At 43.4% G+C, this 103,777-nt stretch overlaps 1 protein-coding gene and 3 long non-coding RNA genes across 5 annotated transcripts; 1 reads left to right on the plus strand and 3 right to left on the minus strand.

Annotated features, from left to right (window-relative positions):
* Positions 1-16,914: 16,914 nt before the first annotated feature.
* On the minus strand, positions 16,915-32,382 carry LOC133503000 (uncharacterized). Its single transcript, XR_009795597.1, has 3 exons — positions 32,251-32,382; positions 31,863-32,161; positions 16,915-17,171 (listed from the first exon to the last, which is right to left on the minus strand). It is a non-coding gene; the product is annotated as an uncharacterized LOC133503000 (long non-coding RNA).
* Positions 32,152-86,287, plus strand: naprt (nicotinate phosphoribosyltransferase). Of its 2 annotated transcripts, none has more exons than XM_061824050.1 (13): positions 32,152-32,395; positions 55,767-55,894; positions 55,971-56,053; positions 60,553-60,683; positions 60,748-60,863; positions 62,456-62,652; positions 63,649-63,789; positions 67,261-67,345; positions 67,426-67,506; positions 67,582-67,684; positions 84,640-84,797; positions 85,179-85,286; positions 85,373-86,287. In XM_061824050.1, exons 1-13 carry the CDS (start codon positions 32,152-32,154, stop codon positions 85,418-85,420), a joined length of 1,623 nt encoding a protein of 540 aa, XP_061680034.1. In that variant the 3' UTR covers positions 85,421-86,287. The 2 variants fall into 2 exon arrangements, with proteins under 2 accessions (XP_061680034.1, XP_061680035.1); XM_061824051.1 differs by having other exon boundaries at positions 63,652-63,789.
* On the minus strand, positions 73,494-84,611 carry LOC133503001 (uncharacterized). Its single transcript, XR_009795598.1, has 3 exons — positions 83,142-84,611; positions 75,190-75,283; positions 73,494-75,115 (listed from the first exon to the last, which is right to left on the minus strand). It is a non-coding gene; the product is annotated as an uncharacterized LOC133503001 (long non-coding RNA).
* A 12,004-nt stretch (positions 86,288-98,291) lies between the features above and the next one.
* LOC133503872 (uncharacterized) lies at positions 98,292-99,101 on the minus strand. The gene is made up of 4 exons (XR_009795859.1): positions 98,998-99,101; positions 98,746-98,885; positions 98,487-98,661; positions 98,292-98,405 (listed from the first exon to the last, which is right to left on the minus strand). It is a non-coding gene; the product is annotated as an uncharacterized LOC133503872 (long non-coding RNA).
* Positions 99,102-103,777: the final 4,676 nt, after the last annotated feature.

Raw genomic sequence — 103,777 nt, forward strand, 5'->3', positions numbered from 1 at the left:
TGTATTTATATGACCCTGATGACAACTGGCCGGCGCCAGTTCGTTGATCTTTATGTCCCGTTCGTGTGCTCCGGTATCCCTGATCGAACCTGTGTCCAGCACTATTACCAGATGATTGTACCTTGGAATTTGGAGTGCAATAGTACCTGATAATGAATGTAAAAAAATGGGATTGTGTGTATACACTAACTTCTTTTGGAAAAAAAAAAAAAAACAAAACCGTTTTCTAATGATATAACAATGACTAATTTCACATGCATCAAATTGATAGGTACTGAAGCAAATTGGGAAATTTATCAGCTTCAATGTGTAAAACCATTTTTGTGATTGACAATTCATTTAAGTCATTGCTGTGCCAGGACATCTGTTGATGCAGAGGTAACAGGCTTTTGAAAAATTGAAAAAAGAAAGAGATAGGTTGTTGTGCGTTGATAACATTATTGTCTTATCTATTCATACGATGTCTGTTTATGGATTAACATCAACTGTTAATGCAGTCTTACCCAAACACTGGCATTGACGAAAAAACTGCGGAATGGGAACAACAAAAGTTTTTAACATACATCGATGCCACTGATGTTCCAATTGAGTATAAATTTGCTGATCAATTGGCAGCAGGATTTGAATCCTCAGGATGTTGATATACAACCCAAAAAAATGTAGACAGAATCAACTGCATTCATTACAATGGAAAAAAAAAACTGGGCATTCGGACACAGAGAGGATTTGAAGCTGTGCATGAGCAATTACCTGCTACTTCATTTATGGCATTCCAAGGCGGAGTCGCTGTTGATATGTTGGCTGAGAGACAGAACTCTGTGCAATGTTCGGAGAAAAATGTTCCACACTTCTGGCCAAACATTACAGCTGTGGAGAAATCACACCTATGCCATAAGAGGGTCTCCGAACCCTTAATGGTGAAATGTCAAAAATATTTTGGTGTTTACACTTCCATGTGGGACTCCTGGATGAATGCCTTTGGAAAATACAAAGCCCTGGTGTCCTCAATTTGGTGTCAGTCACTATTATTGCAGTAATTTTTTTTTACCTTGTGTGAATGTTGTTGTATTCCTTGTCTATGGATTCTCATCGTAAAATTTATGAACACTGTTTCCCACGAAGGAATAGGTAGTGACAATGTATCCTTTAAGAATGAAGACTGCCAATGGAGTGACGCCGATAACTTCTTTTTCTTTCGGCTTGTCCTGTCAGGGGTCGCCACAGCGTGTCATCTTTTTCCATTTAAGCCTATCTCGTGCATCCTCCTCTCTAACACCCACTGTCCTCATGTCCTCCCTCACAACATCCATAAACCTTTTTGGTCTTCCTGGCTCTTTTGCCTGTCAGCTCCGATCCTCAGCACCCTTCCACCAATATACTCATTCTCTCGTCTCTCAACATGTCATCTCATCATCAACAATTGCGCAATGTTTTCTAGTTCTTTTCTGAGAATCCAAGAGAGTAAAATTCCTCATTCGAAATCAAAGGACAAAGAGCGATAAGTCCTGGGTTCGAGGCCTTGGTGTGTAACCGTCGCGTCCCACCTAAATGGTTGGAAAAAAAAAGGGGTAGAATAACAAAGGGGGCCCTTCCCACTGCACGTATAGAAAGTCAAAACCTTCCAAAATGTTCCACCCAAAAGCTATAAAAACCTTGGATACGGAGGTCCGAGGCTCTTTGTTCATTTCGCGCTGACAAAGAGACGGGCCTTTCTGCAGGGTGCAATAGTCGTGTGGCAAGCTGGCGGGGAGAAGTCTTCGAGCAACTTGGGATGCTTATTTTTGACTTCATTTACGATTGGGCACGAGTAAATCAACTACTATAATAAGGTAGTGGCAGGATAATACCAGTGATATTACGTGGTTACCTAAGAAAGGCAAATTGACTTAACAATTTATCCTTAATCCTAAAATTTCCTTATTGCGAAATTAGGCTTTGAGTTTCATAGGACTTGATCATCCCTAAAAGGCTCACTCAAAAATATATACTTTCCAGATTTTCGAATGCTTTTAATCTTACTTTCTTTTTATTACTTTTTACTACTTTTATCATTTATCTCATCGTACTGACCATCAGTATCATCATATTAATCATTTTTCTTTTTATTGATTTATGGTCAATTGACATCGAATTTGCCTTAACATTGCAATCACAACCCCGCGACTGGCGGGAGTAACTGTCGAGTAATTAATGTTATCTGAACAATTTTTATCATTTTATTCAATACTTGAACTTCCATTTTCATCTATCTTTGTCATTCTCATATTGAGTTGTCTCATTTTTACCATTCAACCTCATTAAAGATCGAGCGTCAACGACATTAACATCATCTAGTCGTAAGTTCTATTGTAATCAGTCACTCATTGATAAACTCCGTCTTAATATAAAAACAAATCCGAACGATCCTAACAAGGATTGTTAAATTTACTAGGTCAATGACAAGTGCAATCGATTCATAAGAGATGAAGCTGCTGTAAAAGCGGAGCGATCACTTTGTCACCTTTTTACTCTGTAAGGTTGCTCATCAAGGGCTGATAAGTGAGGGCAGATCGGATTGGCTCTGCAAAACTAAAGACAGTTAGTTCACCTAGGCGAATTCATCTCAACACTGACTTAAGAAGCTTCCGTCCCCCCTGCACGCACGGCGTTAGAGTCGGCTGGGGTAAAGGGGTAGCTTAACCCTTTAACTGGAGAGTCGGTCAGGACATTTCTCCCAATTAGTCCTGAAGATAAGCAGAATCTGACTATATATATATATATATATATATATATATATATATATATAATATATATATATTCTTCTGTTCCTTTCGGCTTGTCCCATTAGGGGTCGCCACAGCGTGTCATCTTTTTCCCTCTAAGCCTATCTCGTGCATCCTCCTCTCGAACACGCACTGTCCTCATGTCCTCCCTCACAACATCCACAACCTTTTCTTTGGTCTTCCTCTCGCTCTTTTGCCTGGCAGCTCCATCATCAAAACCCTCTACCACACCATTCTGCTTGAGCTTCTTCTTCTTCTTTTCCTTCCGGCTTGTCCTATTAGGGGTCGCCACAGCGTGTCATCTTTTTCCCTCTAAGCCTATCTCATGCATCCTCCTCTCTAACACCCACTGTCCTCATGTCCTCCCTCACCACATCCACAACCTTTTCTTTGGTCTTCCTCTCGCTCTTTTGCCTGGCAGCTCCATCATCAAAACCCTCTACCACACCATTCTGCTTGAGCTTCTTCTTCTTCTTTTCCTTCCGGCTTGTCCTATTAGGGGTCGCCACAGCGTGTCATCTTTTTCCATTTAAGCCTATCTCGTGCATCCTCCTCTCTAACACCCACTGTCCTCATGTCCTCCCTCACCACATCCATAAACCTCTTTGGTCTTCCTGGCTCTTTTGCCTGGCAGCTCCATCCTCAGCACCCTTCCACCAATATACTCACTCTCTCGCCTCTGAACATGTCCAAACCATCGAAGTCTGCTCTCTCCAATCTTGTCTTCAAAACATCCAACTTTGGCTGTCCCTCTTATGAGCTCATTTCTTATCCTATCCAACCTGGTCACTCCAAGCGAGAACCTCAACATCTTCATTTCTGCTACCTCCAGTTCTGTTTCCTGTTGTTTCTTCAGTGCCATCGTCTCTAATCCATACATCATGGCCGGCCTCACCACTGTTTTGTAATTTTGCCCTTCATCCTAGCAGATACTCTTCTGTCACAAAACACACCAGACACCTTCCGCCAGCTGTTTCAATCTGCTTGGACCCGTTTCTTCACATCCATACCACACTCACCATTGCTCTGGATTGTTGACCCTAAATATTTGAAGTCCTCCACCCTCGCTATCTCTTACCCTTCAGCCTCACTCTTCCACCTCCACCTTTCTCATTCACGCACATATATACTGTTTTACTTTGGCTAATCTTCATTCCTCTCCTTTCCAGTGCATGTCTCCATCTTTCTAATTGTTCTTCTGCATGCGAACATCATGGTCCACGGGGATTCCAGTCTCACCTCATCTGTTAGCCTATCCATTACCACTGGAAACAGGAAGGGGCTCAGAGCTAATCCCTGATGCAGTCCCACCTCCACTTTAAATTCTGCTGTCACACCTAAGGCACACCTCACCATTGTTCTACTGCCATCATACAGGTCCTGTACTATTTTAACATACTTCTCTCCCACACCAGACTGACGCATGCACTACCACAGTTCCTCTCTTGGTACTCTGTCATAGGCTTTCTCTAGATCCACAAAGACACAATGTAGGTCCTTCTGACCTTCTCTGTACATTTCCACTAGCATCCTCAAGGCAAATAATGCATCTGTGGTACTCTTTCTAGCCATGAAACCATATTGTTGCTCGCAGATACTTACTTCTGTCCTGAGCCTATCCTCCACTACTCTTTCGCATAACTTCATTGTGTGGCTCATCAACTTTATTCCTCTATAATTCCCACAGCTCTGAACATCGCCTTTGTTCTTAAAAATGGGAACTAGAACACTTTTCCTCCATTCTTCAGGCATCTTTTCGCCCGGTAGTATTCTGTTGAATAAGGTGGTCAAAAACTCCAAAGCCATCTCTCCAAATTGCTTCCATACCTCCACCGGCATGTCATTTCCATTTTTCATTCTGTTCAATGCCTTTCTAACTCCCCCTTTACTAACTAAGCATTGCTACTTCCAGGTCATTCACGCTTGCCTCTTCTACTCTTCCTTCTCTCATTTTCTTCATTCATCAACTTCTCATATATATATATATATATATAAATGAGTAAATAGATAAGAGGGAAAACATATAATAATAATCCATCTGAGAGATCACATAAATTGTAGGAATTAAAGTGACCTTAATAAAATGGCCTAAGACGTGTAAGACGATACCCAGTGGTAGTTAAAAGAAAAAGGAAAAAAAATCTGTGTGTGTGTGTGTGTGTGTGTGTGTGTGTGTGAGTCCGAGATCAACGGAGGCAACACTACTCGTGCGTTTGCTGTTCTCATTGCTGTTTTTTATATATTTGCATTTTTAAGGCTGAGTTCTTTGAGTTGTTGGCTGCGTGAGTGTGCAAGGAAGCCCACCCTCCGCGTTATTGTTGATTTGTCACTTATCTGCCTCTCTGTTACAAATAGAAAGACCTGTTGACTACAAAAACAAAAAAAAAGAGAGAGGGGGGATTTGATTTTTAAAAAATGGAGGGACAGTTTGATAGGGAAAGTGAATGGTTCGATTTGCGGCAAATACCAAACCATTCTGAACAATTGTTGCTCAGTGTACAAGTAAGAAATCCATTTAATGTGTGTGTTGGAGGGTTGCCTGAAAAAGAACAAGATAGTGAGAAAGAACAGTTGAAAGAATGGATGAAGTGTGAAAATGGATGGTTCCCTCCATTGTCTTTGACTGCGTGTTTGGTCACATTAATGAAAGAAACGGCTCTAAAGTTAGAAGTGGAATAAATTACAGGTTGTCTTCAAAAGGTAGAAACGTGAGGGAGAATACGAAGAAAGTTGTGGAAGTGAAAGCGAAAGCAAGAATGATGACAATGGGATGTGCATTAAAGTTGTCCCGTTTGGCTGTCACAGAAGAAACTGTTGGTCTAGTACCATCAACAACCAAATTGCCATCCACGCTGCCTCCCTACTTGGAGGAGGAACGGCCTTTGGCGTTGTCTCCAACTAACCCATTTGTACCATCACCTTACCATAAACCAGGAAAGCTTTAAATGAATTTCAGGCTCCAGTATTGAATGTAATTGCGGGCTGGCTCCAAGTAAATGTACACAATCAAACGTCTGTCACTCGTGCACAACAGACATTGAACATGAATACAGTCGCGGATACTTTGGCTGCTGGCGTGACCGCCGCCATTCGTGAATTAGAAGGCAGATTGGAAAAAGTGGCCAACTTGAGAGCTGACCCATTCACACGTTTGACTCAGCTAGGACTGTAGAAGGCAGAATTAAACGGACACCAAGAGGTTCCATAAAATATCATAAATCAACTTAAGAGAACCGCTACTGAACATGAAGATAGAGTGAACGCTGAAGCAGAAAAGCAAGACCACGCCCTTCGCACTGAACAAGAAGCAGGCCGACTGAAAAGAGAACAGGGAGTTGCTGTCTATGCTGCGGAACACGCTCTTCGAATGGGAAAGCAGAAAACAGGTTGTACGTAGAATTAAAGTCTCATGTCCAGAATGTTTCAGGTGCCCACCTTCACTCCGCTTCGGATCGAACCAGAGGTCCTGAAGACCCAGAGGAATCTTCCAAAGGTCCAGCTTTTCCTCTTAATCAGCATGTGACTTGTTCCCAAATCTTGCAGGCACCCATGTTAGCCAAAGTTGACTCAGCTACTGGTATGTTTTACAAATCTTTCAATGCCCACTGATGTGAGTGTGTTGCTACAGAAACTTCCACCCATGCAATCTAGTGGTGCCAATTGGTTTCAAGCAGTGCAGGGTTAGCGTTGTTAACATTTATCCCGTAACTGCTGTGGTTACGGGACGAATGTTAACAGCAGGTGACATCCGTGTTCTCCTTACACAATCATGTCCACTTTCACAGTTAAATACTCTGATGCAAAATTCTGGTTTTTCTTCTCTCCCCGATAATCAGGCTCTTACACGAGAAAATTATCTGACCTTGTCTGTAGCGTTAGAGACTTTATTTCCCGTTCCTGAGTATGTCTATTTGGTTTGGTATATTTGGTTGCTCCCAAAGCAGATGAGGCTTTTCTTGACCGAGCCTTCAGTGATTACACTCTGAAAAGAGGACACGCCCCTAAAGCCTCCGCTTTGCATTCGCAAGTGTTCCGAGCAGCCATTTTGAAGGGCGTTCCCAAGTCTCTGGCGCAGCCCATGGAGGCCAATCCGGACCTTCTTGTTCTGAGGTTGACCGGTGGTAAGCATCATTTGAGGAGACGTGCTAAAGAAAAAGAGTCTAAGGTTGACAAACACAAAAATCTAAAAAGCAGGAAGAAGCCGGTCTTGCTCTGATCTCATCTCCCTCTGTCGGTTCCGAGTGCATGATGTATTAAGCAGGTTCATTCATCGATCGAGGTGCCCCCCTGGTGGCTGTAGCGTGTGCTTCAATCGTGGACAGCCTAGTCATTGGCCCCCAAGTGCAGACAGCGACCTCAAGCGTCTGGATGGAGCACATGGCTACAATCGAGGAGGTGACAACCAACCCCAAGAGAGTCATAGACTCTTTTGCATTCTTTTGTGTTTGCACCTAACTGTCCAGTCAATCTTTTGGGCAGAGATCTCATCACCACATGCCCTCTCATCAAATGCAGCCCTGATGGACGCATCCTGGACTTTCCTGATGGTAACACCTACTGCTGCTCTGCTTCCGGTGCCACCTCCCAGTTCCCGCTTGTTGATCAACACCATGTGGCATGCGCCACTGCTGACATCTACTGGGTTAGAGTAGATATTGACTCCAGTGGTTGGCTCAAAGCTAAACAATTTTGGACTCTCTGGTCACCTTGGGTTTGCAACCTCAGATCTTATGATATGGTAGCTTATTGTATGCATTGCACTCTGTACTATGACAGATCAGGAGATGAGATCTATAGTGAGGCATTTCAGGAAATTGTAAACGATATATGGAAATTGAACATGGGTGATTTGTTTGCAGACAAACCAGGTGTTGCCTTTTCGGTGTTCCTGACTCTTGAACAACTCAAATGGTACATGATGGCGGATCCCCCGGATCCTTCTATGCCTCCTTGTCACTCACATGTCTCCTTGATGGTCTCGCCTCAGCACACAGCGAAGGATCTCGGTCCGTTTGTCCTGGCATGCACACAGGCCACTTATTGGCAAAATTAATTTCACTCTCTATTGCTCTATTCCCCGCCACATGCTGCCTTTTGGATTCAGTCTAACACATTTTTACCCACTTCTGTTTTGGAGCACCAGCTTCTGGATAGGCACCATGGGCGTGAAACTACCAACAGCGATTTTGCTGGTCAACATCTTGATTCTCTTCCCAGATCGCTGTGGTCCATGGATCCCACTGATGTTGGTCTCTGTAATGTATCACCTGTTGTGTTTAGGATGAAACCAGGACCAATATATGTTCCCCAATACTCTGTAAAAGAGGCTGGGAGGATTGGCATTTCGGAAACAATTGACAGCTTGCTCAAAGCAGGAGTGTTGTGTGAAATTCCTGGCTCTGATTTTAACACCCCCATCTTGCCTGTTGAAAAGAAGAACACTGGAAAGTTTCGCTTGGTCCATGACCTGTGAGCAATTAACGCGGCCGTGTTAACCCTCAGTTTGCTTGTCCCGAACCCGCACTCAGCATTGTTCCAAATTACACCGGCCCACACTCATTTCACTTACATTGACTTGGCTAATGGTTTCTTTCATCCTTCCATGTAGAATTTTTTTTGCTTTCAATTGGAATGGTGTTTGCTATTCCTACAATCGCCTGCCTCAAGGTTTTGTCCTTTCACCTGGACTCTACAATGACTGTCTTCGTCAGTTGCTGTCTCCACTTGAATTGCCTCATGAGGTTCTCCTGGTGCAGTATGTGGATGACCTCTAGCTGGCGGCTCCATCTGAAACTTCTTGTCTCGAAACCACCAGATCTTTGCTTTCTCATTTGGCCTCTGTTGGACTGAAGTGTTCCAAGTCCAAACTCCAGATTGCCCAACCACAGGCTTCCTTTCAAGGACGTCTGATCTCACGCCATGGCATAGGAAGGCAAGGGTATTTAAGACCACGAAGAGGAACATTTCCTTTACCTCCAGAACTGTTTCACACAATCCATATGGATTACATTGAGTTAAACATTCTCCAAATGGGTTCAGTTGTTTCCAACAGCGCATTCTGATGCAAAGACAGTCGAAAAAGCACTGTGTTATCGCATTATTCTAACGTTCGGCATTCCAAGCGTGATTCGAAGTGATAATGGCACATATTCTGTGAATGACGCTATGAAAAAGTTAGACAGCTGCTGAAAATCGACGTAAAGGGTCATTGCATGTACCACCCACAGTCTGCAGGACTTGTGGAGTGTACCAATGGATCTGTCAAAGCTCGACTCATAAAGACAATGAGAGAAACAAAAAGACAATGCCCTGACTGTGTTCCAATCATCGCCACGGCAATGACGATAGTACCAGCTTAAGGAAAAACACTATCTTCATTTGAAATTCTATATGGCTGCCCATATAGACATCCAGACCTCGACTCATCAAAATCACCGGCAAGTGGCATATTTGCCCCTGTCCACATGAAAAACGTGTTCGACAGGAGAGAGATGCATAAACACAATGACTTGCCAGTATGTTCTGATCGATAGACCACGTCTGCGCGGGAGACCAAATCTTCCTCAAAGTGTTTGGACAACCTCGCTGGGACAGTGAAGGCTGGGACGGACCCTACCAGGTGATTGCAGTGACTCCTACGGCTGTAAAGGTCGAGGGGCGTGACGGCTGGATTCACCAGTGGCAGTGCAAGCTCCTCCGATTCCCTGCTGACAGGCCTAGCGACACTCGTCCCTTGGGGTAGCATCTCCACCAACTACATCCCAGTGTACCGATGAAAGACCACAGCAACAAGTACATGTGGGCTCTGATAATGATGATGATTCTACTGTTATGTAAGCCTTTTTTGATGACTTCAGAGAAAAGCAATGCAGTTGTGAATGTTTGATTTTTCCAGGTTTACCTTGTATACACATATTGGACCAAAAACAGCTTTAGCTCTCGCTCTCATGGTTAGCTCTTCCTTGGGAAAGGGTTTCTGCCTTTTTCCCCACTGGGTTTTTGGGTAGTTTTCTTCCACACAAGCAACATCTTTTGATGATGTTTTGTTTTATTTTAATCATGCTAAACGGGGGAAATGTGAAAAAATTCATAGTTATCATAGTTAAAGCAGATTCACTTTCTGTAGAAACTCGTCCACACAGATGTGTGGTCAAGACAGGTAAGTTGTCAGTTTTACACTTACTAAGCTGTCTGTTAGAATAACAGGAAATGATCTAAACATGTCTCTTGATGCAGCTGCGGTCTGTACATTTCGGTAAATTTCCATTGTAGTGCATCCTGCTTTGCTTTGAATCACTAAAAGGCGGACGAGCAACAGCAACACTTTGACAGTCTTGGTGAGCTCACTTAGTGTGTAGCTGTGCTGTCCCTCGCGAGCGGAAAAAGACAATCATGGTTGATGTGAGTTCACTTCAATACAGTTCACACGCTTGTCTCAGCTGTTTTGCAGAAACCTCTCTGACATCTGTCTTTGGTTACAGGCAGAGATGTGACAACCATGTCCACATATGCCTGTATTTCTGCGTTTTCCTCCTTGTCTGCACTTTCTTTCTTATCCACTGCTCTGGACAGAGTGTCGGCTGTGTACATGTATTTACCTTGAGTGTATATCATGTGCATGTCGTATTTTTGCTGTCTGATTAGCATGCGCTGGATCCTTCCAGGACAGTCAGGTTTGTGATCAGTTGCCATTTTGAACATCTGACCATAAATGTACTGATGGAAATACTCCCATGCATACAAACAACTATTTTTCGATTTGAGCGTACCTAAACTCGGTGCTTGTCAAGGCTCGTGATGCATAGGCAACTAGTAACCACTGCTCTTCATGTTGCTCCAGCACCACTGCTCCTAAGCCGTATTAGGATGCATCCGCCAAAATCCTTGTGCTCTTCTGTGGGTCTTAGAACTTTAAAACACCGGTTCCTTTGTCAGTGTCTCTTTAAGTTTTAGGAAACATTGTTCTTGCTCGTGAGACCAGATCCTTTCATTCTAATGCTCAAGCAAACTACAGAGTGGTGCTGACTGTGTTGACAGTTGTGGGACAAACTTTGCTCAGTAGGTTACATCCTCCAAAACCTTCTGACCTTGTCTTTGCTATTTGGTCTCTCCGTGTTGTTGTTGATAGCTGATGTTTTTCTAGGGTCGGGTTTCACCCCCTCTTCACTCACAACATTTCCCACAAAGGTAAGTGCACTGCAAACTCACATTTGTCTTTGTTAAGCTTCAAATTCACTTCCCTTCTCTTGTCCAACACTTGTCTCAATCTTGTGTCAGGCTCTTCTCGAGTTTAGCCCCAAACAATGATGTCGTCCATCATCATCTCTACTCCAGAAATGTGTTCAAAAATCATGTGTATGGTTTTGTGGTAGACGTCAGGTGCCGACGCAATACCTTATGGCAGACGGAGAAATCTAAACTTTCCCTCTGGAGTGTTGAATGTGCACAGTAGGGAACTCTCCTCACCAAGTCTCATCTGCCAGAAGCCTGATGACGCATTTTTTCTGAACCATTTAGCTCCAAAAAATTGTCCCATTGAGTTCTTCTCTGGTTGGCAACTTAAAACGTTCTCTTTTGATTGCTTTATTTGGATCCCTTGGATGTTCTCAGGCCACCTCTTCTCTTTTGCAGAGCGAGGAGTGAGCAACATGACACATTCCGTTGGCTCATCGACTTTCTTGATGACTTCTAGTTTTTCCATGCACACCAGTTCATTTTTCAGTTTTTCTCATAGTGCAAATGCAATTTCTCTGCAAGGATGCGCAACAGCAGGCACACTTTTACCCACACGTATTGTATGTTGACCAGGTCGACATCCAAGTCTTTCGAAACAGTCTTTATATTCCTTCATGAGTGAATCCTGAAGAGTTGCAGTGTCTGATGATGTCACCACAGATACTCTTTTGACTAGATTGATCTTTATGTAAGCACTGAGACTCAGGATTGGTTGTACACTCATATCCACGATCAATAGTTGTGCTCTTATCTTTTGACTTTTGTGTTTGAAGTTTGCAATACAACCTACTTTTATAGGAACACGTTCTCCAGTATAACCACTCACTTTTGTATTCCCAGGATAAATTTTGCTCTGCACCGCCAATGTTTTGTAGTCTTCTGCAGATCTCAGATTTCCATGGGCACCTGTATCAATCTTGAATGGTATTATCGTTTGGTTTAGTTCAATTGGCACAATCCATACCTCTTTTTTGGTTGTGCAAGCCTGTGTCACGTTCACAATGAACTCATCATCCTCATCTTCCTCAACTGTGTGAACTTTGTCTTGAAGCCGCTCTGCAGCATTTAGCTTAGTGATTGCGTTTTCCACAGTTGTTACATAGTTTTCCAAGTGCAGGGAAGGATTTTGGCTTGTGGCTGCCTTCACACTTATCGTATTTAAACTCTGACGGTTTCTCTTTTTGTTTGGTACATGTTTTCTTTTCCCTTTGTTCTTTATCAATGAGATGCACTGCTGTTTCACCTCTTCACAGCTCTTTTGCTTTACCTCTGGTAGTTTTTGCAGCTCTACACATACTGACACAGTTATCCAACGTAAGTCCAGTTTCTCTCAGTAGTCTTTCTCTTAGTGCATTGTCCATTGTGCCACAAACAATTCTATCTCTCATTGGTGATTCTCTCAGAGTGTCAAATTCGCATGTTTCGCTCAGTGTGTGAAGCTCTGCCAAGTACTGGTCAAAAGGTACTCCTTGCTTTTGCTCATGTGTGAAAAGCTTGTACCTCTCAGGTCACATTTTGTCTTGGTACAAAGTATTCTTCAAACTTCACCACAGCTGTGCAAGTGGAAGTTGAAAACTATTGCATTTATCCAAGGCATCATCCCCTTTGGCATGTAAAAGAATGTGAGCTTTCAGTTTCTCATTATCTTCCCCTGCTCCACTTGCTGCCAAGTATATATTAAATCTTTGCTTGAAACGCTTCCACTTATCAGCAAGATTACCAGTCAGCTGCATGACGATAGGTAGACTTAGCTTATCCATGTTGGTACGTGAGGTAAATTACCTGAACTCCACAGCTTTTGTTGGGATCCTTTTTTGCTTGTCCAATGTGTCGCTGTCCTCTGCTTCACTTTCCCGCCGCTTGTAGCAATAACACACCGCAGCGAACGCTTTTTTATGTGTTGCTTTGCTAATATGCCTCACTCACGCTACTGAGACTCTTGTTTTTCCTGTCTCTCTCTGTCTTGGCTCCCCCATGGCAAACATTCGTCTGAAGCTGCTCAACAGCCACTTCTGACACCATGTGTCTTGTTATATAACAAATAGACGAGGTGTATTTCAAAGTATTCAAACTTCTACGTGGTAAAAAGAGGTTGGGCTGAGAACAACCGCAGTGGGGTCTATCACAGCTGGGACGAAGGGAGGATTGGCACAAAGACCAGCATCCTTCATACTGGAGAACAGGTTTTGTAATCCCGTACCACAGTCTACTGCAGGGGTCGGGAACCTTTTCGACTGAGAGAGCCTTAATGGCCAAATATTTGAAAATGTCATTGAAAAAGAGCCATATATCCGTCTATCCAATTTTTTTATCCTTTTTCAGCGAGGGTCGCGGGGAGTGCTGGAGACTATCCCAGCTGTCAACGAGCCGGAGGCAGGGTACAACCTGAACTGGTTGCCCAGGCACGGGGAGAACATGCAAACTCCAGACAGGCGGATCCGGGATTCAACGAGGGACCTTAGAACTGTGAGGCCAACGCTTTACCAGTTGAGCCACCGTGCCGCCAAAAGAGCCATACAGTATTTTAAAAACTAAATACAGGTGTATTAGCACATTTGTAGTTTGTTTTATTAAGCTTCATGCAGGCACTGAGACTTCCATCCGTTAATCATGAACATAATTCAGTTGGATTTGCCATCATGCTGGTACAATGGTGAACAGTTCTTGCCGACAAAGGCATGTCTTTTATTCGTTTTTCTTGTCTTTATGCGAAGTTGGCAAAATGTTTATTGGCAACATCAATGATGAATGCTTTGGGATACTCCCGACCTGTGAATTTGGACACACAGCAGGACCCTCCCTCTCCAAAAAGGCTTTCCGTTCTTGTTAAAAACTTTGGTACTTCTCATATTTTTTTCTTTGAGTGACCTTCGTCAAAAGCTTTTCCATAATTAGTTGTTCCGACACGATTGGCGTCCGACCCCTTCTGCGCCTGTGGACATTGACTGCCACACAAAACGACTGCAACCCCACAAGGACAAACCTTGTCTGTGTCATTTGCGTTGCCTGAATGACAGAAATCACATGTACAGTATGTTGTTATGAGGGCTCCGCAAGCCATATGCAACTACCAAAAGAGCTAGGTATGGCTCGCGAGCCATAGGTTCCTGACCCCTGGTCTACTGGGTCCTTCTCGAAGGCTGATGGTGGAATCTCCGCAGGTCTCTTATTCTTGAGCTTGGGTCAGAGCCCAGGTGTTGTCCAGGGGGTCACGGCAGCGGTATTGCTTCAGCTGATTATGGTGGAACCTTGGCTCTCAGGTTCTTCTGAATTTGGGATACTGATTCCAGTGCTCATTAATGGTGAGTGTGTGGAAAGGGTCCACACCTTCAGATTTCTTGGAGTCTACTTCACAGAAAAACTCAACTGGACTGTAAATACCACCGCGGTGGTGAAAAAGGCCGAGCAGTGACTCCATTACCTGACAGTGCTCAGGAAGAACAATTTGGAAGCTAAGTGACTGCTGGCTTTCTACAGAATCACCGTGGATATCATCCTCACAAATTGCATCACAGTGTGGTATGCTGGCTGGAAAGCTCTGCAAAGAGTGATCAACAATTCTCATAAGATCACTGGCTGTTCTCTACCCTCCCGAGAGGACATTGCCAACTGCTGCCATCACAGCAAAGCCACTAACATTGTAGAGGACTTTTCACATCCTGGTCACCACCTGTTAAATCTGCTGCCCTGTGGCATATGTTATAATAGTCCAGGTCACGTATGAGGGCAGCAGAACAGCGGTGAGGTGTGCCGTTGGTGTGTCAGAAGAATTTAAGGTGGAGGTGGGACTGCATCAGGGATCCGCGCTGACCCCCTTCCTATTTGCAGTAGTAATGGATAGGCTGACAGATGAGGTTAGACTGGAAACCCTTTGTAATATGATGTTTGCAGATGATATTGTGATCTGCAGTGAAAGCAGGAAAGAGGCGGAGAAACAATTAGAAAGGTGGATGCACGCACTTGAAAGGAGAGGAATGAAGATTAGCCGAAGTAAAACAGAATATATGTGCATGAATGTGAGGGGTGGAGGAGGAGTGAAGCTCCAGGGAGAAGTGATGGTGAGGATTGATGACTTCAAATACTTGGGGTCAACAATAGAGAGCAATGGAGAGTGTGGTAAAGAATGAAGAATCCGGTCCAAGCGGGGTGGAAGAAGTGGCGGAACATGTCTGGTGTTCTATGCGACAGAAGTGTATCCGCTAGGATGGTGGGCAAAGTTTATAAAACGGTGGTGAGGCCGGCCATGATGTGCGGATTAGAGACAATGGCACTGAAGAAACAACAGGAACCAGAACTGGAGGTAGCAGAAGTGATGATGCCGAGGTTCTCGCTTGGATTGAACAGGTTGGATAGTATTATAAATGAGCTCGTTAGAGGGAAAGCCAAAGTTGGATGTTTTGGAGACAAGGTAAGAGAGAGCAGACTTATGCGAGGCACTCGTGCATCTGCTGCATGTACTCTGGATCGGTCGGTTTGTTGTCTCGGTCAGGAGGCAGCCCTGCGACAAAGTCCACTAGTTCACTTACTTCTCGCCCGAACATCATGAAATTCGGAGTGAATCCCATCGCACCGTGCTTGGTGGCCCTGTAATTAATGGCAGCATAGGGAACCATAAAGTCCCAGTCCCAATTACTACATTCTGCTATGGAAGCCAGGATCTTCTGGAGAGTGCCGGTGAAGCTTTCAACTTCGTCATCTGACTGAGGTCTCAATGTCGTGGTGTGAGTGTTGTCTACGCTGAACAGGCTGCACATCCCTTGGAATACCTCAGACTCAAAAGTTACAACCCTGATCGCTGTCCAGAGCTTGAGGTATCCTTTAGCGACACACCCAGACACAACAACTTCAGTGACAGTCACAGCACAATACGCACCTTTGCCTCTGAGGTCAGTTCGTGCAAACTTCTTAACGCTTTGTGGCCCATAGATGTAAAGAGCATATAAATTCGCACGTTCTTCTGCAACCATTCATCATAGTAGCTATTAATTTCACATGAAACTTTAAAAAAAAAAAAAGGATAAATCTGTGGGAAGCCTGTCTTTCCTGAAGAAAGGCTTGGCTTGTGTATGTGCCGTAATGATGACTGACATGAATCTTAAAACTCTTGCAACCACATTATACCACTTAACAAGACAGCAAATGTCAACAGAAAACTATAAATTACAGTAAAATTAGTCAAAGGGTAGATTTTAAATATTGATTAATAATTATTTTGTGTTGTTTAAAAAAAAATGACAAAACAGAACGGCAAAGACAGCATCCCAGAAGGATTTAAGGAAACAACCAGGTGGTGAGGAGGCTTTGGTGAAGGAACTCTATTTAGCCAGCAAAAGGCTATCTAAAGTTCAGCTGTTTAGTCACATCCATCCATTTTCTGAGCCGCTTATCTTCAAGAGGGTTGTGGGAGTCCTGGATACAATCCCAGCTGTCATCGGTCAGAAAGCAGGCTACACCCTGAACTGGTTGCCAGCCAATCGCAGGGCACATGGAGGCAGAGAACAGTTGCACTCACAATTGCACCTACTGTAGGAGCAATTTAGAGTGTCCAATTCATGCATGTTTTGGGGATATGGGAGGAAACCGGAGTGCCTGGAGAAAACCCACACAGGGCACGGGGAGAACATGCAAACTCCACACAGACTGTGCAGGGACTTGAACCCTGGTCTTCAGAACTGTGAGGCCAGGCCAACGCTCTTCAGCTGCGTCACTGTGCTGCCTGTTTGGTCACAGTTATATATAAATTGTTTGGAGTTGAAGAGTTAAAAATACACTGGTTGTGGGTCATTTGGGACAAGAACAGGAGGGACTCAAAGACATAGTCCATGATTCTAAAAACTTGAAGGGAACAGACAGTTTGGACACAGCTGTCACAGATGCCATGACAACAGAACAGTCACTGAGTGTGTCCATGGATGTGTCAAGGGAAAATGAAAGACGAAGTCACAGTTCTGGGGAGTTTAGGGAAATTGATTTTTTTGTTTATTCAGATACAGAAATAGAAAGATATTCGTAAACACAGTTTGGAATACGAAGAGTCTGTAGTCAAAGCATCCAGTTCAATGTCCCAAAGTGAAGATTTGGAAAAGCCATAGATCAGGCTGATTCTGAATGCAAAGTCCCGTAATCTTCTGCCGCTCCATCCTCTTCTGTGTCAAGTGTTCGCATCGGACCATCCTGAAAGAGAGGAGGAAATCAGAAAGATCAGTACTGTTCCCCAGAACATTTCACATCAGTTTGGATCAAAATTCTTAGATGGTAATAAAACCACAGAGATGGTATAATATTGTATATTGCAACAGTGTTGGACGTATTTGCTGTATGAAAGATTTCACTAACAAAATCATTGCTGTGTTCCTGCTTTCAAATACCAGCATATCAGACCATTGAGTAACAGGGGAAAAAAATGTCCATACCATCAAGTAAAAGCACTGTGCACATTTACTTCTCGCAAAGTTTTTCAAGCTTTCTCGATGGAAAGGAGGTAGTCTAGAAAACAGTTTTCTGGATGTGCACCACCATGCAAACGTTTGTCATCAGAAAAAAAAAACACTCCAGAAAAGGCTGTACATCAAATGTGAGAAGAGGCAGCCGTACCAAAAAAAATAAATCAAGAATGAACTAAGCAGCACTATCTACACACTACTTAGCCAAATGTTTGAAGAGGAGATCAGGAATGGAAACCTGACAAGATGTCTTAGGGGCATATAAAATTTACTTTCTAGTGAAGTCAGGAAGAGTTCTAAACCTACATGATAATATTGTGCTAGAGGTGCTTCTGACTCAGAATATGAGAATGTGACAAACTTTGTTCATTTCCCTGGATTACTCCAGCACTTTCAAGTAGATCAGTTTGGCACTCAAATGTACAGTGAGTCACAGGTAGGTAGGTAGGTATTTTGGTTGCATGTATGAAGAGGAAGGCAGCAGTAAAGCTTTACCTGGATGCCATAGGGAGTGTTATTTCAAAGATACCACACCTAAAGAAGCTCTTGATTTGCCTGGATAAGGTCACGGTGCACCACCTTTGCAAGTGGCAGAGATGATTACCAATGACCACACAGTCTCTCTCTGTATTCTGTTGCATTTTCTACACAAAGTCTCTTATTTGACAGTAACTAATTTGGAGACAGACTACAGGTGGGGACATATCTAGGCTGTTCTGCTCTCTTTCAACAAGGAGAGCATTTTTATGCCTACCTGAGGAACAGTCATGCAATTTGATACACAGAAGTGGAGGACTGATAAGGAAGTTATTACTACGATAGTTGCTGTTAGGATTGTTTTATCATGTGTTTGTTTCTGTTAGTCTCAGTCTGAATTGTTCTCTTTGTGAGCTGCATCCGTTTCTTGAAGTGTGACCCAGTGACACCTGGGAAGCGATGTCTCCATCCTGGCCTCAGCATGTTTCCCTTATGATCTTAAGCAGATCCTCCTCAACACTGGGAGGAGATAACGCCCTTCTACTGCAAGAGGACACCTCCAAATGCCATAATCATGTCTTTAAACAATGCCATGCTTTTTCTCTTGTGGGTTTATCAGGACACTCTTGCAGCCTTGAAGAAACTTGTACCTTAGTGTTTATGTGCTGTTGGTGTAGCCATCTGTGTCAGCATTTTCACTGTATAACCATGTAACCCTTTGACCTGAGAATGCAATAAAAAAAGAGCAGACAGGGACTAACTCTTTGTCAGTCTGAGGAAGTGCACTCACACAGTGTGTCCTCCATTTGTCCCTCGCAAGAAAGACAATCTTGGTTGGTTTGAGTTCACTCTCTACAGTCCTCGGGCTTGTCTTAGCTGTTTTTCTAGGAACATCTCTGACAAGGACAATAGCCCCGTGTGGAACTAAACTCCTGTCATTCTGGCTGTGTGGCAACAGTACTATCCATGCTGCCCATATTGCCAGCATAAGTCAAAGTGTTTTGATTTGTTTTCTGCCTTAATGAAAATGCATGTACTGCTCGAATAATGAGATATACAATGACAATCATAAATTAGTGAAAGTCGGTACGGTGAAGCAACTGGTTCGAGCGTTGCCCTCACAGTACTGAGGACCAAGGTTCAAATCCCAATCCCGCCTGTGTGGAGTTTGCATGCTTTCCCCATGCCTGTATATTTCCTTAATGTTTGGCATCTGGCTGTAAAAATTTATTCTGTAATAGCTCAATAGGGATACTTCACTAGCAATAGGATGGAAGTCCCACCCAGTGGTGTCTGGACAACAGACTTAAAGGAGATGATAATGATGAAAGTATTCTGGTGAAAATTTGGGATATGATACGAAGGAAGGTAAACGCCTGGGTTCACTTCTGGGCTGAAACAGATTTACACTCTAGGGTTAAAAATTACACTAAATTGTCTCATATAGGGGCACCATGTCACTTTTTATATGTATTAAAACAGGGGTGCTCAATGTGTCGATCGCAATCAACTGGCAGTTTTAGTCGATCACGTGACGGCGTGCAAAAAAGAAAAAAGACATCAGCCTATCATCCATCTTATCGCTTGATGCAGGTGTGGCAGATACGCCGATTGTACACACATAGAGGTGCGTTCTAGCAAGCAGGGCTCCTATTTACGGTCTCTCTTTTGCTTTCTCCACAGCAGTTGCAGCAATGTCACCTCGCCCCCCATCGGTAGATCACGAGAGGCTAGCGGTAGTGAGTACCAATAAGAAGTTGGGCGTGTGGAAACGCCAATATAAACTTGCTTATCGGCCTAGTATTCCTTAGCTTAGCTTGCTAACAACAAGACGCATTTGTGATCAATTCGTGGATATTGAAGAAACGTCGAACGTGAGTAACTTCATAACTTATATGACGAGGGCCGTAAGGACTTAGGAAATTTAACAAGACTTATCTTAGTACCCAAATTAGTGTCATATCGTTCGCATTGAAGCTGCTTGGCCCAAGTTAGCCTAGCACGCTAACGTTTTGCCTACGTAGAGTACACAACGAGGAACAAACATCAATCGTCGACTCAACCTTAAACTACTAGTGAGGGCCATTGTGGTTTCAATCCTCTCCATCCACGTATCGTTTAAATCGGCATATCCTTTATATTTTCAACACAGGTAGGATGTGATTTGTGTACCTTATGTGCTGGCTGTGTTTATTGTGATTGCTTTAATTTGACTTTAACTTTAACATAGAGTATGTAGTATGTAAATTGTGTATCTTTTGTGCTGACTTTGTTTATTTGATTGCTGCTTTTTGATTATCTGCAGCCTGTTTGGCAGCACATTATTGTGCTACCTGTCGGCCGGTCCCAAGCCCGGATAAATGCAGAGGGTTGTGTCAGGAAGGGCATCCGGCGTAAAAGTGTGCCAAACATATATGAGCGTTCATCATACGAATTCTACAACAGTTAGGTTGTGGCCCGGGCTTCCTACACCCGCACACAGAAATATTAATCTACAAGGCGGAGGTAGAAATTCAGATAATGTAGGTCGAAGACAAAAAAGAGGAGGAAATTGGCTTAGTCGGAAGAAGAAGAAGAGGAATGCACCAAACCTACAGCTGGTTACAGCTGTATGTAGGGACTTTGAATGTTGGGACTATGACGGGAAAAGCGCAGGAGTTAGTTGACATGATGATAAGGAGAAAAGTTGATATATTGTGCATCCAAGAGAGCAAGTGGAAAAGGAGTCAGGCTAGGAGTTTAGTTGCAGGGTTTAAATTATTTTATCAAGGGGTAGATGGGAAGAGAAATGGAGTAGGGGTTATTTTAAAAGAAGAGCTGGCTAAGAATGTCTTGGAGGGGAAAAGAGTATCAGATTGAGTGATGAGGCTGAAATTTGAAATTGACGGTATTGTGTATAATGTGATGACCTGTGATGCCCTAGAAGTAAGATGTGACTTCGAGTTGAAAGAGAAATTCTTGAAGGAACTAGCCGAAGTAGTCCTGAGCATCCCAGAGAGAGAGAGTTGTGATTGGTGCAGATTTCAATGGACATGTGGGCGAAGGAAACAGGAGAGATGAAGAAGTGATGGGTAAGTACGGCATTCAGTAAAGGAACTTTGAGGGGCACATGGTGGTGGACTTTGCAAAAAAGATGGAATTGGCAGTCATGAACATTTATTTCTAGAAGAGAGTGGAACATAGAGAGACCTGCAAGAGCGGCGGTAGAAGCACACAGGAGGATTATATTTTGTGCAGACGGTTTAATCTGAAGGATGTTACCGACTGTAAGTAAGGTTGTGGTGGGGGAGACTGTAACTCGACAGCATAGGATGGTGGTGTGTCGGATGACTCTGGTAGAGGGTAGGAACACTAAGAAGACAAAGGTAGAGCAGAGAATCAGGTGGTGGGAGTTGAGAAAGGAAGAATGTTGTGTGGCCTTCCGGAACGAGGTGAGACAGGCTCTAGATGGACAGGAAGAGCTCCCAGAAGACCTGAATACTTCTGCCAAGGTATTCAGAGTAGCAGGCAGAAGAGTTCTTGGGGTGTCTTCTGGTAGGAAAGGGGAGAAGGAGACTTGGTGGTGGAACCCCAAAATACAAGAAGTCATCCAAATAAGAGATTAGCAAAGAAGTGGGACATGGAGAGGACGGTGGAGAGGCGGAAAAAATACATTGAGATGCATCGTAGGGCAAAGGTAGAGGTGGCGAAACCTAAACAAGAGGCATATGACGATATGTACTCCAGGTTGGATATGAAAGAAGGAGAAAAGGAGCTCTACAGGTTGGCCAGACAGAAGGACAGAGATGGGACGTATGTGCAGCAAGTAAAGGTGATTACGGATAACGATGGATATATGTTGACTGGTGCCAGTAGTGTACTAAGTAGATGGAAAGATTACTTTGAGAAGTTAATGAATGAAGAAAATGGGAGAGAGGGTAGACTTGAAGAGGCAAGCGTGAATGACCGCCAAGTGGCTTTGATGAGTAAGGAAGAAGTTAGAAATGCACTGAACAGAATGAAAAATGGAAAGACAGTTGGTCCCAATGACATACCAGTGGAGGTATGGAAGCAATTTGGTGAGGTGGCAGTGGAGTTTTTGACCAACTTATTCAATAGAATGCTAGCAGGAGAGAAGATGCCAGAAGAATGGAGGAAAAGTGCGCTAATCCCCATTTTTAAGAACAAAGGCGATGTTCAGAACTGTTGAAACTACAGAGGAATAAAGTTGATGAGCCACCCGATGAAGCTTTGGGAAAGAGCAGTGGAGGCTAGACTCAGGACAGAAGTAAGTATCTGTGAGCAACAGTATGGTTTCATGCCGAGAAAGAGTACCACAGATGCACTATTTGCTTTGAGGATGCTCGTGGAAAAGTACACAAAAGGTCAGAAGGAGCTACATTGTGTCTTTGTAGACCTAGAGAAAGCCTATGACAGAATACCAAGAGAGGAACTATGGTACTGCATGCGCAAGTTTGGTGTGGCGGAGAAATATGTTAGAATAGTACAGGACCTGTATGAGGGGAGCAGAACAATGGTGAGATGTGCCATTGGTGTGTCAGAAGAATTTAAGGTGGTGGTGGTACTGCATCAGGGTTCCGCGCTGAGCCGCTTCTTGTTAAAGGTAGTAATGGATAGGCTGACAGACGAGGTTAGACTGGATTCCCCTTTGACCATGATGTTCGCAGATGATATTGTGATCTGCAGTGGAAGCAGGGAACAGGTGGAGGAATGATCAGTTAGAAGGAGGGAGGTATGCACTGGAAAGGAGAGGAATGAAGATAAGCCGTAGTAAAACAGAATATATGTGTGAATGAGAGAGGCGGAGGAGGAAGAGTGAAGCTCCAGGGAGAACAGATAGCGAAGATGGACGACTTCAAATACTTGGGGTCAACAATACAGAGCAATGGAGGGTGTGGTAAGGAAGTGAAGAAACGGGTCCAAGCAAGGTGGAACAGTTGGCAGAAGGTGTCTGGTGTTCTATGTGACAGAAGATTATCCGGCAGGATGAAGGGCAAAATTAAACAGTGGTGAGGCCGGCCATGATGTACGGATGAGAGACGGTCCACCTGGAAAAAAAACAGCAGGAAACAGAACTTGAGGTAGCAGAAAAAGATGTTGAGGTTCTCGCTTGGTGTAAACAGGTTGGATAGGATTAGGAATGAGCTCATTAGAGGGTTAGCCAAAGTTTGATGTTTTGGAGACAAGGTGAGAGAGAGCAGACTTCGATGGTTTGGACATGTTCAGAGGCGAGAGAGTGAGTATATTGGTGGAAGGGTGCTGAGGATGGAGCTGCCAGGCAAAAGAGCCAGGAGGACCAAAAAGGTTTATGGATGTGGTGAGGGAGGACATGAGGACAGTGGGTGTTAGAGAGGAGGATGCATGAGATAGGCTTAGAGGGAAAAAGATGACACGCTGTGGCGACCCCTAATAGGACAAGCCGGAAGGAAAAGAAGAAGAAGAAGCTCAAGCAGAATGGTGTGGTAGAGGGTTTTGATGATGGAGCTGCCAGGCAAAAGAGCGAGAGGAAGACCAAAGAAAAGGTTGTGGATGTTGTGAGGGAGGACATGAGGACAGTGCGTGTTCGAGAGGAGGATGCACGAGATAGGCTTAGATGGAAAAAGATGACACGCTGTGGCGACCCCTAATGGGACAAGCCGAAAGGAACAGAAGAATATATATATATATATATATATATATATATATATATATATATATATATATATATAGTCAGATTCTGCTTATCTTCAGGACTAATTGGGAGAAATGTCCTGACCGACTCTCCAGTTAAAGGGTTAAGCTACCCCTTTACCCCAGCCGACTCTAACGCCGTGCGTGCAGGGGGGACGGAAGCTTCTTAAGTCAGTGTTGAGATGAATTCGCCTAGGTGAACTAACTGTCTTTAGTTTTGCAGAGCCAATCCGATCTGCCCTCACTTATCAGCCCTTGATGAGCAACCTTACAGAGTAAAAAGGTGACAAAGTGATCGCTCCGCTTTTACAGCAGCTTCATCTCTTATGAATCGATTGCACTTGTCATTGACCTAGTAAATTTAACAATCCTTGTTAGGATCGTTCGGATTTGTTTTTATATTAAGACGGAGTTTATCAATGAGTGACTGATTACAATAGAACTTACGACTAGATGATGTTAATGTCGTTGACGATCGATCTTTAATGAGGTTGAATGGTAAAAATGAGACAACTCAATATGAGAATGACAAAGATAGATGAAAATGGAAGTTCAAGTATTTAATAAAATGATAAAAATTGTTCAGATAACGTTAATTACTCGACAGTTACTCCCGCCAGTCGCGGGGTTGTGATTGCAATGTTAAGGCAAATTCGATGTCAATTGACCATAAATCAATAAAAAGAAAAATGATTAATATGATGATACTGATGGTCAGTACGATGAGACAAATGATAAAAGTAGTAAAAAGTAATAAAAAGGAAGTAAGATTAAAAGCATTCGAAAATCGGGAAAGTATATATTTTTGAGTGAGCCTTTTAGGGATGATCAAGTCCTATGAAACTCAAAGCCTAATTTCGCAATAAGGAAATTTTAGGATTAAGGATAAATTGTCAAGTCAATTTGCCTTTCTTAGGTAACCACGTAATATCACTGGTATTATCCTGCCACTACCTTATTGTAAGATAAGCTTACAGATTTCACAGAGGCCTGTGAAATGTATCACCTCATGTGTCATAAATCTCTTTTAATGACTCTGTTGCTGTGCAGGGATGCGTGTGTGTGCTGTTTGTCTATGGGAAGTTTAAGAGCTCAAGGTGACTGCAAATTTATGATAGCTGCATTCTTGTGGGTTTTTGTAACTGGAAGAACTGTGTCTAATCAGAGGACACCCGGCCTTGAGAAGATTAACTGTCTCTGTATAACAACTTTACTTGTCTTGTGAAACCTGCTCTCCCCCACCCTATGTGTGAAGCTCAATAAAATGTGTGGTTTTGGGGAGACTCGGAGAGAGTCTTACGTGCGGGCTGAAGAATATGTTCTTCTTCCCCGAGTTCTCCCCAAACTGCAGTTTGGTAAAAAATAACTCTGCCTCTGTCTCAATCATTTTATCCTGGTGCCGTGAGCTTCTGGGTCCACATTGAGCGAGAAGTCCGTGCTTTGGACCTAACATTTCTCTGGTGCCGAAACCCGGGAACCCAACAGCTTGACGCCTGGAACGACGCGGGATCAACGAGACCAAGAATCTGGTACCAGTGTCCTCCATTGAAGGATCGGTCGCATCGCTGATCCAGCGCCGGCCCGGACCGTCGGGTGACGGGTCCCAACGGACCAGGGCCACGGCACTGAGGTAGGATAAAACTTATTTGGTCTCCTAGGATGGTTATATGGTATAACTTAACATCTAAAAATAAAATAGAGCGGAAATAAACCCAGATTTAACAAGTAGTAAAATTACGTTAAAATAGGAGACTAAAAGTGGTGTGTGAGGACCGCTCCGATACTTCCTGCCTTTTAAAACTTGTCTCTAGGTGAGACACAGACAGAATAGGTTTCTGTAAAGAGTAAAATACGTGTAAGTCTCTAGGTGAGACCAAGCAGAATAGGTTTCTGCATACACGAAGTTTCTAGGTGAAACTAAAATAGAGTAAAATACGTGTAAGTCTCTAGGTGAGACCAAGCAGAATAGGTTTCTGCATACACGAAGTTTCTAGGAGAAACTAAAAAAAAGAGTAAAATACGTGTAAGTCTCTAGGTGAGACCAAGCAGAATAGGTTTCTGCATACGCGAAGTTTCTAGGTGAAACTAAAATAGAGTAAACACTGCAGGACGCTGCACAAGTGAGCAGAGGAGGAGGAGGTTCGTGAGCCCCAACCACACCCGTCAAAATTCAGAATTTTCAAAAAAAAATCTCGCCTTAGGAGCAACAAAGAAAAAAAAAAAAATGGGACAAGCAGAGACAAAAGAGGTGGCTGAACCTCCTGATGTGAAATTTATGCAGAGACATCATCCGGGTAGTTGTGAGTATTTGAGAAAATGAGTCAATAAATATGATTTCCGACCCGATCTTAAAGATCCGAGGAAATTAAGAGGTTAAAAGCATGCATGAAAACTCGATGGGAAGAGAAGGTGAGAAAGGGAAAGTTGAGATGGAATTAAGTAAGTTGAAAATTTGGGAAGACCAGTGTGTTAAAAGGCAGAGAGATATAAAAAATAAAGAACAGAAAAAAAGAGACGAGAAAGACAAACAGGGGGGTTGATTGCTGCCCTTGGCATCAAGCCAGATGAAGAAACAACCGCGCCACAGAGAAGATCAGCAACAGGAAACGCACACCAGCAAGCTGCAAGTGCAAGCGGAAGTGAAACCACCCTAGCAGCGAGCCAAAGCCCAGCAGAAGGCAGGGCTGAAGAGGGAGAAGATTGGAGAGAGGCAACGGATCCTGCAGCCCCTGCATTCTCGCCGATCACCACCAGAGGGGGACGCCGGAGAGCTGATGAGACAAAAGTGAAGATCTACCCCAGCTTATCTGATTGGCAGGAGCAGACCCCAGCAAGGAAACAACGCCACCCAGCGGGGCCAAGTGGAACTACAAGTGGAGCTGCAGAGATGTACCCACTGTATGCTGTTGCCAATCCTCATTATGGGATGGATGGAGATAACGAACCCACCATCCTAGTGCCAAGACCATAGACAGCAACTGAATGTTCTGAAGCCTGTACAGGCCTGGGGGATCCAGAGACAGACCCAGCTTCTTGGTGTTCTAATTTCAGAGAACTAAAAAGCTCTTTTCACCTTAATGGGACTGAAGTGGAGACAGCATTCAAGACAGCGCTGAAACATCGTTGGGGAAGAGTGAGAGGAAATTTTAACTCCCGTGGAGGAAACAATGGACCAATCCTACGCCCAGATGACCCCCTCCTGACTACCAGGATGGATGAAGTACTGGAGCGAGTAATGACAGCTTACCAGAAGCCAACAGATTACAGCAAAATCAGACAGTGCCGCCAGAAACCAGAAGAATCAGTCCATGATTTCAAGATCAGACTGGAAGGAATATTCAAAACCAACAGTGGGCTGCCTGAAGATGCTAACGACAATGGTCCCTACCACAGCCAACTAAGACAATGCCTTATGGACGGTTTCCAACCACACATCAGCGGGTTCATCCAAAAACACTGTGTGACTCACAGAACTTTGAACACCAACCAATTGATGGACTGGGCCAGTCATGCAGAGGAGAACCATAGAAGAAAGAAGGGAATGGACAGCACAACAGCCATGGCAGCGCTGACTGCAGCGATAAGAGGAATGGCGACGTCTCCTGAGACACACGAGTCCTCTGAGGTGTATGCTATGCAAAGAGGAGAAAAGAGAGGTCAAAGAAGAGGTCAAGGTCAACAAAAAGGGGGACCAAGCCTGAAGTGCTACAACTGTGGGAAACCAGGACACCTGACTAGAGAATGCAGGAGTCCCAAGAAGTGTTTCAACTGCCAAAAAGAGGGACACATGGCACGTGAATGCCCCCTCCCGGACAGCCGGAAGGGAGGGAGCAACCGAGAACCACCAAGAGACCCCCCATTCAATCCACAATATGATCAATGACTATTAGAGGGAGAAGAAGATGAGGGTGATGAGCCAGAAGAACCACCAGACCCGGAGGAAGCATCATCAATCCAAGTTTTTGACCTCTCCATCTTAAATCTGGAAGACCGCTTAAGACCCAAACCATTTCGGTGGCTCAAAGTTGGGCCATTTAAAAAAATAAAATAAAATTTTCATGTGACACTGGAGCAGACCATTCAGTCCTGATATATCCAGTTAAGGGAGTAAAAGCTTCCAGAAGACAAATCATAGTGATAGGAGCTGGAGGCCTAGCACAACGCGAACTATGGTCTCACTCTGTGTTGGTAGAGGATGAAGATGGCCAACAAATTGAAACCAAGTTTGTTATGAGCAACACCTGCCCTGTGAATCTAATGGGCAGAGACCTATTGACAGCACTGAGAATAAACCTGATTGCCACGGAAGATGGGATCAAACCAATCAAATCTATGGAACAGATGGACGCCTGTGTCAGCCAAGGAAACGGACCACCGGATGAATTTTATTCACTAGACCTTGACAACGTTGGTCCAACCTCAGTTGTCCATGACCTAGAAAGAACTGCAACACAGATGACAGACGAAGAACAATACAGGCTATGCAGTGGTAACAGAAGAGGCAATACTCAAAGCGGGAAAGCTCCCTGGCAACTGGTCAGCGCAGGCAGCAGAAATCGTGGCACTCACAGAAGCATGCAAACTCTTCCAAGGTCAAGAGGTCACGATATATACGGACAGCCAATATGCCTATTCAACGCTCCACGTCTTTGCTGCACAATGGGCCAGGAGAGGCATGCAAACATCAAGTGGAAAACCAGTCCAGCATGCTGATCTGCTCAAAGCCTTACTCCAAGCAGTTCTACTCCCAAGGAGAATTGCTGTCTGTAAGTGCAAAGCCCACACGAAAGCCACAGATCCAGTCTCCCAAGGGAATGCTAAAGCTGACCAAGCAGCAAAACAAGCAGCGATGGGAACCAGCCACACCCATGTTCAAGAAGAAGCAGACAGCACAGATGAAGATAAGTGTGAACGAACGACACATCCTTCGCAGAAGCAAGACATCATCCCTCTCCAAGTTCTGAAGGACATGCAGGACAATGCCCCGCCGAATGAAAAGCAACAGTGGACTGCAGCAGGAGCAAAAATGGACAGCCTGGGCATTTACAGAGTTTTGGACAAACCCTGCCTCCCTCGGAGTCTTTTTCAAGCAGTGGCTAAATTGAGTCATGGGCCAAGCCATGTCTCAACAGGGGGGATAGTGGGGATAGTAGAAAATAACTTCTACTGTACTAAAGGCCTCATTACCTATTTTAAAAATTTTTGCAGATCGTGCCTCACATGCTGCAAACACAATGCTCAGGGAAATGTCAGACCTACAAGAGGGAAGTGCCCACAAGGGTCTTACCCATTTGAAATCATCCACATGGATTTCATAGAACTGAACAGATCCGGTCCACACAAATACTGCTTAGTAATAGTGGACTCATTCTCAAAATGGGTAGAAATCTTCCCAGCAAAAAAGCCAGATGCACTGACAGTAGCAAAAGCTATATGTAAAAACATCATCCCAGATCACGGTATTCCAAGAGTTATTTGGAGTGACAATGGGTCACATTTTGTTAACCAAATTATTGGAGAAATGGCCCAACATCTAGGGATCAGCTTAAAACATCACTGTGCTTATCATCCACAGAGTGCAGGACTAGTGGAGAGAACTAATGGCACTATCAAACTTAGACTCAAAAAGACCATGGAAGAAACAGGGAAACCATGGCCAGAGTGTTTGCCCTTAGTCAAAACATACATGAGAATAGTTCCAACAGTAACAGGCATCACACCTTTTGAAGCAGTAAAAGGAAGACCTTTTCATCTTCCATTATGGGAAGCGTCAGGAGTACAGGAGGAAAAAGGGGAACTTGACCCCATGACAGACTGGCTGCTTAGACTTTACCAAAATGACCATGTGAAAAGAGCAAATGATCTGCCAGGTCCTTCTCTCCCTTCCACACAGGAATCGCTGACTCCAGGAGACCAGGTGCTGATAAAGGTCATCAAGAGGAAGTGCTGGTCCAGCCCGAGGTGGGAAGGCCCATTCACAGTGCTCCTGACCACACCCACAGCTGTCAAAATCGCGGAGAGACGTGGATTCACCAGTCCCACACCAAAAAGGTCCATCCTGTCACTTAAAGCAGCTACTATGGTGACGACCCGGTATAAATACTGACTGATTTCCTACTGTCTCCGGGTGCGGTACTGAGAACCAAACCCCACCGGTGGGGACATGTGCTAGTAACCTCTGTCCTCCGCTTTCTTTCCCTCTTTATTTAGGTTTACTGTGTTCTCTGCCATTTTTTATTTGATTCCCTTCTCAGCCAGGCCATGAGGCTGTTGCTCCAAGCGGAGGGCAGGGGAGGAATTTTTCCCTATTAAGAGGGTTTTCGCCTCCCCCTGACTGGGTACCTATGTTGTGCATTATTATGATGTTGTGCTCTAAAACCTGTTATAGGACTGAGATCAATTGATGTTCCAAAAATCCACAACAGGGGGGAAATGTAAGATAAGCTTACACATTTCACAGAGGCCTGTGAAATGTATCACCTCATGTGTCATAAATCTCTTTTAATGACTCTGTTGCTGTGCAGGGATGCATGTGTGTGCTGTTTGTCTATGGGAAGTTTAAGAGCTCAAGGTGACTGCAAATTTATGATAGCTGCATTCTTGTGGGTTTTTGTAACAGGAAGAACTGTGTCTAATCAGAGGACACCCGGCCTTGAGAAGATTAACTGTCTCTGTATAACAACTTTACTTGTCTTGTGAAACCTGCTCACCCCCACCCTATGTGCGAAGCTCAATAAAATGTGTGGTTTTGGGGAGACTCGGAGAGAGTCTTACGTGCGGGCTGAAGAATATGTTCTTCTTCCCCGAGTTCTCCCCAAACTGCAGTTTGGTAGTAGTTGATTTACTCGTGCCCAATCGTAAATGAAGTCAAAAATAAGCATCCCAAGTTGCTCGAAGACTTCTCCCCGCCAGCTTGCCACACGACTATTACACCCTGCAGAAAGGCCCGTCTCTTTGTCAGCGTGAAATGAACAAAGAGCCTCGGACCTCCGTATCCAAGGTTTTTATAGCTTTTGGGTGGAACATTTTGGAAGGTTTTGACTTTATATACGCGCGGTGGGAAGGGCCCCCTTTGTTATTCTACCCCTTTTTTTTTCCAACCATTTAGGTGGGACGCGACGGTTAGACACCATGGCCTCGAACCCAGGACTTATCGCTCTTTGTCCTTTGATTTCGAATGAGGACTTTTACTCTCTAGGATTCTCCGAAAAGAACTAGAAAACATCGCGGTCCAGAAAGTTTTGGGCTGGCCTTAACCTTTCGGTGTGTTCTATTTACAACCTTTTTGTGTCGGCACAACCGTTGAACACAGGGCACTTCTAAACCCTTTTTAGAGTGCTACACCCACACACTCTATGGCTTTTCAACGATTTAGGTGGGAAGCGACGGTTACCCACCAGGGCCTCAAACCCAGGACTATACCATCCAATTTCCCCTACTGTTCATCCAGCCAAAAACTAGAATTTCTCAATGTCACAAATTCAGACGCAACGTGGACCTCAACCCCAGTTAACAGACAGAAGAGCATTTTTGGAGGATAAATGTCCTCTTATCTTCTCAATTGTTGGCCGGCTGTGATGTTCTGTCTGTCAACCAACACCTCAGTCCGAAATCACGTCGGGGTCACCAATTGTTGGAGGACGCTTTTTTTCCTCCGAGTGTTCGTTTAATTTCGGGTAGTGAGAATGTTGGTTATCTGAATAAAGGCTGGAGATGATGAACAGTTTCTTCGAAGAATTTACATACGGAATATTCTGGGCACTTATGAGTTACAGACAATGGCTGGTGAGAGCAGATCACAAGTGCGAAGATACAGAGAAAGCACACATCATTTATCTTGTCAGAAGGGTGGACCATGAGCAGTATCAAACCTGTGACGTGAGATCAGGGCTTTACAGTATGCAGTTAATCAATGTTAGCCTATGTGCAGAAATGTGCTCAAGGACACATTTGGCTACAGAACAGAGCCCCAGTGAGGACATGAGGAAATTATGGAGTCATGACTAAATATGGGCATAAGACATACTTCAATATTAAGACAATAAAAAAAAATTCCATCTTATTTATACCAGTCCAGTCTTAAGGCAAACCGATGTGCATGCGTGACGGCCAATTAGTCCTAATTTATTTATACGATTATTTACACTTGACCCAATATTTACTTTGAATACTGGACATGATTTTAAAAAGCCACAAAATACTTTGACTGTGAAAGATGACTCACTTCCGTTGAGGGAATATAACTACTGCATCCTTTTTCTTTGAATTTACTTACCGTCACCACACTTCGAAATTATGGACGACGTTGCCGCTTCTCCGTTAGCATATGTATTCACGCCGAATAGTACAATCCACTGACAAACGTGAAAAGCGGTTTTATGATAGAAAGGTTGGATAGCCATCAAAGGGGTTATTTTATCGAAAGGGCTGTCTAACTGTTAGTTATTTGGTTGAAATACTGTACACACAAAGTCAATCAGCATGCGAAGCGACTGTCCGAACTTCAAGTCCCAGAAATCCTCGTTGGCTTCCGGTGGACGAGTTGGAACGTGAGTTTGAATAACATGGCAGCGCCTTGCAGAAACAACAGAATATGCGAGAGATCAATCCTGGACCGCGTGCCGCCACTGCTTACCGATCTCTATCAATTCACTATGGCTTACGCGTACTGGCGTGCCGGGAGGCACCAGGAGCACTCGGTGTTCGAGCTCTTCTTTAGGGAAAACCCGTTTTGTGGCTGCTTCTCTCTATTCGCCGGCCTCAACGATTGCCTACTCTTTCTGCGCAACTTTCGCTTTTCAGACGAAGGTGAGGAACGGTTACGACTCGAATCATGGAAGAGCGTCAAATGTCATCATTGTTTTTACTTGTTCTCATCACATCACTACGAGTATTTCTTGGATTGTATCCCGTGCGGTTGCGCAACACTTTGACCACGAGACCGCGTGATAGTCCCAAGTGGAAAATTTGGAATTCCCAACTCAATCGGGCTTTTACATACTTACTGAGAGCTGACGAAAAGTAACCGTTAGTGTTATTATGGACGGTTTAACAGTTGAAAACCCTGCTAAAGTTAAGAGATTAGTACCACACCGTCAACAATGCTTTATGTTATGAAGGTGAAAGTTGTACACGTATCTGTAAACTTCTGTTCAAACTGCAAGGTACCGAAAGCAATTCCGTGACACTTAAATGAAATTACTTTTTGCTCACGATAAATTGTGACTTGATATTTTGACTGCAAAGCACAAATATAGTGTGCTTATTATCTTCATACCCCAAAAATATACATTTACCTGTGTGAACTCACAAGCTCCCTTCTTGCCATGGAAAAAAAGTGAGTTTAAATAATTTATTTCTGCTGTTGAGTAAAAAATAATTGGGAGTGATGTATGAAAACATGACTATCTTGACTTGAGGGCAAAGACTTCTACGTACTTGTGAATTGGAAAGCAGTTACTTATTAGACATAACCGAAACTGGAACCTGGGGATATACATGAAAGACATCTTGTTTGAATAATAAATGCAGGGCACACCAAGGAAACAAAACATGTCAGTGAAATGTTCCAACACACTTATGTAAAAAATGGGCAGGTTCAAGTACAAGATGCTGCAGAATTACATACCCAGTAATAAAAGCTGGAATGTTGATCTCATCTTAGGTCTAGTACACACATGCTTTTTCAAATCGTAAAAGCTTATCTGTTATATACCTAGGACAATAAAAGTAAAGTCAGCCATTTTACTGTTTTGGCCATACTGTCTGTGATGTGCTCCAATAATCTCAACATAAAACACTGCACACACAAACATTCTGTTCTATCACCGATATACTTCAGAAACAAAACTTCATTTTGAGATGGAGTGACTTCCAGAGCAATTTGATCTCCACCCCCACCCCCAATACTGGGGCAACATGTATTTTCTAACATGCTCTTCTGTATTATATAATTTGCAGGCATTATTTTATACACGGGCGGCACAGTGGTTCAGCTGGAAAGCGTTGCCTTCACAGTTTTGAGGTCCCGGGTTGAATCCCGGACCCGCCTGTGAGGAGTTTGCATGTTCTCCCCGTGCCTGCGTGGGTTTCCTCCGGGCACTCCGGTTTCCTCCCACATCCTCCAAAACATGCAACTTTAATTGGACAATTTAAATTGACCGTAGGTGTGATTGTGACTGCGGCTGTTTGTCTCTATGTGCCCTGCAATTGGCTGGCAACCATTTCAGGGTGCACCCCTCCTCTTGCCCGTTGACAGCTGGGGTAGGCTCCATTACTCTCTGCGACTCTTGTGAGGATAAGCAGCTAAGAAAATGGAAGGATGGATGTTTTATACACCAGTGAATTGATGATGGGAATGTGATCTCAAATAGAAGAGATTCATACAGAAAATTACACAGTTTTTGTCCAGAGTTCCGCCCTTGCCAACCATGTATGTCAAAAGCTAGACTATAATGTGTCATTTTTCTTACTTTTTGAAAAAACCGTCCTGCTCAGTTGCATGCATGGCCTTGGAGAATGGTGGATCGGTATGCATTTTGTGCTGCAACAGTTTTGCTGTGCAACAGAGGAGAAAAATAACCAAAGGAACTGCTCTAATTCAAGTAGTTCCTCTGGTTGTTTTTCTTGCTGATATTTATTGAAAATGCAGCAATAAAGAAACATTTTTTTAAGGGTTAGACTGAGGAAAAGAAGGGACCTGGGGAATTAGGGTGTAAACCACAACAGGACAATAGTTGGACAGTCTAGATACAGTCAGTACGAAAAGTATTCAGAATCGTTAATGGCCAAGCCTGTAACAACACACAAGGAATTTGTCTCCGGCAGTCGGTGCTGCCCTGGTATGACATTCAGAACAAAGAATGAACAAAGAACAAGAGACATTCAGTTACTAAGAACTGTTCTTTGTAAGAGTCTCATATGTGTAAGATGCAGAGTCTTCTTCATTTAGAGCAGTGAAGAGTGTGTCAACACCCCTCATTGTGTTAAGCTTGTACAGAGTGCCCTTACTCGTTCGCAGTTCTTGTATGGTGTGGGGGGGGGGTAAAGCTTGTTGTTCCAATTTCTCGACTGACCCTAAAGATTCCCGCAGACACCAAAATTTTTACACCGCATAATAAGTATGTGAGGGGCGTGGATTCCACGGCCATGTGTGCGCATTTGCGGCGTTCCAAAGGTATGCACTTGTGGCACACCCCACGTGCATATCCGGAAGAGAAGAGTTAAGTTGGGTGTTTGACAGCAGTTACTGTGGCGGCGTGTGCCATTCCTTCGTGTGTGCCGATTATATTGTGCATTTTAGCCTTGTTTTTCATGCCATATGTTGCCAGATCGTTGTGTGTACGTATATGTATGTTGTTCATGTTTATTTTAACTGTGTGCTGAGGGTCATTGTTTTGTTGGAATGTGAACCTTTGGCCCAGTCTGAAGTCCTGGACATCCAAGAGAAGGTTTTCATCCAGGATATCCCTGTACAGGGTTCCCACGGGGCCCCAAAAGTCCCTAAAAAAACCCTAAATTTTCGAAGGTGCATTTAGGGGCTCCTAAAAATCTTTAAAAATCCGCGAAAACCGGTCAAACCCCTAAAAAGGCCTTAAATTAAAAAAATGAAAGGGAGGACATCTACTGCCAAAATTCTCACAAAAAAATGTATCTTTTATTTTAAAAAAAATAGCGATCCATCTGGCGTCCAAAACAGCCGGAAATTGTCAACGGAAGTCACCATGTTGACAACTAGTTGCCATCTTGTTGATATTCCATTGTTTGTTTCCGTGAGTAGGCATTTTACTTCATCTTCGTTACGACGTAGCGTAGTTCTTTCATTGATTCAACTTGTATCACGGGGAAGTGCATTTTTCAAGAAGCTTGGGTTGAAAGTAAGGAGTTTGGGAGCTGGGTTCGTCGAGATCCAAAAGATCGGCACATGTTTTACTGCCATCTGTGCAAGCAGAGTTACCAGCTTGAAAAGATGGGTGTCAAAGCGCTGGAGTCGCACCGGAAAAACAGGAGACACGCTGATTTGGCGAAGACTCTCTCATCTTCCCTTGGTATGAATCTGTTTCTAAAATATCAAGATAGTGAAGCATCAACTTCAGGCAGTGGTACTAGCAGTGCATGCGCACATCCAGTTGTCCAGCCATCGACTTCAACCAGCCAGAAGTCAGGCTTTATGAACGTAGTTCAATACACGAAGACGGACTCGTTAAAGGCAGAGATCGTGTGGACTTTAAAAGTGATATGCAGCCATTACAGTTACAAATCTTGTGAAAATAATTTGAAAGTGTTTGCAGTCATGTTCCCAGACAGTGACATTGCTAAAAACTACCAATGTGGGGAAAGGAAGAGTTCGTACCTGGCTACATTTGGCATCGCTGCCCACTTTTCATCTCTACTGCCTCAAAGCCAAAAAAGCCAAAATAGAGACTGACATATCTACGCTTATTGAGAAGGCTGACAGGAGAAAAGAGGAATCTGGGGTTTATCACCGAAGCCAATGCACTCAAAGGCAGAGCAAAGGACAAGAAGCCACTTTGGCACCTCTGCAGCAACAAATAGAGGAGGCACTGGGTAGGCGCAAGGAGCTAGAGTAGGGGTGCTGAGACAGACATCAGTAGAAGACATTTGTGTATATAGTTGAAATTGTAGTTAGAATCTGTTTTTCTGTAGACTGTTATGTGAAGACATTGACAAGGGTCATATCAATGAGAACTACAAGGGGCGACAGGTGATCACTGTCACAGGTACTGAGGTACTGGAACATTTGATGAACCAAGAACGCTTGATGGCACCAATGGGTGAGTGTTTTTTCCTTACTCTTGATTTCCCACGATAGCCCTAAATTTTTCGTGTCAGCCCCTAAGAATGCCCTTAAAATGGCCTTAAATTTTTTTGGTCAGACTGAGTATGAACCCTGCCTGAACTTGTCTGCCTTCATTGTGCTTTCAATTGCAACCTGTCATCCTGTCCCCCACAGCATGATATTGTCACCATCATGCTTCACTGTTGGGACTGTACTGTACAAGTGATGAGTGTGATGATGCCCGTTTTTCTCCACACATACCGCTTACACTTAAGGCCAAAAAGTTTTTTTATCTCATCAGACCAGAAAATATTATTTTTCACCATCGCTGTGTCCTTAACTTTTTGTTAGCAAACTCCTTGCAGGCTTTTTTTGTGTCTTGCACAGAGGAGAGGCTTCCTTTGGGGGGCTCTGCCGTATACCCTCAACTGGTGGAGGGCTGCCATGATTTTTGACTTTCAAGAACTTTCTCCCATCTCCCGACTACATCTCTGGAGCACTGCCAGTGATCTTTAGGTTCTTCTTTACCTCTCTCATCAACACTCTTTACCTCTGATTGCTCAATATGCCCTGACGGCCAGCTCGGTTGTGGTTGTCCCAAACCTCTTCCATTTAATGATTATGGACGCCACTGTGTTCTTAGAGACTTTTAGTGCTGCAGAAATTTTTTGTAACCTTGGCCAGATCTGCACCTTGCCTCAATTCTGTCTCTGAGCTCTTCAAGCAGTTCCTTTGGACTCCTGATTTTCATCTGTGCTGTTATGCATTGTGAACTGTACGCTTTTATATACCATATTATCTCGAGCATAATGCGTCCTAAAGTATAATGCGCACCCCCAAAGTTGACCTAAAAAAATCAGGAAAACCCCTCTCCCAATGTACATTGTGCAACACCAATTTGTTGCTACCCATATGCTGAAAATATTAGGAATTATCTATATTTCTATTTTGCTAGCTTTGTACTATTATTGTCTGTACTTGTATTGTTTTTCAAAAATTGTGTGTACAACAATCATTAATAATAATCTTTGTGCATGTACTGATGCAATGGTAATGTATATCTTGGGATAGGCCACAGGACACACTTTTCCTGGTTCATGTAATTGTAATCATTAATAATAATCTTTGTGCATGTACTGATGCAATGGTAATGTATATCTTGGGATAGGCCACAGGACACATTTTTCCCGTTTCATGTAATTGTAATCTTTAATAGTAATCTTTGTCCATGTACTGATTGATACTGACCATTCATGGCGTTTGTGAGGAAACATTTTTTGAATCCCAGGAGTCTTGGTTTCCTTTATTCCTCATTATTGTCAGCGCTTTGAGCGGAAGGTCCACAGTGCTAACAGCGCAGCCTGCTGCCCCTGTTCGGCTACAATCTGTAGCAGCTCTTCATAGCATCAGGTCGCTATCAAAACGAGAGCTCAAACTATGTAGAAATGAGCGTAATGGGCACTTTTTTTTATAAAAAGTGAGCATTTCAATTGTGTGCGCTGTTTTTTTTTTTTTTATGTGCTCATTACAATCGTACTACGTAGTTTCGGCTCACATTGTATTGATAACAATGTGAAGCCATTGAGCTGTGATTGTTTTGGACTGTCGTGCTACTTCCAGGTTGGCGGCATCATCAGCTGGAGTGATTTCTTTTAAAAGCGACTCCACAACTAGCTGTTGTAGTGGACATTTTTGTCTTAGATTTAAGTTAAAACAAACTCACGGGCAGTCGTTTCTGATGTTTGGTGCAGTGGCGACAAATATATTACGCTAACAATCGTAAAATGCAAAGCTCCCCTCAAGGAGGTCAGAGTCACATGACTGTAATTCAGGGGTCGGGAACCTTTTTTGACTGAGAGAGCCATAAAGGCCAAATATTTTAAAATGTAATTACAAAAGAGCATTACAATATTTTAAAAATTAAGTAAAGTATATTTGCGCATTTATGTAAGACACTCTTAGAGGACAATAAGTCTTGGAATTCTTTTAAATAACATTATGATGTTGCTTACCAATGATGACAAAAGTACCTTTTACCATTAATGCTTGCCAATGCCTCACGGAGGCATTGAGACTTCCATCTGTTAATTATGGATGTAATTCAATTTGATTTGCCATCATGCTGGCACGATGGTGAAAAGTTCTTGCCGACAAAGGCAAATCTTTTATTCGTTTGATTATCTTGTCTTTATGGAAAGTTGGCAAAATGTTTTTTGGCAACGTCGAGTACAAATGCTTTGGCGTACTCCCGATCTCTGAATTTAACCACATTGCAGAACCCTCCCTCTCCACAATGGCTGTCCATTCTTGTTGAAAACTTCAGTACTCGTCTTTTTTTCTTTGAGCGACCTTTGTCAAAAGCTTTTCCTTAATTAGTTGTTCCGACACGATCAATGTTAGATTTTTCCCACACTAAACTACGGCAACCCACTAGGACAAACTTTCTCTGCGTCATTTGTGTTGCCTTCCACACCAAACTATGGCAACCCCACTAGAACAAACCTTCTCTCCATGACAAAAATTACATGTATAGTATGTTGTTATGAGGGCTCCACGAGCCATATGCAACCACCAAAAGAGCCAGGTATGGTCCGCGAGCCATAGGTACCTGACCCTACCGTAATTTATAAAATGTATAACATGAGGCATTAAATACCATATCGAAATGTACTCGTATGTGTACCGTATTTTCACGGCTATAAGGGGCACTTAAATGTCTTCAATTTTCTCCAAAACTGACAGGTCATCTTATAATGTGATCTGTTGTCCAAAATTTGTAACCGACTGGAAGAATTTCCTGCTGATACGCTAGTTATATAAAGGAAAAGCGGACCTGTGAGAGGACAGCATGTGGAAGTTACAGGGGAAAGTGTGGGCGTAGGAGAGGACGCTAAAGGCACGCCCCCCAGAAGGTACATAATGCCAGTATGTGTTTTGTGCGAAACCACATAGCTTTGGCAAAGGTCCCCCAAAAATGGCACAACCAAAGAGATATGCTGACAAAGAACAAAGAACCGCCGTGAATAAACAAGCGCACTTAATGAACTCAGAGCTTGCTGTTATACTAGCAGTCTTCAATGCGAGGTGGCCCAAGTTGGAAGAACAACCCAAGCAATGGATTAATTAACAAAGAACAAACAATTGCTGTGAAAACAAACAATGAAGCAATTTCATTCGCTGGACATCCTCATGAACAAAATAAACTCAAGTGAAGTTGCGAGCGGTTGATGACAAATGACGAACACAACGTTATTAAGAGGCAGCCCTGGGCAAGTTACGCCACAATTTCTGAAAGGATTGTGGATCCTTGGGCTAGCGTGTCTGCTTCCTCTTGAGGAAGTAGGAAAACGAGCTTTGCCAAGTCGAGAAGACCTAGCTGAGCTTCCGTGGAAACAAAGCGAGGTGGCCCAAGTTGGAAGAACAACCCGAGCAATGGATTAATTAACAAAGAACAAACAATCGCCGTGAAAGAAAAACGACGACGCAACTGGACATTGACGTGAACTGGGTAAGCAAAGTGAAGTTGCGAGCGGCATACCATATACAAAGTGAGTTCGATTGTACTTTATTTCAGTTTAACAATGTAGCTATACTATAGAGGGATACCAGCTTAAAGCATACGGTAGCATGCATGCACGCTATTTAAAAAGACACCTGGAGGAAAACTTTAGTTCGGTTGTACTTTTTAATGAAGTATTTAACATTGTAAACAGTGAACTTGGTTTTACTTTATTGAAGTATTTCAAAAGCGTACATACACGCCTCCATATGGTTGAGGCTTGTATCGGTATACAGCTATATTGTATAGCTACATAGTTAAATACTTAAATCAAGTACAACCGAACTCACGATTTACACTGTTAAATATGTCAGTAAAGTACGTACCACTGAAGAGTTTCCTATCCGTTACCTTTTCAAATAGCGTGCATGGATGCTACCGTCTGCTTTAAGTGAATGTTGCTATACCGCTATATCCTTTTGCGGCGCTAAACGTGGATATAAATAATGTTTGACGTGCATGTCTTGTCAATTATTTCTTCGCTCATCGTTTTGTTGTCTGCTATTTGTGCTGTTCTGTTTGCCCCGGTGTCAAGATTTTGGTTTGGTGTGAAACCGTGGGTGAAGATGGTGTGTTGACTCATGACTCACTTCCACCACTCATAGCGGGGAAAAGAAGTGTAAGCATGTTCTTCTGCTTTCAAAAATAATGGTGCAATTGTGCCTCACTGTCTCCCGAGCGCCGCCCTGCCTGCGCCTAATAATACGGTGTGCCTAGTCCATGTGATAAATACTGGAATTGCACCCACATCTGAGACTGCGCCTTCTAGCCATGAAAATAAAGTATACCTTATTTTTTTTACCACTCTTATGTACCTGTATACGACTATACAATGTGGGTGTATTTTTTATTTTTCATCTATACCTAAATATAATGCGTTGAATTGACTTTTTGAAAATATTTTTGGAAATAATTGCTCATTTTTGAGAAATTACGGTAGATTTCCTAATAAAGGCCTGAAGCCATTAGCAGATTAAGTAAAATATAATTAATCTGGAATGGATGAAATCGCTGGAGGGATGCCCACACCACTTCCGGTCTAACCCAAATATGTACGAATTTGTCCTTTTAGTGGCGGCACAGTGGCACAGCTGCTGGCGTCACAGTTGTGAGGACCAGGGTTTTCTTCATGCACTCCGGTTTCCTCCCACATCCCAAAAACATACATTGAATGGACATTCTAAATTACCCCCAGGTGTGATTGTGAGTGCGACTGGTTATTTGGTTCTATGTGGCCTACGATTGGTGGCGACCAGTTTAGGCTGCACCCTGCCTCCTGGCCGTTGACAGCTGGGATAGACTCCAGCACTCCCGTACCACTTGTTAGGATAGGACGTGAAGAAAATTGATAGCTGGATGTACTTTTAGTAGGGTGCAAGGCTGCAGTTACAAGCGTTGACCAAGGTCAAGGCAGCCAGGCCGAGTGTTTGGGTTCAGCCCGAGGGAACAGCTGCTCGAGGGGATTTAACAACTAATTAGTTTAATGACATGATGCTAGCCATGAGTGTCCAGTCTTTCCTCTGATCTTCTCATGGACAATCCACTTCACGACAAATGTGCCGTAACCTTGTCCTCCTGTTCCCGTGGGAATGTGGGCCAAGTGTGTTCAACTGTGAGGTGTCATCTGCATGTCTCATATTTGCTGCAGGCCAGTCACTATAATTAAAGCTCTACTCCAATGAAGGATTTGAACCATCTCAAGGATGATCAGAAGAAATGGACAGCTTCTTCTTCTTTTCCTTTCGGCTTGTCCCGTTAGGGGTCGCCACAGCGTGTCATCTTTTGCCATCTTAGCCTATCTCCTGCATCTTCCTCTCGAACCCCAACTGCCCTCATGTCTTCCCTCACCACATCCATAAACCTTCTCTTTGGTCTTCCTCTCGCCCTTTTGCCTGGGAGCTCCATCCTCAGCATCCTTCTACCAATATACTCACTCTCTCGCCTCTGAACATGTCCAAACCATCGAAGTCTGCTCTCTCGAATCTTGTCTCCAAAACATCCAGCTTTGGCTGTCCCTCTAATGAGCTCATTTCTAATCCTATCCAACCTGGTCACTCCGAGCGAGAACCTCAACATCTTCATTTCTGCCACCTCCAGTTCAGCTTCCTGTTGTTTCTTCAGTGCCACCGTCTCTAATCCGTACATCATGGCCGGCCTCACCACTGTTTTGTAAACTTTGCCCTTCATCCTAGCAGACACTCTTCTGTCACATAACACACCAGACACCTTTCGCCAGCTGTTCCAACCTGCTTGGACCTGTTTCTTCACTTCCTGACCACACTCTCCATTGCTCTGTATTGTTGACCCCAAGTATTTGAAGTTGTCCACCCTCGCTATCTCTTCTCCCTGTAGCCTCACTCTTCCCCCTCTACTTTTCTCATTCACGCACATATATTCTGTTTTACTTCGGCTAATCTTCATTCCTCTCCTTTCCAGTGCATGTCTCCATCTTTCCAATTGTTCCTCTGCGTGCTCCCTGCTTTCACTGCATATGACAATATCATCTGCGAACATCATGGTCCAAGGGGATTCCAGTCTAACCTCATCTGTCAGCCTATCCATTACCACTGCAAACAGGAAGGGGCTCAGAGCTGATCCCTGATGCAGTCCCACCTCCACCTTAAATTCCTCTGTCACACCTAAGGCACACCTCACCATTGTTCTGCTGCCATCATACATGTCCTGTACTATTTTAACATACTTCTCTGCCACACCAGACTTACGCATGCAGTACCACAGTTCCTCTCTTGGTACTCTGTCATAGGCTTTCTCTAGATCCACAAAGACACAATGTAGCTCCTTCTGACCTTCTCTGTACTTTTCCACGAGCATCCTCAAGTCAAATAATGCATCTGTGGTACTCTTTCTAGGCATGAAACCATACTGTTGCTCGCAGATACTTACTTCTGTCCTGAGTCTAGCCTCCACTACTCTTTCCCATAACTTCATTGTGTGGCTCATCAACTTTATTCCTCTATAGTTCCCACACCTCTGAACATCCCCTTTGTTCTTAAAAATGGGAACTAGAACACTTTTCCTCCATTCTTCAGGCATCTTTTCGCCCGCTAGTATTCTGTTGAATAAGTTGGTCAAAAACTCCACAGCCATCTCTCCAAATTGCTTCCATACCTCTACCGGTATGTCATCAGGACCAACTGCCTTTCCATTTTTCATCCTTTGTAGTGCCTTTCTGACTTCCCCCTTAGTAATCATTTCCACTTCCTGGTCCTTCACTCTTGCCTCTTCAACTCTTCCTTCTCTCTCATTTTCTTCATTCATCAACTTCTCAAAGTATTCTTTCCATCTATTTAGTACACTACCGGCACCAGTCAACACATTTCCATCTCTATCCTTAATCACCCTTACCTGCTGCACATCCTTCCCATCTCTATCCCTCTGTCTGGCCAACCTGTAGAGATCCTTTTCTCCTTCTTTCGTGTCCAACCTGGTGTACATGTCTTCATATGCCTCTTGTTTAGCCTTTGCCACCTCTACCTTTGCCCTACGTCGCATCTCGATGTACTCCTTTCGCCTCTCCTCAGTCCTCTCAGTATCCCACTTCTTCTTCGCTAATCTCTTTCCTTGTATGACTCCCTGTATTTTGGGGTTCCACCACCAAGTCTCCTTCTCCCCTTTCCTACCAGATGACACACCAAGTACTCTCCTGCCTGTCTCTCTGATCACCTTGGCTGTCGTCGTCCAGTCTTCCGGGAGCTTCGGTTGTCCATCGAGAGCCTGTCTCACCTCTTTCCGGAAGGCCGCACGACATTCTTCCTTTCTCAGCTTCCACCACATGGTTCTCTGCTCTACCTTTGTCTTCTTAATCTTCCTACCCACCACCAGAATCATCCTACATACTACCATCCTATGCTGTCGAGCTACACTCTCCCCTACCACTACTTTACAGTCAGTAACCTCCTTCAGATTACATCGTCTGCACAAAATATAATCTACCTGCGTGGTTCTACCTCCGCTCTTGTAGGTCACTATATGTTCCTCCCTCTTCTGTAAATAAGTGTTCACTACAGCCATCTCCATCCTTTTTGCAAAGTCCACCACCATCTGCCCTTCAAAGTTCCTTTCCTGGATGCCGTACTTACCCATCACTTCTTCATCGCCCCTGTTTCCTTTACCAATATGTCCATTACAATCTGCACCAATCACAACTCTCTCGCTGTCTGGGATGCTCAGAACTACTTCATCTAGTTCCTTCCAGAATTTCTCTTTCAACTCTAGGTCACATCGTACCTGTGGTGCATAGCCGCTAACCACATTATACATAACACCCTCAATTTCAAATTTTAATCTCATCACTCGATCTGATACTCTTTTTACCTCCAAGACATTCTTAGCCAGCTCTTCCTTTAAAATAACCCCTACTCCATTTCTCTTCCCATCTACTCCGTGGTAGAATAATTTAAACCCTGCTCCCAAACTTCTAGCCTTACTACCTTTCCACCTGCTCTCTTGGATGCACAGAATATCAACCTTTCTCCTAATCATCATGTCAACCAACTCCTGTGCTTTTCCTGTCATAGTCCCAACATTCAAAGTCCCTACACTCAGTTGTAGGCTCTGTGCATTCCTCTTTTTCTTCTGACGCTGGATCCGGTTTCCTCCTCTTCTTTGTCTTCGACCCACAGTAGCTGAATTTCCACCGACGCCCTGTAGGTTAGCAGTGCCGGGGGCGGGCGTTGTTAACCCGGGCCACGACCGATCCGGTATGGGATTCTTTAGATGAACGCTCATATTTGTTTGGCACAGTTTTTACGCCGGATGCCCTTCCTGACGCAACCCTCTGCATTTATCCGGGCTTGGGACCGGCCTACAGATTGCACTGGTTTGTGCCCCCATAGGGCTGCATTAGAAGAAATGGACAGCACCCGAGTTAAATGAGTGAGTGAGGGAGTGAGGGTCTAAATATTTATGGCTGAAAAACTGAAATATCACAATTTTTTTTTTTAATTGCAATTCATTATTTTTGTAAATATGGGGTGTTGTGTGTACATGAACGAGGGTAAGAAATTAACTTGAATGATTTTTGCAAAATGCTGCAGTATAAATTTTAAATGAGTTTGAATAATTTCCATTCCCAAAGTATTTGACTACTTCTAATGTCATGAAGTTTGATTTGTGTGTATGTGTGCGCGCGCACGCGTGTGCGCATGTGTGTTTGGATTCACCCAATGAGGACATACAACTAAGGCCTAAAAAAATTGTTTTGGTTCCAATTTACTACATTTGAGAATTAGGTTTTGATGGGTAGTTTTTTTTCCACATTTTTTTCAAAATAGTTTTACTGTCTCCAGCACATGGTGCCGCCATTTTCTAATCAGTTCTTGTTAATTCACACTCTCTTGTGCATAAAAACATCAAAATTCATGATGGCGTCTCGCATCACAAAACACAGTGTATATATACGCAGAGATGATGATTAAACTTGATTTTGTCACAAATTAGGTGAATTTTTAGGAAGAATTAATGCCAGGAAGAGGTTATACACAGGAAGGTAGGTAATATAGGTTTTAAAAAAAAGACCACAAATTGGACATGGCACATCATGAAAATGTAACTTGACCGAATCAATCAATGTGATGCTTCTTTAGTGTCTAAACACCTGTAAGAACCTGTGAGTTGATATCTTATATAACCTTTATTATTATTGGTCCCAGAACCTGCCAATAGTGTGTCTATGAAAGTTATTTGTAAATGAACCTCTGATCTCATGTCTGTTAGTCTAATGATGTACAGAGTTACTGTACCAGCAATTCTGCGGGGCAGTTGGCCTTCCAGGCGAAGGTACAGGCTGGAGTTTAGGAACACCTGGCTGAGTGTCCTCCCCAGCAGGACACTGCCTTCCCTCCCGACTGATGTATGATGGATTAAAAATGGAGGACCGGCTGAGCAGAGAAGGAGGGAGACTGGACCGGTAACCAGTACAGATGTGCTGCGACCTGGACCAACACCCATCTCATCATGCCTTGTGCCAGCCCTGCATGGGGACCCTGAATGTGATGTGAAATTTGTGTAGTGTGAATAGTGTAGATTGTGTCAAGTAAGTGTGGAGTGGGGCTAGCGGGCACTTCCCCAACACTCAGAATCAGCTTTATTGGCCAAGTGTGTAAAAACACACAAGGAATTTTTCACCGCAGTCGGTGCTGCCCTGGTATGACATTCAATCAGAACAAGGAAGAACAAAGGAACAAGAACAAAGAACAAGAGAGATTTCTGTTTACAGGAATCATTCCTTATACGATGTAAAACCTTCATTTACAACAGGTAAGAGCTAAGTGTTAACATTCTACATTGTGATAAGCTTGTACAGAGTGCCTTTACCCGTTTGCAGTTTAAAGTGACGAATCGTGTAATCTACAAAATATACAAAAAAGTGTGTGTGTGTGTGTGTGTGTGTATGTGTGTGTGTGTGTATATATATATATATATATATATATATATATATATATATATATATATATATATATAGTACTGATTGAGCCAGCAGGATGTGGCCAGGATCTGGAGGATCCGAAATGATCCTGCCTGCTGTTCGCGTTGCGTGCAAGTCCTCAATAGTGGGTAGCGTGGTGCTGACGATCCGTTCAGCGGTTTTGATTGTCCGTTGCAGTCTGAGTTTGTCCTTTTTTGTGGCATCCACAAACCAAACTGTGATGGAGGTACACAGTACTGATTGGATGACCGTTGTGTAGAACTGTCTCAGCAGCTCTTCTAACAGGCTGTGCTTCCCAGGGATGAGAATTTTACGCCGAACGGTGGATTTCCGACTTTTTCAGACCAAAATGAGCATTCTCGAGATAAGCGCAAATCCGTCGAGAAAATTCAGGGGGGCGTAGGGGTAGGCTATCGTGCGCCTGCCTCTCGGTGGTGCAAGTTCAGGTTAGTGCTAGCACAAGCACGACTATCATATGCCATTCTAACTTGCTCGGTAGTGTAAGTATTTGCATTTTGCGACAAAAACATTAAAACTTGTTTGCGGCAGATTACTCGATTGGACAACAGAGTTATACAGTATAACAATCTAATCGTGTTAGTGGTTAATCGAGTTTCACCATTGCCATGTACATGTGTTCTCGGTTCTCAGAAATTGCAGTGTAACTTGTTAGTTAGTCAAGTAATGGCGCGTGGGACTTGGCGCGATCTGAGCGACTTTGTGTTCAAAGTTTTACGGAGGCGAAAGTGTTAGGATAAAAAGGATGAAGATCGAGCGAGGGCAATTGACAATGATGCTGGAATCAAAAACTGTTTCAGACGGGCATGGCTTGAAAAAAGTGTAACCGTGCAGATAGGACCGAAAACGGTATCAACATGTCTAACCGAACACATACAAAAAGTGGACATTCCCCGCAAAGTGCGCATGGATGAGGTGGTGTCCCCCAGCCTAACCTGCTGTGTCCTGCCCGTCAGGAAGTTGTAGATCCACCGGGAGATGGCAAGCAAGACGCTAAGCTGGAGAAGTTTGGAGGAGAGGAGATCAGGGATGAATGTGTTAAACGTTGAGCTTGAAGTCCACGAACAGGATCCTCGCATAGGTACCCTTGCTTTCAAGATGTTCAAGGATGAAGTGCAGACCCATGTTGACGGGATTATCTGGAGACCTGTTAGCTCGATAGGCAAATCGCAGCGGGTCCATTTGGGGACCTATGACGCTCTTGAGGTGGTCCAGTACAAGGCGTTCAAAGGACTTCATGACCACAGATGTCAAGGCAACGGGCCTGTTGTCAATAAGACCTGAGGTTGCTGCTTTTTTGGGGAACGGTATAAGGGTGGAGCGTTGAAAGCAGGTTAGTATTTCACACAATTGTGGATCCCTGTTGAAGATCTTTGTGAAGACAGGAGCAGGTTGGTCTGCGCAGAGTTTGAGGCAGGATGGGGACACAATGGCTGGGCCCGGTGCTTAGTTGATCTTTTGTTGTTTGAAGATCTGTCTAACGTCGCTTTCATGGATGTTAAACAATGAAGTGGAAGGTGGTGCGGCTTGTTGGGTGCATGGTGTGGAAGTGTCTATTTCAAATCTGCAGTAAAAACTATTTAGGTTGTCGGCTCGCCTGCTCGTGTTTTCTACCGGGGGTGAACATCGCTTGTTAGTGAGCAATTGTAATCCTTGCCAAACTGATTTGGAGACATCAGAACTGAGATGTTTTTCCAGTTTAACTGCATAGTCCCTCTTTGCAATTTTAATTTCTTTAGCCAGCTGATTTCTAGTGCAATTGTAGAAGGCCTTGTCCCCATTACGATATGGAATCACTTAAGCCTGGCGGAGTTGTCTAAATCTGCCTGAAAACAACAGCTTTTTGTTATTGAACATGCGAAACGTTTTTGTTGGTACACGCACCTCCTTATCGACACTGACATAGGCGGTGACATTATCCGTGAATTCATCTAGACTGCTCGCCGAACTTTCAAAGACACTGCAGTCTGTGCAGTCAAAGCAGCTTTGAAGTTCTAATTTTGCCTCGTTGGTCCTTTTTTCAACTGATTTTACAAAAGGCTTGGCACATTTAAGTGCTCACCTGTATTTAGGTATTAAGTACAGTAAGCAGTGGTCAGGGGAGCCAATGGTTGCGTGAGACCTTGCACGATATGAGTTTTTAATGGATGTGCAACAGTGGTCTAGAGTGTTATTTGCCCTCGGACATTTCACATGCGGCTTATATTTCGGAAGTTCGTGGTTCGTGGTCTTTGTTAAAATATCCTAGGATAATGAGTGGTGAATCTGGGTGTTTTTTCTCAATCTTGTTTACATGCTCTGTGAGCGTTAGCAGTGCTGCATACATGCTTGCTTGAGGTGGAATATAAGCACAGACTAGGATGAAAGATGTCAACTCACGTGGCGGATAAAACAGCTTACAGTTCAAAAACAGCAACTCTAAAAGCGGGCTCCAATGTGTGCTGAGCTGTGTAACGTCCGTGCACTATTTCTCGTTGATATTAAAAAAAAAAAAAATTCCACCCCCTTTCGTTTTCTTTGTTAGCTCGGCAACACGGTCTGCACGATGGAGGAGAAAGCCGGGGAGCGTGATGGCAGCATCGGGCACTCGTCCACAAAGCCAAGTCTCCGTGAAGCACAGAGCCGCAGAACGTCCAGTCTTGCAGGTTTTAATCAGGAGCTGAAGTTTATCCATTTTGTTGGCTCGGGAGCGTAGGTTCGCAAGATGGATTGTCAGAAGCGTTAGTCATTGCCCCCTCTTTCGCAGAAGAACTTGTGTACCGGCTCACGTTCCTCTTCATCACGAGGCTTTGAAGAGCATGCCAACAAGCAACTTCGGAAAAAGATTCAGCGAGATGGCGAGAGTTGACGAAAAAAAGTCTGAAGACTCTGATAGTTGGCAAGTCCTCTCTTGTGTACTTGAGTCCCAAGATACCCGAAAAGCACATAAATATACACGATACCAGGGAGAACGTGGAAGGCTGCCACACTGTTAGGCGTCATCTTGATAACTTAATACTATTTACTCCCTGCTTTCACTGCATATGGAATACTTAAGGACCAGGCGCAGTCCTGGGACAATCTGATGCATCTGGGAGATGGGCTACAGCTGTCTTATTCCTCAAATAGAGCCTCTTTTGAACCCGAAACAACTTAAACGTCTCAACCGGCTTTCATTACTTTTCCCAATGAAAGAAAAGTTTGACATTCATTCAGGAATCAAGGTCCAAGGGTTTGTAGGGACACTGTTGAAGAACAGAACCCAGTGTGAAATATCCACAGTCAATTCAGTTTTGGGGTGCAATGTCCAGTGCAGATGTTTTTTTTTTCCCCTTTTCTGCCCTTTCTTTTCTCTCTTTTCTTAAATTGCATGTCACCACAAGAGAATGCAGCCACATGGGGACACCAGCCAGTGCATTCTGTAGGCCGGTCCCAAGCCCAGATAAATGCAGAGGGTTGCGTCAGCAAGGGCATCCGGCATAAAACTCTGCGAAACAAATATGAGCCTTCATCCAAAGAATCCCATACTGAATTGGTTGTGGCCCGGGTTAACAACTCCTGCGCCCGGAATCGATAACCTGCAGGGTGTCGGTTTAGATTCGGTGAGTTGAAGACAAAAAGAGAAGAAAAGCGGACTTGTCGGTAAAGAAGAAGAGGAATGCACTGAGCCTACAACACATGTGTCCCTTTGAATGTAGGTACCATGACAGTAAAAGATCAGGAGTTGGTTGACATAATGTTTATGAGAAAGGTTGATATATTGTGCATCCAAGAGACTAGGTGGAAAGGTAGTAAGGCTAGAAGTTTCGGAGCAGGGTTTAAATTATTTTACCATGGAGTAGATGGGAAGAAAAATGGAGTAGGGGTTATTTTAAAGGAAGAGCTGGCTAAGAATGTCTTGTAGGTGCAAAGAGATCGAGTGATGAGGCTGAAATTTTAAATTGAGGGCGTTATGGATAATGTGATAGCGGGTATGCCCCACAGGTAGGATGTGACCTACAGTTGAAAGAGAAATTTTGGAAAGAACTAGATGAAGACGTTTTGAACATCCCAGATGGAGAGAGAGTTGCGATTAGTCCAAATTGGAATGGACATGTTGGTGAAGGAAACAGGGGTGACAAAGAAGTGATAGGTAAGTACAGCATCCAGGAAAGGAACTTTGGGGGACAGATGGTGGTGGACTTTGCAAAAAGGATGGAAATGGCAGTAGTGAACACTTTTTTTTTCCAGAAGATGCAGGAACATTGGGCCTACAAGAGCGGAGGTAGAAGCACGCAGGTGGATTATATTTTGTGCAGATGTTGTAATCTGAAGGAGTATATAAAGTATATAAAGTAGTGGTAGGGGAGAGTGCAGCTTGACAGCATAGGATGGTTGTGTGTAAGATGACTGGTGGTGAGAAGGAAGATTAAGAAGACAAAAGTAGAGAAGAAAACCATGCGGTGAAAGCTGATAAAGGAAGAATGTTGTGCGGCCTTTTGGAAAGAGGTTAGACAGGCTCTCGATGGACGGGAGGAGCTCCCGGAAGACTGGACTAGTACAGCCAAGGTGATCAGAGAGACAGGCACGCGTGTACTTGGTGTGTCTTCTGGCAGGAAAGGGGAGAAGAAGACTTGTTGGTGGAACCCCAAATTACAGGAAAGAGATTAGCAAAGAAGTGGGTCACACAGGACTGAGGAGAGGCGAAAAGAATTTAGAGATGTGACATAGGGCAAAGGTAGGGTTGGTGAAGAGTAAATGAGGCAAATGACAACCTGTACACCAGGTTAGAGACGAAAGAAGGAGAAAAAGATCTCTACGGGTTGACTAGACGAAGGCTAGAGATGGGAAGGATGTGCAGCAGGTAAGGGTGATTAAGGATAGAGATGGAAATGTGTTTACTGGTGCCAGTAGTGTGCTAAATAGATGGAAAGAATACTTGAAGAAGTTGATGAATGAAGAAACAGAGAAAAGGAAGAGTAGAAGAGGCAAGTGTGAAGGACCAAGAAGTGGCATTGATTAGTCAGGGGTAAGTTAGAGGATGAATGAGGATTAAAAATGGAAAAACGGTTGGTCCTGATGACATACCTGTGGAGGTATCGAAGCAATTTTGAGAGGTGGCTGTGGAGTTTTTGACCAACGTATTGAACAGAATACTAGTGGGAGAGAAGAGGCCAGAAGAATGGAGGAAAAGTAAGGTACTTCGAATTTTTAAGAACAAAGGCAAGATGCAGAGCTGTGGGAACAATAGAGGAATAAAGTTGAGCCACACAATGAAGTAATGGGAAAGAGTAATGGAGGCTAGACTCAGGACAGAAGCAGATATCTGCAAGCAAAGTATAGTTTCATGCCTTGAAAGAGTCCCACATATGCATTATTTGCCTTGAGGATGCAGGTGGAAAAGTACACTGAAGGTCAGAGGGAGCTACATTGTGTCTTTGTGGATCTAGAGAAAGCCTATGACGGAGTACCAAAAAATGAACTCTGGTACTGCTTGCATAAGTCTGGTCTGGCGGAGAAATATGTTAGAATTGTACAGGACATGTATGATGGCAGCAGAACAATGGTGTGTTGTGCTGTAGGTGTGACAGAGGAATTTAAGGTGGAGGTGGGACTGCATCAGGGATCAGCTCTGAGCCCCTTCCTGTTTGCTGTGGTCATGGATAGGCTGACAGATGAGGTTAGACTGGAATCCCCTTGGACCATTATGCTTGCAGATGATATCGTGATATGCAGTGAAAGCAGGGAGCAGGTGAAAGAACAATTAGAAAGATGGAGGCATGCGCTGGAAAGGAGAAAAGTGAAGATTACCTGAAGAAAAACAATGTGTGTGAAATAGAGGGGTGGAGCGGGAAGAGTGAGAGTCCAGGGAGAAGAATTTAAAATGGAGGTGAGACTGCATCAGGGATCAGCTCGGCATTCAGAACAAAGAAGAACAAGGCAACACGAACAAAGAACAAAAGACATTTCTGTTGATAGGAACTATTCCTTATAAGAGTCGTGCAAGATGTAAAATGTTCTTCATTTAGAACAGGTAAGAGGATAAGTGTGTCAATGGCCTACATTGTGTTAAGCTTGTACAGAGTGCCTTTACCCCTTTGCCGTTCCCGTTCTAGACCAGTGCAATGACAATTGTGCAAAGGGACCACTTTAAAGTGATTAATTGTGCGATACTCTACAAATATATCACTAATACTAATACTGATTGGACCACCAGGATGTGAGTGAGTATCTCACAAGGCAGAAAATAGTAGGTTCGCTGATCAAGAATTTAATGACTTAATTGCCAGTGGGGGTAAAAAAAAAACTTTGTATGCCTGCTAGTTTTGACTTGCATTAATCTGTCACGCTTTCCTGACGGAAGGAGCTGGAAGAGCTAGTGGCAACGATGTGGAAGACCCGAAAAGATCCAGCTTGCTCTGGATGTAGTTCGCGTTGCGTGCAAGTCCTCAATAGTGGGTAGAGCGGTGCCGACAATTCATCCAGCGGTTTTGATTGTCCGTTGCAGTCGGAGTTTGTCCTTTTTGTCGCAACACCAAACCAGACTGTGATGGAGGTTCAGAGTACTGATTGGATGACCGCTGTGTAGAAGTGTCTCAGCAGCTTTTGTGACAGGCCGTGCTTCCTCAGAAGCCGCAAAAAGTACATCCATTGCTGGGCTTTTTTGAGGATGGAGTTGATTTTCATCTCCCACTTCAGGTCCTCTGAGACTGTAATCCCCTTGAACTTAAAGTTCTTGACGGTTGACACAAGACAGTTGGGCAGCTGTAGTGAAGGATGCCTCCTGAAGTCCACAATCATCTCTACAGTCTTGTGTTCAACGCCAGGTTGTGTTGACCACACCAAAGCTCCAGTATCGCCACTTCCTGTCAATATGCAGACTCGTCGCAGTCTTTGATGAGGCCGATGACTGTGCTGTCATTTGTGAACTTCAGGATTTTGACAGTTGGATGCCACAAGGTGCAGTCGTTTGTGTAGAGGGAGAAGAGCAGAGGGGAGAAGACACAACCTTAGGGTGCCCCCGGGCTGATAGTGCACGTGGGTGAGGTGTTGTCCCCCAGCCTCACCTGCTGTGTCCTGCCCGTCAGGAAGTTGTAGATCCACCGGGAGATGGCAGGCGAGATGCTGAGCTTGAGAAGTTTGGAGGAGAGGAGTTCAGGGATGATGGTGTCAAACGCAGAGCTAAAGTCCACGAACAGGATCCTTGCATAGGTAAACATTGCTGTCAAGATGTTCAAGGATGAACCGTAGACCCCTGTTGACGGAATAATCCGTATTTCTGCTACCTCGATAGGCAAACTGCTGCAGTGGGTCCAGCTGGGGACCCGTGACGCTCTTGAGCAGGGGTGCTCAATGCATCGATCGTGAGGCAGTTTCGATCGCGACTGCGTGCCGAGAAAAAAAGACAGCCGTTTTTTTTTTTTGTTTGTTTTTTTTTTACTTTAACTCACCGCGCATGTGCAAACAATGACAGTACAGGAAAACATGCTGTCAATGAGTTCGCCCTTATTTTAAGCTCTCGGTTAGAAATCTTCGACATGAGTATGGATGGTGCAGTAAAGAAGACAAAAACTTATCACTTTAAAACAGAATGGAAGCCGGCCAGCTTTTTAACGATGTGATTTTCGAAGTGCGTTTGCCTCATCTGCCAGTGGATTGAAATGTGGACCGGCATTTTCGAACTGTTTATGGAAAATAAGACACCGACATTCCACCGAAAGCAAGATGAGAATGAGAAAAGTGATCTAACTAAAATCCAAATTGGCCGCAAAGCAGTCACTTTTCACACAATACAGGGTAAGGCCGAACCATTGTTTCCGGTTCGTCACATCATTGTTAATAACAAGAAGTCCTTCCAAGACTATCTTTTAAAAATTAGGCGGAAATATTATCTTCAATAAAATCTCTGCAGCTGTAAAGGCGCTGTGAAGCCATGGCTAATGGTGGAAGGACATCGGAGATTGTTTCTCACTGCAGTTGGATGAATCCACTGACGTGAGTGACACAACCCAGGTGTGCATTTTCATGCGTATGGTGTTTCATAATCATAAACGTGAACTCAGATAGTTACAAAAAATGTTAAGTTAATTATGTTGTGTAATATTGGCACATGTGGTTATGCAAGTCACACAAACATACATTTACACATAACGAATCCTCAATATACTTTAAAATATGTTTTGCATTTTTGTAGTGGGTAGATCTTTGTGACTTGGTCATTATTTCATGATTGGTCATTGAAAAAAAAAAAAAAGTCTTCCCCCCTGTCGATCGCGAGGTTTGCTTGAGAAGTAGATCTTGGGGTAAAAAAGTTTGGGCACCCCTGCTCTTGAGGTTCACCAAGCGAAGTTGCTTAAGTTTGGTAGTATACCACTGGTTGTTGTGATCAAACGTGCAAAACGTTTTTGTTGGTACACACATATCCTAACAGAAACTGACATACAATGTAATAACACCCGTATATTCGTCTAGGCTCCGAGCTGGATTTTTAAAGTCACTCCAGTTTGTGTTGTCAAAACAGCTTTGAAGTTCCATTTTTGCCTCGTGTGTCCGTTGCAGTCGGAGTTTGTCCTTTTTTTCTGGCAGTTACAGACCACAAGGAATAGCTCAGGATGTATATTCGGCCCTTTCTGTCGAGCAAAGTTCTATGATTTTGCCAAAAAGACCCTACTTGAAGCTAATAAATAATAGTCATGAATTTAAAAGTATTCAAAAAAGGGACAATGAATGCTTTGTAGAGTTTGCTAGGGAAAAGGAAACTTAGTCAAAGAGGATTTCAGATTGGCAGAGTTTAAGGCAGTTAGTTTTAATGGAGGAATTTAAGCACTGTGTTCATTCCAATCTCAGGATTTATTTGGATGAACAAAATGTTAAAACCCAATATGATGCAGTGGTGTTAGCAGATAATTATGTTTTGACTCACAAGAGCTCTTTTCAGTCTCCTGGTAATTCCAAGTTTTTTCGCCAAAGGACACGAGTTCACGTCACATGGACCCAAGAGCATCAGAGGAAACTGCGTTACATCATAAGGACTTAAAAGTATGAAAGGAAACAAAGAGCCGCATTATAACAACTTTCGTTCCCGACCCCTTGTCTCAACAAACGTCTCATGCTGGTAGTGTTCAGCACTGTCGGACACACTAAGCTTTAGTGTCGTTTAGCGCAAATGTGCACTGCACATAAACACAGCTAAACGTGTTTACTCCAACCTCAATCTTACTCATGAGAAGCTATAATCTACATAGATTTTCAAATTAGAGGCCTATTAGATTTGGAGCTAAGACTAATTGCATTTTGTGTGAGGATGTGACTGAGTGAGGACACACAAAAATTGAGAATGCTTTCAACATCAAACTACAAGGATGTTTTTTTTTTTTTATATATTTTATGGATGTAGATGTGGACTACCTGCGCTCTGTTTTACCGAGAGCTACTGACCCTGCCTTCTTCCAGTTTTTGCGAAGTCTTGACTGCTCCGGTGTGACACTCTCCTCTGTTCCAGAGGGTTCGGTGGTCTTTGCTCGGGTGAGATGCACGATTCTGTTTGAGTAAGGGTCTTGCTAATCAGAGGGCTAAACTGATATATATATAATTTCTACAGGAGCCTCTGATGGAGATTGCAGGGCCATTGGCTGTGGTACAGCTACTGGAGACCAGTTTGCTTTGTCTTGTAAACTATGCCAGGTAAAACACACCTTTTAATCAACAATGATGCATAATGATACACAAGGAGAAAAACACATCAGTTAAAGTTGTAGTGAGGCGTGAGGAACCTGACATGGCCAAACACAAATATTCCCCAGCTTCTTGAAGACAACCAAGTCAAGCATTATTATAATTTTATTATGCTGATAATACACTGGGCTAACTCAATCTGCGCTATCGTTGCCAGCTCTGTTGGCCTTTTAGTTTTGTGATATTATGTTCGACCAATACATCTGTTTTGTTTTTTGTCTTTTTCTTTTTTCCTCTCGAATTTAGAGTGGCCTTGATGATTATATCATTGGTGAATAAACTTGATGTTGGGGGGGTTATGCTGATTAGTTCCACCATTTCGTAACAACCTGAAGAGCTGCAGAATAGCTTGCTCATAGCCACATTTTCAAACATAGGCAGATAAAAGATTTACTTGGTTGTTTAATTTTACATTGGGTGGCACTCCAGAGACCCAACTTTTGGTAGACAAAAAGTAAATTTTCCATATGCTCCCTTTAAATATTACATTATTAGATATATATTGGGTATACTTACTGCCTCCCGGCTCGGGGCCCCTACATTGGGGTTTACCCCGGTGGATGAGAGGGTAGCCTCCCTCTGCCTGCAGGTAGGGGGACGGGTCCTGGCTGTTGTTTGTGCTTATGCACCAAAAAGCAGTTCAGAGTACCCACCCTTTTTGGAGTCCTTAGAGGGAGTGCTGGAGAGCGCCCCTGCTGCGGACTGCATTATTCTGCTGGGGACTTCCATGCCCACGTGGCCAATGACAGTGAGACCTAGAAGGGAAGACCGTCCCCCTGATAAAAAGTCGAATGGTGTTCTGTTACTGGACTTCTGTGTTCATCACGGATTGGGATTAACGAACACAATGTTCAGGCATAAGGGTGTCCACCTGGAACAAGGACACCCTAGGTCGCTGTTCAATGATCGAATTTGTGGTCGTATCATCTGACTTGGGCCGCATGCCTTGGACACTCGGGTGAAAAGAGGGGCGGACCTGTCAACTGATCGCCACCTTGTGGTGCGTTGGGCCCGATGGTGGGGGAAGATGCCGGTCCGACATGACAGGCCCAAACGAATTGTGAGGGTCTGCTGGGAACAGCTGGCAGATTCCCCTGTCAAAAGAAATTTCAACTCCCCCCTCTGAAAGAACTTTTCCCATGTTCCAATGCTTACGCGGCCAACCTGAGCTGTGGCCATAAGGCGCCCCGTGGTGGGCAGTGCCTGTTGTGGCAGCAACACCTGTACACGTTGATGGACACTAACTGTGAAGGATGCCATCAGGGTGAAGAAGGATTCCTGTCAGGCATTTCTGGCTGGTGGAGCTCCCGAGGCAGCTGATAGATACTGGCTGGTCGTGGAGGCAAAAACCCGGGCGAGTTCAATGAGGCCATGGTAAACGACTTCAAGACTGCTTAGAGGAAATTTTCGTCCACTGCCCAACGTCTGAGGAGGGGACCGTTAGTTAGTTAGTGCACTGCTAACACTGTATGGTGAGGATGGCACACTGCTGACCTCAACTCGGGACATTGTGAGTTGGTGGGGAGAATACGCTGAAGACCTCGTCAACTCCACTGACACGCCTTTCCATGAGGACGTAGAGTCTGGGTTCTCTGAGGCGGACTCTTCTATCTATGGTGTTGAGGTTCTCCAAAGTGGTTAAAAAGCTCATCGGTGACAGGGCTTGGGGGGTGGATGAGATTTGCCTGTATTTCCGAAATACTCTGGATGTTGTGGGGCTGTCCTGGTTGACACGCCTCTGCAACATTGCGTAGACATTTGAGACAGTGCTTCTGGATTGGCAGACTGGTGTAATAGGCCCACCACTGGGGGGATCACACTCCTCAGCTTCCTGGTAAGGTCTATTCAGGGGTGCTGGAGAGGAGGGTCCGTCGCGAAGTCGAATTTCAGATTCAGGAGGAGCAATGTGGTTTTTGTGCTGACTGTGGAACAGTGGACACCTTTGGCAGAATCCTCAAGGGTGCATGGGAGTTCACCCAACCAGTGTACATGTGTTTTATGGACTTGGAGAAGGCATTCGACCGTGTCCCTCAGCGAGTCCTGTGGGGGGATTGGCGTGGGGGAGGGGAGGTCGTCTGGAGTATGGGGTACCGAACACCCTGACATGAGCTGTTTGGTCGCTTTACGATCGGTGACAGAGTTTAGTCCGCATTGCCGGCAATATGTCGGACTCGTTTCTAGTGAGTGTTGGACTCCGCCAAGTCCGCCCTTTGTCACTGATTTTGTTCAGAACTTTCATGGACAGAATTTCTAGCCCCCAGCCGAGGCATAGAGGCTGTCCGGTTTGTTGTCCTCAATATCTCTCCCCTTTGCAGATGATGTGGTTCTGTTGGCTTCATCAAACTTTAATCTCAAACGCTCACTGGAGTGGTTCGCAGAAGTGTTAAGCGGCTAGAGTGAGAACTCAGCACCTCCAAATCTGAGACCGTGATCCTCAGTCGGAAAGGGTGGCGCGCCCTCTCCGGGTCAGGTATGAAATCCTGCCCCAAGTGGAGGAGTTAAAGCATCTTGGAATCTTGTTCACAAGTGAGGGAATAATGGAGCGGGAAACCAACATGCGGATCGGTGCAGCGTCTGCAGTGATGCAGACTTTGTATTGGTCTGTTGTGGTAAAGAGGTAGCTAAGTCGAAAGGCGAAGCTCTCATTTTACCAGTCGATCTACGTTCCTACCCTCAACTGTGGTCACAAGCTGTGGGTCATGACTGAAAGAACAAGGTCCCGGATACAAGCAGCCAAAATCAGTTTCCTCCGCAGGGTGTCTGTGCTCTCACTTAAAGATATGGGGAGAAGCTTGGTTATCCGGGAGGGGCTCAGTGTCGAGCCGCTGCTCCTCCGCATTGAGAGGAGCCCAGATGAGGTGGCTGGGGCATCTGATCCAGATACTTTCTGGACATCTTCCTGGTGAGGTGTTTGGGGTATGTCCCACCGGAAAGAGTACACGGGGACGACCCAGGGCACACTGGAGAAACTGTTTTTCGACTGGCCTGGGAACGCCCCGGGATCCTCCGGAAGAGCTGGATGAACTGGCTAGGGAAAGGGAAGTCTGGGTAACCCTGCTAAAGCTGCTTCCCCTGCAACCCGCCCCGGAGAAGTGGTAGAAGATGGATGGAAATGACAGTCATGTGAGTATTTTAGTGTTGCATCGTGATATACTACAAGACAAGACTTGGTTGAACTTTGTGTGAGGGAAAACACACAATTCTTTTTTTAGATTACTGACCTGTGGTCTTGGTACTCTGTGTCAGTCGATTTTTCTCACGTTGGTGAGTGACATTTACAATATTTCTGGCTCAGGAAAGGTATGTGTGTGAGGAGGGAATGGTTTTTGTGAGCATGATGTAGCTCTTTGGCTCTTTGTGTATGATGTGGCTCCTTGCCATAACAGTACAAAATGTGGCTCTTGAGCTCTGACTCTTTGGCCACCCCTGTTGTACATAAGGCGTGGGGGGAAAAAAGAAAAAGCTTGTGGTTCCGATTTACCGACCAACCCTAAAATTCCCGCCGACCCTAACATTTTTACAGAACATAATACCTGTATATCAGGAGCGTGGTTCTGCGCGCATTTGTGAAAGGCCCCGAGTTATGTCAGGTGTTTGACAGCAGCCGCGGCAGGCCGAGGCATGGCCCTAAATACGTTGCTTTTTTTAGACCTGTTTTTCAAGGCACTTGTTGTCAGATCATTGTGTATATATCGATTGGTGTTCATGAGCATCAGCTCGTGTAACTGGCTCATGCCATGACATGTCGTGATGCACGAGAGAGCGTGACTTAATGAGAACTAACAAGAAAAAGGCGGAACCATGTGCTGGAGACGGAGTAAAAATATTTTGTAAAAAAAAATAAATAAACAAAACTACTCAACGACCGTAGTTCTTAAATGTAATAACTCGGAACTTTTTTTTGGGGGGCTAATGAATGTCTGACTATACTGTATGTGTTTGACAGCTGAGTCCACTACAGTCGAGGCCAGCCCCGAGTTTCTCCTCATGCACTGTACAATCAATAGAAGCATAAGATGTACATTTATTATTATTATTTTTTTTAATCTGCTTTAGTCTTTTGCAGTACACAAGATTTGTATTGAAAATAGTTGCAGTTTCACTTCCTACTGTGTAATCAACACTGTTTTTTTTCACTGCAGCATCTTCTTTTCCTTTCGGCTTGTCCCGTTTGGGGTCGCCACAGCGTGTCATCTTTTTCCTTCAAAGCCTATCTCCTGCATCTTGCTCTCTAACCCCAACTGCCCTCACCTCTTCCCTCACAACATCAAGCTTCTCTTTGGTCTTCCTCTCGCTACTTTGCCTGGCAGCTCCGTCCTCAGCACCTTTCTCCTAATGTACTCACTCTCTCGCCTCTGAACATGTCCAAACCATCGAAGTCTGCTTTCTGGAACCTCGTCTCCAAAACATCCAGTTTAGTATAAAACAGAAAATGTTGCTTCTTCTAGTCTAGTTTGCAGTAATGCTGCCCGTTTCCGCCTGGCGTCTGGCCCCCGGAGGAAACTGCTAGAGATGGGGCTCAGAAGGGCTCAGGGGCCAGATGGCGGGCTCACTGCTTCAAGATATTCATATATTGGAGGTAATTCTTGTGTGGAAGGTGATGCTCATTCTCTGACAGAACTACTCACGATTCTCCCTTTTAGGGTTTGATCTCACCAGTAATGTTCAGGCTGGGTTGCTGTTTGGGATCCCTGTTGCAGGGACCATGGCTCATTCATACGTAACATCTTTTACTTCTATGGAGGAGGTCTGGCCAAAAGTGAGTATGTACTCTCATCAGTTCTTTGAACATTGCTAGCGGTGTGAAAAGTCAAAACATTTTATGATTTACTGCTATATTTGTACTACAATTTTACAATAAAGCTTTTTATGTTCTTCCCTGTAAAGGACATGGTCAGTTTTGCTTTCAACTTTGTTGTTATTTAATTGATACATAATGATCTTTCATCTTTCCACCAGTCACATTTAACAAAACACAACAGACCATGAATGTTAAATCTGGTATTGACAAATGTTCTTTTCAAAGATTTTTTTTCATTAGTCAGTAATAAATAGTTAGTAATTCATTACATACCTTGTAGATTAACAGCTTTTTAATTGTTTTCATCCATTTGCACATTATAATGTATGGGATAATATATAATGTGCCGTGAAAAAGTATTCGCCCCTTCCTGATTTAAATTTTTTTTTGTATCCCACACACAAAGCTTTCAAATTATCAAACTAATTTTAAAATGACTCAGCTGTAACCCAAAGAAATAAAAAAACATGCAGCTTTCAAATGACAATTCAATTTATTAAGGTACAAAAAAATCCTAACCTTTATGACCCTCAGTGAAAGAGTAATTGCCCCTAAACCCAAATAATGGGTTGTGCCAACCTTAGCAGCAATAACTGAAATCAAGTATTTGCGATAATTCGTAATTTGTCTTTCACATCGCTTTTTTTTTTTTTTTTTTGAGCTAATACTTGCTCACGTGTTTCAGATGTTTTCCTGTTGCATGATCCAAGATTGCTTGAGTTTGCCATTTTTGGCCAGTCTGTTTCTTATGGAAGCGTCATGAACACTGACCTTAACTGAGACAAGCCAGGCCTGCAGGTCTTTAGCTGTTTCTTGAGGTTCTTTTTTGTGGCCTCCTGGCTGAGTTGTCGTAGCACCATTGGAGAAATTCTAGCTGGTCTTCCAATTCTAGGAGGGTTTACCACTGTTCCCAGATTTCTTAATTTGTGAATAATGGCTCTGACAGTGGTTTGCTGGAGCCCCAGAGCCTTAGAAATGGCTTTGTAACCGGTAACTTTGTAATCACTTTATTCCCTAATTTCTTCTTGAATTTCTTTGGCTTGTGGCTTTAGGCATTGGTTCTTGACATCTTGTAGCCTACTTCGTGTTCTCTGGCATTCTATTTTAAGTCATTTCTTGATTGAACAAGTACTGTTGTAATCAGGTGTGACTTGTGAAATTGAACTCATCTTTCCCAAATTAGTGGTTAGTCACAGTGACTTTGTTTTAATAATGGAGGGGCAAATACTTTTTAACAGAGGGTCAGAAATGTTTGGATTTTTTTTTTGTGCCCTAACAAATTGAATTGTCATTATAGAACTGGATGTTGTATTTGCCTCTGGTTGTCGACGAGTGATATTAAAATTAGTATTTGGAAATTTAAAAAAAAAGACAGAAAGCAGGAGGGGGACAAATACTTTTTTCCGGTACTGTACCGTAGATGATATCCAATGCAAGTTATTGTAGTGATTTATCATGCAAATTCTAAGGATTGCAGGGACTAATTAGTGGTTGAATCTCTGCAGTGCGCATGCTCATGTATTGATCTACATGTTTTTGTTTCCAATTAGACTCTTGTTGACCTGAACAGAGACCATGCCCCAGTCGACTTCATTTCTCTGGCCAAGGGATGGCTGGGTCGGGTTTGTGAGCTTTTGGGAGTGGAGTCTGGGAGGATCCATGAGGGAGAGTTGGCTGCCTTCCTGTCATATGCTATCGCCTACCCCCAAAACTTTCTTCCAGTTATTGACAGCTACAGTGTTACCTCGTAATTCTCACATTTTACAATAAAAAAGTGCATGTCGAGCTAGATCTTGGACTAGGGCTGCATTATATTGGGAAAAAACAATATACGGGATTTTTATTTTTTTTTTTATACCAGGATCAACATTGGGAAAGTTCATTTTCTATATTAACTAGTTCAAGGTTCCCCCCATATTTTAAAAATGAAGTAGTTCAGTTCATAGTTTATAATTCTGAAATTTTGAACTAAGTTCACCACTCCTGAAATGAACTCGTTCATAGTTCTTTCCTCCAATATGTTGCTGGTAGGCTATTAAACCATCCGTCCGTCCGTCCTCACAAGAGCCACCGGAATCCAGGAGCCTATCCTAGCTATCTTCAGGCAGGGGGCAAGGTACACCCTGAATTGATGTCCAGCCAATCACAGGGCACATAAAGACGCTGTCACTGAGTGGGAGCTGAACCCACCTTGCCTGTACCAAAGTCACGCGAGTGTAACAAAATACCATCAGTCACTTAGGCTATTAAAACAACAAATAATACTAGTAATCATTTTTATAGTTACTTATTATTAAAAAAACATTCACTCCCTTTTATGCAGCGTCCATGAATGCATCTTGCGCACTCATGTCCTGCCACATGCCTGCCAAGTTTCATTCTGAAGAGCAAAATAGGAAACGCAGCTGGTATTTAATCTTTTGAGCTTGTCCAAACAGGTCTCTCCTCCAGTGACTTTTAAAATTGCGCTTTATTCACTGCATATGACAGTGGATCAAACTTTGCACGAGACCCCTCAATGTGACTACTATGCAAACGTACATCACAATGACAATGGCCAGACAAAATATTGTGCAGCCCTATCTTGGACTACATTAAACTTCCATTAACATTAGCTGTATACTCTCATGATGACGATCCATCTCAAGATCATTTCCCACCAATTCAAAGACAAATGTCTCCACACATGGCTTTCCATGCCTGTCAGTGTTCTGATGTACTGTCTTATCGTGCCTTCTTTTAGCAGTGGCCTGTTGAACTTCTGTGCTGTGGCCTTGGCTCTATGTGAATTGGGGTATCGCCCGCTAGGAGTTCGCTTAGACAGTGGAGACCTCTGCAAGCAGTCAGTGGATGTGCGCTGTGTCCTAAGACTCTGTAGCAAGAAGTGAGTGAGATGGCGTGATGCACATTTTTTAATTAAAAGATACACTGTATATAGCGTATTTTCTGGACAACAAACCGCTACTTTATTCAGGCGCCGTTAACCCTGTGGCCTGTTTTCAGATGATATTAACATGCTTTTTTGTCCCGGTAGCAGCTACGAGTTTAAAAGTATAACAAAAATGTGTTCGAATAAAATGGTTCAAACATGGGCGTTCCCTACAATGCTCTCTGGTTCGGGCATGGACAGAGGGTTCAAATTTGTAGAAGAAGGAGACTTTACATTCAGAGGATGTAGAAGAATCTTAATTGGCTATAGAAGAAGAAAAATGTACCTCAATTGGCTGTAGAAGATGGCACCCTGGAAGGATGCTGCTGTAAGACGCTCACAAATGCAAAATATATATTTTTAATCAATTTAAAATCTTTCACAAAAAGTAGCTGCATGTTAAGCTCTTCTGGTGGATTTTAAACATGTGAGGCATGCAGCTTGAAAAAATGTACAATCACTAAGGGACAAAAAGACTGTTGCATCAGGAGAAAAGCACAGCTTCAGGGGTAACTTGAGTTGAAAATGACATTGGGAGTGACTGAGAAACTGAAAGGATATGTGAAACTTTCTTGGGCTGGTCAACCTTGATACTTTTGTGGTTTCAGCGAGCAGGATGAGGATGGATAAAAGCAATTACATTTCTGTTATGATTGAGCCATTTTACTGCTGTTAGTCACTGGAAACAAGGTACAGTGCCTTGTGAAAGTATTCGGCCCTCTTGAACTTTTCAACCTTTCGCCACATTTCAGGCTTCAAACATAAAGATATCAAATGAAAACATTTTGTCAAGAATCAACAACAAGTAGGACACAATCGTGAAGTGGAATGAAATTTATTGGATATATTAAACTTTATTAACAAATAAAAACCTGAAAAGTGGGACTTGCAATATTATTCGGCCCCCATTACTTTCAGTGCTGCAAACTCACTCCAGAAGTTCAGTGAGTTGCATTAATACTTTGTAGCACCACATTTTGCTACAATTACAGCTGCAAGTTGCTTGGGATATGTCTCTATCAGTTTTGCACATCGAAAGTTAGTGAGGTTTGGATGGAGAGCATTTGTGAACAGCAGTCTTCAGGTCTGCCCACAGATTTCCAATTGGATTCAGGTCTGGACTTTCACTTGGCCATTCTAACACCTGGATACATTTATTTGTGAAGCATTCCATTGTAGATTTGGCTTTATGTTTTGGATCATTGCCCTGTTGGAAGATAAATGTCCGTCCCAGTCTCAGGTCTTTTGCAGACTCCAACAGGTCTTCTTCCAGAATGGTCCTGGATTTGACTCCATTCATCTTCCCATCAATTTTAACCATATCCCCTGTCCTTGCTGAAGAAAAGCCGGCCCAAACCATGAGGCTTCACCACCATGTTTGACAGTGGGGATGGTGTGTTCAGGGTGATGAGCTGTGTTGCTTTTACGCCAAACATATCGTTTTGCATTGTGACAAAATGTTTGATTTTAGTTCCATCTGACAAGAGCACCTTCCACATGTTTGGTGTGTCTCGCAGGTGGCTTGTGGCAAACTTTAGACGAGACAATTTATGGATATCTTTGAGAAATGGCTTTCTTCTTGCCACTCTTCCATAAAGACCAGATTTGTGCATCTTACGACTGATTGTTGTTCCGTTGTTGACTGATGGCTGTTGCCCCCTTGGCTGCATCTCTCATCAGTCTTCTCCTTGTTCGAAGTGAAGGTTTTGAGGGAAGGCCGGGTTTTAGTAGATTTGCAGAGGTCTGATCCTCCTTCCATTTCAATATGATTGCTTGCACAGTGCTCCTTGAGTTGTTTAAAGACTGAGAAATCTTTTTGTATCCAAATCCGGCTTTAAACTTCTCCACAACAGTATCTTGGACCTGCCTGGTGTGTTCCTTGGTCTTTATGATGCTCTGAACTTTAAACAGAATCCTGAGACTATCACAGAGCAGGTGCATTTATACGGAGACTTGATTACACACAGGTGGATTCTTTTTATCATCATCATCAGTCAACAGTGGATCATTCAGAGATCGTCACTGAACTTCTGGAGTGAGTTTGCTGCACTGAAAGTAAAGTAAGAAAGTAAAGGGGCCGAATAATGAAACTTTTTAGTTTATGTGTTAAAAAAAGTATAAAATATCCAATAAATTTCATTTCACTTCACAAATGTGTCCCACTTGTTGTTGATTCTTGGCAAAAAAAATGAAAATTTTATATCTTTGAAGCCTGAAATGTGGCGGAAGGTTGAAAAGTTCAGAGGGCTGAATACGTTCACAAGGCACTATGTAAACAAACATATACAAAGTCTTTCTGAGTGTATCTCATTTTTACAAAATACCACTGCATCCCGCATTTGCTCGTTTATGGGGGGGGGGCAAAGTAAATAAAACCGAAGATTTTCTTTTTTTTAAATACCACACAACAAACAAACACATTTTAATGTTACTCAGAAACAACCCAAGGAAATGCAAAATGGGGTTTTCAAATGACAATTCAATTAAGTAAAAAAAAAAAATAAAAACATTTGTGACCCTGTGAAAAATTACCCCCCAAGAACCAAGGCGTTATGCCACGTTCCAAAGAAATTCAAGAAGAAATCAGGGAAAAAAAGTGATTGAAATCCATCCACCCGTCCATTTTCTGAGCTGCTTATTCTCAGTAGGTTCACGGGAGTGCTGGAGCCTATCCCAACTGTCATCAGGCAGGAGGCTGGGTACACCCTGAAATGGATGCCAGCCAATCGCAGGCCACACGGAGACAGATAACAGTCACACTCACAATCATACTTCGGGGAGTGCCCGGAGAAAACCCATGCAGACATTGGGAGAAGGTGTGCCAGAATTGAAACAATTCTGCAAAGAGGAGTGGAACAAAATTCCTCCAGACTCTTCTTTTCCTTTCGGCTTTTCCCGTAAGGGGTCGCCACAGAGTGTCATCTTTTTCCATCTCCTGCATCGTCCTCTCTAACCTTCTCTTTGGTCTTCCTCTCGCTCTTTTACCTGGCAGCTCCATCCTCAGCAACCTTCGACCAATTCCGCCAAAATTCCTCCAGACTCATCACCAATTATCGCAAACGCTTGAGTTCAATTGTTGCTGCAAAGGATGGCACAACCCATTATTTGGTTCAGGTTTTTCACAGAGGGTCAGAAAAGTTTGGATTTTTTTTTTTGTGCCTGAAGAAAGTGAATTGTCATTTGAAAACTGCATTTTCCATTGCCTTGAGTTGTTTCGGTGATATTAAACTTGGTTTCATGGTTTGAAACGTTTGTGTGTAATGGATATACTGTAGAAAAAAAAAACGGATGAGGGAAGGGAGGAATACTTTTTATGGCGTGTGTGAGTGTCTGCGTGCGTGCGTTAGCGTGTGTGTCTGTATACTGTGTGTGTATATGGGTTACATATATTCACTAATTCTAGCTTCTTTTTTTTCTTGTGCCCAGTTTTTCTACCTCTGCCTTTGATTCACTGATCATTGTTGGGACCAATAACATCTCAGAACAAACCATGCTGGAGCTCAATAAAAAGGTGAAGGAAACAAATTCTTAACTTTTTACCCATCTTTGTTTTTCTTTTTAAATTTATATTTTGGATAATCACTGCCTCAGGATAATGAGATCGACGTGGTTGGTGTTGGAACACATCTTGTCACCTGCACTAAACAACCATCATTGGGTTGTGTGTACAAGGTATAACGCAGTTTGATCCGATGAGTGTTAATTCATTATTTTGCAAACCTATTGCTGTTTGCATTTGTGTGACAGCTTGTGGAGGTGAGGGGAAAGCCCAAGATGAAGATTAGTGAGGATCCAGAGAAGAGCACCGTCCCTGGAAGGAAATCTGTTTACAGGCTAATAGATGCTCAGGGTAAGAATACAGACCTTTTCCAAAAAAATTGAATAGCATGGAAAAGTTTTGACGGCACGGTGGCGCAGCTGTAAAGCGTTGGCCTCACAGTTCTGAGTTCCAGGGTTCATTCCCGGCCCATCCTGTGTGGAGTTTGCATGTTCTCCCTCCACCTCCGTGGATTTTCTCCAGTCACTCCGGTTTCCTCCCACATCCCCAAAACATGCAATGTTAATTGGAGACATTAAATTGACCCCAAGGTGTGATTGTGAGTGCAACTGTTGTTTGTCTCCGTGTGCCCTGCGATTGGCTAACAACCAGAACCAGAACGTTTAGAATATTTAAACAGTATTTGTACTTTATATATTTTAGACAAAAAAAGGAATTTAGTTAAATCTTTAATTATAAAACCTTAAAAATAATAAATAAATAATATATTGCTGCTGCTGACCTCAACTCAGGATTTTGTGAGTAGGTGGGGAGAATACTTTGAAGACCTCCTCAATTCCACCAACACGGCTTCCTATGAGGAAGCTTAGTCTGGGTTCTCTGGGTGGTGGTGGTCTCCTTTTTTAAGAAGCGGGGCCAGAGTGTGTGTTCCAACAATAGTGGAATCACACTCCTCAGCCTCACTGGTAAGGTCTTTTCGACTGACCTCACACACCTTCTGGTTTAAGAAGGGATCACCATTTTGGATGGGTGAATTCAAGTAAACAAACCGTAAGCAAGCAGAAAGCATTTCAGAAAGGCGTATGAATGGGGGTGCACTGCTATGTTATCGGTTGCTCAAATGAAAGTGGGTGTTGTAATGGGTCTTTCTTAAGACTGCCAGTTGTGATCAAAAACCAGTGCAAGAAAAATGAGCAGTTATCAACCAAACGGCGACAACTGTGGCTGTCTCGTATCAGCAGAGCTGATCAAACAGTCAAATCAATCCTTTATGTAAGAGTTTGCTCGGATGGATAGGTTACTGACGGCCATATTTCGAAATTCTTGCTCCATTTACATTCCTCCAAGGCACATGGGTCGATATTGTCGATCAAAGCACACTTCTTGTCGTAAAGGTTTTTGAAACAACATTTAATGAGTCCCGATAACGTTCCAAAGTCTTTTTAGCCATCATGTGTCACTTACCAGTCGTACGAACATTTGTGTAACTCTGGTTTGCATGCAAAAGCAATAGAGTGAACCCATCCAACATGGCCACATGCACCAGATGAGGTCACGTGGTCGAAAACTATCTATTCAGGTGTGCTTGAGAGTAGGGTCCATCAGATTCAGGAGGAGCAATGTGGTTTTCGTCCTGGCCGTGGAACATTGGACCAGCTCTACACCCTTGGCAGGGTCCTCGAGGGTGTGTGGGAGATGCCCAACCAATCCCAATGTGTTTTGTGGATATGGAGAATGGATTTGACCGTGTCCCTCAGGGAGTCCTGTTGGGGGGTTCTTCAGGAGTATTGAGTATCGAACCCCCTGATATGGGCTGTTTGGTCCCCGTACGACCGCTGTCAGAGTTTGGTCCGCATTGCCGGCAATAAGTCGGACTCATTTCCGGTGAGAGTTGGACTCTGCCAAGACTGGCCTTTGTCACCGATTTTGTATTCTGGGTATCCCTGCTGAAGGTACTTCCCCCGTGACCCGACCCAGAGAAGCGGTAGAAAATGGATGGATAAATACTATATACAGTATTATAGATTTGTAATATAAATTATACACTATTATACCCATATTTTACTGTATAGTTTCATCACTCGGAGACTCCTCTTTGAGGCGCTGTGTGGGTGCCATAATGTTTGATCAACAGTCCAGCATTTATACTTTGCAGACTTGAGACAAAAATTACAACAGTGCAAGTGTCTAGTTAAACAATAGCATTTTTATTTCATTACAGAATGTCGCAAACAGCAAACTTGTAATGTCTTCTTGTGTAGAGCACCAAATGTCCCCAACGTACTGTTGTGGTGCCGCGTCCTTGACAAGATGAACTTTTGCTCAAGAGGAGAATGCGGGACCAAACTTTCAATTTCTAAATTAAAGGAGCCCAGAAAGCAGCAGGGAGACAAGATGAGCTTCGGATCCTTAGGGTCATCCTCCGGAGCGAACTGGCAGGAGAGGGCTTCTGCTTTGGTGTTCTGGGGCTCTGGCCAAAAATTACTTTCTCCAAAGATCACCATCCCACTAAGAAACCTCAAGCTATTTTCAGTCAATGTGAAAGCCAGTTTTGCAAAAACATAGGGACCGTATTCAAGAAACATTTTGTCTGTGCTGCTGTCGTCCTGCTCAGGTTTAACTTCCCCTCCTCTCGTTGCACAGATGATCTGGTTGGCGTGATTAAAGGCACTCTTTCCTGGTCTCCATCACATTTTTTTATTCCTTCTCACCCTCATGCTGCACACACTCAAGAGCCACGGGTTGGCCACCCCTGCCAAAAGGTGGACAAGAATTTCCTTGAAGCTGTCAGGAAGTTGTTCTCCATGGCTTCAACAAATTCCTCCCACGCCCGGATTTTTGCCTCAGCGACCACCAAAGCTCTATTCTGTTTGGTCAGCCAGTACCTATCAGCTACCTCAGGAGTCCCACAGTCCAAAAATGACTAAGGACTCCTTCAGCTTGGTGGCATCCTCACCATTGATGTCCACCAACGTGTTCAGGGATTGCACCACAACAGGCACCAACCACCTTACGGACACATTTCTTGTCGGCTGCCTAGGGAATGGATGCACGGAACATGATCCACTCAGGGTCAATGTCCCCCACATCCCTTGGAACATGAGCAAAGTTCTATCAGTGGTAGCAGTTGAAACTCCTTCTGACTGCCTTCTGCGAGACGTTCCCAGCAGACGTTCATAATATGTTTGGGCCAGCCATATTGGACCGGTATCTTCCCCTTCTATTGGAGCCAACTCACCACCAGGTAGTGATCAATTGACAGGTCTGTACCTTTCTTGACCCAAGTGTCCAAGACGTGTGGTCACGAGTCCGATGACGCGAGAACAAAGTCGATCATCGAACTGCGACCTAGGATGTCTTGGTGCCATGTGGAGGTGTGGAGTTCTTGATGCTTGAACATGGTGTTTATTATGGACAATCCATGATGAGCACAGAAGTCCAATAGCAGAACTTCGCATGATGAGCACAGAAATCCAATAGCAGAACTTCGCTCGGGTTCTGATGGGGGCAGGGGGGTAGGCATTCCTCCCAGTCAAACCCTTTCAGCTCTCACTGTCATTGCTCATGTGAGCATTAAAGTCCCCCAGCAACAATTGAACCCCCAGGGGGAGCACTCTCCAGCACACCTTCTAAGGACTCCAAAATGGGTAGGTACTCTGAACTGCTGTTTGGCGCATTGGCACAAACAACAGTCAAGACCCATCCCCCCACCCGAAAGTGGAGGGAGGCAAACCTCTTGTCCACCGGAGTGAACACCAACGTACAGGTGCCGAACCGTGAGGCAAATTAGGATACAACGCCTGCTCTGTGCCTCTCACCATGGGGAACTCTTGAGTGGAAGAGAGTCCAACCCCTGTCAGAACACGTGGTGTCGGCTTCCCTTGAATGCTCAGGCCCCACAAAGGGTAGCTTGGAGCGCGTGCAAGTCGCGTTGTTGTTGGGGATGCTTCAATGTGTCCATGACACTTTGTGGTGAGGTGTGGGATCTTTTGGCTGGGCAGGTTGGTCAGAGGAGACAGTTGGGCAAGGACGGGGTGAGAGACCGCCGACGGGCCTCCAGTAGAGAAACCACAGGCGAGCCCGGGAGAAGCGTGGGTTATGGCTGAAAAACGCTCTCCACCACCTTCCTATTTCACTAGCTTTGTGACCAAATGAGCCACGAGATCCCCATCCCTCTGACTATTTTACATTTTAGGATTTGTGATGTAAACAATTAGATTTTATTAAATAATTATTGAATTTCAGATGAGCATAGTCCCATGCTCATCCTCCTAAATACTTTTGTTTTAAAGATTGTGCGATTATTTGAAGAACACTGATCTTTTCAATATGACATTTGTGTTTTTCTTTTTTTCACTTGGTGCAATTATTTGTACATGCTATATTTATATTCAACATCGTACATTCAAGGTTGCAGCAGTTCAGTCGGTCATGGTCTTCATGTAATGTTCCCATCATGTCCAGCTAGGGCTCTGACTGTTGAATCCGCCTCGACAGTGAGGTTCCGTCACCTTTGTGTGTTTCAAGCAAACCTGTCCATTGTCCTGGCAAGCAGCAGCTAATTAATTTAGTACTATGTTGTAATGTTATGATCGTAATTCAATAAATCCTGCTGATTTTGGACCGAATGTTGTGAATACTCGACGTGGGACGCTCCTGACGACGACTTCAGTGGACTAAAACCATCATCTCTGGGACCTAAGTACCCAAATTCGAGCCGTATCGTTTACGTCAAAGCTGCTTGACCGAGCTGAGACCATGAACAACAAAAGCATCTGTTTTCTAATATTTACTGAGGAGGAAAACTTCAAATGGTAGTATTTACACGTCCTGCAAAACCTACGTATCGTATACAATGAGGATAATGAGTACCAATAAGAAGTTGGGCGAGTGAAAGCGGCAACTTAAACTTTCCTATCGGCTTAGTAGTCCTTAGCTTAGCTTGCTAACAACAAGACGCGTTTGTGATCAGTTTGTGGATGTTGAAGAAACATCGAACGTGAGTAACTTCATAACTTGTATGACGAGGGCTGCGAGGACTTGGGAAATTTACCAAGTCTTAACTTAGTACATCTTAGTTCCCAAATTGGTTCCGTATCGTTCCCGTTGAAACTGCTCAGCCCAAGTTAGCCTAGCGGGCTAACAACATTACCTACATAGAGTATACGAGGACCAAACATCAATCATGGACTCAACCTTCAACTATTAGAGTGAGGGCCATTGTGGTTTGAATCCGCTCCACCCAACGTATCCTTTAAATCGCCATATCCTTGATATTTTTAACACAGGTAGTATGTGATTTCTGTACCTTATGTGCTGACTGTGTTTATTGTGATTGCTTTCTTTTGACCTTAACTTTTACATACATTCGGTAGTATGTGAATTGTGTATTTTATATGCTGACTGCAGCCCGTTGGGCAGCATATAACTGTGCTACCTGTCAGCCGGTCCCAAGCCTGGATAAATGCAGAGGGTTGCGTCAGGAAGGGCATCCGGCGTAAAACTGTGCCAAATATATATGAGCAAGGGTTCATCATCTGAATTCCTTAACGTTTAGGTCGTGGCCTGGGCTTCTTCCACCCGCACCCGTAAATCTTAAACTACAAGGCATAGGTAGAAATTCAGATAATGTAGGTCGAAGACAAAAAAGAGGAGGAAAGCGGCTTAGTCGAAAGAAGAGGAATGCATAAACCCTACAGCTGTGTTTAGGGACTTTGAATGTTGGGACGATGACAGGAAAAGCTCAGGAGTTAGTTGACATGATGATGAGGAGAAAGGTTGATATATTGTGCATCCAAGAGAGCAAGTGGAAAGGGAGAAGTTTTAGGAGCAGGGTTTAAATTGTTTTATCATGGAGTAGATTGGGAAGAGAAATGGAGTAGGGGTTACTTCAAAAGAAGAGTTTTCTAAGAATGTCCTGGAGGTGAAAAGAATATCAGATTGAGTGATGAGGCTGAAATTTGAAATTGAGGGTATTGTGTATAATGTGATTAGCGCCTATGCCCTGCAGGTAGGATGTGACCTTGAGTTGAAAAAGAACTTCTGGAAGGAACTAGAGGAGGAAGAGAGAGAGAGAGAGGAGAGAGAGAGAGAGAGAGAGAGAGAGAGAGGAGAGAGAGAGAGAGAGAGAGAGAGAGAGAGAGAGAGAGATTGGGATTGGTGCAAATTTAAATTTACATGCTGGTGAAAGAAACAAGGGCGATGAAGAAGTGATTGGTAAGTACGGCATTCAGCAAAGGAACTTTGAGGGACAGATGGTGGTGGACTTCGCAAAAAGGATGGAATTGGCAGTGGTGAACACTTACTACCGGAAGAGACAGGAACGTAGTGTGACCTCCAAGAGTGGAGGTATAAGCACACAGGTGGATTTGTACATACAGTGTAATCTGAAGGAGGTTGATGAGCCACACATTGAAGTTATGGGAAAGAGTAGTGGAGGCTAGACTCAGGACAGAAGTATGTGCGGGCAACAAAATGGTTTCATGCCTAGAAAGAGTACCACAGATGCACCATTTGCCTCGAGGTTGCTCGTGGAAAAGTACAGAGAAGGTCAGAAGGAGCTAAATTGTATCTTTGTAGACTTAGAGAAACCCTATAACAGAGTACCAAGAGAGAAACTGTGGTACTGCATGCGCAATTCTGGTGTGGCGGACAAATATGTTAGAATAATACAGGACATGTATGGGGGCAGCAGAACAGCGGTGAGATGTGCTGTTGGTGTGTCAGAAGAATTTAAGGTGGAGGTGGGACTGCTTCAGGGTTCTGCGCTGAGCCCCTTCCTGTTTGCGGTAGTAATGGATAGGCTGACAGATGATGTTAGACTGGAATCCCCTTGGACTATGATATTGTGATCTGCAGTGAAAGCAGGGAACAGGCGGCGGAACAATTAGAGAGATGGAGGTACGCAGTGGAAAGGAGAGGAATGAAGGTTAGCCAAAGTAAAACGGAATATATGTGTGTGAATGAGAGGGGCGGAGGTGGAAGAGTGAAGCTCCAGGGAGAAGTGATCACGATGGTGGACGGCTTCAAATACTTGGTGTCACCTATACAGAGCATTGGAGAGTGTGGTAAGGAAGTCATGAAACGGGTCCAAGTAGGGAGGAACAGCTGGCGGTAGGTCTCTGGTGTCCTATGTGACAGAAGAGTCTCAGCTAGGATGAAGGGCAACGTTTATAAAACAGTGATGAGGCCGGCTGGATTAGAGATGGTGGCTCTGAAAAAAACAACAGGAAGCAGAACTGGAGGTATCAGAAATGAAGATGCTGAGGTTCTTGCTTGGTTTGAACAGGTTGGGTAGGATTAGAAATGAGCTCATTAGAGGGAAAGCCAAAGTTGGATGTTTCTTAAACAAGGTGAGAGGGAGCACACTTTGATGGTTTGGACATGTTCAGAGTCGAGAGAGTGAGTATGTTGGGAGAAGGGTGCTGAGGTTGGAGCTGCCAAGCAAAAGAGGGAGAAGGCTGATGGATGTTGTGAGGGAGGACAGTGGGTGTTTGAGAGGAGGATGCACGAGATAGGCTGAGATGGAAAAAGATGACACCCTGTGGCGACCCCTAATCGGGACATGCCGAAAGGGAAAGAAGTTACCTGATGATTGGTCTCTGCGTTGATGGTCTGGGGCTCATAATCCACTTCTCGTCGGGTGCATAAACGGATGTCTGTCTTTCCCTCGGTGGATATGGCTCGTGATTCAATTAGCCTCAGCGTGGAACCCTACCAGTGTGGCAGCCTTCGGCACGGTCTCCCTGGTACTATTTACATTTGTGTGTTTTTCAGGCATCTCTGGATTCAAGTACACAAGAGAGGAATTACTAACCATCAGAGTCTTCACCGGACTTTTTTTCGATAACTCTTACCAATTCACTGAATCTTTTTCCGGAATTACTCGTCGGCCCGCTCTTCAAAGCCTCGCAACGATTACGAGGGATGCGAGCCGATACACAAGTTCGCCTGCGAAAGAGGGGCCATCAAAGCAAAGCAAATTTATTTGTATAGTGCATTTCATACACGAGGTAACTCAATGTGCTTTACATGATTAAAGGCATTTGAAAACAAGGAGATAAAACGTTTAAAATGGGATAAAAACAATAAAAATTACAAACAAAATATTTAAAAAAATACAATTAAAACCGCATGCAATATGATCAAAAAGTGGATATATTCTAAAAAGCATGAGAAAAAAAGAAGTTTTCAACCTGGATTTAAAAACATTCCCACTTGGGGCTGACCCTCACCTCTATTGACAACTTATTCCATTTGTTGTGTGCAGCATAATAGCTAAATGCTGCTTCACCATGTTTGCTTTGGACTCTGCGCTCCACTATTTGACCTGAGTGATTTATAGGCCAGAAGCAGAACTTTAAAATCTATTCTAAAGCTGACTGGAAGCCAGTGCAAGAACTTTAGGATTGGAGTTATGTGCTCTGACCGCTGTGTTTTGGTCAGAACGTGAGCTGCAGCATTCTGAATGAGCTGCAGCTGTTTAATCTTTTTTTTTTTTTTTTTTTTTTTTTTTTGAGTCCAATCAGAAGACCATTACAGTAGTCAAGTCTACCTGAGATAAAAGCATGGATGAGCTTTTCCTGGTCTGCTTAACACATACAAGATTTCACTCTAGATATGTTCTCCACATGGTAGAAGGCAGTTTTTGTGATTGATTTGATGATTGTTGAAAGTCAGGTCGGAATCAATCAGAACAGAACATCAGATTTCGGACTTGGTCTTTGGTTTTTAAAGATAGAGAGTCCAGGTGTTTGCTAACAGCAATTCTCTTTTCTTTACTGCCAAACACAATTGTCTATTTTGTTGCGATTTAGTTGAAGAAAATTTTGGCTCATCTAGTTATCTGATTTAGACAGGAGCACAATACCGCAATTGAACTGTAGTCATCTGGAGACACTGCTAAATATAACTGCATAGCTATGGTAGTCAAAATTAAAGTTTTGAAGAATTTGACCCAAGGGTAGCATATACAGGCTGAACAGGAGATTTCCAAGAACTGACCCTTGAGGGACCCCGTAGGTCATTGTCTTTTGCTAAGACTGAGCACCTTCAATGGTCACAAAGTACCTCCTTTCCTCCAGGTCGGACCGAAACAATTTAAGGACCGTTCCATTTAGTCCTACCCACGTTTCCAACCTGTTTAGCAATATATTGTGATCTACCGTATCAAAAGCCGCACTGAGATCCAACAAGATCAAAATTGACACCTTTCCTGAGGCAGTATTCAACCTTATATCATCTGGCACTTTGATAAGAGCAGATTCTGTACTGTGATGGGTTCAGAAATCTGATTTAAAATTTGTCAATAAATCAATTTAAATTCAAGAAATTGCTGAGTTGATTAAAAATAACTTCCCCGCGAATCTTTGCTATGAACAGGAGATTTGAGATGGGTCTATAGCTTGCTAACATGGAATCGTCCAGTTCTCTGTTTTTTAAAAGAGGCTTAACAGCAGCTACTTTAAGAGGTTTGGGAAACTCGCCAGACAGAAGTGAGCAATTGATTTGCTGCAAATCAGGCAGCACTGATTTCACAATAGTTTTGAAAAAGTCAGAGGGTATTGAGTCGAGACAGCTTGTTGATGGTTTCAACTGCAAACAGTTTTTTGGTCAACTTTATAAAATTCTGATAAGTTAATAGAGTTTTCTCTGGGTGGCTTAAAATGTGAGATCATTCTATCTGTTTGCTGATTTGTGCTGACATTTGACCTGATGGATTGTATTTTTTCACCAAAATAACTGGCAAACTCATTGCATTTGTCAGCTGTTACAAGTTTTGGATCTATTTGATCGGGGGGGGGGGGTTTGTAAGCTTGTCAACCACAGCAAATAGAGCACGAGTATTGTTGAGGTTCTTACTGATGATTTCAGAAAAGTGTTGCTGTCTAGCTCTAGCTAACTCTTGGTTAAAATTACAAAGACACTGTAGAGGTCATAGTCGATTTGGAGTTTAGTTTTTCTCCACTTGCATTCTGCTTTCCTACACTCCGATTTAGATCTCTTAACCATCATTGTGCTCCTCCATGGTGTTCTAGGTCACCTCAGGGTGGTCTTAGTTTTAACAGGAGTGACAGCATTCATGGCATTTGTAATTTTTGAGGTGAAATTGTCCAAAAGTTCATCAACTGTCTCAGCATTCAGTCTGTGGCACAGCCACAGTTTCCATAAACTTAGTGGCAGTACTCTCATTTACTTACCTTTTCCTCATAGAGATAGAGGTTATCTGAAGTTTTGAATTTCAACATCCTTAGAGATGATCAGATCTAAGATGTCACTTTGAGTGTGAGTTGGACTCTTAATATGTTGAGAGAGGTCAAACATGTCTAGTATTGCAGAAAGTTCTTCGGATGTTTTTTCTTTTCTTTCAATACAATAACTGACAGCAGTTCTGGATAAAAAAAAAAAAAATCCATTGTCTTGGGGGTCTCTAAATGATTAAAAGTATAACCTTTGGGTCATCCTTAACAAAAAAAAAAACAGATATTCAAAAGACCTAAAATCACCCAGGATAATTTCTTTACATTGAAATAATGATTTAAAAATAACAGCAATATCACCACCTTTTTTTCCCCTGTACAACACTTGTTCATAAAATTTAAATCTGCTGGTGTTGCCTCATTTAAAATGGTATTACAGCTACTTTCTGTTAACCACATTTCATTGCATCACAAAAAGTCCAGACTATGTGTTGTATTGATGTCATTGATCAACATTGATTTGTTACCCAATGACCTGATATTAAAAAGAGCTCATCTCTCAGAGATGGCTGGAGAGAATGGTTCGATGGACTCACATTTGATCCTCACTAAATTGGAAGTTCTACTTTTTTGCTGCAATATTTTTTGAACAACTTTCTGTCCCTTGTAATTACAGGAATGAAAAATGGCTGATCTCCATTGGGGTCTGAGTTATTCTGGAAAAGACCCAGTGAATATCAGTCAGATTTACAGATAGTCTTCATGTGTGGAGGAAGTGTGTTTGGCTTCTTTGTGGACGGCGGTTTCAGGCGAAGGGGGATGGGAGGAGGATCTTGGGGTGGTATGGGCCGGACTCCATCGTTGACAATAGTATTCATCCTATCCATCAGACCCAACATTGCATTCAGGCTGGAAGAGGGGGAGCCAACATCTACTGCGGATTGTATGGTTCTTGTAGTCATGGAGGGGAGATTCTGAGGTGTGGATGGCTCCAATGGGGCAGGAAGAGGTGTGGGAGAAAAGTGCTAGCACATTCCATTTCTCTTTTGCTCATCAGATTGTTCGGATAACGCAAATGCATCTGTGTGGACCTTGTCTCCCCTTATCTCTTGTTCCTCCAACTGTTTGGGAACAACTGGATCATGTTGTCCTTGGTTTTTGTAAACATTTTCTTTACAGGGTGGTGAATGACGCACACAGTAGAAAATGTTGGCAGCTAATAACTTAACCCCTTGTCTATTTAGACAGAAACCATCTGCTTTGTAAAGATTTTTACGCTCTCATAAAAGGTAGAAATTGTCAATGGAATTCACGGATAGAGTGCACACCTTGCCTAACCACCTATTCAATTGACAGAGCCTCAAGAAACGTTCATCCCCAGATCGTACAAGTGGGGGAGGTCCGCTTATAAAAACGTCAGCATCTATCCCTTGCATTTTTGTAAGGAGGTCAATGAAAGTCAGTACCTCTGATTGCTGCTTGAGAACATCCAGGGCCCCTGTGTGCATAATGATAATTACACAGTTGGGTGCTGATCAGTGATCTCCAGGATTTTTTGAGCGATATCAGACACCGTCTCTGACACAGTACTTTGGTGTTCTTCTCACTGCAAAAGCGTTTCACATCCTAGATGGCTCCATCACCAACTCTTAATGTTTGGGGTCCCAATTTTTTTGGATGATTTAATTTCATACTTTTCAGCGGTGGTGGAGGATGAGCATTCTTGGCCTCGGTCTTGTAAGAGTGCTTCAAATCTATTTTTAAGTCTGACAATATTTTGAACTGACTCGCCTTCTTTATCTTGGTCTTTGCTGTACCGACCATCCACGGCCGCTCACTTGGTGTTGAGGCAGCCCGGAACGCAGGCCAGCCAGATTCTTCTGTAATCTCCTGGTGCTCTCGTGTCTACCTTTTTAAATGGATCACAATATCATCTGCGAACATCATGGTCCAAGGGGATTCCAGTTTAACCTCTTCTGTCAGCCTATCCATTACTACCGCAAACAGGAAGGGGCTCAGGGCAGATCCCTGATGCAGTCCCACCTCCACCTTAAATTCTTCTGACACACCCACGGCACATCTTAGTGCTGTTCTGCTGTCCTGATACATGTCCTCTACTATTTTAACATATTTCTCAGCCACACCAGACTTGCGCATGCATTACCACAGTTCCTCTCCTGGTACTCTTGTTATAGGCATTCTCGAGGTCTACAAACAGTGATGAAAGTCCTCCGGATTTTCCCAGAATTCCGGATTTTTAAATTTTCATGAAAATTGCTCCAGAAAATTAAGGACAAATTGCCTAAAATTAATCCCGATATTAGTTGACAACATTGGACGAACACACACATTACGTCACGATTTCCGACAGGAATGTTTGTTACAATGTATCGCTAGCTTGTTGCCACGAACGCTGATTATGTTGAAGTAAACTTTTAGCATTTTCCAAACATTGCGAGTATAAACCATTCGTGTTTATTCCTTGACAGGCCAGTGCATTTAACTTGTCTTCAGATCAAGTTTGGCAGATCAATTTGATTATTGATGAAAATTTTTAAATACTGTTTTATATGTTCCACTAACATCAGTTAAAATTGGAAATGGTCATTTCTGAGTTTTAAATTTTAGTTTTCTATTTTATTTATGTATTTGTTTATTGTATTTCCAATTTACAGTTATGCTATATTAATCCGATAAATTATTTTAAGGCCATCCCTAATTACACCTGCAACTTTATCTGCGAGCATGACTGACTACACCCGTACATGTTTCAAATGTGAGTGACTGTGTGTATCAAAATATTAAAGGCAACTGATTGTACAATTAGTATTACTAGACCAATATCTAAGATAGTGAGCAATGTGGCTGAGTGTATCAGTGCAATGCGACGTAACAAGTTTGAGACTTAAACGTTAATAGTAATTACTACAGATCAACTTCTTTAACATGTTTTGCTGTACGGTGTAGAAATTCTAGGATATATTTTCATGTATATTCTATATCTATAATATGTATAATGTGGGGAAATGGACAATTTTCGATGTCTTTTTACTGAATAGTTCACGTAATTCATTTGTCTTGAGATAAGGTGGCATATTTTAAGCATATTTTAATGACAAATGTGATTTTGTACTATCCAGTGATAGGGGGATGGGGGGCAAAAAAATCTGGGCTTGGCCCTTGGGGAACTTCTGCCCAATTTTTTTTTTTTTTTGGGGTGAGGACTTAGAAATTTTACTTTCAATTTTTGTCTGAATTTTGTTCACAGATATCGCCAGAATGCACCACAGCCATCCATTTTTTTTTTCAAAAATTTCCCACTTCTTTTTCGCTCATTTCCTTTCCTTGGGTGACTTCCTGTATTCTGGGGTTCCACCACCGTCTCCTTCTCCATTTTGCTACCAGAAGGCACTCCAAATACTCTTATGCCTGCCTCTCTGAGGATCTTGGCAGTAGTATTCCAGTCTTCCAGGAGCTCCCCCTGCCCATCTCGAGCCTCTCTCACCTCTTTCCAGAAGGCCACACAACATTCTTCCTTTCTCAACTCCCACCACCTGATTCTCTGCTCTACCTTTGTCTTCTTAATCTTCCTACCCGCTCCCAGAGTCATCCATCACACCACAATCCTATGCTGTTGAGCTACACTCTCCCCACCACAACTTTACAATCAGTAACCTCCTTCAGATTACATCTACACAAAATATAATCCACCTGCGTGCTTCTACCTCCGCTTTTGTAGGTCACTATGTTCCTGTCTCTTCTGGAAATAAGTGTTCACCACTGCTAATTCCATCCTTTTTGCGAAGTCCACCACCATCTGACCCTCAAAGTTCCTTTTGTGAATGCTGTACTCATACATTACTTCTTCATCGCTCCTGTTTCCTTCGCCAACATGTCCGTTGAAATCTGCACCAATCATTCTCTCCTCTCTCTCTCTCTCTCTCTCTCTCTCTCTCTCTCTCTCTCTCTCCTCTCTCTCTCTCTCTCTCTCTCTCTCTCTCTCTCTCACTCGATCTGATATTCTTTTCATTTCCAAGACATTCTAAGACAGCTCTTCCTTTAAAATAACCCCAACTCTATTTCTCTTCCCATCTACCTCTAGCCTTACTCCTTTTCCACTTCCTCTCTTGGATGCACAATACATCAACCTTTCTCCTAATCATCATGTCAACTAACTCCTGAGCTTTTCCTGTCACTGTCCCAACATTCAAAGTCCCTGCAACACCGTTCTAGGGTCTGTGTATGCCTCTTGTTCTGCCAACTAAGCCGCTTTCCTCCTCTTTTTTGTCTTTGACCTACATTATCTGTAGTAGTTAGCCCAGCCATGACCTATACGTTATGGAATTCGTTTCATGAAGGCTCATATATGTTTGGCACAATTTTACGCCGAATGCCGTTCCTGCAGCAACCCTCTGCATTTATCCGGGCTTGGGACCGGCCTACAAGACGCACAGGAATTGAACAATTCACATACTACCAAATCTATGTTAAAGTTAGTCAGATAAAAGCAATTAAAATAAACACAGTCAACACATAAGGTACACAAATCACATCCTACCTGTTCGAAAATATAAAGGATATAGCGATTTAAAGGATATGTGGATGGAAGGGATTCAAACCACAATGTCCCTCACTCTAGTAGTTGAAGGTTGAGTCCACGTTTGTCGATGTTTGGTCCTCGTTGTATACTCTACGTAGGTAATGTTAGCGCGCTAGGCTAACTTGGGCCGAGCAGCTTCAACGCGAACGATACGGCACTAATTTGGGTACTAAGATGTGCTAACATAAGACTTGTTAAATTTCCTCTCAGTCCACACAGCCCTCGTCGTACAAGTTATGAAGTTACTCACGTTCGATGTTTCTTCAGCAGCACGGTTTGATCACAAACGCGTCTTGTTGTTAGCCAGCTAAGCTAAGGTGGTCTGGGCCCATTTGCAAGTTTAAGTTGACGTTTGTACTTTCCAAGCTTCCTACTAAGTACTCACGGTCCACATTGTAAACGAAACATAGGTTTTGCCGGTTGTGTAAGTACTAACGTCTGATGTTAAATATTAGTTCAGCACAGTTAAATATTACAGTACAGATGAATTTTGTTGTTAGCGATCTAGGTGAGGATAATAGGACGAGCAGCTTCAACGCGAACGATACGACTCCAATTTGGGTACTAAGATTGCACAGATGATGATTTTAGTCCACTGAAGTAGTCACCAGGAGCGTCTCACGTCAATTATTCTCTTGTTTAAGCTGCTCCCAGTTTGGGGACCGGAAGCAATATGGCATCAAATATCGCCAGCTATTGCTCTCAAATTAATGTGACAACATTTTAAATGGATTTTATTCATTCAAATCTTTATTTGTAAAAATATACCAACTTAGACTGTCGACTACGTTATCAGCTTCCGTGTGTTTTAGTGCAACAATATACAAGTGTTATACACGCAAAATAGTTGTCACGATTGTCGGGTTGTCGCGTACCTATTTACTAAATCCCCCGGCGTTTGCATAATTTTAAAACAAGACCAAAAACTTCGTATATACATTCATGATAGCCATTACTATTTATCAGTTTCTGGCTAAATAAACAAAACAACAACTTCACAAATGCTTACCAGCCCCTTTTTTCCAAAACAAGCATGTCCTCCTAGCTGGGTCTCACTGCTCGGTCGGCAACTCCATCGCCAGCTATTTTGAAAGTATGTGCTGTGTAACTGGCTCAAATGTATAACCTTTAACTTCTTTGTAAAGCTGGTATTCTTCACCGTCTTCGTGAGACCCTTCAGAATCATGTTCATCGCTCGAATTACCGGAAAATTAGTCGTCGTTCTCATATTGTTGTCGAGTGGCGCCATGAAGTGGAACGCTATGTGTGATGTCACGTTCCTACTCTGCTGTTTCCGCCCCGTTTCTGTATTTTTCCGGCGGATCGAGCAATGTGTGATCATTTTTTTCCGATAATCGAAAAATAAAAATGTTTCCGTCATAATAGATTTTAGATTCAAATTCAGCATAAAAACAACTAAAATATTAGCAAATCTTAACATACACTGAGTTTAAGTATCCAAGGTAGCATATTAGGCTCTTTATATTTTTACTTTATATTTATATGATCAGTTGTTCATTAGTAATTGATCTTTGTGTTAGCGTTAATGAAGGTTTTTGTTGTTGTTGTGGACGATACTAAGCATTTTATTTGTCGATCCGTTATAACTGCAGTTATATGAAAGAGCAATAAAAATAAAAATGTATCTTGTTTTTAATGTGTTAAAGGGGAAATCCAGTGCTTTGCATGAACAGTGTATCAATAGGTCATGTAATATGTACCCTATTTTGACAATGTGAGTAGTATTTTGAGAAAATTTTTATCGACAATGACGAATTTTCAGGGGCGCTGCCATTTTCACGAGTCACATGATATACGTGGGCGTATGTGACGTGTACCGTGCCGCAACAAAGGCTCGATTACATGGGACACAATTATGGGCAGTGCTGATTTCGGCCTCTGCCACCTGAAAGCTCGGCTCGTGGCCCGCCGCCGAGCTCCCTCGTCAGACTCCATGTCATTCCCGTCCGAAGAACCAATCCGGGGCTGCCAGCCCGAAGCTCCCGGGGGCCTTCGTTTACATGCACTTATGTCGCGCGTAGGCCTCCGAGTAGTCAGACTCCGTGTCATTCCGCCCAAAGAACCATCCGAATATTCAACATTAATTACAGCCACAGGTTCAAATCTGTATGGAAGTAGTCCTCCGTCTTCCCGATCAACCGATACTGCTATTTCTTCATCAGATGAGGATAAATCCGAGAAATCAGCGCTGGGCATAATGGTGTCCCACTTAATCGAGCCTTTGTTGCAGTACGGGACACGTTACATACACCCATGTAGATCATGTGACTCCTGAAAATGGCAGCGCCCCTAAAAATTCGTCATTGTCGATTAAAAAAAAATCTTCTCCAAACACTATTAAATGAGACAGGATTTAACATCACATTGTCAAAATAGGGTACATATTACATGACCCATTGATACACTATTCATGCAAAGCACTGGATTTCCCCTTTAAGTACGTAACCTGATGTTAACACTGATTTTGGCACTTCACCTTTCTTCAGGACATCCCTTCTTGGACCTAGTGTGTCTGGCACAGGAGTCTTCACCTGAGGCAGGACACCATCTCAGATGCCATCCTCTGGTTGGTGATGGCACTCCTCTCTCTGTCACTCCAGTTCAGGTCATTTGTCTCCGCCAGGAAGTGTTTAGCCAAGGAGAGGTAAATTCTCCCCATCAATTTAGCACAACCTACAACTCAAGTACAGACATTTTTTTAAGAGCAATATGAGGTTTGCCAACAATATTTTGTGATTGAAGGAAGGTATTTTGAGAAATTAAGTTTACAAGGTAAAATACTTTCTGCCCACATGTAAAACCAAAATCAGCAACCTTAGATGTGCCCCTCCAAACATTGCATTTCCAAATGCTACAAGAGTAAAAATTAAATAAATAAACCATTGTCTGTGTCCTGTAGAATTTTTACTGTTACGCAGTGCAAATTAAAGGCATATCTGACAAGAAATGGTACAATAACCTGGATCTGTAAACCATTGTGTCACACTAATGTCTTCACTGTAAATGTGTTCCCCACACATTTTAGGTCACACACCCTTTGAACAGTGCTGCAGAAACTAAAGCCAACGTCCAGGGCTCCCTCCAGAGCCTTCACCCTCGACATAAACGACTGGAAGAGCCCGACTCTTACACAGTGAGACAATTCTATTCATCAAATATTTGTCCTGGAAAAAAAAAATAAAATAATCTTGTTTATTTCTTTACGCCTCTTTCCACCAGGTGGCATTGTCAGAAAAATTATACAACTTGGTTACTGAGCTGAGATGACTGCAGTCCAAAAAAGAGCAACTTTATCTTAGCAAATTAAAAATATTTTATGCCTTCAAAATCTGCCTTTCTGTCTGTTTATTGAGATTAATATTGACTAGAACTACTCACTGAAAGTGTAAAAGCTATACAGTAGATGTCGGCTTTCATCTCAGAACAAATTATCTGATTTATAATTTGCGGGTGGGCGGGGGGGTTGCATGATCACAATCTTATTGATAAGGCCTTACAGCCTCCCAACCTTCAGGTGAGTCTTGTTTTATTTTTACAATTATAAAGTCAACACAGGGAGACCTTGGGCAAGATTAAAACCTGATATGTTTCTTACCCCTACCCCAATGCTTTGCTTTGAATTCTGATCAACCTGCATTACTATCAAATGGAAGAGCAACATTGGGGGTTTGCAAATACTGTACTGTGTATGCATAGTTAAACTATTTTAAGCAGAGTTATAGTGATAGGAACTAGTGTTTGAGCATAGAGATTAAAACAAACATCTTTTCTTGGTAGTTTCTATTCTATTTCAAAGGAATTCCTATTGCTATTTGTGCGTGTATTTTAGGATAAGCTTCTCTCAGCAGACAATTACCTGTCCTGATTATCACCAGCGCATAGTACTTCAAAGATGCCTGATTTGCAGTTTATGGAGTATCATTTGGTGTGACAAAACTAGATTGTAAGGTGTCACCAGGCTAGTCGATATTTCACGGTCACATAGTGCCAACTTGTGCCCAGCAGTATGTTTCATATACAGTGCCTTGTGAAAGTACAGTATCGACTGGGGGACCGGTGGCTCACTCAGGACCGCCTGGAATGACCTCATTCACATGCTGAGATCATTAAACCTTTATAACCTGGTAACCTGAATTTGTGTGTGTGTGTTTTCTCTCTTTTTTTATTTTTTTTTCATCTGACTGCTCGCAGCTGCTCGACACTAAAGACCACTTTAAACTCCTGCCGTCGTGTGGTCGAAAATGCCCACATTGCATTAGGTGACCTGCAGATTGTGCTACGCAGCACCTCTGCTTTGCCCTCACGCGTAAAAAATCGTTGCTGGATGGGGAATGTCACGGAGCTCATCCCTCATGCTCGACCTGTGTTAGTCACATGCTGTGATAATTTACTCACTTTTCCTCCCGGCTCCTCATTCCTGCCTTGATCAATTTGCAGCATAATTAAACATCTGATCATTTAGGTCCATTTTTTTTAAGCAGACACTATTCCATGATCACCATTGTTGCTTTGTTCCTTGTTAGTGTATGTAACGTCAATTTTCAAATGCAAATTATCTAGACGAAAAGTACTGTATCTGGAGTGTTTGTTATCCTAATGTCTGTGATTGGTTAGCAACCAGTTCAGGGGGTACCTGGCCTCCTGCCAGAAAATAACTGGGATGGGCAAGAGCACTCCTGTGACCCGAGGGAGGATAAGCAGCTCAGAAAATGGATGTAAGGCTGTCATCCTATCACGTTGATATTGTACTGTAGTTTTTGAAGACTAAATTAGCAGTGGCATTTAGTGCATCCAACTTGCATTGGATATTGGAATGGATAAAATGTTCATTTCATTGTTGTGGTTTATGTCTTCTGTTGATCCTTTTTCCACTGTTGCTAAGACTCCTGATGTACCCCCCCCCCCCTCCTCCCTTAGGATCACTAAAGATTGTTACTGTTTTAAATGTTGTGAACAGTTTCCCTTTGGTGATTCAAACTGTCTTTCGATACAGATTTTCTGGGTATCAGATATCTGGACCAAACTCTGCTTTTCTCCAAAGGCTATTGGAAACTAGATGGCCATCTCTGTAAACGGGCATATATACCTTGGGCTATCCATGACCTCATCAGTTTCAGAGATATTTGATGGAGTGCTTTATTGTGATGAATCTGAAAATTTCTCCTATATTTTCAAGGCTCAGGGGCATTGGAACATGCCAATTGCTGATGCCATGTTGATTGTTGAAGAGAGTGGAAGAGTAATTCACATCATTTACAGTTCATCAAAATGAAAATGTAACATAAAAAGTGAAATTAACAGTGGAAAATATTGTCAGTCAGACTTGAGTTGCATTAGTCCTGTTACAGATCTAGACGAGAGTGCCAAGTACATAGACATTATAACAAAGCGTAATTTGTTGTAACAAGTTAACATGAATTTTGTTGTGGCACTTGTTTCGACACTTGTTATTGTCAACACAACTGTAAGGAACTCATCTCTAAACCTCCCATGTCTTATGTAAAACTGTTCTCCTAAAAGTCACTCCACAAACTACAGTATATTCATTTTGAATTGTCAAAGTTTCCAAAAAACAGATGTAATTTGAATTGTTTGACCTTAAATGAGTTAACCATTTACACTGCATAGTATTTAAAGTTCTGTAGAAGAGCAGGATCAATTTAACCTCATTACCCTCCTTTGGCAAAACATACTGGAATACTCAATTTACTCAAGGTAATCCTGGCAAAGTATGTTTACTTACTTTTGCTGCTTGGAAGAACCAATAGAGCTCGTCCAGTTACGTCATAAAATCACGTGACATTGCCATATTGCCGGTCAAACAAAGCATTGTTCAATGCTAAGTCCGTTGAGATGAAACGAAAATATTTCTTACAGCACAACACCCAGAGTTTTGTCTGATAATGTTAAACATTTAGAAGGTGATAATAAATGAAGGTATGTGGAAAAATTACAGACACTTGGCATAGAGGAACAATATTTAATACCGGAGTCGGTGTTTTCGTTGATAAGAAACAGGACTGTTAATTCGCTTCCCCTTGTCTTGGACAACTGGGTATACGCATGTATGTGGTAAGTCGTCGAGATTTACACAGAAGAGTTTGAAAGCGTATAAAAGTCTGGACGCATAAAAATACTTAGTTGTTGGATCTGTTCTCAATCAATCCCACATCGTGATGTACCCACTCAGATTTTTTTCAATACGAATACCAATATTTAAATAATTGATCCCTGGTTTTACACAAACTAGCATTCATTAACTATGACTGGGAAAAAAACTTAGCCTCCATACACAAGTATATTGCTGCCACACGCTTACCCCCGTAAACAGACAGAATGTTTATTTTTTTAAATTCACATTGTTCTCAAAGTCAAAATCACATTGGCGTTATAGTTCTTGATAATTTGAGATTGAAAAGAATAATTCCTACCTGAAATGATCGCTACACAGGCGTGTGTATTTCGTTGGGCACCATCCACCACGTGCACGATCTCTATACACTTCTTTTTTCAATACAAATACCAATATTTAAATAAATGAACACTGTTTTTACACAAACTTGCATTCATTAACTATGATTGAGAAAAAAAAATTAGGACAGGGAGTCGTATCCTCCGTACATGGAAGCGTATTGCGGCTAAATGCACACACACACCTCCGTTAACCTCTCTGTGACTGACTTTTTTTTTTTTTTCCAAATACGGATTCTTCTCAAATAATGCAGCCCTATGGGGGCACAAACCAGTGCGATCTGTAGGCCGGTCCCAAGCCCGGATAAATGCAGAGGGTTGCGTCAGGAAGGGCATCCGGCGTAAAAACTGTGCCAAACAAATATGAGCGTTCATCTAAAGAATCCCATACCGGATCGGTCGTGGCCCGGGTTAACAACTCCTGCGCCCGGAATCGATAACGTGCAGGGCGTCGGTTTAGATTCGGTGAGTTGAAGACAAAAAGAGAAGAAAAGCGGACTTGTCGGAAAAGAAGAAGAGGAATGCACTGAGCCTACAACACATGTGTAGGGACTTTGAATGTAGGTACCATGACAGTAAAAGATCAGGAGTTGGTTGACATAATGTTTATGAGAAAGGTTGATATATTGTGCATCCAAGAGAGCAGGTGGAAAGGAAGTAAGGCTAGAAGTTTAGGAGCAGGGTTTAAATTATTCTACCACGGAGTAGATGGGAAGAGAAATGGAGTAGGGGTTATTTTAAAGGAAGAGCTGGCTAAGAATGTCTTGGAGGTGAAAAGAGTATCAGATCGAGTGATGAGACTAAAATTTGAAATTGAGGGTGTTATGTATAATGTGGTTAGCGGCTATGCCCCACAGGTAGGATGTGACCTAGAGTTGAAAGAGAAATTCTGGAAGGAACTAAATGAAGTAGTTCTGAGCTTCCCAGACAGCGAGAGAGTTGTGATTGGTGCAGATTGTAATGCACATATTGGTAAAGGAAACAGGGGCGATGAAGAAGTGATGGGTAAGTACGGCATCCAGGAAAGGAACTTAGGGGGACAGATGGTGGTGGACTTTGCAAAAAGGATGGAGATGGCTGTAGTGAACACTTATTTCCAGAAGAGGGAGGAACATATAGTGACCTACAAGAGCGGAGGTAGAAGCACGCAGGTGGATTATATTATGCTCGACAGCATAGGATGGTAGTGTGTAGGATGACTCTGGTGGTGGGTAGGAAGATTAAGAAGACAAAGGTAGAGCAGAGAACCAGGTGGTGGAAAGCTGAGAAAGGAAGAATGTTGTGCGGCCTTTCGGAAAGAGGTAAGACAGGCTCTCGATGGAAAGCAGAAGCTCCTGGAAGACTGGACTACGACAGCCAAGGTAATCAGAGAGACAGGCAGGAGAGTACTTGGTGTGTCTTTTGGTAGGAAAGGGGAGAAGGAGACTTGGTGGTGGAACCCCAAAATACAAGGAGTCATACAAGGAAAGAGATTAGCGAAGAAGAAGTGGGATACTGAGAGGACTGAGGAGAGGCGAAAGGAGTACATCGAGATGCGACGTAGGGCAAAGGTAGAGGTGGCAAAGGCTAAACAAGAGAAATATCAAGACATGTACACCAGGTTGGACACGAAAGAAGGAGAAAAGGATCTCTACAGGTTGGCCAGACAGAGAGATAGAGATGGGAAGGATGTGCAGCAGGTAAGGGTGAGGAGAGATGGAAATGTGTTGACTGGTGGCGGTAGTCTGCTAAATAGATGGAAAGAATACTTTGAGAAGTTGATGAATGAAGAAAATGAGAGAGAAGGAAGAGTTGAAGAGGCAAGTGTGAAGGACCAGGAAGTGGCAATGATTACCAAGGGGGAAGTCGGAAAGGCACTACAAAGGATGAAAAATGGAAAGGCAGTTGGTCCTGATGACATACCGGTAGAGGTATGGAAGCAATTTGGAGAGATGGCTGTGGAGTTTTTGACCAACTTATTCAACAGAATACTAGCGGGCGAAAAGATGCCTGAAGAATGGAGGAAAAGTGTTCTAGTTCGCATTTTTAAGAACAAAGGGGATGTTCAGAGCTGTGGGAACTATAGAGGAATAAAGTTGATGAGCCACACAATGAAGTTATGGGAAAGAGTAGTGGAGGCTAGACTCAGGACAGAAGTATCTGCGAGCAACAGTATGGTTTCATGCCTAGAAAGAGTACCACAGATGCATTATTTGCCTTGAGGATGCTAGTGGAAAAGTACAGAGAAGGTCAGAAGGAGCTACATTGTGTCTTTGTGGATCTAGAGAAGGCCTATGACAGAGTACCAAGAGAGGAACTGTGGTACTGCATGCGTAAGTCTTGTGTGGCAGAGAAGTATGTTAAAATAGTACAGGACATGTATGATGGCAGCAGAACAATGGTGAGGTGTGCCTTAGGTGTGACAGAGGAATTTAAGGTGGAGGTGGGACTGCATCAGGGATCAGCTCTGAGCCACTTCCTGTTTGCAGTAGCAATGGATAGGCTGACAGATGAGGTTAGACTGGAATCCCCTTGGACCGTGATGTTTGCAGATGATATTGTGATATGCGGTGAAAGCAGGGAGCATGCAGAGAAACAATTAGAAAGATGCAGACATGCACTGGAAAGGAGAGGAATGAAGATTAGCCGAAGTAAAACAGAATATCTGTGCGTGAATGACAAAAGTGGAGGGGGAGGAGTGAGGCTACAGGGAGAAGAGATAGTGAGGGTGGACGACTTCAAATATTTAGGGTCAACAATCCAGAGCAATGGTGAGTGTGGTAAGGAAGTGAAGAAACGGGTCCAAGCAGGTTGGAACAGCTGGCGAAAGGTGTCTGGTGTGTTATGTGACAGAAGAGTCTCTGCTAGGATGAAGGGCAAAGTTTACAAAACAGTGGTGAGGGCGGCCATGATGTACGGATTAGAGACCGTGGCACTGAAGAAACAACAGGAAGCAGAACTGGAGGTGGCAGAAATGAAGATGCTGAGGTTCCCGCTCGGAGTGACCAGGTCGGATAGGATTAGAAATGAGCTCATTCGAGGGACAGCCAAAGTTGGATGTTTTGGAGACAAGATTCGAGAGAGCAGACTTCGATGGTTTGGGCATGTTCAGAGGCGAGAGAGTGAGTATATTGGTAAAAGGATGCTGAGGATGGAGCTCCCAGGCAAAAGAGCGAGAGGAAGACCAAAGAGAAGGTTTATGGATGTGGTGAGGGAAGACATGAGGGCAGTTGGGGTTAGAGAGGAAGATGCAGGAGATAGGCTAAGATGGCAAAAGATGGCACGCTGTGGCGACCCCTAACAGGACAAGCCGAAAGGAAAAGAAGAAGAAGAAGGATTCTTCTCAAATGAGTCAACTTGGCATCATAAATACTTCTTGGTTATTTGAGATTGAGAAAAATAATTCCTACCTAAAATGACGTGATCGCTACACAGGCATGTGTATTTGATTGGGCACCAGCCATCACGTTTAATTGCCGAAATCCATTGATCGTTTCTGGTCTTTTCAGCTGGTATTCTATAGAATGATCTCTTTGAAGAACTGTCTCGTCAATTATGACAGCCAACAGCACAACAAATCTCGGGCATTGTGGCTATTTTGCTCCAGTTTAATGTCTCCCACAATGTCGAGCAGCTCTGTTTGATCTGCAATATGGCGCTATGAAAACGGTGATGTCACGTGCATGAGCTCTAAACAATAAAAGACAAAGTGGCCATTCTTCAGAACGGAGGCTACATCCGCCCTTAAGGAAGTCCATTTCAGTCTCCATTAGCAATGGAATTCTTGCAAAAGACATTCATATTTAATTAAAGGCAGTGTAAAACAAGAATATACTTCTTTTCCCTGGAACAAACAGTGGTAGGCAGATGTCTTGGTCAGTCTTTGTATTTTTTGGAAGGTCATACAGGTGGAGCGCTTCCCTGAGTTGGTCGGCTGGTACCTATCCCAGCTATCTTCAGGCAAGAGTCGAGGTACAGTATACCCTGAATTGTGGCCAATCTAATCGCAGCGCGCATATACCGTACACAACCATTTGCACTCATATTCACACCTACAGGCATTTTAGAGTATTAAGTAACCTACCATTCATATTTTTGGCATGTAGCAGGAAACCGGAGTACCCTGAGAAAACCCATGCATGCACAGGGAGAAGACGCAAACTCCACATGGGTGAGGCTGGATTTGAACTTAGGTGCTCAGAACTGTAAGGCAGATGGGCTAAACAGTTGTCCAGTTTTCTGCCTAAAGAGAGCTCACACTCAAATAATTTGTATTTATGTATAATAAATTTCATTCCTCTTAACGATTGTGTCCCACTTGTTGTTGATTCTTGACAAAATGTTTAAATTTTATATCTTTACGTTTGTAGCCTGAAATGTGACGAAAGGTTGAAAAGTTCAAGGGGGCCGAATACTTGCACATCACCAAAATCACGTGACGGGCCATATTACCGCTGAAGCAAAGCATTGGTCAATGCTAAGTCGGTTGGAGACGACACATAAATACATCTCCCAGAGTTTTGTCCAATACCGTGAAACATTTAGAAGGTGATAATAAACAAAGGTAGGTGGAAAAATTAGAGACACTTGGCACAGAGGACCCATATTTAATACCGAAGTCGATGTTTTCGCCGATAAGAAATTGGACTGTTAATTCGCTTCCACTTGTCTTGGACAATTGCATATACACATGTATCTGGTGAGTAAGTCGTCGACATTTACACAGAAGCGTTTGAAACCGTATAAATGTCTTGATGCATTCAAATACTTCGTTGCTGGTTGTGTTCTCAATCAATCCCACGTCGTGATGTACCCACTCAGATTTTTCTTTCAATCCAAATACCAATATTTAAATTAATGATCCCTGGATTCACACAAAGTCACATTCATTAACTATGATTGGGAAAAAAAAGACAGTGGGTCGGCTCCTCCATACACGGAAGCGTGTCACGGCCACACGTTACACTTCAGTAAACGTCTCCGTGACAGACTTTTTTTTTTTTTTTTTTTTAAAGGAGAAATACAGTGCTTCGCATGAACGATGTATACAATAGTTCATGTAATATGTACTCTATTTTGACAATGTGATGTTAAATCCTCTCTCATATAATAGTGTTTTGAGAAGATTTTTATCGAAAATTACAAATAATCAGTGGCACTGCCATTTTCGTGAGTCACATGACCTACATGGCCGGATGTGATGTGTAATGTGCCGCTCCGAACGCTCGATGACACGGGACACCATTATGGACAACCCTGATTTCCCGGATTTATCGTCATCTGATGAAGAAAAACCAGCATCGGTTGCTCGTTGCACTCTTTTTATGCTGGATGCCCTTCCTGACGCAACCCATGTCGGTGAAGTGGGAAAGCTTGTATGTATATATATATATATATATATATATATATATACACACGTTTAAAATGTAAATGCTATATTTTCAGTTTACTAAGATTCATTTGGCCACAATTCACTCTCTGAAATTCAACCGGCTACAATTTGTTGCATAAAATTCACCGTCTAAATTCTCTGTATAAAAAAAAAGGCAGGGTTATGTTCAGTTACGCTTTCTTAGTCACATATTAACATAGCGTACCTTGGCTTGGTGTTGGCTTCTGAATTGACGTTATCCTATCTTTTTATACATCGATGTTAGACAGCGAATTGTAGCCGGTTTAATTTCAGACAGTGCCTTGTAGCCACTTGAATGTCAGGAGACTGAAAATATTCCGTTAGATTGTTAAAAGTTGAATTATTTTATATGGCGAATTTGTTAATATTAAAAACTAACAATGAAATACAACTGAAAATATGATCACTTTGAAATAACCATGTGAATTTTACATCAAATTTTCTGTGGCATTTCATATTCAAATCCTGCTGGCACATGTTTACTTCCATAAGTGTTGACATGATGAAGGTGAAGGCATAAAATATTTCAGTATTGAGCAACTTATGTGTGGCATGTTGAATCATGTAAATTTCTGTTGTATACTTGGGACTATCCCATTTCAGATAACTTTTATGCCTCCACAACATGAAACACTGTATTTTGAGAAAGTAAAATAAAAATTTTAGAGCCAAAAACGTTATATATATTTAACTCAGATCCAATTACACAATATAAAATATTAACATGTACAATTACAATGTCTTTTCAGAACTTGCAGACTGGCAGCGTACAGACAGTTTACTTGGTGGTGCCACAGAAGACTAGAAAAAGGTGTGAGGAAGGTCATCCACTCATGCGTTGTGACCAAAATAAGAGAAACATATCCAGAACCTAATGGAACATACACTGGCTTCAGAGAGGCAGATGAAAATGAAAATATTCACCCTGGCTAGAATTGGAAATTGAACTGTGATTTAATATACGGGTACCGGTGCTTTCCTGAATTCTAGTACCTTTGAACAAGAGAGCAAAAAATATGCAACGTGCTGCAACACCTTCCAGTTGTATTAATAAATGTGAACATGTATGAAAGTAACAAGTGTTTTTATTGATCAACAAACCAATAATTTTTGAGGGTGTCATTCTCGACTGCAGTATTTTCTGGTCTTTCAGTATCATAGACATTTTTGCTCATCTCTAGGAGGCTTACATTACATTTTTGTATTCCATGTGCCCTCATTAGGACAACATCCCTCATCATGTGTTTACGATATGGATGGTCCTTGGCTATTTTGACAGGTTTAGCCACCCCTTTTTTGTCATTGGTGAAGGACTTTAGGACAAGAAATTTGTACACTGGCTGACGATCTTCTGTTTGTCGCTGCAATTGCCCTGATCCACAATTGTGGACAATTGCAGGCAGCTGGGTCCTGGCAACCATTCCCTCATAGGAGAAATGCTGCCTCTTAGGGGCATATTTGTTTATCAAAGAAGGGTAAACCTCCAATTCCCCAGTGTGGCAATACAGGGCACAGTATTTTAAATCAGCCTGTATTGTTCCGTCTTTGACAATTCTGGTTAGGCAATCATGCGCAGCTGAACCGACAATGAACCATTGCTTGTTGTGGTCATTTACATCAAGGACTGGATGTTCACATGCATGGAATAACATGTCATTCCATGCATGAACATCAGCAGCATGGCACAGGTTGGATTCCCACTTTTCCTTCAATAATTCGACATTACCGTCACATGACGCTGCACACCACCAAAAATGATTTTTGACTTAACGCATCCAAGCCAAAAGTGGAGCAAGCAGTTTGTTTTTCTCACAAGCACTGAGAATTTTCTTTACAATTGTTTTGCTGAAATGCCACAGATCAAATTGATGTGTAATTTCTGGGACTTCAACCATCATAATCTTTCTCACACTTCTGTGAAGATCTGTAGCCAATATATAGACAGCGATGTTGTTTTTCGTCTTGCTCACCAAATCGATCAAGGAATATCGAAGGGACTGCTCCTGGATTGATTTTAGGTTCCTTCAAAAAGACCCGTAGAGTACCGAACCATACTCGCAGAATAATCCTCTGGATGCACAAAATGTTCACTGCATATCCTGCCTTGCTCAAGGCGACCACACTTGGGTCCTTAAATGTTTTTTTCCTGTTCTTACTGGCCAGAACATGCCACCGAACATTTAGTGGATTATTTTCATCCGAATTATGGCAAAATTTTGCGATAAAGTGAGGCATTTCTCCGTGTCCGATCGTGATGATAACACATGTGAAGATGCTACAAACCAGTGAGGATTTGTTTGCAGCGACACGTTACATGTCACATCCAGCCACGTAGGTCAAGCGCCCCTGATTATTCGTAATTTTCGATAAAAATCTTCTCAAAACACTATTAAATGAGAGAGGATTTAACATCACATTGTCAAAATAGAGTACATATTACATGACCTATTGGATACATTGTTCATGCGAAGCACTGGATATCTCCTTTAAGCTTGTAGAGTACCTTTACCTGTTCGCAGTTCCCGTTATAGACAGTGTAATGACAATTGTGCAAAGGGACCAATTTAAAGTGAGGAATTGTGCGATACAAATATATTACTAACACTAATACTGATTGGACCAGCAGGTTCTGAGTGAGTGTCGTCACAATGGCACAAGGCAGAAAATAGGTTTGCAATGTTTATTTCTTTAGTCAGCTGGTTTCTAGTGCGACTGTAGAGGGCCCTGTCCCCACTACGATATGCAATCTCTTTAGCCTTGCGGAGTTGCCTCACCTGGCTGAAAACAACAACTTTTTATTATTGAATGTGCGAAAAGTTTTTATTGGTGCACAAACCTCCTCACAGAAACTGACATACGCGTAAACAATATCCATGAATACATCTAGGCTGCGCGCTGAATTTTCAAACACACTCCAATTTGTGCAGTCAAAGCAGCTTAGAGGTTCTGATTTTGCCTTGTTGGTCCACTTTTTAACTGATTTTACTAAAGGGTTCACACTTGTGCTTTCCTGTATGTAGGTATTACATACAGCAAGCAGTCATCAGAGGAGCCAATGGGTGTGTGACACCACTCACGACAGACGCCTCAGATGGTGTGTGGAAAATGTTAATTTATTGCCTTCACAGCAGGAAAACTCTGGAAAAAAACAACGGCCGCAGGTCCATACACAGCCACAATTGCTACCCAGCCTCCTTTACTCGGGCTCTGACTTTCATCTTCTCCTTCAGTCAAATGCATCAGCATACAACCCACCCCCACCTGGTGGCAGGCGAAACATGCAAACTGATCCCCATGTCCCACACACAGAGAACATAATAATAATAACATGATCATGATTAGAAGAGATATGTGCAACAAAACAAATTATTTACAGGTATTCCATTCCTCCCCTGCTAAATAAATGTCCTTTACAGAACATCGATGTGTGGTATACAGCATGGACGAAACAAAGGTAGTAATTAACATATGCTTTCAATATACATTGCTTCAAAACCAAGACTAAATTTTACCCATTTTGCATACAACCCGAACTATTCTAATGGTATTCCAACCATGTAATAGTCAGTCATGTAGACAACATATTTCAACCGGGTAAATGTATACTGTAGGAATAATTGTGAATATAATTATCATATATTTGTTTCCAATAAAGAAATGCTTTGCTCTGCTTCGGATAACATGCAAGCCACTTAACAGGAGACTCAGCAGGCACAAGACGTGGATTTAATGTTGAAACAAAGTCCAGGTCTAATGTTGAAAATTCGTTGTTTTAATATTGTATTTGTAAATTGCGACGACGTCTCAAACCAACATAAAATCCACGTTGTCTTACAACGTTGGCAGTCAACAGTGAGGCAACATCCAGGTCTAACGTGGAAAATTCATTGGTTTTACATTGTATTTGTAATCAACCTACAATCCACGTTGTCTTACAATGTTAAAACAACATTGCTTTTACATTGTATTCGTACATTGCATCGACGTGACAATCCAACATACAATCAACGTTGCCATGCTACATGGAAATTGAGCCATTAAAACATTAGAGATTGAAACCTTTATTATGCAGAGTGAAACCACTGTTTTTCAAACTACAAACAATTACAATTAGGTTATACAGCCCAGAGTAATACATGTATGTTTAACATTTAGAACAAATAACTTTTTTTCCATCATTTAGAACAAATAACTTTTTTCTTAAAGTATGTTACAAACAAAATAAAATAGTGTAAAATAGTGTAATATTCCACTATGTGAACTTGAACTATGTGTCTCTCATTTACTGTCCATCTGGGTTCCTCCCGTCCTGTTTCCTGCCACTGGAAAACAGCACACAAATTACTTTTCTCTGAGGGTTACCCCTCCAACTTTCAACATTTCGGATTTCTGCAAATGAAAGAGGATGGCAAAATTCGGAATTAGTTTGTTGTGAAAATTAAACTCAACTTTTTCCATACTTAATCATACCAGTTTTGCAGAAGTAGAAGAATCTTCCATCACCTTCTGTGTTCAAGGACAATGAAGTCGGCCAAAGATTTTATCTGGACAATGTCCATGTCCTCTTCTTGTGGTGCCCTATGGTCTTGATGCCTGGCGATGTCCCTTATCTCTGGAAGCAGCCTCAGCACTTTTTTCTGGAACCCTGAATAACAACACACGCACAATCCAAAAGCACAAATATGATACAAATGTCTTAAGACGAGTTATTGGTAGACATTTGGCTTACTTTCTTCTGACATGGGGCAACTCTCTTTGGAGGAATGGGAGAGGCTCGTGGTTGGTGGTGGATGGCTTGAGGTTGATGGGAGATGGCTTTGTCTTGAATGTCTCGGGGTTCTTCATGGTGACAGTGAACCACCTGATCCACTGTGGAAAACAGTATGAATAAAACAGAATATCAGAGTAACCATGACTTTTAATGTGCTTTTTGGGCCAGATTTATTCTTATAAAAGCGCTTTAAACGGAACATGTATTAACTTTGATGGTCTTGCAGGGCAATTACAAGACCGGCATCACTTTTTGAATCCTCCACTTCAGGTGTTCTGGAGGTTTTTGGAGCTGTAAAGAAAATAAACCATGACCTGCAATATCACATCACTGACAAATCGACAAATATAGTCATGACATCAATTCATTGAATTCCTGGACTCTTTTGAAAATTATATTTATCAAAATTTAAAAACAAAACTTCTCAAATTATACATTTATATAAAAAATACTACATCTGACAGGGTCGAGGGCACCCCGGCATGTGCAGGGAGGTGGGGCAAAGGGGGCTGCCCCTGGCGTAGGGGAAGGGCCAACCCCAAAGGACGAGGAGATCAGTCCTTCCTTGGGGGTGCACCTGAAGCCGAGCATGACCCACTGAAGCTTATCCAACCAGTTGCCGTCTGTCAAGCTGGCACGCAGGGCTGCTTTCATGGAGTGGTGGAAACGCTCACAGAGAGCGTTCGCCTGGGGGTGAAGGAGGGCAGTGTGGTGCTGCTTGTCCCCCAAACTCTCAGCGACTGCGTTCCAGATTTCGGAGGAAAACTGAGAGCCACGGTCGAAAGAGAGGTCGGACGGGGTCCCGAAGTGGGCAATCCACGTGCCGATGAACGCCCGGGCCACGTCCGACGACGTTGTCGAGGAGAGGAGAGCGGCTTCGGCCCAGTGGGTTGTCCTGTCCACCATGGTGAGCAAGTACTTGAAACCGTGCGAGGGAGGAAGCGGACCAACCAAGTCGACAATGACGTGGTTGAACCTTCTCTCGGGGACAGCGAAGGACTCCAAGGGGGGTTTTGTGTGGCGATGCACCTTCGCAAGCTGACAGGCCATGCACGAGTCGAACCAGGTCTGCACCCCGTGCTCCGAAGCCTGGACCGCGCTCATACGGTACTAGTCAAGACCCAGATGCACAGTGCCGACGACTGCCCTGGAGAGGCAGTCTGCGACCACATTGGATTTGCCAGTGATGTGTTGGATGTTGGTACTGTACTCAGAGATGAACAACAGTTGGTGTTGCTGGCGGGCAGACCACGGCTCGGCCACCTTGGACATGGCGAAAGTGAGGGGTTCGTGGTCCACATATGCCTTGAACTCAAGGCCTTCCAGTAGGGAACGGAAGTGGCGGATCGCCAGCCAGAGGCTGATGAGCTCCCTATCGAATGTGGTGTATTTGCGTTCCCTGGGGATCAGCTGACGGCTGAAAAAAGCAAGCGGTTGCCAGGCGCCGCCGACCCACTGTTTGAATACGGCCCCAACGGCGTAGTCCGACGTGTCGGTAGTGAGAGCGACGAGGGCCCCAGGGGATGGATAGGCCAGCATAGCGACCTGGCTCAGTTTGGCCTTCGTGGCCCCGAAGGCTTCCACCTTCTCGGCCGTCCATTCAATATCCTGGTTGCGGGCCTTGCCCTTAAGAGCCTCATACAGCGGGCGCATGGTGTGGGCCGCCCGGCGGATGAACTGGTGATGAAAGTCACCAGAAACACCCGGAGCCCCCGAGCCGAGCGATGTCAGGGAAAAGCGGAGACGGCTTCCACCTTTTACGGAAGGGGGGCGGTGCCGTTTTTGTCGATGAGGTGCCCAAGGGACTGGATGGAGGGGACCCGAAAACACACTTCATCTGGTTGATGATCAGGCCATGCCGCTCCAGTCTCGCGAAGAGGTCCCACCATAAGTCGCCTCGTTGCGGACACAGGCAGCCGAGGAGAAAGTCAGTGTGTCCACCAGACGGCCCTTCTTCACGTCCACCAGCAGCCCGTGGGCACAAAAAAAAAAAAATCTGCGCCGAGGAGAGAGAACAAGACATCGGTAGTGACAAAGTCCAATATAAAGCGCCGACCCCCGAAACACAAATCCACAGTCTTTATGCCATACGTCCGGACAGGGGAGCTATTAGCGGACAGTAGGCATGGCTCCTGAGTCCCGGCAGCGGCGTCATCCACAGTGGCGGTCAGGACACTCCTCTGGCCGCCAGTGTTGGAAAGGAATTTGCACCCAGAAAGGGTGTCCATGATGAAGAGCAGCCGGTTCTTCCCCCCCAAGCTCGCGGCCACTAAAGAGCACGGGCTTTGGCATTTCCCAACGCGTTGTAGTTGCAAGGAGCACGGGACCTCTTCACTTTCGTGCCAACACGGGTGTGGATGTTGCACAAGCGTGTGCCAGCGCGGCCGTCGGTGGCGATGGGGCTCCTGCTGGATGGCACCACCGCACCCGGGGGCGAGTAACTGCGCGCCAGGCCCAGCAACTCAGGGGAGAAGCCCTGGGTGGCCAGGAAGAACCGGTCAGCCTCCTCAGCCAGGGCACGGCGCTCAGTGATAGAAGTGTTAGCGAGTGCTGTCTGAACATGTGGCGGCATGTGTCTGAGAAACTGTTCCATGAGAAGGATGTTGGGCTCCTCCGCGCCAAGCAGGTTTAGCATCATTTCCATGTGTTCGGAAGATTTGCTGTCCTCCAGTCCATTAATAGCCAAAAGACGTCGGGTTCGCTCTGGCTGTGAAAGCTCAAAAACCTTGAGGAGGTGAGTTTTGAGCCGATGTGGGAGAGATGTGATGAAACTCACTGCTCTGGCCGCCGTTGAGTTCCCAAGGGCTGAGACAACGTGGTAATAGCGTGCGGTGTCATCCAAGATCCCGTGGAGGGCAAATTGAGCCTGTCTGCGTCTACGCGAACCATGCTGTCTTGGATGTCTCCCAAAACTCCAGAAATTTGAGGATGGTGGTTGCCATGTCCGGTTCAGTCTCTGAAACGCCGGGACTGACGTCGGCGTCACCAGTGTAGCGCCGAAGAAAAGGATTCGGAGGCGGAGTGTTGAACACAGGACCAAACCTCGTTTTAATGCAGACATCCACAGGGTGAACCCATTATGGCGGGAACTCTCTAACACACTTAACACCCGAAGTGTAACCACCAATCACGTCCGTGCGGAACCTCGTAACCTAACTCGAGGTCCCGTAGGTGAATTATGTAAAGCACAACAAAACTATGAAAGCCGCCCGAAGGCTAACAGATGCCGGACTCACCGCTTTCTAGTTCGTTCCCCTTCTTGTGGGTGGCAGCATAGCATGGTGAAAAACACACTGGCGCTCAATCCCAATTGAGCGAGAGTGAAAATGGCGGCTAGCTAGGGGCCCTCCCTGCAACAGATGTTACACCACTCATGACTGACGCCTCAGTTGGTGTGTGGGAAAACGTTGTTGCCTTCACAGCAGGAAAACTCTGGGGGAAAGAAAACAGCGACTCGTTGGCCCTTACACGGCCACACAGCTTGTGTTTCGGCGGGCTCTGACTTCTTCTTCAGTCAACTGCATCTCAATACAACCCACCATCACCAGCTGGCAGGTGGAACATGCAAACTAATCCCACACACAGAGAACGACGTCAACTTCATCTGTCGACCCGGCGTCCTTGTTACCTCCTAACCCCATGGAAGTTCCCACTACAGCTCGGGCGGAAAATGTACAGCTGACATGAACTGAAACTAGCGGTCACTGTTGGAGCTCATATCCTGGACAGACAGACTCATAGTTTAGACAGATTAGTTACGACAACAATTGTAAATCACAATAAATAATTGCCGACGATTTAGGAATGGCAGCATCGCGTGCAGTGCATCGCGGGAATATTTTCAGACAGTGACTGACACATCACGTTAATTGCGACATCAACGGGGAATCACCGTTGAGACAACGTTAAAAATATATTGTCATTCAACTGTGGAATTGACGTTGAATTGAGGTTGTTCGTCGTGGCGACCGAAAACAATCAATTCAACGTTGAATGCGCGTCTTGTGCCTGCTGGGGATAGCACAAGAACATCTAGTCATCAGAACTGTTAGAACCAGGTGCATGAGTTGGTTGTTGAAGAAATAATGACCACATATATACTCAGCAATCTTCCACACACGTGCACACACACACGTGCGCACACACACACAACAAATACACTTTGTTTCCAACTATGTTTTGCTCCTCATCTCCTCGAACACGAGATTGACATTTGGGTTTAGGGTGGCATTAAATTGGCAAATGGTGAAAAGGAAATGAGAGTTTCCTTTGACATAAACCTAAAGATGTAATCCCCAGCAAGGTGTGGTTGAAGGCTTAAAAGCTGGGGGAACATTTGAACCTTTACATAAATTTACCTGTATTGTCAGGCCTGTTTCTGTCTTAAGCAAGGTCATTAGGTGTTTGTGATGCCGAGAATATGATGATGTTCTCCAGGAGGGGGTCCATCTGTTACCTTCGTCCGCCACCTGGAGTCTCGTGCATTATTTGTCAGATACCATTTTTTAAAAGCTATACCTTATTCCTTGTAGGGTCCCTTTATTTGAGTGTTCAGTTAGACTCAACCAAGGTATTAAAATAGTGCTTAACTGATGGATTGGGAGGCACACATGGAGTCCTGCCCTCATGCAGGTGACTGCTGCAAAGTTGTTTGTCAATGTTATTTGAAATGAGGTTACACCTCTTTATCTTATGTGCTGTAGGAATAGTGGACTGAGTATAATTATTGGTTCTGTTCTTATGTGTTTTTGGCTGCTGTACAGGTGCCCAAAGGTACCATATGAACAAAAATATCATGATGGCTGTCGACGTTGCAGCCCAACATGCTGTCGTTTAATTTTTGAAGTCATGTCGACTAAGTCACCCCTAAATGAGTCAGGTGTCTTTTAAATATTCACCAGCCTTTGGGTATTTTCAGATAGTATAAATCTGCACCCAACCTTCCCCTTTGGATGACTCAGCTGAGATGATCTTTTTACAGTGTGTACGG

Source organism: Syngnathoides biaculeatus, chromosome 7 (genome assembly GCF_019802595.1).
Source record: "Syngnathoides biaculeatus isolate LvHL_M chromosome 7, ASM1980259v1, whole genome shotgun sequence".
In the NCBI taxonomy this organism is placed as follows: Eukaryota; Metazoa; Chordata; class Actinopteri; order Syngnathiformes; family Syngnathidae; genus Syngnathoides; species Syngnathoides biaculeatus.

Coding starts and splice junctions, on each gene's coding strand:
- naprt (XM_061824050.1), top strand. CDS start 32,152: ATGGCAGCGCCTTGCAGAAACAACAGAATATGCGAGAGATCAATCCTG. Junction 55,895..55,970: donor GTTCGGTGGTCTTTGCTCGG/GTGAGATGCACG, acceptor TAATTTCTACAG/GAGCCTCTGATGGAGATTGC. Junction 60,864..62,455: donor TGGAGGAGGTCTGGCCAAAA/GTGAGTATGTAC, acceptor GTTTCCAATTAG/ACTCTTGTTGACCTGAACAG.